Source organism: Solea solea, chromosome 14 (genome assembly GCF_958295425.1).
Source record: "Solea solea chromosome 14, fSolSol10.1, whole genome shotgun sequence".
Lineage (NCBI taxonomy): Eukaryota > Metazoa > Chordata > Actinopteri > Pleuronectiformes > Soleidae > Solea > Solea solea.
The window spans coordinates 18,388,420-18,517,133 of record NC_081147.1 but is presented as its reverse complement, the minus strand read 5'-3'; the positions used below and the strand labels follow the sequence as shown (position 1 = coordinate 18,517,133).

Below are 128,714 nucleotides of genomic sequence, written 5' to 3'. Positions count from 1 at the left end.
ACCACCAATCGCGATAAGACCATAAGCAATGTCTTACTTGAGTATCTCAAACAGGATTAGAATTCCATGTGTTACAGCGGTTTTTAATATTATCTTAATTACGTATGCTCAAATACTTCATTAATATCATGTGAATACGTTAACCCCGTTGTTTTTCAACTCAAGTCTAAAGCCCCAGATAGCATGTATAAGCGTTGTATTGTTTCGAGCGTGGTACTATTTTTCTTATCGGATGAGTAAGGTTGCTGTAACCGAATCACCCAAGCTGTATAAATAAGGCCAGTGACGCGCCGCAAGAACACACCAGCTACACCACATCGTCGGGTCGTGAGTCGCGGCAAACTGTTTGTCTTTTACTTTAATTTTCTTTTCTTTTCTTTTCTTTTCCTTTATCGGTTATTACGAGACGAAACTTTATATACAAACGCTGTGTCGTTTCTAAGAGCTACATAAAATAGTATCTGTGAGGTGTTAAAATCTGGCATTTACTAACGAGAGAAACGGAGGTGTAGGCCCTGCCTTGAGGGCATTTTATGGTGTTATTTTAAGTGTTATTGAACATTATGTTGTGATACCGAGTTAGAGAATAACTGTAATCTACGTAAATGTTGCCGTAAAATCCTCTACGGAAAACTGAATGTGTATTTCGGTCGACGGCATGTCTCAGCTATTGAGCCGAAAATAAGACGTAGACCAATGTTTATGCCAGCATCGGCAAACGACTGACTTAAGTATGGCTGTCGGAATTTTTAATCAAAAAAACAAGACAAATGTAGATAATTACAAAAACGTATTGTATTGTTTAATGAAACCAAAACAGGTCAGGTTTCTATTTCGCAACGGCTGTTGGCTAAAGACGGGGGCAGTGACGTAGCAGGCTGTAAACGTTAGCTATTGGTTTATTTGAAACATGCGTGGCCTAGCTCGTTCTTCTGCTAGCAAGAAAAAGAGGGTAGTGAATGCTCGGCCTTCTAGCAAGGGAAATAACAATAGACATTGTTGTGTTCAGACCAACAATTAATTTTTCTTGAAGTTGGTTTTGTTAATGACATAAGAGTCAACCACTTTTAAGTAGTGAATTTTTTTTTTTTTGGTAACCTATCTAGGATGCATTTTCTATGGCGTCAGGAAAGCTAGGTTGATAATTGCTATCTTAAAGCCGGTTTTAATCAGTTTACAGCAATTTAGCTTGTTAAACGAAAAAGTACTTTATACGAGACCCTGGTCTTAGGTTTCGTATTGTTTTAATTTCACTTCAATGGCATTTTCTCTAGTCTTTAATGCTTCGTCAATGGCATTGATCAAGAAAAAAAAAAATATTCGTGAAGACCGAAGATTGTGCTTAGGGGTAGATGGAAGATTTTTTTTTTTTTCCTTTTTTTTGTCGGGGGAATGGACTGAGTTGACACGGGGAGGAATGGACTTAGTTGTTAGTGCAAGATCACAGGACCAGCGAGGAGCGAGGCCACAGGGAGGACCAGAGGGCGGAACCGGGCAGGACAGGACCAGAGGGCGGAACCGGGCAGGACAGGACCAGAGGGCGTGGGAGGACCTCAGTGTGCCAGGCAGATCAGGACCACAGGGCGAGGGTGGATCACAGTGGAACCAGGCAGGACAGTACCAGAGGGCATGGTGGGAAAAGCAGATGGTGTCCAAGAGCTCAGGAAGCAGCAGCAGCAGCAGTCGGCGAGTGGTCACCAGAGGGAGCCAGAGGCGCAGGGCAGTGTAGCAGAGAGTGACCGGCACTGAAACAACAACAGCAGCAGTTCCTGAGTGAGCCAGCCAGTGATGAGAGAGGGACAGGGCGCACACATGTCTTCTAGCTTCAAAAGTGTTAAGCAAAGTGTTGGTTTGTATGTTGGGAAGCGGTATAACACACTCAGGCATTTAGTTTTTTATATTTTTAAATATTTATATATAACTGTCGAACACAATTTCTCGCACAGCTCTCTCTTCCTCTTTTCAGGCAAGCCGTGTAAATCGTAGTCGCCCCTCCTGTTGTGCGCTGACATAAGTGTGGTGGTGTCTGCTGTGGTGAATGCCTTGATAGTGTGCGGGGAGGAGGAACGTCTTATCGGACTTCTTGACCCACCACGATCAGAAGTAGTCCCCCATCTGGAGCGCGGAGTGGTCTCTTGTTGTTCAATATGTCTTCCCCCAGAGAAGTTTCGGCTTTCGGCAATCGAGTGTGAGAGTGGATGGTCGTGCAACTGATTGACGGGTGTGTGTACAACAACTCCTCCTCGGCGGCAGCAGCACATTATTGGTGCAGATGAGCTACATCTACCTCTTAACCCAGCAGTGAGTTAATGCATGAAATGTACATGTGGGTGTAACTATCCTGTACATGGACTCAGTTGCCTATGGTGCATAGTACAGCAGTGTCTCTGCTTTAATAAATGTTAAAATAATACATTTTTAAAAACAAAGGTTTAATAGTAGGGGAGGGGGGGTATTTAAAACATGTTTTGGAGTTCTTCTTTTCACAGGCCTGGCCCCCTTAAGCCGATCATCGAAAGAACTCCCCTCTGCTAGCTGGAAGTTGCGTTCCTCTTATTTACTATAGTGCTATGGATCGGAGTCATGTTCATCCACTGCAGTTCAAAGAAACATAGGAAAGTATCTGGTATTTCTACCAATGTGTCAGAGTATTTGGAACGTATTGTAAATTGGGGTTCATATACATGTTTTGGGTTAAGGGAGGGTGGGTTGTGGGGCCCTAATTTGTCTCTCCCTAGAATCTACAGCTCCATGTTACCAGCGCTAAGGCTGAGTAGGAAACATCCCGGTGTACCCAACAGGATTCAAGTGGACTCTTAACAGGATAGCTTCTCCGAAATGTGTCCTCTGATGTAGCAAGAAGTTGTTAACCCCAGGGAGTGCGGTAACAAGTCTCTTCACGATTCTGTACAGGTTACAAGTTGCTTTGTTGGGTTGGGTGGGGGTTGTGTATTTGTCACTCTTGCAGATAAAGTTGTACGGTCGGTCCTTCAAAAATCTTCAGTCAAGTCCATGTCTTCAGTTCATAAGGAAGGAACCCCTCATTCAGGCCAGTGGTATTTAAAAGCTTCCTCTGGAAAATAGATTTTATCCTTGAAGTTTATTCATAGTTGGTTATTCTTATCATGGCAGTTGCACAGATAACCGTAATACCAGTTAATGTCTTGTAAGTGTTGTAAAGCTCCATTGTATATTGTGGGGAGAGGCTTTTTTTTCCTTTGCATTTTTCAGTGTGCTGTGTCCTGTGTGCTTTCCAAGACCATCAGGAACTCCCCTAACTCATTGTTTGTACAAGTTTCCTTGCGCATCGAATATCACGTAAGGTTGCTGTGTTCACATTTCTCTTACCATTCATTGTCTGGCTAGATGCTGCCATTGCAATTCCTTTGCAATTAGTTACCATGTCTTGTATTGATAATACAATGAGTGAACTATCTGTAAAGGATTTTCTTCTTGCATAATAAATGCATAGCTTGTTGTGATTGAATACAGTTTTGGTATGCATTTGTTCTTTTGGGGGGCTTGTGTGGGGGAGCTTTTCTTGTGCTTTTTCAGGTATGACTAAAGCTTGGAGTTTTTAGAGCACGGATCTGACCTGGGCTCGAATGACAACCCCCCTTTACAAAGTGGAAATTGAAGGCAGATAAGTTGAATCCATCAAATGTTGATGTTGGAAAACAGAAATTTTTTGACCCTAGATGGGGCTCTTATCTTGAATGGGCTCAGCTGCCCTCATTGATCCTGAATTTGCTATACTTGTTTATAGAAATGCCACTTATGTGCTTTCTTAACAAGAGTCTTGTGATAATGGGAGGATTTGATGGACCTTAATTTATTCTGATATTTGCTGTAAAGCATTTGGGTAAGGATAACAATATAGTCAGTTCTACGATACTTTGGGGGACATAGGGGTGTATGTTGTTTGCCTCTTGTCTCATCTTACAGAGCAGTCCAAAGGAAGAATGCAGTCTACCTAGACCAACGCAAGAACCATCTCATCCCAACACCCGGTTCGAACAATCGGAGTCAGGTTGCATTGATTTACAGAACGGAAAAAATTCTCCCAGCTACTAGCCCTTGTGCAAATGTGCAAGAGGCATTTTGGTCACTTACAGATATTTGGAATTGTGCAACTGTGCAATTAATCTTTGCATTAAGTAGCTGAGGAAAGCTGCGCATTGTGCAGCTTTAATTTGGTCTAAATGCAGTGCAAATGTGTTGCAGTTATATTGCATTTGGGATTGGTTGGGCGTATTCCTTCACTTCTCTTCACAGAAATAAGCGTGCAAGATTGGTTCAAGCACAAGCGAAGTCCTCTAACCCGGAACATGTAGTAAGACGTTGGCTTAATTTAAAACAAACCTCTGCACTGTTGTAGATGAAAATGACATCTTGGAACTGGCTTTATGTTAACTTCAAATCATCAGTAACAATGCTTTACTAGCATTCCTCTTTGGCCACATGGCCCTATTGCTTTGCATCTTAAACTACAAGAGTAGAATGCAAATCTTTTGAGTATTGTGTGTGGTGGGTGTGTTGTGTAGATCACTCTTTGTTTCAGATCATTCTCGTCTGTCCACTTGATACCGCCTGCCTCTGAATGCAAAGCCGTCTGTGGAAGCTGTCAGCGATTATGAGTGTGACCCCTGAATGAAGTACCAACCCCCTGTGCGCTTGAGCTTAAAATCAACCCTCGACGTCCTTCGCAGAAGCCCCGCTCTCTGTTTGTGCTTTTTCTTTTCCCTTTGGTTTCCCAGGTCAAATTCCCCCAATTGTATTTATCTGTTATCTGGGATGGCCTAACCTGTGATGGAACACTTGAGAATCCAGTCACATTAAGATAAAGCGCTACAAGCTTGTCTCGCTAATACTGCATCACTTCAGTCTCACGGGTGCCAAGTTAAGTGATTTCGGTTTTTTTTAATTTTTTTTCCTAAACCTCATGGCTTACATGTGTAACTCAACACGTTGCATGCACATCTGATCTGCATAACATTCTGTTCGTAAAATAACATGAAGTCAAATATTGCAGTAGTATTAGGTTGGGGTTTTCTTGTGGGGGGCAACACTTCTCTCTCTTTTCAGATTTCTTGTTCAGCTTAACTTGCTACTGAGCCAGGTGACTTTATCTCCTGGGAATCATGGGATGTCTTGGTACAGCGAGCCTCTAGGGTACCGTCTTTGTTGCGTTTGAAGGAATGAGTGTCACTGCGCAACATTAGCTGTGGTAAATGCTGCTACGCCACTGGTGGTAAAAAATAACTCGACTGTTTGTCATATTGGACTATTGGTTTTTTCAGTGTGGGATTAATGTGGGGGGTGGGGGTGGGCAGGCTTACATTGTTTGTCTTTTTTCCACACAGTGTTAAGAGTAAGAGCGTTCGACTCCTGCTGAATTGCAAACGGAAAACTGGCTTCAATATCATCAGGGATGCTGGTATCGTGGTTTTAATATGGCTAAAAGGATATTGTGAAATCCGTCATACACCAATACAGTCTTGTTGGGGATGCTGGGGCTTGGGGAAACCGGTTGTCTCTTTCTTGTAGTTTCAGCCTCGTGACCAAGAGAAATTCCCCGTGTCGTGACAGAAAAATAGCAGCCAGTTGTTGAGGGGTTTTCTTTTCCTGGAGGAACATTCTCTTGAGTTTGTTCCTCCAGGTTTTGCTTTCGCCCTTAATTGCAGCAAAAACAAAAAAGCAAAAGACTCCGGTGGTGGCACTCCTGGCTTTGTCTGGACAGGGTTCAATTCCCTGCGGTGTCCTGCTTTTAATATGCTGTATGTGGGAGGATAATGTTAAAGGGATACATTTTGTGGCCTTTAATTAAGTATCATTGGCCTGAATGTCCTGGTTAGTTACCAATTACACATTTGACAAAGGCAGAACAGGATTTTGTTTTTCTAAAACATGGTAACTGCTTGAGAATGTAATTTAATATTGCCAGTTCATAGCAATTTTAACCACTGATGGTAAGGGACATATCTATTATAATCCATGTTTTCAAAATGTCATTGTTTCAAATTGATAAAATTTCTATGTAGTGGACATTGTTTCAGCCTCAAGACCATGATAAATCTCCTTGTGGTTGGGTTTTCTTTTCCTGGAGGAACAAGCTCTTGGGTCTGTTCCTCCAGGTTTTGCTTTCACCCTTAGTTGCAGCAAAAACAAAAAGCAAAAGACTCCGGTGGTGGCACTCTTGGCTTTGTCCGGACGGGGTTCAATTCCCTGCGGTGTCCTGCTTTTGTTTATATGCTATGTGTGGGACGAAAGATAAAGGCAATGATTAAATATTGTAGCCCTATTCCCCTCTAAAAATTGTGTAGGCAGTAAAAGGGTTAGACATGGGAATTGATCATTATAGTTATAGTCATAAAAGTGAATTGTCTCTAAAAGCTGTTTAAGTGTCACTGCAACACTTAAAAGGTCTAGTTTGAAAAATAAAGGTTTTCATTTGGCATTTATCATTGTTCACAGAAGCTGTAAGAAGAAAAATGTCTATTAAAAATGCTCAACTTTTCCCATAATGTCTAGTTGTATTGGGCTGTCCTGGAGGACATCATAATAACGGGGAACTAATGGACTGCGTTAAAATCATTGTTGTTTTCTTAATTTTTGCATAACATTTTAATAAAACAAAGTTGCCAAATATTGCAGTAGTCAGGTTGTTCTTGGGGGGGGCAGCACTTCTCTCTTTTCAGGTTGTTGCAAAATGTGAAACCGAAGTTCAGTTTTTACTTATTTCAATACAGGCTAAATATTTAAATAAATAGTCTTAATCCTATGTTATCTTTTAACTGAAGATTTAGTGACATGCATGCTTTGCATGGATAAGGGATGTACTGGCACTTATTTTTCCTCACTTCATGCACTGGACATGCAACTTTGAATTAATTATGCTAAATTGTACACACTGTACATTAAAAGTCAGAACCATATTCACCCAAAACAAACAATATGGTCTATGCAGTGCATTGTAATGAGGATTGCACTAAATAAATGCACCTCATACCAGGAGAGCCAGCTAATCTGGACAGGACTCAGTGTATTCACCTACACCTGAAGACACTCTTGATGATGAGAATGTACAAAAGACAGACGGTTTGAAAGAATCATCATTTAACAGAGGAGGTGTCCTAAGACACCGACCATCAGACAACAAAGGTGATTTCCAATACACACAATAGCAGCGTGTGACCTACAGGTGAGTGATCTGCATTTGTCCCCACCAAGCAACTCTTAGGATAGGTATCATTCTAATGACTACAGTATGTCTTGAATGACTTAGGACCTTCACATGACCAAAAAGTTATCCAAAAGTCAAATCAGGAGCAACATCAAATAGTGATCTTGAAACATTACATTGAGAAAATGAGTATTGCAAACATTTCATCTTTTACTTCCTGGCATTTACATCTGGATCTGATACACAACATAGAAGATAGCACCTTTTGTTTGAACCCACCTATTTTTCATGTGAGCAAAAGTATTGGAACATTGGGGGTGGAGTGTTTGTTTTATTCAGCCTCCTCTTTAGCAGGTAAAATGTATGCTCTATAGGGTTGGAGTGTGGTGATTGACTTGGCCAGTCTAAAACTTTCCACTTCTTGCCCTTGATGAACTCCTTTGTGCGTTTGGGATAGTTATCTTGCTGCAGGATGAAGGATACTGCAAGGTCCTTTAATCTCGTTGTACACTGTATAATGACAATAAAGGTGATTCTGATTCTGATTCTGATCTCCCAATCAGTTTGCTTCCATTTTTCTTTAAATTGGCAAACAAAATGTTTCTGTAGATTTCTGAGTTCATTTTGCGGCTGCCATCATGTTTTACATCATCAATGAAGATTAATGAATCCATCCCAGAAGAAGCCATGCAAGCCCAAGCAATTGGCTAATTACATATCAGACTGTACTAATGTAATGTAATGTAATGTAATGTAACTAATTACTGTTAGGGTCATTCTGTGCTATTTGAAGGAATAATTTGTCAAGTCAGATAGAAATATACTACAGAATAATTTCCCAGAACATTAAGAACGTTTTTTGTTGTTTTTCTTTTATGGCAGAATAGTATAATTTGTTGTTTTTTTTTTTTTTATCGATTTCAGTCATTGAGCACTCGTTTTCTTCTGTGTAAATGATGAAAATAATGTTCTTTACTTCTACTATTACTAAGAATAATGATATTATTTATTATGGTGCACAAACATTTGTAATTCATCTCATACCAAATATGGAGCTTTTTGTTTATATTATTATATCTGTTTTGCCAAACTATGTGTGTATAATATATTAGTATGTATGTATGTAACTCTATGATCCTTAAATTGAATTTCAATTTAATTTGGACAAATTCTTTGTAGCAGACAAACACCAATGGGGTTTTTTTAAGGACGGACAAAACGACCTAAATATGTATATAAAAAATGAATACAAACAATGCAATAAATGTGTTATTTCTGTACGCATTTCCCTTTGTTTATACGTACATAATTGTTGTTCATCATATACGTAAACCATTACGTATTTGAAAATATACGGAAATAGGTTTGGTCCGATTATTCTATTATTTACTGTGGAACTACATTGCAGCAACAAGGGTTCCACGGAGCCATTTCACATGCGTACCAGTTGTTAGCGAGATCCTTCAGCAGTCTGTAGTCCTGCGTGTTTTCTCTGTGTTTGATGAGGAGCGGAGCAAACAGGAGATGTGGTCCTTTTTCGCCAGGGATCCTGTCAAAGACTTTGCATACGAAATCCTTCCAGACACCCACGAAAAGTCTGGAATATGGAGTATACATCGGGGAAAGCGGAAGGTAAAACTGGTGTCGATGCTACGTTAGTTGTTAGCTTGCTTCGTCGCGGAGGCCTGTGTGTCAGTTAACCGTCTGTATTCGCTGTCCAGTGTCAAATCTAACTGCACATGTCATGTATTTGTGACTGTTTGGATGTTGATGTTGTGTTTGGTCCTCTCGTGACCACTTTTCGCTCGTGAAGTGGGCTCGGGCTTAGACACGCATTTCTCGCCACGTCACCCGGTTTTAGGCGAGATGACAGCTCTTGTGTTCACGCTGGTGCTTCTTCACGTAAACGAAGGTGTCGGTGTTCATCGCAAAAGCTCACACAATGTCGTGATTATTATTGACGATAGGTTGAATTTGGACAGTCATCCTCATCACTGCAGGGATTCATGACAGTTGAGTAGCAACTTCCTGTTTTCATCATCCTGAACCAAGTCCTTTAAATGTGATATAGTGACACAGGTCCCGTGTTCTGTCGAGTTTTGCTGCTCTCTTGAAGAATACGGAGATAGATGGAGTGTAAGAATATGGGGAGCATGTTTTGATACTATTTTGATTAAAGATTTCAAGGGGAGTATGTCTCAATAGGCAAATATCCCTTATCAAATACTGCTCCCATAACAACTAATTTTGTATGACACCACAACTCACTGCATGGGCACTGTGAGGATATGGGGAGCATGTTCATACTCCATATTACAGTGGTCAGCAATTGGTGGTCCCTGGGCCAAAACTGGCCCGCCAGCATCAGAATCTAACCCTAACCCAGAAATGATTTGTGTATCTTAAAACATTTAAATTTCTTATTGAGTTCAGAGCTTTTATTCTGAAAAAAAAACGTATTCAAATAGATTCTGTTGCTAGAATTGACAGTTAACATAAAGTAAAAACGTCCAGAGGCAGCCAAGGTGAGGACTAAAGCCACTTGTGTGACCAGAGTGTTTTGTAAAGAATTAAAACTGCCTCAGCTTCTTAAATGTGAATATTTTCTGGTTTCTTTGCTCCATATAACAGAGAAATCATTAAAACTGAACCATTTTGGTTTGTGGACAAAACAAGACATTTGAGAACGTTTGTCTTCATTTCCAGGTTTGGAAAAAAATTATCGTCATTTTCAGGATCAAACGATTACTCGATTAATCAAGAAGATAATCGACAGATTAATCTATTATGAAAATAATGGTTAGTGTCCGCCCTAATCGATGGGTAGCATAATTTGTCAGCACACAGGCACCAGCAACTTTTTAATAAAACAAAATTAATTGATTTATCCATGGATTGGCTTAAAAAAGGCCAAATTAGACCACTTACATATTATTGAAAACTAGGGATATTATCAGCATGATATCGTATCTGCAGATAATGCTTTCAAAATGTATTAATCCACCAATATGACTAATGACCAAAACGGTAGGCTGAAAAAGCTGTTACCTCCTTGACTTCTATATTGGTGCCTCCTACAGCTATTATTTTGCACAATGAAGGTATTTTATATTCACATCTGCTGCAACATTAGTATGAAAAAATATTTAGTTAATTTCACTACAGAAAAGACTAAATTACCTCTGCAGTTGGGCAAAAGGAAAAATGGTGATTGGCCTAAGCATATATGATATATTTGATATTGGCCAAAAGTCCAATATTATGCCTCCCTATTTCAAAACATAAACAAAAATCTGCACATTTATTTGTCATCCCCGAAAAAAAAAAATTCTTGTGGGTCCACACCCAGTGTCTGTGAATTACTGATTTTACTGTGTGTACAAATAAAAGTAGCAGACTCCTAAATATCGTTTACGTTAATGAATGATTTTCAAAATTCATCAAAGTCCCCTGGGAGAAATGTTCCCTATTCTCTCCTGCTGGTCCCTTGTTGTTTCCATTCTGTCTGTGAATTCTTTTTTATCACGTTTTTATAGTTGCATGCATCCAAGCCAGTCATTTGTTTTGTTTTTTTTTAATGCACAAAGCTTACACAGGGAGGCAAAAAAGATACAACAAGCTCCTTTTGGTGACATAAGAGTACAAGCTTGCTTTTGTTTTTTCCCCCAATTCCTAGATGTTTAAAGTTTGTTAAAGTCATATGAGTGATTAATTTCCCTCCTGTCTGTCCTTTCAGACCAATGGCGAGCCGGTGTCTGTGTTTGTGTACGACGTAGCCCAGGGCACAGAGCAACAGACACAGCTGGCCAAAGCTGCCTTCAAACGAATGAAGACCCTGCGTCACCCCAACATTCTAGCCTATGTAGACGGGTTAGATGTAAGTTAATCTACTGCTGTCCTGTAATGTGCTTAGTCATAGCTTACATTTCCAACTTTATAGATTTTCTCTAATTAGTATCATAATTAGTTATGTCTCATCTCAACCATCTGCTCTTCTCTGCATGTTTACAGATAGAGGTGAGTGTACTCGTGCCAGTATGTCATGTGTAGTTCTAAAGTAGTTAGTAAATAGGCAGAAGTGTAGTACATCATTTATGCAGATTGTCACATATTTTTCCGTCAGTTTTTGAGTTCAACACGAGTATGAGTAGGTTGTCAATTATGTCAGATCATTAATTACCATTGTGATTTAAAAATAACTAACTTAACTGTCTTTCTCCCTCTTTAATCGAATAGAAACTTTTACATTGACGCTGGTGCAATAAAAAAGCTATTGAATAACACTTAAATCATTCTTGTGACTGTAACAGACAGAGAAGAGCCTATACCTTGTTACCGAGCAAGTGACACCTCTTGCAGTCCACCTGAAAGCCCAGCCAGAGAAGGGTAGGTGTGGAGAGCTGGAGATCTCCTGGGGACTCCACCAGATTGTGGTGAGGACGAGTCTGTGCAGTACGAGTTGAAGTGTGAGGGGAAGCCATCATTTTACCTGCTGTCAGATGTTTACCTCTTCTGTTTACCTCCCACCACAGAAAGCTCTTAGTTTCCTGGTCAACGACTGCCACCTGCTCCATAACAACTTGGGCGTATGTTCTGTTTTTGTGGATCGAGCTGGAGAGTGGAAACTGGGGGCCCTCGACCATGTGGCTCCTGAGCAGGGCGACCCAAGTGGAGTCTCGCTTCCTGCCCCGAAGGATGTTTACCCAGATATGGAGAAATATGACCCACCAGAGATGCCCAACAGCAATGGAGAGAAATGGTAAAAAGGGTTTCAGGTATTTGGAGAACGTGTAGAAATGTTCTGTAGTAACTTTTGTATTGAACTATTTGCATATGCGTTGCAGGGCAGGAGAGGTGTGGCGGCTTGGCTGCCTGATCTGGGAGGTGTTCAATGGTCCACTACCTCGCACGACCTCTCTTCGTTCACTGGGAAAGGTAAATCACGTTAACCATGTCTTGGAGCAATTACTGAAATATTGCCATTTATGCAATGGGATATTTCCCCTTACTTAAGGTCTCTTCAGGTTGATATTAAGTAAGTGTTATAATGTAGGTTACCATTCAAATGTTGCAAATAAATTCATCCCATACTCATTACCAAATAACTGTTACTCAGTTATTGTTTATTGACTTGTCAAGATAAACAGTTGGCGATGTGTTATTTTTAAAGGGAGGTGCCATGAAGTCATTGTAGAAGGATTGTGTACAATATAATTAAAAGTAGAAATGACATTATTGGTTTTTTTGTATTGAGGAATGTTACAATCTCATAATTGCTTCACATCTGCAACGATTTCTTGTCACATCATTTGCTATTTAAACATTTTACCATTTACTGGTTTATTGGGGGGAGTACTGAAATAGTTTTTCATGATGTAATGTTCCAAATATGCTGAATTATTTTCATATCGTACATCGTTGCAGCTCACTCTACAACAATCCTTTTTAACTTGTTAACCTACTGTCAAAAAAAAAACCCAGTTTGCGCTTATAAGTCAGCTGGCCCGCCTCATTTCTCTCATGGTTTCTGTGACTTTTGTCCTCTTTCTTGCCCTCTTTGTTCCCACAGATCCCAAAAACCTTGGTCCCTCATTACTGTGAACTGGTGGGGGCCAACCCTCGGGCTCGGCCCAATCCGGCTCGATTTCTCCAGAACTGTAGAGCCCCTGGGGGATTCCTCAGCAATAGCTTTGTGGAAAGCAACCTTTTCCTGGAAGAGATCCAGGTACACAGACGTTTGAGCAAAAAACCTTAGAGCTTAGGACTTTGAAATCCCACTTACATCATCACAACCTGAAGTATTAAATAATAAGGTGGAGACTGAGAAAGTCCTTATGGAACTGTTCACTACCTGTTATAATATCTTAAAACCCTAGCATGTTTACAGTTGATGTGGTTTTCAGGTTTTTCTTAATTGGGAAAATGAAGTCTCAAGTGACATTATCATGCAGAAATATGACTAGTTATGATATATTGAAGGCGCTTTCGTAACAGAGTTATTCCAATGGCTTTGTCTAGATCAAGGAGGCAGCAGAGAAGCAGCAGTTCTTTCAGGATCTGAGTGACAATCTGGACTCCTTTCCTGAAGACTTCTGTAAACACAAGGTCTTGCCTCAGTTGCTCACCGCCTTTGAGTTTGGCAATGCGGGCGCTGTCGTTCTCACACCACTTTTCAAGGTAAATCCAACCGTGACACCCTGTTAAATAATGGTCAGATCATTTCTACAGTGAAGCATTAAAAAAACACTTTAAATTAAGTCAGTGCAAGACATTATTAATAGCGCTCCCAATCTCTCCAATCTCATCACTGTCCATCTGTGTTGCAGGTAGGGAAGTTCCTCTCGGCAGATGAGTACCAGCAGAAGATAATCCCCGTCATTGTGAAGATGTTTTCCTCCACAGACCGAGCCATGAGGATACGATTGCTGCAGCAGGTGAGTCTTTGCTATAGGTCTGTTTTCGCTGCACTAATGCAGGGCCTGGAATTAAATTTAAAAAAGAAAGTGTCTGTAATCATTATTTTTATATTTTATAACGTTAAATTTTTAGCTGTATTGGTCTGTGGGCAAAAAGTGATTTTGATGATATTTTCTAGTTATGGCCTAAAGAAGAAAACACAGAACCACATTCAGTGAACCTAGCAAGGTTAACGATTGTTAATTTATATGTTATTTTGACCCTGTGTGTGAATGGGTGTTTGTGTTTTGTTATTTTTTTTTTAACCATGTGTATATTGTATTGTATTAATTTAACATGACAACAGAGTTCTATTGAATCTCTTGGATCTATAGATCTTTTTTATTTTTAATGTGAAAGTAACTTGGGGCCCGACTTCCTGCTTCCTTCAAGTATCTGTGAACGGAGCAAGTTTGCTTTCTTAACAATATTGTGCCCACACTGGAAACTATCGATAACAAATGGAAATGGCAGGTCAATTCCACATCTGTTGAAGCCTTTTGCTCATACCAACTGTTATGGCAACCCATGACTACACATACGATGCCTGATTTTCTAGAAGCCATATTATCATGAAGCTACCTAGCTACTGACCGGAAATGCCAGACTGGATGTGTTGCACATAAATAATGGCGGACATCTACTTGCTTGTTTCTGCTGAAAATAAGGTCTATATAGTTTTTATTTCCCTCAAGTCTCTTGTTTTGCCATTCCTCCATCTTTCTGTCTGTCAAATAAAAAATGTTTACAAGATAGATTGTATTTATTGTGTATATGTATATGTATATATATATATATATATATATATATATATATATGTATATATATACATATAATAAAGTAAAGTTGGAAATTGTATATGCTGTTTGCTTGTTTTAAAGGACACATATTTATTAATTTTAACATTGTTTATTATTTTTGGTCTCTCTCTCACTCTCTCTCTCTATATATATATCTCTCTCTCTCTCTTTCTTTCTGGATCTCAGATGGAGCAGTTCATTCAGTATCTGAATGAAGCAGCAGTCAACTCCCAGATTTTTCCTCATGTTGTTCACGGCTTCACAGACACCAACCCTGCCATCAGAGAACAGACTGTTAAGGTAGTGCACACAAAACAAACACATCTTACTACGTATTATTTATACCCTGTTTGTTGTCAACCTGCTGTAGCCTCTGCTGCTCTCCTCTTCTTCCACCCTCTCCAGTCCATGTTGTTGCTCGCTCCCAAACTGAATGAGACCAACCTGAACCAGGAGCTCATGCGTCACTTCGCCCGGCTGCAGGCTCGAGATGAACAAGGCCCAATCCGGTGTAACACCACTGTCTGCCTGGGCAAGATCGCATCCTACCTCAACGCCGGGGTAAAGCACATCCACGCCATTGTGTGACCAAAATTCAGCAAAAAAAAAAAAAAAAAAAATCTGTTCAAATAAAAGACTGTGGCAATTCCTCCCTTCACAGACTCGACAGCGCATTCTGGTGTCTGCCTTCTCAAGAGCCACGAAGGATCCTTTCCCAGCCTCGCGCTCCGCCGGTGTGCTGGGCTTTGCCGCCACGCACAACTACTACAGTGTAACCGAGATCGCTGCCCGCATCCTCCCCACCCTCTGTGCCATTACTGTTGATCCTGATAAGAGCGTCAGGGACCAGGTAAACCTGATCGTACACTAAATACAACACTAAATCAACAAAGATCATAAAAGTTTATCTCAGAAGTGTCAAAATGTGACATGAATACAAAATCACAGTCATGCCCGGTTGTGATTCAAGATTTATTGTCATTTGTTTTTCACTACGAACACAAAAACTAAATATTGTCCCCCCCCCAGCCTAGTATTGTACCACAGAAAGACACAGTTAAGAATAGGCTGATATATGATATATATGATAAAAGAATAAAAACAGACCATACAACAGCAGCCTGAGCACAGCTCAGTGTGATGAGGATTATACACACTATACACACTTTAAATGTTTACTTAGAGACACGCACATAGGAGCAAATTCTTTTGGTTGAGAGAGAGCAACAATTCTGTGTCAAGGTTTCGTGTTTAGCTGGTTTTGTTGTATCAACGCAAAACATCAGTGCCTGGCGACTTTGGTTCAGTCTTAACGACTCGTGTTAAATCTCTGTATATCCTTTTTGTTGTTGCTTATGCAAATGTCTTCCCCCGTCAGGCATTCAAAGCCATTAAAAGTTTTCTTTCCAAACTTGAGACTGTGTCAGAAGATCCCACCAAGCTGGCTGACATAGGTATGTAACAAGACCATGACATGATCGATACCTGTCAAATTTCCGGTCAAAAGATAAAAAAATGTCGAACAAAAAGGTGTTTGTCCCCCATCTGTCCCTGCAGAAAAGGATGTATCGTCGAGTGCTCAGCCTGCCGGTGCTTCTTCCAGCTGGACGGGCTGGGCTGTGACCGGTGTGTCCTCACTGACTTCTAAGTTGATTCGCAGCACTCCAGGAACAGAAGGGAGTGCCGCAGCAGAGGGCGGCGGGCCCACAAACACCACTGACCCTACCAGTGCCACGGACTCCGCACCTGCTCCTGGTAGAGATATTAAGTTTGATTTACACAGAGTCATAGAGGAAAGGATGATTTCTCTAAGTATGTCCACATTTTGGCCTTGAATTATAATCCAGGTTTTACTTAATGGGAGCCGACTATGTCTCAGGAAGCCTATCTGAAACACTTTTGCTTTTATCTCAGCTCATGAGGATAAAACACCACAAGCCTCCCTGAGTCACCAGTCTGCCCCCAGTCGTGCCAACCAGTCACAGAGTCTTGAAGTAACAGACAATGATGATGAGCCAATAGGAGACCGCTGGGATGAAGAAGAGGACTGGGGAAGCTTGGAGGTTTGATTTCAACGCCTTTCACTGAAACTTGACTGAGAATTAAAAGTTATCATTTAGATGCTTATATGAACACATTTGTGAGATGTTGTTTGACTCTTTGCCTGAAAGGAGCCAGCGAAAGCTCACACAGAACCTGAAGACTGGACCAGTGACTGGTCGGGAATGTCATCATCCAAAAAGAAGGCCAGTGACAGAGGAGTATGAGCCCTTTAATTTGGATCAAATAAAATATACCCTTTTTTCCTCTTTACCCATATATATGTGTAGAGTTTAAAAAAAATTCATCATCTTTCCAATATCTAGGTGGGCCGGTCGACATCCTCCGTGACGGTGAAAAAGCAGAGCTCTGACTGGAGCAGCTCGGGCTGGGACGCTGACGACAGCTGGTCCAACGAGAAGGAAGGCCAGGGGCAGAGCTCTGCAGGCGAGGAAGGCTGGGGCAACGACTGGGCGGAGGAGGAGACGGACACTACTTTGACCAACAAGACACTCCCACTACCAGAAGGGGTGCGATTAGCCAGCGAGTACAACTGGGACAGCAGCAGCGCGTCAAAGGGAGCCATCCAGAACGACCTGTTTGCCAGCGTGTCCCAGAGGAACACAGCGAGCACTGCTGCCACCACGGTGAGGACAGAGCAAGTCCAGTAAGACGCAGGTTAGATAAGTAGTGATTTAGGTGTGAAATAAATACTGTGTGAGAAACTGTGGACTCCGAAAGTGATGAAACTCCCAATACTTTCTGCAGATGGTCTTTCAGTCTATAAAAAAAATATATGAAAGCAGTGTGGGATCATGGGAATTTGTTGTCTTGTGTCTTTGCGTTTAGTTTGAAACTTAGTTAATACACTACTCAACTAAATTAATATTTAAAATGTAGAGGTAGAAGGATGGAGGATGCTGCTTTTATATTTCTAAACCAAGCTGATGACATACAAAAAAAGTTGTGAGATTGTCAACTTCTTTGAAAAGAAGTTGATCAAAAATCATGAAAATATGGCAAGATTAGACGGATTAGTTGAATCAAGAAATCTGGTTTGGATCTGGAAGGTTTGTTCGTTTCTCCCTCTCAGGCTGGAGAGGGTTGGGATGCAGAGGCAACAGGAACCTGGGGAGCTGAGGAAAATTGGGAGTCACTAGATGGAAGCCAGGGTAAGTCTCCCACTTAACAAACGTGTGTCGTGTAATTTCACTCTCATTTGTCACAGTACTAGATGTCTTAACCTCTTCACTCGAACACTTGTATTCACATAAGGCATAACTTCCTGGGAGATGAGCATTTTTTTTGTCGCTTAGGTCTCAGTAAGGCCGAGCTGTCAAAGAAGAAGAGGGAGGAGAGGAGGAAGGAGCTTGAGGCAAAACGGGCAGAGCGCAAAGCTGCCAAAGGTCCTCTCAAACTCGGCGCACGCAAACTGGATTGACAGGGGTGCGGAGAGAGAGATGAGGGTGGCAAAGGAGCAGGAAGAACCATGGACTGCAGTCACTGAACCTTGAGCTATGGACAGCAGTTCACCATTCCACAAGTAAAGGACCAGAAAGAAGCGTTGGCAGTGAAAACTGTGAAAAGCTGCTATAATGGTATGTTGGTTGAGAAATTTTAACTTCTGCTGAGTAGAGACTCTTGACCTTGATGGAAATGGAATATGGCGGGGAGGGGGCAACATTCCATTGCTTTATGAATGCAGTGTTGATGATGGAGCTAAAGTGGTGGAAACAAGAGAGCTCAACAAAATGTCCTTTTTCTTTTTAATCATAACTCCTGCAGTTGTAAAGTAAATGTATATAAACGGTGCATTAAGGACACAGAGAAATATCAGTTTTTTTTAAAAAATAAAACAAAACTTGGAAACACAGTATATATATAACATTTCAGAAGAATTATTGTATCAAAATGTTTTTTGTCAGTATACACACACACACACACACACACACACACACTGAACACCTAGTGGAAATCATGTTTTAGTTCAACATTCACTTAATTACAGACCTGAGATATTAAAACAGTGCATGCATGCAATTGTGTTAAAAAAGCAGAGGGCTCCATTGGACAAAATGATTAATGTGCTGGGTTTACTTTGCACATAGAACACTGTATTTTGCTGTACATGCCCGACAATTCATTTGACTTGGTTTCAGATCTGTAATTGAAGAAATACATGGTGGTGAACAGAAGCTGAAAACCTGGTTTCAATGTGCGTCTCTCCTGAGGTGTAGTGCAGTGGTAGAGGGTTCATGAAATGAGTTTTATTTTGAAATTGTTTGTAATCTTTTTCTTGTCATACAGTTGTACCTCCATCCCACAGATTACACAAACGTCCATCTGGGATTATCTAAGGATGTTCAGATTTGCACTGCAGTCATTTTAGTCAATACTGGGGTGGAGTCTGGGTAAACGAAAACATTTTTTTGTTTTGTGCCTTTTTTATTTAATTACAGGATTGCTCTGTAGGGCCACACCCTAGAAGTTCTACATTTTAACAGAAGAATTTTACAAGTGGAACTGAAACACAGATTGGATGTTTGCGTCAACCGTAGTGTGAACCCAGGTCTCCTGTCTGAGGTGGTCTTATTATGTCTGGTGTTAAAATATAAAGGCTGCACAGAAAAAAACAGCTGACACAATCAAAACTATCAGCATTGGAGCTAAGCTCCTGGTCGGGGATGATCTGCTTAGGTTAAGAAATGCGCTGCATTATTTTTGACTGCAGTTATTGGTTTACAGTGAATCTAAGTGATGTAGCATGAGAACTGTTGTTCAATAAATCTGACAGAAACATGAACTCATGTTTTTTTGTGTACATTAAAAGGTTTTAAGTTTTAGTTGGTCCTCATGTTTGAATAACACTTTCAAAATCCAATGTTCACCACACTGTGAAAGCCCATTTTGGAAGCTCCGAGTATCTCATAATTAGGTGATACTTTTGTAATTATGGCTAATATATATTTTTACTTCTCAAGTAAACAAACAGGCTTCCGTACTAGAGGTCAAATCATGACGCCCCATGTCAAAAATCCTAAATTTGAATTGGTTTCAAGGTTTGGTTTATACCCACGCCCTTTTGTCATACCAATCAGTCACGACATTAAAACTGGGTTGAATCATTTATCCATAACTTGATTTGATTCTCTATGAAAACAACATTTTTGCTCAGATTTAGTCAATCTGATTCAACCTTGCTTTAAAGCCTTAGATGACACTTGCTCTGGGATCCACCGATGTACCACTGTCCTCCAGGATCTAAAGATATATCTGCTGCCCCCCTTTCTGGGGTCACCTCTGACATCTTTGGTACCAGCTTTTCGTCACTAATCGTCCACTAGAGCACATGCTTTAGTGCTCTCACCACCATTAACTGTACTTAAGCATCACAAGTCATTTTCAGAGTTGTCTTCCAAATGGTAGGTTGTGGGTTTAATACTGTATGTGTGTCCTTGAGCAAAACAGACAGAAAAGCTCTAGCAGTAGCCAGTAACAAAGACAGTTAAAGGAAATGCAGTGGAGTAAAATTAAAAGTTGCTTGAAATATAATAAAGTGAAGCACAGATATGTGAAGGTTGTACTTAAGTACAGTAACAAAGTATTTGTAACACTGAATATGTGTGTAATATTTATTTTGTACCTAAAACTGTACTCAACAGTGCTCGTGTAAAAGCAACGTGTAGAAAATCTGACGAGGGCCGAGAAAAATATGCCACTGCCTTTTTAAGTAAAAAAAAAAATGTCCATGCAGACAGGAGGAGGAGAAGATTGATCTTCCTCTGCTTCAGAACATGATCATTCCAATGTGCTAAAGCAGCACAGAGACAACCCTGTGAATCTGAGTCTTCTTACACTTTATCTTTCGTTTCTTGCTCTCTGACCAATTTACCAGAAGTCATTCTTGGTAACCACCCAAAGTAACAAGGCCATTGTTTCTGACTCACCACAAGCAAAAACTGTGTTTGTTTTTAAAAAACAAACAAACACAGACTTTAACAGTAATCACACCCAGATTTTATTTGGTAGTAACAAAGATACTGGCAAACTGTCCAGGGTGTACTATCGCCCTGTGTCAGCTGATATTGGCACAACACCCCCCGCAACCCTCCTGTGGAGGATAAAGCTATAGAAAATGGATGGATGGAGTTACAAAGATAGCTAGAGGAAATGTGGTGGAGTGAAATATAAATAAAGTAAAGTGCAGATACTTGAATTTTGGACTTCAGTACTGTAAAGAAGTATTTGTACTTTGTTACATTACAACACTGCCAAGGAGGTTGTATTGTTAGTGTACATTCTTTCTGTGCACATATTTATAGTTTCCTGTGAGTGTGTGTTTTCATTGGTTTAGTGAGCAGTTATTGTGGCATTCTTAAAACACTTGGGAACCGTGGATTGTCTCGGGGAGAATTTAATTGTGATGAGTCAATGGCCTCGTTATTTTGGGTGGGGAGCAAGTATGACTTCTGGTAAATTGGTCAAAGAGCATGAAAAGAAAGGGAAAGTGTAAATAAGTAGTGTATTATTATTATTATTATTGTTGTTGTTGTTGTTGTTGTAATAATAATAATAATAATAGTAGTAAAAACTACAACCCTCCTTTGGAGGATAAAGTTATAGAAAATGGATAGATGGATGGAGTTACAAAGATAAATGTGGTGGAGTGAAAGTAAAAGTTGCTAGAAATATAAATAAAGTAAAGTACAGACACTTGAATTTTGGACTTTAGTACTGTAAAGAAGTATTTGTACTTTGTTATATTACAACACTGCCAAGGAGGTTGTATTGTTAGTATACATTCTTTCTGTGCACATATTTATAGTTTCCTGTGAGCATGTGTTTTTATTGGTTTAGTGAGCAACTTAAGACGCTTGATGGTAGGTTGTTCCTTTTTCTAGTTCTAGTGAGGCAGTTCTTTTAGTTTGGTTATTTTTGTCAGATTTTGTCATCAGAGAATTTGTCCAACTAAAGTGAATTATTAAAATGTCTCAATAGTAAAAACCTTGTAGAGTTTTTTTGAGGAAAAAAAGGGGGGGATAAAGGCTCAACACACATTTAATTTTCATCATTTTGCTTTATTTTAGGTAGTAGTAGATTTGATGGAAATAGCCAGAAGTGCTGCTGGGGCTGCCTTCAGTGCTGCTGAGGCTGCCTTCAGTGCTGCTGGGACTGCCTTCAGTGCTGCTGAGGCTGCCTTCAGTGCTGCTGGGACTGCCTTCAGTGTTGCTGAGGCTGCCTTCAGTGCTGCCCTTACTTTGGTGAACACCAAGTTTGCTCCCTTTATTGCTGCCTTTGCTACTCTGCTTGGTCCAACGATTGTCACTGCCAGTACAACAATAATCACTCCAACTCCGACCATCAATTTCATGACCTGTGCAGAGATTCAAAACAGACACACAGAGTCATATTAGTTGACTAAGACAAGTACTGGTATTTATTCCTGAGCCACTTATATTGTGCCAGATCAATATCAGTAAAAAAGTATTATTATTCTCATCCAACTGCGCAACTGTGATTTGTCCTTCTCAGCTTCAGTGGGGAATGTCATACATGGATTAAAATGGAAATCAAGTGACTTAATTATTAAAATGGGTCAAATGTGGAAGGTTGAAGCTGTTATTTAAATGTATCATATTCATTCAACATAAACAGTCAGTGAATGTGGTAAAAGTGGGCTTGGGCATGAGCCAAGAGGTGTCATTGTTTAACCTTAAGTGCTCATGCAACATGGATCAGTGCCACAGACGTACCTGGTAAATTGTCGCGGGAAACTCCTTATATGGACATCCTGTGGGTGTGTGTTTATAGGTCACATCCTATACACAGCCTATAGGTTTTCTAATAGCCTATACGTTTCAACATAGTAATGGAAGAAAGCTGTTGGATGGAGTCACAAAAAGTTCACTGCACAGACTGCAGGTCATCACTGTTTGTTTATGTTGTTTTTGTCAGATTTTGTCATCAGAGCATTTGTCCAACTAAAGTTAATTATTAAAATGTTTCAATAGTAAAAACCTTCTAGAGTACAGACTGCAGGTCATCACTGTTTGTTTATGACTGTTGCATAACCTTAACCTCAAAAAACAATCAACAGGTTTCTTATTAACGACCCTTCTCAGGCTGCTTAATAGTGAGTCCACCTACTTGCATAGATGTGGCGTGTCCGTATCGTAGCTCGTTGGCAAAGTGCTCACAGTTGTATTGAAGGAGACGGTAGTGCACGGTGTTTTCCACCAGCGAAAGAGCATTTTTCTCTATTTGCTCAGCGGGCAGAGGTGCTTGTTTTCGGTCACGTGTGTTATTCACTTGCCACTCATTGTCTCCAGCCACGTCCTCGAGTTTTTCTTTCTTAACCTGGCAACCGCGAATCCATCGATCGGATTGGTATATTGGCAGGGATGAATTATCTAAGAAAAAGGGTTAAAAAAAAGGTAAACAAACTGTACGGAGCCCTTTTAATGAGTGAACATTTTATCGACTTTTAAGTTGTACTAGTATGTTCATGCTCGCTCCATTAGGGTGCTTGCCCTTTTCCCAAATAAAAAATTCCAGACTTGCTTTTCAAAACTTTGAATTTATGTAGTTTTATATTTGTATGCCGACTTTCTTGTTGAGATTGTACCTGTTGTGTACTGACGAAACATTTTAACATGTGAAACACAAAATTGCAAAAACCTATTTCCAGACTTTCAAGACTTTAACACAAAATTCAACACTTTAAGACTTTCAAGACCAGCACAAGCACCCTTTCCATAATTTATAATTTAAGTTATAAATTCAATTTGGATAAAATGTAGGTTGATTTAATCAGTTACCTGTCCTGGTACTTACCGTCCTTCACCAAGTGAACAACATCACCATCTCCAACATCCACAGCCCAGTGCTGATAACCTCTACGTTTAATTTCTATCAAGTCACCAGGTTGTGGCATCTTTAACTGAGTGAAGAATCAATCCTGGTATTGGTCCTGGTTTCAGAGAGAGAGTGAGAGAGAAAAAGCTTCACGCACTTTGTTTTATACTCTATTATCAGAGAGAGAGAGACAGAGAGAGAGAGAAAAAAAAGAAAAAGAAACTTTCAAGCAACTTTTACGTTTACACCACTACATTTTCCTAAAACACTCTACTATCTGAGAGAGAGAGAGAGAGAGAAAGAGAAACTTTCAAGCAACTTTTACGTTTACACCACTACATTTCCTAAAACCATCTTTGTAACTCGTTACTACCTAATAAAATTGGAAGACAAAGAAGAGTATTTATATAGAGCTTGTTTAGTCTTGATGAGCCGCTTTAAATACCTAAAAGTATAAATTGTTAAATGTATTTTCTTAATTCAAATCATTATATAAAAACTACTACTGTATTTTCCATTCAAACACATTTGTGTAGCACAACCTTGAGGGGCCTGACCCCGACGTTGAGAAAATAAACTGTATATACAGGAGTTAAAACTAGTTATACCTTAAAGGTCTAATAATATGTCAATATGTGTGTATATATATATATATATATATACATATATATATATAAACACATATGTATGTATATATATATATATACATATATACACCTACATAGCAGTCACACGAAAACAGATGAAAAATGGACTTCTCTGGCAAAGAAGATTACACAGACGTAGTATTTTATTCCAACCACATACAAACAGTTAAGCGTCAGGAGGTAACAAAGTAACACGACATGTAGTTACATGGCTTTCTTGTACTGACAATTTCATCACATTTTCATCAGTTATTTTGTTGCATTTCCCTTCCAAAACCTATGACCTTGGAGTCTTTGTTATTGGAGTTAGTGTGAAGTAGTGTGTAGGTCAGTGCTTTTCCTAATAGTTAAATAGTGTGATCATTCTCCATATAAATATGACTAAAATACTAAATACAAAATAGGTAGTGTTATACACTGCATGCACAATTAATAGGCAAGTTGTATTCCTGAGCAAATGCAGTTCTCTCAGTCAATCCAAACTGTGTTGTCTCGCATAAAAATCATGGCCTTCGTAAATGACACAAACTTTTTCCCGTACCATTGCTTCAAGGAAGTATCTCCTAAAAACTGGCAGTAGGTTTAGGAATTTCAAGGCACATCTAGTTCATCCTTAATGATAGCAGCCCATACCAGTCCTTGTGCATTAGTGTTCCAGGCACGGGCTCATCACACAAATACACACCACCTGATAATGTTTAAATCCAATTAGCTTTCAAGTTCATATAGCTTGGAGTTGGAAAACAAGCATAGAATTGACAATAAGCTCAAAATACTCACTTGCCTATTAACTGTGCACGCAGCATGTGATTCAGATCGATGGGCTGCTGGTGATCTGCTAAAGGCACTGTGTGTAGAATTAAGCAACTATCTATCTCAAAAGGTGTTTAGTTTGACCATTACAAACATGATGAGAACTTGCCCCCAATGTAAATACAGAGGGCTCAATCAATTTAATCTACAATAATAATTCCCACATTTAAGTGATTATATTATCCAAAAAATAATAATTTCAAAAACAAAACAGGTGAATCCAGACTTTGATCAGTCCGAGTCCGAGTCCTCCTCGGTGTGTTTGCTGCGTCCCGACAGATGTCGTATGAAAGCTGCAGCTCCAAGACCCACGACCGCTGCCGTGCCAGCGGCTATGAGCATATTTTGTGCACCACGAACCTGCGGAGACAAAAGCACATCTTTCAGTAAGTGAGCAGGAACATGAGACATGATGGCAAGAGTTTTCTTGAATGTAGATGATGGTCTATAGCTGCCTCCTTTGGTAATATTATGTTGTCTGTGTGCTGTGATATGTATATATATATCATATCTTGACTAACAATACCTGGCGGGACTCTGCCTTGCCATAGCGCAGCTCAGTGGCAAAGTGCTCACAGTTCTGACAACGGAGGCTGTATGGCTGCACGCTGCCCACCAGCGCCTTGGCCTCCTCCACAATGACAGGAGCTCGGCGGGGCTCACGCTTGTCATCGAGAATGTTGTTTATTTGCCATTTGTCGGTTCCCACCACATCCCACAGCCGCTCTCTCTTCACTATGGCCTTATCACAGGTGACGGACATAAAACTGCTGGCACCTGCTCCTGCAACCTCACCTGTGAATAGAAGGGAATAAGGACAGAAGACATGATCTGTAAAGGGTGTATTCACTAAGTGTTGTGATATACTGTATTTTGACCTTTGTTTCCAAGTGGTTCACAGATGATTATTAGATCAAAGTGCTTTTTGTTCCATATTATATTGGGACTGCTTAGGACTCATGAAACAGACAGTGGTGAGGTAGGACTTACAGGGTGGTGCCAAGTGAATAACGTAGCCCTTTCCGATGTACACAGCCCAGTGCTGGTAGAGCCCACGGAAGATTTCTATTAAATCTCCAGGTTGTGGTTCTGTGTCATACTTGGATTAGGATACACAGAGAAAACAGTTTGGAACCAAATGGGCTCTTGATATAATCAGGTTCTAACAGTGGTCTAATAAATCAAGTTGAAATAACAATACATAAAACACACATAACTACTATCACATACACCAAAATAGCAAACAACACACTTGGGTGTAATTTTGTATGTTTTCCTAACCAAAATTGGTGCCATTCCAGTATCTGCTTCGTTTGGAAACCTTAAACTGGTTCAGTGGTTCACGTGCAGCACCTGAAAGAACAAATCATATTGTAAGTACATCATGGCACGCAGGTTTCACTTTCACTCTGTGCTGCTGATGTTTATATTTAGCTTTCTTGCTCAATTATTTGTCATGTCAAAGACTTGAGTCACTGAAAGAAAAACCTGAAACCAACACAGATGCTGAAAGTAAAGGCAAGTGAAACCTGTGCCAGCAGAGGGAGAAAAAAATAAGCAAAACAAACCTTTTTCCCCTCTTATATTTCACTTGCACAAAAAAAGAAATAAGTCATAGCTTCCAAGGTGATCTACAGCTTAAATATCAATTTAGAATAAACAAGGCTGGACAATAGAGTATAGGTAAATTCCAACCCTGATTCTCATTTTGACCAGGTAAGATAAAGTCACACAAAGTAAACCATACATACATTAGGTTTAATGCACAATGTGGCAATATTTCCTTGCATGTTGCAGCTGAATATCCCTCACCTATCTCTTCTCTTCAAAGTGTGTTAGAAAAGTTATGCAGCCTTTTTGTTAGTATCAAAACTGGAAAGACGTTTAGCTTATCCACTGTGGGCTATAGAGAAACCTGGTGGTCAAAAATGCTCATTCTGAGATGAAAAATAAACAACAACAATCCATATGAGTCACTGAAAGTAAAAGCTGAAATCAAAGGCACTTACTGATGAAACTGAAAGTAAAAGCTGAAATCAAAGGCACTTACTGATTAAACTGAAAGTATAGCAAGTGAAATCTGCATCAGCATAGAGCATATTTATTTTTATACATACATTTTAAACCATAGTGCCCACATGGCCACCTTTCGTAAATTGTCATAGTGGGAATAACACACAACTCTTTATGTGGACATCCTGGGGGTGTGTGTATATAGGTCACATCTTCCAACTGTACAAAATAAGTTTTATTGTCTAGGCTATGAAAAAAAAGAAAAACAAGAATTGTCCCTTCTTATAAATAACTTGCACACAAAAAATAAAATGAATCATAGTTTCCAATGAAATCTACATCTTAAATGTCCGTTTAGAATAAACAAGGGTGGAGTATAAGTGTATATTTAGCCTGGGTTAGGCCTGTCAAAAGTAAATGAAAGCAAAACCTGAAACCAAACAAAGAAAGGAAATGTTGCTGCAGGCAAGCGGGATGTGCGATTCCATAGAAACAGATAAATAATAAATAAACAAAACAAGCATTTTCACCTTTTGTGACATAAAATGGAAAAACTCTACGTAGCAGAGGGAACTCAAACGCATCTTTATTTGACTTTGATCTTTAAAATGTGTGTTAAAAGTGTCTGAATAAACAAGCTGGGAAAACCTCACCTGTGTTTGACGTTGTCTTCAGGTAAGACACAAACGACACTATTAGCGTTAAAAAAGAACATGCACATATACATTATAAGATTCAATTCGAGACGAAATGGTATTTTTATAGTTTTAAACAAACAGTGCGCAACAAAGAAAGCATGCTAGTTTTATTAGCATGTCTGTACCAGTGCTCACAGTGTTACTTCAGCTAAAACCTCGTAAACACACAAAACTAAAACCGTCTCAGTTCAGTGATGTTGTGATCGGATTGGATCTTACCTTCAACCGCTATCTCGGAATGAAGTGCAGCGAAGAGTTATAAGGATGGTGACACGGCACCGCCTTAATCTGCTGACTGTTGCTCTCTGTCACACATTCACAATAAAATCACCGCTATGCAACTGATGATAACCAATATTACTAACGACAGTCGTAGTGTTGGAATAGTTATAGTCATGATGATAACAAATATTTTGAATCATAGTGATGTCGACAACAAGCTACAACCTCGTTTTCATCAGAAGAAAGAGCTGGAGAAACTACATTGATCTCTATAGGGACCGTCTACAAAAATGATCTAAAAATGATCTGTAAACTTCACTGTTGTACTGTACATGGTATTACATCACTCAGTTGTAAAAAAACAAACAAATATGCTTTGATATATTTTTTGTTAATATTTATTAGTAATAATTGTCAATAACATCACCATAATACAGTGTAATGTCATGAAATGTTCTGCACAACGCGCGCTTTTATTTTGAAGGTGACTGGTTTTGCCGGTCAACCATGGGACCTCAAGGATTATGATTATTACATGAAACGAAAATAAATGGAATTCTATATACACTTTCCATCTGCTGCAGCCCATCTCTGCACTGCATCTGCATAAAAAGAAAAAAAACTAAACAACGAACAATGCTTATTATTGCTTATTATATAATTATCACGTTCATACAATATAATATCACGTTATAACGTGATACTGATCCAAAAAAAAATTCCACTGTAACAGCAATATGCTTCCGTAGTTAATATGGTTGGTCAAAATGAAAAAAAATAACGTCATGAGATTATAGTTTGTGCTGAAAAAAAGGATATAAGACACTATATTGCACATTCTTATAGTCTCTGTATACACGTAATGGGAAAAAAACTATGGAGAACGATAAATTACATAACAATAAATAAAATAATAAATCTTTCTTTCTTTCTTTTTTTCATTATATAATGTATCGTCCTAATCGTCCTATAAAAAGGCAGCCTAAACGCTCCATGTTTCTACCACTAGGTGTCACTACTGACTCCTGTTGTTTGTGTTCTGTTTCCTTTCCTCAGCGACGAACAAGTGCCATCTTCCGGCTTTAGAGCGCCGCTTCCCTGTGATTGTGTCCAGAATTTGGAAATTGGAAATTGTAGGAAATAACAAAGAACTGACACAGTTGTTGACGCCGAAGTCGAGGGAAGGTTTTGATGCGACTATTTGCTGTTCAAAGACCAAGCGATGTCTGCGGTGTTTGACGGGAACCCGCTGAAAGCGATGCAGGGCTCACAAGTTCATACGACGCAGACCGCGCTGAGGTGAGTGCTGGAGTACCGTGACATACTTCACCTACTAAAGTCCACATAGTTTGTCCTACGTTTTAAAAAATAAACTGAAGAATCTTAGAATGTTATTATATTGTTCTGCTGAGCCAGCTGATCAAGGAAGTCAGCTAGGGCAGGGCGTTATGGCAAAAGCCTTTATCACGATTAAACAATAATAACAAAATCTAAATACTTACTCATATTATATTTATTATATTAGGAAACCAGTAAATGGACTGAAAATATACTTAATAGAGAAATAGAGCAGTCATGGGTTGTTTCTCAAAGTGTCTTTGCACGGAAAGTGTCATTGACATTACAATTACATTGACATATCCTTAAAATGTGTATTGTTATTGAATTATATATCAGTCCTGATTTCAACCAACCAATAAGTTGAAGTATGTAGTATGACATTATTTCAATTCATGTAAATAATAATAATAGTAAAAAAAAGTTTGAAATGTGAAAAATGAAGATGGGTGTTTTCATGGATGTTTCTCTCAGCTCAATCAGACAGACAGTCAGGCTCTCCCTCGAACTTCCTCAAGCAGTTTTTTTTTGCCTGTAACCCCATTTGATACACAGGGCAGTCACATGACTGAAAATATAATACAAAAATAGCTTTTCAACATGCCACTTTTGGTTGTGTGGTTGGTTGTGTGTGTTTCTTTTAACTACTTATCCTCATGTTTCAAAGTAATAAAGTATTATTTGACAAGATAATCAACAATGGAAATATTTATGATTTTACTGTACATGTTTATTAATCCTCCCTTCTGATGATGATGATTTCCGACTTTTAAAATAATTTCTTCTCATTCCACTCTCTCATCTAGTACACACGAACTCTCTCAGGAGATCAAGTCTTTTATCAGCGGCGTTGATGCTGTTCAGGGCCGAAAGCTCAGTGTCCGGGAACACGCTCGCTGTGCTGTGCGGCTGCTACGCTCGGTCCCAGCCTGTCGCGGTGCCGTGCTGGAGCATCTAAGGAGTGTGTATGATGAACATGTTAATGCTTTTCTGCACAACCTGGAGACAGATGGGGATGCCAGCTCTGGGGTCAGCGCCAACCTGGAGGACATCATACAGGTAGAAGATACTCATGAAGTCTTATAAAACTCAAAGTTTACATTGGAAATGAGCAAATGAATAAACATAGTTAAGTTAATAAGGATGACAGTCAATTTTATAGATTGAGGGCTAGAGAGTCATAGAAATAGAATGATATTCAAGACTTTCTTCACATAATTGTCATAATTTTTCTCTTTGTCTGTAGGAGGTCCATGGTGTGCTTTTAGAGTTCATCCGCCTCAACCCCCGGGCCTGGGCCCCCCTGGTGTCTACCTGGGCTGTGGACTTGTTGGGCCAGCTGAGCAGCAAGCATGCTGGCCGCAGGGTGGCCCCCCACTCCTCCAGCCTCAACGAGCTTCTCCAGCTCTGGTTGTCGTGTGCTGCCACCCGATCCCTTATGGAGGCCTACTCTCAGTGTCTGGCTGCGATGCTGGCCTGGTGCCCAGATGCCTGTGTGGATGCACTGTTGGATACCTCAGTCCAACACTCCCCACATTTTGACTGGGTGGTGGCTCACATTGGGTCTGCCTTCCCTGGTACTATCATCAGCCGAGTCTTGGCATGTGGACTCAAAGATTTCTGCTCTCATGGTGCCAAGGACCAAGGGATAATGGTGATGGGAGTGGATAAAGGCAACAGAGTGCCCAAAATTGGCTCTGTGGTGGGAATTCTTGGGCACCTCGCAGCACATCACTCAGACAGCATCAGGAAGGAACTTCTCAGGATGTTTCAGGAGAGCCTGAGTCCATCCAGCCCTCTTTCACCCACTTCGTCCTCCACTTCGTGGGAAAGTTCCCCTCAGCTTCGTCGAGCTGCAGTACCGTTTCTGCTACAGCTGGCTGCAATGTCCCCCAACCTCTTTGGAGCTGTGTCTGCAGACCTTGTAGAGCTCTTACACCCCCCTATCCTTCTCCAGCTGCAGGCCTTACTGCAGGGCCTTCCCAGAGAGGAACTGGATAACATGCTGGGTCTTGCTGTTCACCTCATTAGTCAGAGTCCCTCAGGAGGTGCCCGGGTCCTCCGTTTTCTGGCCGACACTGCAACTCCCGCATCAGTCATCATTTCTGGCCCAACACCCTCCCCACATGAAGGAGTCAGAGAGGGATGTGACCGCCTCCTTCAAATGCTGCTTCTGCATCTCCACAAATTGGTCTTCAACCGCTCAGATGGAGAAGGAAATCCCCATAAGTCTCATCTCTCTCAGCGCCAGAGGGTGATCCCCTTCTTGGAGGAGCTGCAGTCTCATGTGGGTGAGCTCTGTGCTGAGACACTGCGGCTGGAAAGAAAACGTCATCTCTGGCTACATCAGCTTCTGTGTCTCCTGTCCATCTATGGGGGTCCGACTGTGGCCACTGAGGCCCTCTGCCAGTTACTCACGCAGGCTCGCAACCTAGAGGAGCTGGCTCTGGCCTGGCAGCTTCACACCACGCTCTCTTCATGCATGGCTGGACTCATTCCTACCGCTATAACTCACTGTGTGGCCCAGATCCACACGCACATCCTGGGGCCTCGGCAGTTGAGACAGCTGCTGCTTAATCTGGCTGTAGCCATCCAGAGTCAGGATGAGGAGAGAAGAGGATCAGTGGGCTCTCAGTCCTCCATGGCCATCCAAGTGTGCTCAGCTGTCTCAGGACACCTCCATGATTTTGGCCCACTTCTTCTCCATGGTGACCCAGCTGTATCTCATGCCACAGTGCGCCTTCTGTCCTGTAGCCCCCTCCCACGTACCTCCTCCCCAGCACACTTGCTTCTGCTTTCCCGGGCTGCTGTCAGTCATTTCTTTCTGGCGCTTCGGAGAAGAGGAGAAGGGGCGAAAGGAGGTAGAGATGGCGGACAGGCAGCTGAAGCGGTGAACTATACTGTCTTGCTCCTGTCTCGTTTAGCTGCGTACTCCCCTCTTTCTCTCAAGGCAGTGCTTCAGCAGCTGGTTGAGGGAGCACTTCATAAAGGAAATGCTGACCTGTTTGGAGGGCAGATTGCAGACATGTCAGGTGCTCCCCTGCCTGTTCCCTCTGTGTCCCCTGATGTTGGAGCCTCCCTTCTGGACATCAACTGTCGGTTCGGCACCACTGTCAACTTTTCTGGCAGCGTGTGGTCTGTATTTCATGCAGGGGTAATTGGGAAGGGGCTTAAGGTCCGCACTGCCACACAGCTGCCTGACCCATCTGGGGTCATCCAGGTGAGATGGACACTTTGTATACTGAAGATAAAAGAGTTTGAAGCAAAGTGTAGTTTAGAAAAAATATATCTGTTTTCTCCATAGTATACCAGAAGGGGAAGTCACATTTCTAGAATGCACAAGCTTTTCTTTTCTGTCTTTTTGAAAAAATTTCATATATATACATTTGTATACTTTAATTATTATTTCACTGGTTCTTGGCAGCAGAAGGCCATAATCCATGAATTAAGTCCTCATTGTTTTTTTGTTTCTTTTTTCTGTAGAACATCCAGACTCTGATTGTTGTCGTAGTCCAGTGTTGCAGTTCCTCTGGTCTCAGTGGCTCCATCAACGGCTCACGACCTTCTGACCCTGATGAGCCATCACCCATCAATGCTGAGGCAGCCAAGGTTGTTGCAATCACCCTTGTAGAAAGTGTCTGCCCCGATGTGGCCAATGGGGAGTTGTCTTGGCCCCCAGAGGAGCACGCCCGCACCACAGTGGAGCGAGACATCCACATTCGACGCTGCTTTGAAGCCCATCCGGTGATATTTCCTCTACTTCAGGTGGTGGCAGCTGGACGCCCGGCTCTCTGCTACTGCTCAGCTGTGCTCAGAGGCCTCCTGGCTACTCTTCTGGCCCACTGGGAAGGGTCCCGTGAGATTTCATCCACAGACTCCCCATGGCACCTCCAGGCCTCATGCCTCCTGGTGTCCTGCATGGGAGAAGGCCAGCTCCTGCCTCCTGTGCTGGCCAATGTCCATGAAGCCTTTCCCCACCTCACTCCCTTTGAGGTGCGCCTACTACTCCTGGCTGTATGGGAGTATGTTAGGGGCAATGGACCGATGCCCCAGAAGTTTGTCTTCAGCTCAGAGAAGGGCCTATTCTGCCGGGATTTCTCACGGGATGGTGACGTGGCAAGATACGTGGTGCCAATTCACAGCGTCTTACATAAAAACATTGACAGATTAGGACATCTGTGTTGGCGGTTCCAGCTCTAGAAGGTAGTAAGGAGCAGATTGGGAAGAGTGGACCACTGGAAACAAATGGATGCAGTAAAATAGATATGGTACTGCTAGATTACTCCAAGAGCGGACTGCAAAGTTGCTATCACTGTATTTCAGTTTCATACAAGTTACATGCATCAGTTTGCGTGTGTGTGTACATTTTGTATCATATTTTTCAACTTTTCTAACAAGTTATTGTGAGGAAAAACAACGGGGTGGGAGATATGTCACATGTATTGTACATTGTGCTAATACAAAATGCCATCCACAGAGGAGAGCCTTTTTATGTTTATTTGGTTGGAACATACAATTTGTCACTTATAGACATTTCTGTATCATCTTCAGATTCCTCATGTTCTACAGTTATGGCTGTAGTCATTATCTGCATCTCTTGTTTCATGTGCCACCACTTCACAGAATAAATCCTCATTTGTTCATTAAATTTGCCACAAACTGAGCATCGTTCTTACAGTAGGAGAGGATGTTGATGGCGATGTTATTATAGCCATAGTCAGTCATGGATCAGATAATCCACAAATGTTTTCTTCTCAACTTTAAGGCTTAAAAGTCTAGAACATAAGAAACATCCAGGGAATGTGACTTGGACTGGCAGCCACAGATTGAAAATATAAAATAAACATATGAATAAGACACAAGATTTTTGTCCCTCCCTGTGTATACAAGCATACAAAAGGAAGGTACAAGATGTACTTTATGGCACTACAACAAATATTCATGTGAAACTGGATGAACGGGTCATCTGAAGGATTTGAGAGCAACTAAGTTTAGCATTTAAAGTATGAATATTTGCTATATTATGTGGCTCTAAATTGTGATTTTAATATAATATATTAAAAATATGCAATGAATACAGGCATTCTCAATATTGTTGACAATGCTTGAATATGCACTAGATTATGTTACTTTAATGATTTAAATATATACATACATAATTCTAAAGGAATATACTGGTGATGGGTGAGTTTAATCTTGAAACGGTTTCGATTAATAAAAAAAAAAAAAGGATCCTGGATTGTGCAGATGTCGTTGTAAAAGACCATTTTAAATGTTGGCTTTTGTACTTAAACGGTTTGGATGACGTGGAATACGATGCAGTGCACTCGTGCTTTCGCTGCCTGAATGTAGGATTGGTCAGACGTGGAAATCCGGGACAAATGGTGCACACTGACTGGAGCCTGAAGATGACGTGTAATCCATTCATACGTAGTTCACATATAATCTTTATTAACAGTCGAATAAAAGTATATATATGTATATATATATGGGATTTATGGGAAAGTCTAGTTAAGTTTTTAATAACTTCATTATATTTGGTGTGTTGTGGCGGCTCTTACTTTTTAACGATCTTTGGCGCAGACTGAAATGGGCGGAGTCAAGCGGGAGCATAATCAATATGGCCTCCTTCACAGAGAGGTAAGACAAAGCACATCCGTTCTTTCATCTCGAATGTCGTCTATCTGACTCGTTTGCAGTGGTGGGGAAGCCGGCTACTGTCACTCTGGGTGAATACTCAACACATATGAAGGAAAATGTAACATTTCGGGGGGTTTGACGGTCGCCATGACGGAAACATATAGCAAAAGACGAGCTCCCCTTCAGTTGACTTAGCGGCTTGACAGGCAGCAAGCAGCCTGTTAGCACGTTGTCTTAAAAGTCTCCTAAAGGTGGACATGTAACAAACGTCGCTGTCAGACACGTGTTAGTACACGCACAGATAAACGAATACACACTACTGCTGCCAGGTTTGTGTCAGTGTCGTTTTCTTGTAATTTCCCCAGAACGTCTTTAGCCTGCGAGCTAGCTAGGATTAGCAGATGCGTTAGCTAATTCCGTCGCTTGGCTTCATGTCTAAGCACATTACATCGCCGGACTTTGACAGAGCAGTCTTAAGTCTCTTCCTGTGTTATTTAAGGGAAGCACGAGTCTTTTTTCGATTGTTTAAAATTGACATAATGTAGTTGCAGCTGTGTGAGGAAACGGGAAGTGGTTTACTGTCCTCTTTCCTTTAACATGTGTTTGCCCACGTACTGAGCGAGTGAGAGCGAAATCAATGTCTCACTGTGCGTTTGTGTGTATAGCTCCTGTCTTATCTATATAATGTAGTTAGACAACGACATTACTCAACCAAATGTGATTGTGAAACATTGAATTGGAGAGGTGAGTAGTTTGACTAGAGGTAATTTATGCCAGTCATCCCAAATATGTTTAGTTCGTCAAAAAAGGGTTTTAGTTGTTTTACATTGCATGCCAACAATAATATGGTGACAGATTTATTGAAAATATCAATTGGAAATGGCTGCTTTAATTATAAAAAAATGCTCTTCTTGCAATTTATGGTCACAGGCAATAATTTATTGTTATTATTAATAATATTATATTATTAATAACCTTAAGTGGCAGGAGTGAAACTGGTTGTAGGACTGTGTGGTCCTTTTTGTAAATTGAGTATATTGCTTTTCAGCCAAAATATGCCGATATGAAGTTTCTGTTCACATCGCCTAGCCCTGCTTGGTTGTAGCAAGTGAATTTTGGAGTTCAGCAAGTTGTACTGACAATGTCTGTATGTTTTTTATGCATTTATGCTATGTGATTGGCTGACAAGATTATTGTGAGAACGTATACTTGAACAGGTGTACCTTAAGTCTTTGAGTACATTGTTGGTTTTGCTATTTTCAAGTAATATTAACTGTAGAAAATGATTGTGAAAAAGTTAGTAATAGTTGTACTGTGCACAAAAACTTTCCATTGTAAATTGGATCACAGTGTTTTATCATCATTAGAAAGTGATTCCCAATATGAAAACACTGGTTGAAATTGTTTGCTTCATTCCCTTTGTAGGATGGCATCTGCCTTCATACTGTGGCTGGCTGTGTGCCTCAGTGGGTCGTGGGCTGTGGACAGGGGCAACTTTAAGACCTGTGATCAGAGTGCCTTCTGCAAGTGAGTGCAAGATGAGGGAAACCATAATACTTGAACTTCTTAAAGTCAATATTTCCAAATAAAAAATGTTTGTCTTAAAATTGAAATAGGCGTCAGCGAGCCTTGAAGCCCGCTGAGTCTCCATATCGAGCCCTTCTGGAGACCATGGAGCTGACCAACACTAGACTCACCCTGCAACTCATCAATGACAACAACAAGGTTAGTCACGCTTAAGGGCAAGTTATATCGGTACAGTTCGGTCTCATTGGGATCAGACCTACTGGAACTAGAAAACTTCCACAACTACCCAGTGTGCCATATTCTTTCTTGTCTCTTCAGTCTCATTCTCTCATCTCCTCCTTCACCCCCACCTTTTAGAATCAAGACTAATGCAAAATAAGTGTAATAAACTTTGAATCTATTTGCCGATTTCTGATTAGGGGTTATAAGAAAAAATGTAATTCACATGCACCTTCCTTTGGTTCTCCCGGATGTCTCCCCCCTTTCCTCCCCCTTTTCTCATCTTTTGTCTCCCTTTCCACTTCTTTCTGTTTTTGGTTCTCAGGTGCGTCTACTGCTTGAGCTCTACCGTCTCCAGGGAAACATCACAAGGGTGAAGATTAATGAGCTGAAGCCACTAAAGCCTCGCTATGAGGTCCCAGACGTGCTCATCAGGGAGCCACCTACTGAGCCGTAAGTCTCCCACCAGAGTTACTGTGATGTGGGTGGGTGAGTGAGTGGAGGTTTTGAAAGTGGCGGTCTGAATAAGACTTGATGAGCAATCTCTCAGCTTGTACACATACTACACTGAGGAAAATTTATACTGTCTTTATTGTACATCACATATTGTCATATATAGTATTCTAGTATTTCTATTATAACATTACATGTCATTTCGCAGACGCTTTTATCCAAAGCGACTTACAATGGAATGGAGTACAATCAGCCAGGGTTGGAGTCGAACTTGCGACCATGATGTCATTTGCACACAGGGTACCGGTCTTAACCACTGAGCCACTCCACCCCCTATATTTTTTATAAAGCTATATTTTGCCTTTTGCCACTTGAAAAAGAGCTATCATTTTCAGATAATTGTTTTTGGTTTAATCTTTCCATTTCACTTCAGACTTCAAACCTGGAACTTTAGTTGGGTTGATGACAGCATACATAACTTTAAAGTTAATAATTGACTAATTGTGGTTTTTGTTCTCACTCCTCCAAAAAAAGAGAATTCCACCTTGATTCTCATGTCCTCTCTACCTCCTCTCTCTGCCTCAGCCTGTCTCTGTTGTCTCAGGATGAGAATGGGGTGGTGCTGTCCCTGGGGGCAGAGTCTCAGAGGGTTATTGTTAGCGCCCGTCCCTTCCGACTGGACATCATGGAAGGACGTGAAGTGCTGATGTCACTGAACTCGCGTGGCTTGCTAGCTTTTGAGCACCTGAGGATGCGCAAGGACACGTGAGAAACCACCCATACACACACCTTCACAAATGCGAGAGCTCTCTTTTAATCCATGGTCTCACTTAGTGGATGATTTATATTTTTGTTCCCATGAAATGGTTTGTTTTTGAGTACTGTCTCTGACTCGTTGTTCTGTCCTCTTCTCCCTATCATCCTAGTTTCTCCTATAAAGTAACTAGCACAGTGGCTAGTGTGTGGGATAATATCAAGAGGGTATTCTCTAGGTAAAGTCCATTAAGATTTGTAAGTGTGTATTCTGTTCCTGTTTCAATGCTGCCAGTAGTGACATAAAATTTAGGGACTCCCATCACACCAAGTACTGTATTTATCCTCAAATAAATGTGAGTGAGAGTGAAACAGAGGGGTGTGGCTGAGAGTGTGAATGGCGGTGTTTGATTTGATCCAGAATTAAGGGATTAGACTATCCCTGACTGTTACTGTCCTGGAAATTTTGATGGATCATGTAAACAGTGACAGACATTAAATATGCTGATTATGTTTTCTATTTATTTCATGAAACAAAGAAAAAAATCATCCTGATCATCAAAAAAACCATATTCAATGCAATATGTCCCTGCAGGCTCTGCTTTAGGCTTTGTAATGATTTTACTATACACATCTCTACTATTACTAAATCACACACACACCTATTGTGTCACTGAGGCAGCTCGTCTTATAAACTGATTCTAACACTGAAACTGCATGACTGACCCAGTTTCACTCGTTATTAGTTATGTTGACTGATATCTTAAGCTGTGCTTGTTCAGTTAATGAAGAGTGCTAACCGTAGAAGTAGTCAAACCATGCTAGTCCTGAGTACAGGTTTTAGAGCACAGATGGATTTCTGCTTTCACACACAGATACTTAATGCATTTACTAGGGCTGAACAAGTAATAGGTTTTAAATGGAAATAACATTTTCATACTACGCAGTTGGCAAACGGCGGCGACTGCAAATTCTTTACTGCAAAACTTTATTGTTCCCTATTTTATGCCAATTTTAAAAATGCAGTATGTTAATGTTACAGCCAAATAAGTTCTCGTCCAAGCATTAGAGTGTATTGGTTAGTATTCTTATGGTATATTGTTTTAAATCTATAACACAGTAAATATTACTTGACCTAAACATTTGTATTCCAAATATAATGGCAATATATCTGAAAAATTGCAAGTTAATATTTTCCTAATTTGTTCAGCCCTAGCCTTTAGGGCATTGTTATCCACTTCCCAAACCCATCAGCAACATCTCTGTCTTTGTGGTTATGTTTCTGCAATTTCCAGAATTTAAGAATTTTCTTTACCAGGGAACATTTCACCATGATGTAGCCTGCTTCCTTCCTTTTGAGCTGTAAGAAATTGTAAAACAAAAAAACAAGCCTTTGTCACTGACTCTTGCATGTGTGTTGCTAAAGCTTCAAAAACATTTGCAGTTCAAGGCTTGTGTGAAGGGTCCTTGGTGCTACACCATGGCCTGGAATACACCTTGGTATATGTTGGGTCTTCTGGGCATCAGTTGGTTCTTTATTTAAAGAGCCTTAAAGCAGTTACATGCTGCCTTCAGAGCTTCTGTCTCACGAGGCCTAAGTCATAATAGCCACAAGGTAGGGAATTGCTCAGTCCCTTTATCATTAAAGTTTAGTCAATCAAGACCTTGTCAGAGTACTTGTTAGTTGTGAATGTCAAGTCAGGGGGCAGACTTCAACCTCCCTCTTTTTGTGTCCTTTTCTATCATAATTAAATCATACTCTCGTCAGTTTATTTTCACAAAAAGTTGATTTTTTTTTTTTGTACTGTTGTTGGGAGTGATGCTCATTTCTTTTTCCTGTGTCCCTTCCTTGCCTCTGCCTCTATTCTCTGTGCCATGGAGCAGTCAAGCTGAGCCGGAAGCTGAGAATAAAGAAGAGGCTGATCCAACTAACCAAGCTGAGGTACAGCTTCTTCCTCTTCCACTCATTATTTTGAAGACACAAGTTTGTACTTATCTTATTACTGATATTCCTGTTTTTGTGTCAGGTGGCAAAAGAAGAAGACGAGAAAGTAGATGATGGGATGTGGGAGGAAACCTTTAAATCACACTCAGACAGCAAACCTAATGGTAAGTCTGTGCATGTGTGTTAAAGTATTTTAAGAGCAATTTAATTCTTTGTCTTCTCGATCTGAATATTGGCTGTTCTCACCCTACAGGCCCATCTGCTGTAAGTTTAGACTTTTCACTGCCAGGGGTGGAGCATGTATATGGCATCCCAGAACATGCAGACACCCTCAGGCTCAAAACAACAGAGTGAGTAGCAACAACATGTCATATTACAAAGAGAATTGAAGTTGAGTTTTCCCCCACATTGGTTGGTACATACATGTAGTGTGCACTGCCCTGGATCAAGCCTGTATGTGTGTGTGTGTTCCAGTAATGGAGATCCATATCGGCTCTACAACCTGGATGTGTTCCAGTATGAGCTGTATAATCCCATGGCACTGTATGGGGCTGTTCCTGTTATGTTGGCCCACAACGCCCAGCGGACCACTGGCATCTTCTGGCTCAATGCTGCTGAAACCTGGGTGGACATCAGCTCCAACACAGCTGGAAAGGTATTTCTTATCCACTGCACATATTTTAACATAGCCAGGGTCCTTCTTTAGGAGATGAGGAACTTTTGACTGCAGGAACTTGAATTTATCTGCTTTGTCTCTCCACAGACCGTGTTTGGGAAAATGCTGGATTATGTTCAGGGCTCCAGTGAGACACCACAGACGGATGTGCGTTGGATATCTGAAAGTGGCATCATCGACGTCTTCATTATGCTTGGACCAACAGCCAAAGATGTTTTCTCTCAGTACGCCTCCCTTACAGGTAGGAAATTATGACATTACTGCTATTTACATAAGTCATTTTAGACAAAGGTAATAGTCCTAGTAATCTCTGCCATCACCCAGAAATTGCAAATATGTTTGTGCTCCCTAATAATAATTTATATTAATGTGTAATATCAAAAATAGTTTGACTTATTTTGAAAATAAATCAATGACTTGACTGTAACAAGTGGAAAAGATGATTTACAATTGATTCATTATTTTTAAACCTTCACTTTTCAAATCATATGTGTAAATAATGAACAGATTTAAATGTACTAACAAATTCTATGTTGAGGCATTTATTCTATCTATTCCTCTGTCATACCTTAGGCACCCAGTCTTTTCCTCCCCTGTCTTCCCTGGCTTACCACCAGTGCCGCTGGAACTATAATGACCAAGAAGATGTGAAAGCGGTCGATATGGGCTTTGATGAGCACGACATCCCCTATGACTTCATCTGGCTTGATATTGAGCACACGGATGGGAAGCGCTACTTCACCTGGGATCCGCACAAGTTTGCGACACCAAAGGAAATGCTGCAGGGTCTCGTGGACAAGAAACGCAAGGTACACATCATGATAAATAATTGAGCGCCACTGTACCATCACTCATTAGGTGGGTGGGCATTTTAGATTTTGGAAACCCAGACATTTTGAAAAAGTTTTCAAATGTTGCATTCAATTTTAGAATTATTGCATATTTAGTAAAAAAGTAGATGATGCAAATGAGTAGCAGGATGTTTTAGAAATCACCTGACTGAAGCATCCTTACTTCTGTACTGTATGGATTGATAAGAATCCCCAACATTTCTCACCTTTAGTGCTAGAATGAATGGTGATCCAACTTCCAATAGTCTCTTTACAGCAGTTAAAATATGTGCTTAATTTGGATGGAAACCTTACTAGTGTTAACCTCCCATGTTAAATTTCTTAGTCTGTCAAGACTCTCCTCTGAATTTCCTGTTCAAAAATATTTCTTTCCTAATAGATGGTGGCCATTGTGGACCCTCATATCAAAGTAGACAGCAGCTACAAGATCCATAATGAAATCCGTTCTCGGGGTTACTATATCAAGAATAAAGATGGTGGGGACTATGAGGGCTGGTGCTGGCCTGGTAAGAGACGGACCACTTTACATCATTCACTAGAAAGTGCATGACTAATGATGTACAAATATCAAAAAAAAATTCTATATCGTTTGAGTAACATTACATTACAACTGATATATATCTGTCCTCCCTGTCACTACTTTCTCTTGGGAATATGTGATGTTTTTTAGGTAGTGCCGGTTATCCAGACTTCACCCGTGCAGACATGAGGTCCTGGTGGGCCAGCATGTTTGCCTATGATCAGTATGAGGTCAGTGTGAAGACCACCTTAAAGACTTTTCTGTAGTAATAAACAGACACTCTTATAAACATGACACCACACCTGCTTTTAAAATCTTTGTTCAAATAAGTATCAATGGCTTTTTCTCTGCAACACTCAGTGGCATTGCCATATTTCAAATGTTCTGCCATTGGCCACTGTCTTACCCCACAATCTAGTCAGGCTTTGAGACATTAACAAAGTCTGTCCTCTTTCCAGGGCTCTATGGAGAACCTTTACACATGGAATGATATGAATGAACCATCGGTCTTCAATGGGCCTGAGGTCACTATGCACAAGGATGCAACACATGGAGACTGGGAACACCGAGATGTGCACAACCTCTATGGCTTCTATGTGGTGAGTGCACACCCTTTATAGCTTATCGTGCATAACAAAATCAGAATAGTGATTTGGTGAATTTTAGAGAAGAATGACCTGGATGAATAAGAATCCTCAGACAAATGACATTTTTGTTACCATTTTCCTGCAATGGGAAAATAAATAAATCTGTATATTTTTCCAAAGAGACGTCAAGCCTTAAAAATTGGATGTTTCTCAAGTCAGTCCCCAAAATAGCCACTATAATCCGCTCATTTGTACAACCTGCAGCAAATGGCCACAGCGGAAGGTCAGATCCAGCGATCCGGAGGGGTTGAGCGGCCGTTTGTCCTGACCAGAGCCTTCTTTGCAGGGTCACAGCGCTATGGTGAGTCCTTCACTAATTTTACTTTTAATTCTACACATAACCATATTTTATTTTTCTCTTATCCTGGAAACACTTAAATAATAATTAACTTTTGCTGTACATTGAATTTGGGACATAGGTCATTTAATTTGTTTATACATTTGAAATCATCATTTACCTTCATATTTAAAAGCTGAAATTGAATGTTGCCATTAAAAAGAAATTATATTGATTATTTTCTTGATGGAGGCTATTGTAGGGTAAAGTTTTGATCATGTCTTTTTATTGTCTGTAGGTGCTGTGTGGACAGGAGACAACGCAGCTGAGTGGGACCATCTGAAGATCTCTATCCCCATGTGTCTGAGTCTGGGTTTGGTTGGAATCTCTTTCTGTGGTGGTGAGTTTTTAATCAAAAACTTTGTCGGATCTTATAATATAGACATAGAATTTCATAGTCATCATTATTTATGTTGCTGCCCTTATATTTAAGTACCCATCAAAAGTATTTGTCTATATTTTTTTATTATTGTACAGGTTTACATTTGTATTGTTCAGAGTGGGAAATTTGTGATTGGAGAGGTTATTTTGTTTCACTGCACCTGTATTAAATCACACAATTTCCCTTATCTGTTCCAGCTAAAATCTCAACACATTTTTGTTTTGTTTCTTCAAGTTAAAATTTTGATGCCCAGATCTGACCAACTTGTTCCCTTCTTTGTCTCTGTAGCTGACGTTGGTGGCTTTTTCAAGACGCCCAGCAGCGAGTTGCTTGTGCGTTGGTACCAGACAGGGGCGTATCAGCCATTCTTCAGAGCCCATGCCCACCTGGACACACCTCGCCGTGAGCCTTGGCTGTTTGGTCCTGAAAACACTGCATTGATCCGTGAGGCTGTGCGCCAACGCTACACCCTACTACCCTACTGGTACCTGCAGTTCTACCATACACACCGCACTGGAGAGCCTGTCATGAGGTGAGGAGAGAGTGGGCAGGATTATGTATTGGTCTCTTTACTGCATAGTAGCCTGAAGTGGAAAACCATTAACATTGTTTGCATATATTGAATTTAAATGATCTTGTGTTGTGTTGATACTTCAGTAGAGAATATTTGACTTTTTTATTAACAAAATGTAATAAAAAAAAAAACCTTGAAAAGCTGATTGATATAATTCATGTCATTGATTAGACGCCCTGCACATCTCGTGTCTCAACATGTGACTGAACAGTTCATAAAGTATAGCTGTATTAATAGTTGCATGTAATTACACATTACAAATGGAAACAGAAAAATCAAATAATGCATCCTGTGACCTGTATTTTAGCTTCACATAATATTTCAAGACACAGCATAAAATGAGGGGTTAGCTTGACTTCACCACAAAGGGCATTAACTTAACATTACATATCGTAGGTGTAAAGTATTCCATCTTGTCTCGTTGGCCACAGGATGGAAATGTAATTTTCCTTCTTCTCTGTTGCAGACCTCTGTGGGTGGAGTATCCTCAGGATCCTGCTACTTTCGCACTTGATGACGAGTTTCTGATTGGTAAGACCCAAAACAAATTGTTTTCTTCCGTTCCTCCTGTTATTGATCACATCCACCTGAGAATCTTTGCTATGCGGTGCAAAAACATATGTAATATTTTTGTAGGTGTATGTAAGACCAGTTGCGATACAAGAGAAGCAGCACTGCAAACGCAGTTGAAAACACTGTTAGTTCTCACTGAAGTTATTGAACTGTTTCACAGGGAGAGACTTGTTAGTGCACCCAGTTACTGAGGAAGGAGCCCGGGGAGTCACCGCCTACCTGCCTGGTAAAAACGAGGTAAGAGGAGGTTTTCTTAAAGTAACATTCTCTTTGGCCTGAACCTATAAACTTGATGGAAGGACATGATGTTATTATCATATGAGCATATTGATTAGTACTAAATAGTGTCAAATAGTCATATGTTGTTTTGATCCTTTTTTTTTTCCCCCTCATTAGGTCTGGTTTGATGTCAACACCTTCCAGAAGCACAACGGGGCCCAGAACCTTTACATTCCTGTCACCATGAATACTGTACGTTGCTCACAGATACACTGTATAGTCCTTTTACTCAACACTTCATCTGAGTGATATCATTTGGTGATAATTCATACTGAACAATTTTTTTTACATTCTAAATAAGTTCAGGTTTTAATATGAAGCTGTGTATCTTTTGTCAGATCCCTGTTTTCCAGCGTGGTGGCTCCATTATTCCCAGGAAGCTTAGAGTCCGCAGGTCCTCCACCTGCATGGAGCATGATCCCTATACTCTATATGTGGCTCTTAATCCCCAGGTAACTCAAACGTGTACACACACAGCTGTCGGCTCCTGCTTTTGTGACATGCCACATTCTTAGCAGGTAAATGTCATCCTTGACCTTTTGACCTTTTGTCCAACAGAGAACTGCCGAAGGTGAGCTCTACATAGACGACGGCCACACATTCAACTATGAAAAGAAGGAATTCGTCCACAGGAGGCTGTCGTTTGTCAGCAACATTCTCTCTTCTGTGTGAGTCATACATACTCCTCAAGTATCAAGTAAATTTCTTATTGTACTAAGTTAAGTTAGCACTGGGACTAAATTACATTGCTGGTAATGATGTTACTTTGTCATCAAGTGTATGACCATAAAGAATCTCGACTGTTTTCAGTCTGCCATACAGGTGTTACTTTACATTTCTACTTTCACTTAAATCCACGCTTCTGCTTGTTCCACAGTGACTTGGCTCCAGATGCCCAATTTACTACCCCATCCTGGATTGAACGTGTTGTAATACTGGGAGCTAGTAAGCCCAGCAAGGTTACCCTTAAAACTGCTGGTAAGTGTTGCACACACAATTTTATTTAAGGCTGAATGATTTTTGAGTAAAATTGTAATTTTGTCAATTTTCTGAATAATATTTACTTTGTTATAGATTTAAAACAAGATGGAGCAGCGTTACCATATGATATACCAGCATAAAATTGGCACAGAACAAACATGAACGATTAACTTTGATGCCTTTGTGATTTGCAATTTGCAATTTTGATTTAAAAACAAATTTAGTTAGTTCTCACAGGGTAATTCTAATGAATTTGTGTTGGAATACATGATTTCTTTACAAGCCTTTACTTCCCATGACACTTTAAAACTGCCTGCTTTCCTCTAAGACTGTCTCTATTGGTTTGTAGATGGTCAGGAGAGCCAGCTTGAATTCGACTTTGACTCCTCCATGTCTGTGTTGACGCTTCGCAAGCCCGGCATGAATGCAGGGGCAGACTGGACTGTGACTCTGAAATAAAGACGGAGATGGAGAGGAGAAATTGACTGAAAAGAAGAGGAGGGAGGGAGGGAAGGCACCGATACCAGGTTAACAACAGATGGACGACAGGATAACCACCATGGAAAACAAGGACAAACACAGTTAACATTTCTACACACACACACACAAACACACACACACACACACATACACACACACACGGATTTAGACCTGTTGGTTATAACGTTTTTGCCATGTCCCTCTTCCTTCTTTTCTGTCAGACTATAATGCCTAACAGAAAAGGTTACTAGTAGATAGATAATTTGTTTGTGATATTTTTTCAGAATGATAACAACTGAGCAACCAGAATTGGGTCCTTGTAATTAATATTTCGGGTTAAGAAAGAAAACATTCTAGCACTTTTTCTCTTTTATATTATGTTTCCATCCAGTCAATCTCAGAATGAAAATCACTGTGGCAGGGATTATTTGCCATTTAAACTATAAAGGTTGACACACTTGCTCCACCTGCTGGTGATTCCCTTGATTTGTTTTTGAATTGATACTGCTCATACATTCATTCCACTTTGCTTTTTTAAATTATGGGGCTTGAACACCAACAGTCTTTCTTATGGCTCTACACAAGCAGTGTTTTTTCCCCTTAAATGTTCTGAATAATATAAGTTTAAAAAACAAAACAAAAAAACCTTACCTTCTGACCAATTCCGACCACTTCATTCATTGTTTAGCCTCTCCCTGAATTCCTCAATGAACATTTTGTGTGCATGGAAATCACTTGTCATCATCTCTTTACTTGATCAGGTCATTCAGCTGCTGCACTGTGGGGAATTTCAGGTGTGGCAGTGGGAATTGTTGCAGAGAACTGAACCACTGATTGTGTGGATCACACCATTTTTTTTGTAGCTTTTTCTTGTTCACTAGAATATTTTAATGCACTTGAAGAGTAAAAACTTAAACATTGTATAGATTTTCATGTGTTTTTTTGATGTTGGAATTCTAATCCTTAAAATGTATGTCTCTTGCAAGTATCAGTTTATAACCTTCTGATTTACATGAAAATCAAACCTAAATACACACTGAGCACTCGTAAATATTCAAATGATTATTTAGAGACTCCAGTTTGTCCCATCTAGTCAAATGATCTGTCCATTATAGAGATTTCATATAATGTGTTGCTACAGTCTTGTTGGTGATGGCTTGAACTGGCGGATACTGAAGTGAAGGAACAGATATCATATGTACTTTAAAAGATGAGACAAAGTGAAAATAAAGTTGACCAAATGTGAATTTAAGTCACTAGTTCTGGCTAAATATTATTTCATTGTGACCTAATCCTTTACATTTGTTGATATACACTGTCGCTTCTTAAGACCCAGTTGGACGTTTGTTTGGATAATATTATGAATATTGGTGTGTGTGTGTGTGTGTGTTGAAAATGTTCCATTCAATAGGTTTGAAATAATCTATCACACTGTAGGTGATGTTTACAAAATCACTGTACTTTAATTCACTGTACAACAAATAACAATGTCCCCTTTATCAATACATATTGACTTTAGCTGACGATTTCCTGTTACGTCAAATATTTTTGAGTGTTCCCTTTGTATGTGTTCTTTGAGGTTCTTTTTAAGGAGCATTATGTTACAAAAATGACATGTTTTGCGCCTTGCCGCCAATGTATTTGGTGCTGTGTAAATGTGATGGCCTGTTGCTGGGGCCGTCAATGTCGCTGTAGATGTCGAGGCTGCTGCAGATGCTGAAGCAACTTGGGGTGCCGTAGTCGCCGGAGCCATAGTTGTGGGCCCCACAGTCTCTGAATCTGCAGTTGCCAGAGCCTTGGTTGATACAGTTGCTGTAGTTGCCACAGTTGCAGGAGGCACCACAGCCATGAACACAGCCTCCATGGTTGTATTTGTCACAATGACTGCAGGCAATGGTGCCATCACTGTAGCGTCCTTTCATTCCATGCTGCAGGTTTTTTAGTGTTTAAGTAAAGAGTTTTTTTAACTATTACACGAGGGCAAAAGCCACAGTGATAATGGCTGCTGGTCAAAAAGCCAATGTGACATTTGTAGACACTGTATCCTAAAAGATAGACAGGAAACGAGATTAAGAACTTTGTAAAGAGGTGTTTCTGTAAGCAACACATTTTAACGTCACTTGTTAGTTAGTAAGTTCAAGTGACATTCATGATTGTCTGGGACATCTGAAAAATGTAGTAATGCCAGGAAACTTCTTTAGTCTTACAATAATATTAACCAGCATGTCAAAATAAAACAAATTAATTGAGAAAATGCAAACCAAGGATTAGAAACGTATACCATTAATCTAATAAATCCCTTATGGAAAAAAATGTGTTTGCAGTTTAAAGTAAAGTATGATAACTACTAAGCTCTTTGTCAAGCAAAGCTGTCACCAAATGTGGCGGTGACAGACTGACTGACTGAGTGCTCCGGTGAACTCAACCAGACGAGGTGGAAGATGAAAAAGGTAAATGAAGACAGAATGGAAAGCAAAAAAAAATATTTTATAGTAAATTCAATTGGTTGGGTTTATTGGCGTGTGACAACGGCACATTACCGCCACCTACTGGGCAGGCGGCTTTCCTTAGTGATAAATATATATACGTATGGACATGTACAATAGATTTCTATTTCTCGCTCTTCTCCCTCTTTGTTGTTCCGACAGGCTGTAAACTTGAGAGGTATCAATGCTGCCCTCCACATTTGGAACTTTCACCGGCCCCAGTGGTCGCACCTGAATGACGTAAGGCGGACGTTTCCATCATGGCGGCGGAAGGCGGTGAGGAGCTGAGCGGCAACGGGGACTTCGAAGAGTCTTCAGGTTAGTTCGAATTACGTGGAACAGCCTTACAATATACACGCGTGTTTAGTTTCACCCGTATTTCTGGGCCCCGGGTTCGTGTGCAGATGTTGTGAGTAAAAGGCTCAGGCTGCTCAGGTTTCACTACAAGCGTGAGGTGCTAGGTTTGGCTAACGTGAACTCAGCTACACAAGTGTGTATGTGAACAAACTGTAAGCACCATTAGTGAAGCTTCTTCTGTTTAAGTAAGGCGTCTATTGACCACAAATAAGCTGAATTTCATTCACAAATACCAGATTCTAGACTCGCAACTATGAACTTTTACAGTTTTACTCAAATGATATTTCTTGACACATGTCTTGAAGTTTCCCATTTTCGAAACACTAAAAATAAATCCCTTGATTGGAGTGAACTTGAGGTCAAACATTAATGAAAGGTTGGTTGTACACGCTCATGTAGCTGCTTTGCAACTTTATAGAAAGCTACTTGTACAGAGTTGTACATGCTGTAGTGCATATCAGACATGTATGCTCATTTTAATTGCTCGTTTGTTATCAGTCACAACAGGTCGTTGGTAACGTTTGGTAATTGATGAGTCGTTGAATGGTCATTTCTTAGATTCATTGCGATTAGAACATGGTCACAATGACAGCACGTCATTGACTGTAGTCGCATAACAAAGTGAGGTTGAGAGAGTTATTCATGTTTTCGTTATGTCAAGATTGATTACTGTAATCCTTTATATGTGGGTATGGATCAGTCATCTCTTTGTCGGCTTTAATTAGTGCAAAATGCAGCCACTTGTCCTCTGACCTGAAAAAGAAATGTGAGCATATAACACCAGTTTTATCCAGTTCAGTATTGGTTTTAAGATTGTATTTCTTGTTTTTAAGCTTTTTTTGGCCCCAGCCTATTTATGTGACTTGCTGGTTTGAGGATCTTGAGGTTCCTAGAAAAAGGTGTAATACCAGTAAATTTCAGTAAAGTGCATATGTATTTAGTTGGTGGGAAACAGTGACAAGAGACATTAACTTAAAAGCCTGAATACGGCAATCACAGCAGCAATGATAACAGTTATGATGTTATTTTAATTGTAATAACCATGATCGTGGTAAAATGAATGACTGTACTAACATGATAATATTCTAAACCACCTAACTGTAGCAAGGTCTTTGCATCAGGATGTATCATGGTATCAAATCAAACTGTATTGTTTACAATGATAAACAAATTCATGACATCTTCTTCCACTACTAAGTTCTTGCAGGCTGTGCACTAAGAGGTGCAATGCTGCCCTCCACAGTTCAAAGTTCCTAGTCACATTTTTAATTTCTTTAACACAGATCAAAGTTTCCCTTCATTCTCATCCCTATTTGAATGATTACAACATAAAACATCTGATGTTAATCTGGATCACTGCTAAATGTGTTTTGTGAGTGAGAATGTGATTAAAGTTTTGATAAAAAGATGATTCGGCTTTGCAAATTGTGTCTAACTAGATGACGAGTGTTTCAAGTTTTGCCAACTGTGTGACTGACACAGAAAATAGTTTTTCATGTTTTAGCTATGTTCATCTCAGTGTATTTATGTGAAAGTACCTATGTAGTGCCATAGCATTTTATCAGTAATATAATTCAGATGGATAAAAAGTTAGTCTGAAGCATCAGCCTTGTAATTCAGAACCAAACTGTATTGAAACATGAGAAGATGAATAATGTATCTAAACAGGAACAATGGCTCTAAGCTACAGATTCAGTTTGGGTTTGTTGAATGTTATAGTCATCGTTTGTGGATAGATCACCGGCTGCAGATAGTCCTTACTTCACTCTTGTATTTAGCTTATTAACTGATTTGACTGTCACACCACACAGGGTTAACATTTCAGCAGACTTTTAGAATCAATTTTGTCTTAACTGTTGTCTATTTGTCAATCATTTCAACCACTACTAGTTCACTAGAGTGCACAATGTATCAAGTATCAGGAAGCAGACAGACTTGAAACATAATGGCATTAAGGGTCTAGTTTCCACATTACACTTAATTAGCAAATGTCAATTTCCGATAGACGTTCAGTGCAGTTTTCTAACTTATAATAATTCAACATCTCAGCACATCCAGTGCTACAAGAGAGGGAGTTTTGCCATTTTACACATTTTTTTTTAAAAAACATTTTTCATATAGTAAGACTTGGAGAGCCTGCGTCACACCTCATGAACTTAGACAAGTTTATGAGGGAGGGTTTAAGGCACAGAAGCAATCACAGCATTTTTGAGAAAAGCTGGGCATCTGATTGATGGCTAGCTTGAGTGTCAAGGCAGGATGCAACTTTATTGAGGTGGTTTAGTGTCAAAGCTAATTTATTGACAATCAGTCTGTAGAGGCATTTCTCAACCAAAAATACAAAACAATTACTAAGCTGTTATTACGTTTTGTCTATGTATTATGTAAGTGTAAACTGGATCTTTGTTGTTTTGGCCTGTTGGTTGGACAAAGGCACTTGAATGTGTTTTAAGGGTTTTAGGAAATTATGACTGAAATGTTTATCTAACTTTTCACAATTTTCAGACATGTATTTAACTTAATTGTCATGTAAGAAAACAATCTGAAGAGAAATTACACCATAATTTTAATACCAGCTCCACAGCTGAAAAAACAAGGGATTAAAAAAAAATCCCTTGTTTCACTGTCAAATTTGCTCCTTTTCTAGGTTGTATATAATGTATGTTATATTTAAGTCTTTGGTATTTGGTTATTGTTGGGAAAATCAAATCAAACTGAAGCATCTGTTTGTCACTTGGAATGATGAACTCATGACTTGAAACTAGATCTACTAATAAATAAAACCTTGTGAAACATTTTAAATTTAGAATCAGGTTGATCCAGCAGAAGAGATGGAGATTACTTAATTGAGTTACGGAGTTCGTAAACTTTAATAAACTTTGATCTTCTCCCTTCTTAGCCATGGAGGCTTCTGAAGTTCCTCCACCGCCTCCAATTGAGATGGTTGAGATGTCTGAAGAGGACAACAGTGCTGCCGCATCCTCTGAAGCTCCCGCGGGCCTCGACCCTGCTCCCTTTTCTATACCTCAGGCTGCAGATGAGGAGGAGGGAGGACTGCCTGCTGACTTTGAGCGTCTGTGGAAGGCTTCCAATGACAATCCTCAAGACTTTACCAGCTGGACTGATCTGCTGCAATACTGTGAGCAAGAGGTATGTTGTGAGGCAAAGGAGATCCAATGATAAACGATAACTGAGTTATGAGGCAGTTCAGGATGCTTGCAGTGGCTTAATGTAACTTTCTGGCCTACATTTTCTCACCTGTTCAGAATCACATCACAGCGTCACGCCAAGCACTAGAGGCTTTCCTCACTCGCTACCCACTCTGTTATGGCTACTGGAAGAAATTTGCAGATCTGGAGCGTCGTGCAGGATACAACAGCAAAGCAGAGGAGGTAAAACATGAGCTGGAGGCTACAGTAGTTTGTTCCAAACATCTTGAAGTCAAGTAAAGTGTTTTTCATGAGCCCATGCTAATCTACGTGGTGTATGGTTGTTAGGTTTGTGTTAAGGGTCTCCAAGCAATTCCACTGAGTGTAGATCTGTGGATCCACTACATCAATCTGCTGCTTGGCACTCTGGATATGAACCTGCCTGAGTCGCCACAGCGGATTCGCAGGTAGATAAACACACACACATTAAATATCTAAATGTATTAAAATTATTTACAACAAATTTATTGTTGTAAAAAATAGAATAGTTTAAACTGATTCCCCTGGATACTGACTCCTGACTTCAACCCTCAGTGTGTTTGAGGATGCAGTTGTGGCAGCAGGTCTGGAGTTCCACTCAGACAGGCTTTGGGATTTGTATGTTGAGTGGGAGAAAGAGCAGGGGAACATGAGGAACGCAGCAGCCGTCCTGGACAGAGTCCTCAAAGTCCCCACTCAGCTCTACAACACACACTATGACAAGTAAGACCCCACACATACAGTGCCTAGTCAAAACTTGCTTAAATAATGTCAGAAAAGTTGGAAACTGTAAATGCATTATTTTCAATTCTTTGTTTACTGTTGCAATTATGTTTTTTTCTTTAATTGTGGTTATATTTCCAATGGTTCATGACAATTCCCCTTCACCTTGTAAACATTATTGTTATAATCTGATATATTTGTGATTTACTTTGCATCTGTAAGAAGAGTTTTATATATTTTAGGATTTTAAGAAGAACTTTAAATCAACACAATATGGTAAGGGCCGGGTCATACTTTAGGTATCCATGTGTACGTAGAGATCCGAGCACTTGTGACGTAATCTGACCATTGTCTTGTTGGTCTGTGTGGGCTGTATGTGCTCACTGTAGCGGAACAATTTCTTGTTCAGGTGGTGTAATTGTTTTGGACAAAGACAAAGAAAAAAACTTTCTTGATGTTATACACCGACAGCCTCACTCAGCGCTCAAAGAATATAAAAAATTACAAATGAGGGCATTATAGTTTGAGTAATATTCAATTCTGCTTGAACACATTATATCTTCTCTTCTCATGAACTTTGCCCTGTCTCCCGCTCTGTTCTTCATCTTGTCCCTCATCAGGTTCAAGGAGCATCTGAACAGCCACGAGCCCAAAGAGGTGCTGTCCCCGGAAGAGTACGAGGAGCTGAGGACGCTGTGTCGTCAGAGTCAGAAGGCAGAGCGTGCTGAACAGGCCCAGGAGGAGAAGCAGGAAAGGCCGCCAGGGGAGGAAGAGCCTTCCACACCTGAGGGCACAGATTCAGTGAGTAACAGCTGATGATCACAACAGAGAGAGTTGATTTTATGCTTATTGTTATAGTTTTTAATGATATGATTTTGTTTTAGGAGGAACTGATACAGAAGATAAGGGAACAGGTGCTGCTTGGTAGGGATAAAGTCTACCAGGACAACGAGGGAGAAGTCCGCCAGAGATGGAACTTTGAAGATTCGGTAAGTTGCAACTCAGTTTTATTTCTAACTTTTTATTCTTGTTGAGTTTTTCCAGTTTTTTTTTCTGTCTGTGTTTGAAACATTCTCTCCATTGGGCAGATTAAGCGGCCATACTTTCACGTCAAGTCACTGGATCGCCTTCAGCTCCGAGCCTGGCACTCCTACCTGGACTGGGAGATTGCGCTCCTAAATACAGACATCAAAGCCCATGACCAAGGTAAAGGAGTACATGATGAAACTGTTGCCTCTTTTCACCTGTTAGTCTTGTGATTTCATTCATTTGCAGTTCTAACACCACCGTCTCCTATTAGATTCAAACCAGGTAGCCACAGAGGGGTCAGAGGTAACGGCTCAGCCTTCGGAAGTGTCGGAAGCGGCCACAGTTGTTAAGGACGACCGCAGGGTTCGCATCCTCTTTGAGCGTTGTCTGATCGCTTGTGCTCTCTATGAGGAGTTCTGGACCAGGGTAAGAAAAGTCTGTGTATGTTTGATTGTTCTTGTATGGGTGTCTTTGTGAGGACAAAAACTTCTAAACCATAGAGAGTGAGGACATTTTGGCTTGTCCTCGCATTCTACATTCATGAATCGATTTTTTGAGGTTGGTTTCAGTGTTAGGATTAGGCATTTGGTTGTGATGATTAAGGTTAGGGGGTAGGGAATGCATGATATCTGAGTGTCCTCACTACAAATGTTGTGCAAACGCGTGTGTGTACACACGCACGCATGTGGAGAAGAAAATTGCAATTACTGCATTACTTTGCCTAAAATTTGCATATATGTGTGTTGTTCAGTATATTCAGTACCTGGAGCCACAGAGTCTGGACGAGGCCCGAGCTCTTTACAAACGAGCCTGTGAGATCCACTTGCCGCACAAACCCAACATCCACATGCAGTGGGCCACTTTCGAGGAGAGGCACGGTACGACTCCGACTGATTTTGATTGTTAAAATTCTGTCATGATTTGAATTATTGTGATTATAAAGGCCCTCAAGACATTTATATTTTATTCACCCGAAAATACCAAAAATGTGTTAATATTTCTTATGCATTACAATTCTAGTGTGTATGAATTAGTGACATCTAATGGCAAGACTGCTCAATGCTAAATAAGTCCTCCAATCACTCCTCCCTTCCCAAGCATATTGGGGAACTATAGTGGCCTTCATGTACTAGAAAGGTTGTTGTTGTTGTTATCAACAAGCTTGTTGTGTTGCTCATCTGCTGATGAGTTTCCCATAGATAGAGATGTTTTAAAGTTGGTTTATGCATTTATGTGTACTAAGCCTACACTTCAAAAAGGGAAACATGTGCTCTAGCACAAAGAAAGTAGTTTTGAGTGATCAGAAGTCCCTTCAGTGTTAATGTTTTCTACCATAACATGACGGAATACAACCTTGAAAAAAAGTTATGTTTCAACTTATCATTAAAATGTATTGAAATGGGTAGACACAAACTTCCTTATCTGGCAGTACGGTGCAAAAACATCACAAAGCCTCAAATTAGCAAATCAGAATCCTTTGTTTAGAGATGGGCGGTATAAACAGTATGCAATATAAGTTATGTAAATTTGACAATGTAGAGATTTCTATTATACCGACTAACCACAGCAATGTGTGTTGATGACGTCGTTCTCCACTGGCACTCCTAACATTTTCAGAGTTTCCCATACATTGATCAATGTGTAGTGATAGAATTAACACTGAGCATCACAAACTGATTGTCTTTATTTTATTTTTTTTCCTCACCATCACAATTTAAAAACACTACATATAGTTCTGTTCATTCCCAAAGTATTTCACTGTCCAAAGTGGAAATGTCCAGGTTGGCAAGCAAGTGAAGAAGGAGCTCTGAAGTACACAAATGTACATATCCAAGAATATATCGCAATATATACTGTTACTGCAAGATGTTTCAAATTATACTGCAATATGCATTTTTCAAGCCATATCACCATGTCCTACATTTGTATTCCACCACAAGTCTGAAAACTCTTCTCCATCAGGTGATTTAACTGAGGCTCGGCGAGTGCTGGAGGCACTGGAGAGAAATCTGCCGGGGTTGGCAGTGGTCCGCCTCCGCCGGGCTGCTTTGGAGAGACGAGCAGGCCACCTGGACTTATCAGAGTCCTTGCTGCAGGAGGCGGTGGCTGAGTCCAAAGAGAAGCCCACAATGCACGCTTTCTACTCCATAAAGCTGGCTCGCATGCTGCAGAAACTGGGCAGGAACCCCATCAGAGCCCGCAAGGTTTTACAGGAAGCGCTGGAGATAAGTCCGGTGAGACAATCATCAAACACCCACTGTAACATTATTCAGCCTGTAATAGCCTGTAATGGGCCCATAATCTGTGTATAAGAGTGGATGTAGTCTTTCTGTTTGAAAGGTGAAGCACAGGAAGTGGCACAGACTGGCTTCAAAAAGAAGACTTTGTCTCCTTCTCACTTGATTTATGACATCATTGATCATATTCCTGAAGGGTTAATAGTCTCAATTGCTATATTCAGTTCTTATTCATTAGAAAATGGTGATGTTAATTTTGTAAATTAGGTTCCCATTTATAGGAAAATAGGCAATAAAAAAGCACGGCACATAAAGATTGGACACCAGTGTGATATGTTCTTCTGCAGTGGCCATTTTCTTTATTATTGACCTGTGGTATTGGTACTGTGATGTGTGAATTTCCACTCGTAAAACTTCAACATGACATCTGTCAAATTGTAAATCTTGAGGCTTCAAAAAAGTCTGTCACCTCAGTTTCTAATGAATATAAATGTCAGTTAATCATCTAATTTGCTGCATAAATGTCATTTTTCAGACTGTGATTGAAATCTCATATCCTTGTGAATAATCATGCTTGTGCCTAAATAAGTCAAAAGCAAATACTTATCCATTCTTCCCTCAGGATAATGATAAACTGCACTTGAACCTGTTGGAACTGGAAGTGTCAGGAGACCCCTGGGCCTCAGCTGAGGCAGTGCATGAGTGTGTGACGCGAGCTTTGGCAGCTCCTCTTACCCCCCACACCAAGATCCTCCTCTCACAGAGAGGCCTGCAGTTTGCAGAGGACTACAGCAACTCCATCCAGAGGTCAGAGTTCAACTCACATCTCACAACTGACATCATTAAACAAACATTCAAATACCAGGCAGTATATAACAAACTGTTTATGATGTTTGAATGTTTTTTCATCATCACCCCTGTCTCTGCAGTGTGCTGTCTCTGTATGAAGAGCATCAGAAACTGTTGAAGGAGCTTGGTGGTACAAAGAGAGAAGCAGAAAATGGGTGAGAGAAAAGGGAACCGATGATGTTGGGCTGCCCACGACTAAAACTTCACCTGAATAACATTACCATGTTCCCAAACTTTTGGACTTACTCGTTGATAAACGAGGTAGTCAGCAGGGCGTCAGCCATAAACACTGAAGTGACTTCTGTCAAAACTACACAGTGTGACCACACTTCCTGTGTCGGCCCCTTTCAGATTAAAGCCATGCATGGTTCAGCCATATAGGTTATAATTTTATTTTGACGAGACATCCTGTAGAGTTTTTGGTGTTTGTTTCTGGTTAATTGTTTGGTCCATTAGGGGGCAGCCTTAAAGCGCTGTTTCACCCTTTTTTTTCTCCATTTGGTCAAATGAAGAGTAAACCTAAAACAATTACGATTGTATTCACATGTTGTATTCATAAAGCTTTTATGTCACTTTGACGTCAATTTTTTGTCAGTTTAATTTGTTTTTTTCAATCCCAACTTCCTCTGTTGTTGTGGGAATGAGACGCGTATCTCAGATCCGCTGTCTGATGGTTAAATATCACATTTATCTCTGGAAATTAGTTGTTTTTTGGGCGAAATTGACAGTGGATCTGAGATACACGTCTCATTCCCACAACAATAGACTAATCAGGTTGAGAGGGGAAAAAGTTGCAAAAAGTAGTATTTAACAAAAATGCAAATCTTATTTTCCTAAAACAAGTGAACTATCTGCCCATGGTGTTTCACATTTGTCTTGTACAAGAAAATGGCAGACATCTATTTACTGTTTTGTCTAGCAGATGTGTAATGTTCTAACATCTAGAGATGATTATTGACACTAATGAGGTGGATATGACAGCAAGTGGAAGGTCAGAAATGTGGCTTAAGCCTCGGCTTGCTGCTGATCCACTGTTTTTTATTTTCAGGGAGGGGGAGGATCCAGAGAAACTGATCAAGAGTGAGGACGGCTCTGCTGTTGCTGTATCTGCACAAGTCCCACCTACCATGCCTCACATCCCCATCACAACGCCCCCTCCGCCTGTGGTAGGCTCAGACGTGAGCGCACAGACCGGCTATGGGGGATACGGCAACTGGTACCAGGTAGAAATGATTGTTGGGATGTAAAACTATTTTGAAAATCTGTAAATGATCAAGCTAAAGGAGTGCTTGTGGTGGTTAAGGTGAGCGTACACTCACAAGCTACAGTTCCACATGTCCTGATTTCCTGTCTGTGTTGGTTCATTTCCAGCAATCACAGTATGGCAGCTATGGCTATGGTAATAACACCTGGAACTACAACCAGGGCTACTACCCTCCCAGCTAAAGAGAGCAACAGTGAAGGTGGGGACAGAGACCACAGGAAGCAGGTTGACCGCAGACGACGTCAGAGCTGAAAAACAAGCTGAGTCAAATTTCCCTCCGCGTTTCCTTTCCCCTGAGCCCTGGGTTTGTGAAAAAGCAGCAGGAGTTGAGCTCTTTTTAACGCGTCAGTGTCATTTCAGTGTTGAGTCTGAGCAGCCGATGGAGAGACGACAAAAGGAAAAGGGGACATTGTTCTCGGTGTCTGCATTTTAACAAGAACTCTTTTGTATTTGTTTGCAAGGCAACCCCCGCTCCTTGATCCGTATTTTAAAAGTTACCCAAATTATCCACAACTTTACAGGTGCTGTATCATTGACATTTTGTACCATTCCACACAATAGCCCATTTGTTTGTTTTTTTTCTTGTGTATATAAAGTTGTTTTATAGTGCGTCACAACAGCTCTCCTTTTAGTTGTCTTTATTTGTCTGGGTGTTTTTTAAGTTGGAAAGAGTCCAGAGATCTCTGTGCATCATGGCCTTGCCTCTCTCTCATTGGCTGGATGTACATGTTTTTTACATGTGCAAGTAGGAAGAGCATTAGTTTATTACCAATAGTCTAATAGTACTACTGCTTCTTGAGTTTCTTGAAGGAAATGTGGGAGTGCTGGCCTGTGAATTGATTTTTAACTCCTCCTTTAGTTTTTACCCATGATCAGAATCTTATTGGTACTTCTAAAACTGTATAAACTGACAACATTTACCATAATCTGCAATGACCTTTGGCCTCATGGAGCTTTTCAGTGTGTTTAGCGAGCTGCCAGTAGACGACGCTAAAAACCTGCTCAGCACCACAGACAGGCACAGGCAGCAGTATGTCCACTTGTAAATTCTGCAAACACTTGACTCAGGAGTTTGTAGACGCTTAATGATTTCATTTTATGATGTTTACACAAACTTAACATAACTGCTTTCACTGAAAATTGTCAACACAGTATCAATATTGATATGTGGTCTTCAGTACTGACACCCATACAAGATATTTTTACAGAATTTAAAAAAAAAAAATCAGTTTTACCAAGATTTATATCACACAATAAATTTTTCTGCTCTCATATTTATTCCGTGCACTTCAGATCTTTCGCTCAAAACACACTCACTCACATGTTAGGCCCCATCCATCTCTTCTCCGCTGGGGAATGAGTTCCTTCTTTGGTGAAACTTTCTGCACGCCTCGAGACAGCCAATCGCAAGCAATGTTAGATTTCAAAGTGAAACAGCATGCTGTGTGGTAACTGGCTCACCATCACAGATCAGAGTAACTCATTAGGTACCAACATTTTTACAAAGGAAGGTTGACACCACAGAAGTAAAGCATTTTTGGGTTACCTGAGGTAAGAGGTGCTCTTAAAATGGCAAACTCAGTGACTTATGGCGCATTTCCACCGGCTCTACTCGCCACGGCACGGTTTAAGTAGTGTTTCCACTAGCATAGTACCTGGTACCAGGTTTAGTACCTGCTCGGGCAAGGTTCCAAGCGTGCTAGTAGTAGGTACTATGCAATGATTGGTCAGACTGGCCAGAGTCCTGTCACAGGAAGAGTCCTCCCACTCACAAATCAAGCCGAACTGTAGATCACTTAAAACTACTTAATAATCTTAAAAGTGTGGGTTAATCTCCAACGACTACCAGGGAAACCTGTATATTTAACAGGAGTCTTTTAAAGTGGAGTGGTGTATTTAGGGACAGCGCCGGTGATCGCGAGCGGCATCACAGGCCGCTGCCGCTGTAGTCTGGAGTAGGAGGTGTGGACAGAAATCAAGCCGAACAGTAGATCACTTAAAACTACTTAACAATCCTAAAAACGTGGGTTAATCTCCAACAATTACAGAAGTCTGGTGTAAAGTCACTAGTGTGTGTTGCGTATAAAACGAAGTCACCGCAGTTTCACTCAGTCGTGCAGTGATGACTCCACCCAGTAGAGCCGGTGGCAATACGCCATAAGTCAAACTCCAAGGCACTCCCTTTTTAAATGATTAAAAGGTATTTAGTATTATGGCATGGTTAAAACGAACACGTATGTACCATTGTGTAAAAGTATTGGAAGTTAGAAATTCAGCCCCATACCAGATGGATGATAATGTGACCCCTTACCTGTTGAAAGTGCAACTTCTTGCCAATACTGTCAGTTTAAAAGTACTTGTCAATGTTGTGTTCACGTCTCTTGTGGTCAATAACAGAAGTTATTGTGGTTTTTAAAAGCTACAGCCTCTGAAGCGGGAGTCGACCTGCACCATACCGGAACCCTGAAACTGTTGCTAAAAGTAGTCCAGCCGACATTGATTTTGTTTTCTCACTACAATCACGTATGTGCAACACGTTAGTGGTGTTGTGTGCAGACTCCCGACTTTAGATGCTTGCTACTTACTTTATGACCCACTCCTATGAAAACGGCACAATAAATGACCATGTCAAATCCCGGTTTGTTCCATTTCTCTTCCCTCAAACCCCACCTTCTAAATCAACACCCTGATAACATCCTATATGTCACCATTATCCCCAGTCTTATAATTATTGCTGTTCAGAAAATCCAGTCCACGAACATAATTCTCCAACTTAGTTTTATTGTAAGATCCTTGGTGATTATGTAGACATAACTGTAGGTAATATACTTTAAGATATAAAAAAAAAACTGTCAAAAGTAGAATGTCACAAAATCAAGAAACTAGAGGGGGTTCAATTTAAGGCCCTTTCAGAACCAATCAAATATCTCTGTGGTGCTTTGCTGTGTAAGGATCAGGTGAAAACAGGATGATGTTTATAATGTTTTTTTTTTGTAAAATGTGTCGCTGAAACCACGAGCAGTGCTCCTTGAAGCAGTATCAGTCAGAAGTCAGCTATCAAGTCAGTAAAAATCAGCCCAGAATGACAAAGGGCTGCCCTCGGTTTGTCCTTTGTGAATAAAAAAAAAAACCATTTCCCATTTCACCTCCATCTCAACCTCAGTTCAGACAGCCGGCTTTACTGAGTGATACTAAAACACGGGGGGGGGCTCTCTTCCTGGATCAGTCATTTACTGGTGGATCGGGTGATGATGTATTGGAAGAAGTGAGGTAGGCTCATAGAGCAGATCCTCCTGATCTTACTTTTTGGAAACAACTAGAACAGCTGAAGGCACCAAACCTAAAGAGACGGAAAACAAAGTTGAAAAAAGGCAATCCAATGCAAACAGTAAAGATTCCTTCAGCATGAAGTTTGTTGAGAAGGAGTTTCTTTCAATGACAAATGTTTACAGTACAGAGTATTAATGTTGCAAACTTATTTAAAAACTGTAAGGTACACAAAGCTAAATCTAATAACAATTCTACACTCAAAGACATGAAAAAGAGACTCAAAGTGAGGGTCTGCAGTGGAGATTTGTTACAATATAAACGGATAAAAGTGGAGAGATTGTCATGTGTAATAATTATCTGCTGCTGTTTTAAAGCAAACACTTTCTCTTTCAATCTCTACCGGTTTGATATTAAAATAGGTTTAATGTTTAAAGACGACGTGTATGTGTATGAACACAGTGTAACGCCTTCCATGTTTTGCTATAGGTCACTATCATATCCCGTTTAAGAACATGCACCTTGCTCAGTGCAGTTGTCCTGCACGTCCTAAGACGAGTATAAATGCTTTATGATGTGATGTCACATCCTTTGTTCAAATGCATTTATTTCCACAGCTGTGCTCACCCAGCTCTTTCAGAGGTTTCTCCATATCCAGTTCAGTGTAGACTTGACGGGGATAGGGCGACAGCAGCGTGAAGTCCTGGCCCTCAGGTGTGTTGCCATTCACCTGCACGTAGACGCGCACTGCCGCCAGCGGCTCCTGGGCCTTAAAGACTGCATTGATGGTCGAGCCGTCCAGCAGACGAATCTGTTTAGAGCAGGTGGGGAAGAAGGACTTCTCATTACAGCCACATAGTTCACTTCCAATTCATTACAGCTCAAATGTTGACAGTTCAGATTCACATTCAGTCGCCTCGAATGGCACACATGCATGCACCGGTACCTTTTTGCATGTGTCAACAACAGAAAAGGTCATACTTGTGAGACCGCTCAGTATTTAAGAGGGAGACATGGTTACCCTCTCCTCTGTTTGATATGATCATTTTACACAATCTGATCAAACCTGGTTTCAAAACAAGTTGGTGTTGACAACCAGATTCCATGCAGCCCTGAAAATCAGATGTGAGTCACAACAGAGGAGCCTGGCGATTTGAAACGAGAGATCAGTTTGTGTGATGGATCCTTGATGTTTGTGCTCTTTCAGACGATATGAACTTCTCTGGTCTTTTCACCAACTACACATGTTAAAATGTGTTCCACATAATTATGCGAAGACTGTACCTGTATCCTGGACTCGTCGTACTCTCTCTTAGTGGGTGGAGGACCCTGACCGGTGGGTGAAGTCGGGCTGGGCTGAGCAGGTTGAGATGACGCAGCTGTGCTCGGAGGTGGTCCTCCTCCAAACTGAACAGGACAACAAACGCCATAAGTAAGTTTTTAAAAGAAGTGAAAATGGTAAGAGAATGAAAATTGAACAAGACAATGGAAAGTGACAGCTGTACCTTCTGCGCTCTCTCCTCTCTGTCTCGTGCGATCTTATCTTTAACCCTTTGCCTGGCAGAGAATAAAGACAAGCATCTTTAAGCACTGACAGTTTTTTTTTTTTTCCACTTTTATTTCAGGAGTACTTTCAAATGAGTGGTGTGGCTCCCTGCCTGGATCCAGACCTCGAAAATGCAACCCCATTTGTTTTTAATAAATACTTTCATTTAGAACGTTTAATGGTGTAAAAATAATTAAAAAAAACATTTGGACTCCTTAGAATGCATTTCAAAGAAAGTGCATGAAAACATGGACAATATTAATTAAGTAAAATATTTCTTGAATCACAGCTTAAACAGGATAAAAACGGGTACAGTGAGTCTACTTTTGCCGACACTGAAATGTTTCTTCTTCTTTTCAATCAATGCTTTACCGTGCCATTTTGTCCTCCATCTTCTCTTTCATGCGCTGGTCAGAGAGCTTCTTCATCTCATCATCCTGTATCTTTTGTCGGACCTGCTGCAGTTCTTGGCCATGCCTCCTCCGCTGCTTCTCCCTATCCACTTCATCTGCCCGCTCTCGCTCTCTTCGCTCTGCCTGCTTCATGCGCATCAGCTCCTCTAGCCTGAAAGAGACACCAACACACTGATGAGCTATCTTTGTTCTGTCACTATCTCTAGCAAAGTGTACTGGCTTGAGGAATATTATCATTATCAGGAATATCCCTGTTTTTATAGATTAAATCTGTATCACGTAGTATGGGCAATAGTGTGGAGACTCTGACCTTTTAACCTGCTCACGTTTCTCCTCCTCCGTCAGTGGTTGCCTTAAACTCATGTCAGTCTCACTGAGGCTGTTGTCTCCACCTGTTAAGAAAGACAGAACAAAAAGACATTAGTTGTTGTGTGTTTTGTAATGTTTTGCTGTTGACCATCAAAGCGCTGTTACAAAATATCATAGTGGTTTGATCTAACCGATGCAGTCAACACGGCAAACTGCAGTGTGGAAACCAAATAACAAAAGAGCAACTCTAGACAGAAACACTAGTGAAACTAACTATCTTACATCATAATATTCAGTGTTTGAGATAATGTCTCTGTATGACAGTTTAACTTTGGATAACTTAAGAAACTAGTTACACGAGTAACACAGGGTATGTGTCATCACGCAACTCATATGTGGGTGATGTCAGGGGAATTCCTGACCCCCTATAAAAGCACAACATGCAGTTTGACCTTCAATGGTGTCGGCTAGCGTTGGCTGTTCTGGGCTGGACTCGCTCTTTGTTTCTCCACCCAGGACGTTACCCACAGGCGGCACATAAGGCTCATCAATGTCAGGGTCGTTCTCATGTTCCATTAACCTGAGGGAAGCACATATAGCACATGATTAATATGACAAGAAGCAGATTGGAACTGGATTGTCTCATTGTCCTTGATCTTTTCGCAATCGTTGTTTTTCATCAGTACTACTTTCTGAACTGCGCAATTAATCCCAAGATAATCAAAATACAACCAGACATCCAAATCGAAAGACATTGCACTTTTTTTTCTTTTAGCTTCTCCCTCACTAGGGGTCACCACAGCGGATCACCTGTTTTTTCAGTGACCCACATTTATGATTTAGGGAAGATTACGCTGGATGCCCTTCCTGACACAACCCTCCCATTTATCTGGGCTTGGGACTGGCACTAGGAGTACACTTGATGTACTCCTCCCCAGTGGATGCGGTCAATTTAGAGTGTCAAATTAACCCAATCAATGGAGGGGCAATGGGAATTGGGTACCCCAGTCCTTGACCTGTTGAGATTGACTAATCATTCTATTAATCAATGATTATTTTATGATGTTTTGTCCATAAAATGTCAGAAAATTGTGTAAAATGTTTATCAGTCCATCCTCAAAAATGTTTTGCTTTGTTCAAGAATGAAAAATACCCAGTTTGCCATCAAAGAGGAGCACAAACTTGAGAACATATTCACATTAAAAGGTCCAGTGTGTAAAAATTTGTGACATCTAACTACAGAGTGTGACTAACTAGCCATCTGTTTCCTGTAAGGTAACTATGGAGGCCTTCACATACCATAAAGGATGTCGTTCTTCATTTGTTTAGCCTAATTCAAATCATGTTTGTCCAATTTTGCTGCTGTAGAAACATGGCAACATAGAATGCCGGGCTCCTTATGGCTTAAGTATATAAAAGGCCAATTCTCTGGCTACAAAACTAAACAATAATTATTAAACAAGCAATGATAAACAAACATACTTATGGGTAACACATTGAATACCTGTCATTAAAACCTACTAGGTTGCAATGGACCTTTAGGATGATAAAATCAAAAGTTGAAACACAACCAATTAATCGAGTTTCCAATGTTAACTCACCAGTCCATGGCTCGTTCGATCCCCTGGTTCCCTGTGTTGGCCACTGCCCGCTCCCTAGAAACACCCACAGATTAAGATTATTTCACTTGGAAATACATTAGCTGTGAAACATTTTATGTTTAAAATATGATCATACAAGAGGATTCTGACCAAGACAGTCAGCAGCACATTTACGAGTAACAAATACCATACATTAACAAAAAACAAGTAATTAAATTCTCAGGGTCATACAAAATATCCCAATATCCAAATGGAGTAACTCACGCTCTGTTTCTGCCAAAGCCCATGTCCAGCAGGCTCTCTATTGTTGTTAGCTCTGCCATTTTGACCTGAAAAAGGATTATAAACATGCCACTATGTTAACAATGGACTCATTATTTTTTAATTTGCCATATTGCTGGTACAGATGGTGAGTCATTATGACACACACTTTAGCAAACTTAAGTTAGCATTGGAAGTCAACACAACAGCTCAGACGGCACTTCTCTTAGTGTGTAAAGCACCGACTCTTTCGTGGTCGTTTCGTTTTAGTTACTCAATACCAAAACTAGACGTTATACTGGGAGCTAAAATTAGCATTAATGTGGCTAACGTTCAAACGTTCAAGACAGCTAGCGCCACTGAAACCGAGCAGGAACTCTCATAAGATCTCCATTACTTTATACATCAACGTTTGTTCGTAAGTCACACGTTGAGGTAAACGAGGGCGTTATTTTTACTTCTCTCAGATACATTATTAGTATATATGCTCGTGGACACAACATTAGTTAGCTACTCACACATCAGCCAGCACCGCCTCAGCAGTACGGGAGCCTTCGTGGGTCAAATAGGACACAAAAGAGTAAGCATAATGCTGATGAATGTCGAACACCAATTTAATTATGTGATTCATTTAAACTAGGGACATAATGTAGATTAAAGGATTGTGTTTATAGTGTATATAGTATTTATATCAATAGTTTTTAATAGAATGTTTATGCCTACTTTATTATAATTTTGAATTATGTAAAGGCACATATTTGTTTTCAAAATGTGTTTCCCCATACAGTAAATTAAAAAACTAAATAGTTATACAGTTTGTCCAAAACTTTCATAACAAGACACAAACTACTTTGTTGACTCCACAACTCTCTTGTTCCCTCTTCTCAAAACTGATTCCTACCACCAAAGCAATACAGCTATTAGGGCTGGGAATCACAGGGTACCTCACTACACGATGGTCCACGATACCAATAATATCACAATAAAATGATTCTGTGATGATCAATATATTGCAATCATATAGCAATACATCACTGAAAAATCAATAACCTCTAAGAGACTCTCATATGTGTGACAGAATCCTTTTCTACCCAGGTTAAACAAGAGAATAATCACAAATGAATATAGAAAGTTCCATTTATGCTCCTGGCAATATTTAATTTTGAATGACATTTAGTCAAAACTTCTGTTGTAAAAATTTAAATAATCAGCATGAATCATCTGACCTTGACCGTCTCTACATTTAAATATTGGATCACTTCATTATACTAAAAGATCAATTTACTCCCATTACATGGTGTGTATGTGTCCAACATCTCTATACTTTTTTTTTTTTGAAAAACAGGATTGACTGAGTGAAGAAAAAGGGTCCTCAGAGTGAAGGTCCTGATTTGAAGAGGATTGAGGCTTAACGGTGTCTCTTATTTGCTGGTTTACATCTTGTCTGATTGTGGATTCTGCACTCGTGTTCAAACAGAATGCAATCAGCTGAGTTTTATGGGCAGGTTAGCTCTGTTACATATTTACAGTAAGTGTAATGATTGATTTTTCTCTCTCCCCCACACAGTCTTAAGCAGCCCGCAATCGCAGGTCTTCCGTTTCTCAGGGGAGACTGACTCCTATCTATCTCTGCCTGCTCACTTTGGCTCCACATCTTTTCTCTGTTGCTTCTCCTGTTCACTGAGCTGTTTTTCCTCACACTTCCAATTTGTTCATCGTTCTCCTCTTTTGTTTCAGAATAAATGAGATTAGCTCCGTGTGCAGTGTATACATGGTAAGTTTAAACTTTTTTACATTTCAATGTTGCTAATGAATCACTGAGATTTCATTTACAGTCTATTGGGACATAAAATTGTACTTAAACCAACATAATGATTTATATTTTGCATTCTTTAATACTGTTTTCTCGCTCATTTCAGAATGCCTCCTTTTTTTAAATCAGTTAAACTCCACAGTCATACATCACCCATTCACAACACTTTGCCACACACATTGAAATGACATATGAAGAGAAAAAAATAACGGAAATGTTGATTTCCTCCAAATGCCTTCTGATTGGGTTATTATTTACCAGACAACAAATTTGGATTTATTATTCAAAAAAATGATAGTCCACAACTGTGAATGTCAACGCTTTGCTTCAGTAACAGATGAGACAAGGTCAAAAATGTATTGCACCTGTCATTTCAGGACAAAACCCATAACAGGTGTTATAAACAGGTATAAAAAAAAAAAGAAGAATCTCTAGATTGACTGAAATATAATTAGTGTTACTCTTAATTTAATCCCTGGAAAATAGAGCATATGAAGATGTGTACTAGAATTAAGTCTTTTTCAGTAAAAAAAAACAAAAAAAACATTAATTTTAATATGATGACAGAAAGAGACAGTCTCTAAATGCACTTTCCATAAAATCATCTGGTTAAAAAATGGGTAAAGTCAAAGGACACTTTAGGGGATGAAGGTCTCTTTAGTCTAACCTTAAACTGCTTTATGGCTCTGTTTTTTTTGTTTTGTTTTACAGAAGGAGAGGGGTAAGTGTCAAAGTTCACTCAGGATAAGTTAAGGGAGTCTCGAAAGATATGAGGCATGCACAAGGAAATGATGCATGCTCCTGTTTACTGTTTGTCCTCAAAGCCATATCAATGCCGATCTGTCAAAGATTAATTTTGATGGTCTTGACTCCTAGCACATTTTAACTGAGTGAATGACCCTGATTTTATTGGAGTCATAATGGCAACATGTAACCTTAGAAGCAATAAAAACTAAGATCAAGAGGCACGAGGCTGTGCTGAATGATACTTAACTAACTCTTTATTAGGTGGCAGTTTTTATTATCACATGAGGACTTGGGTATACAAGCTGTAGTAAAAGTATTTGAATTTGTGGGGTCAGCAAAGCCTGACCAAAAGAGGGCAGCATTATTTCAAATATGTGAAACCTTTAAGGCATATAATAAAAATGTAGCTCATAAAATACTTACAAATGAGCCATTGTTGGGATATGGTAGTATAGTAAAAACATACTAACATCTCAAATATTCCCAAGAAGTTCAAGTAACTTTCATCTCTGTGTCTTCAGGTGTCGTTAGAAACCTGTACATTTTATGTCAAAATTAATCCCACAATTATAGGAGTGTTGTGAGCTATGTTGTCTCTGTGGGTCTAACCAGCTGTAACAGCATCTCCATATGGAAAAAACTCTGGCTTCCAGTGGAGCTGCTGTTATGTCTGGAGGGACACCATTTCTCATCAAAATGCTGCTGGGACTCTACTGTACTTACAGTGTCTGTTAAAATGTCACAATCCTTCCCTTGGTTATTTTTTCCATTTACTTTCACTTTCAATAGTATTTCCGTGCATGTTGCTCTTTGTAATGAAATAAAGCTAATCCTGTCAGTCATATAGTGTAACGCTTTCATTTTCTGTTTTCTTTTTGAACTGTAAATTAACCAAAACAACAGGTGACAATAAAGGCAATGTTTCCCTCAATGAATGTTGAAGTGTGATGCACCTAAACAGAAAATATGAATAATGTGAAAAATCACCCAGACTGACAAATACACTGCATCTTTGGCCAGATAAAACAAATAACATCCACAACCACATGTGGGAATGAAAGCAACATTTTTGATAATGGTAAACAAAAAAAGGTCAAATTAAATAGAGTAATATAGGTCATAACAAAGAAATAGAAATGATTATAAGACTTGTTTCTTAGTTTAGTTGCTTTGCAAATTGTTACTTTCATGTGGATGCATTTGAACAATTTAAGGATAATTAATAAGGCACTTGTACTAATGTACCCACAAAAAGGAGATATAACGTGAACAAAGCTTGAAAACTACTAGTAGTTTCCTAGGCAGTAAAATTAACTTATCGCATTTAAGAGTATAGAAATGATAAGTCCTGATCCAATGTTCAATTGCTATTCTCTTGTGTGTTTATGAAATAGATAATATATATATATATATATATATATATTAGGGCTTTATATTTATACAGTATGTACATATAACATCTACACAACATCTAAACAGATGACTGGTCTTAAAATGATGGCTTTTCAGTGTATTTCAAATAAATAAAATACAGCTACAACGTGGTATTTAAGGTGTGTGTGTGGTCCAGTGTGTAAGGGTTGATGACATCTAATTTAAATGGTTGTCTTCCAGTTTTGAAGCCTCAAGAGTTGACTGTTGCTATGACAGTTTTTTGCACCAGCAACCAGGCACCAAATACCAGCTGTCAGTTACACTGGTGTGTTGCATTAACCTAATATTTTCCTCTAGAAGGTTAACATAATTTACAAAACTGACATCATGTGTAATTGAAGAAGACATGAAACTTGCAATTTAGACAATTAAATCCTCAGGAAAGTGAGAAGCCGACCCACTGTCCCATAAACTTACATTTACAAAGTTTGCAACTAACAGTCGCCCCCTGGTGGTTAATTACTACTTCCATTTTACTTCAAACCAAAAGACTTTACATGCAGTTTATGTTGGAAACAAGCAGAGGAATCTTCCACTCACCCCTTTCTTTACCAAGCATGCAGCCTTCATCTGAAAGAATATCGTGCTACGTTATGTGTAGTAAGTGGTTCAAAATACAAAACTCATGCTTTCTAGTTTATCTGTTATAGCAACATGTAGAAACATGGTAGCGTATGATGGTAGTTTCTGTAAAGCAAGTATGTCTTAAGTGCATATAAAAGGCTTATTCCAATTTTACGCACTGGATCTTTGAAGGTTCATCTTTGAGGCTTTTATTGTGAAATATGGCCCACTTCCGGTGTGCGCGTGCCTGTCAGCATTCTTCTGTGGAGTGCTTCCACTGACAGTCGGCCGGCTAGCCAACCGTCAGCTGAAGTTATTACGTTACTTCTGCGTCACTCGTTTAGCGTCAGGTTATATATCGAGCTAGATTTTTGTGCCGGGGTGTGGCCGCCTGTGTCCGGTGAGCCAACGTCAGCTGCAGAGGGAGTCCTCACCGAATGACTGAGTGTGTGGCTACTAGCTAGCAAAGAGGAGGGGTGGGGACAAAAAACTTCCAAGACCTCGCCCAGCCGTTGCTTCATTCCAGCAGGCAGCCACTCTCTTGTCGGTGTGAAGGATCCACACACACGACTAAACCCGATAATTAATCGAGGGGAGACTGACACGGCGGTCTCAACTTAATAGAAACAGTAACCATGTTCAGAAAAAACTTGAAGAAGGACCCCGAGCTGTTTCAGAACGTGTCAGAGGGGCTGCGACGGCTCTATCGGACCAAGCTATTCCCCCTGGAGGACACGTATCGATTCCACGACTTCCACTCCCCTGCGCTCGAGGATGCCGACTTCGACAACAAGCCCATGGTCCTCCTCGTGGGTCAGTACTCCACCGGGAAGACGACCTTCATCCGGCACCTTATGGAGCAGGACTTCCCCGGAATGCGAATTGGCCCGGAGCCGACCACAGACTCTTTCATCGCGGTAATGCATGGTGATCAGGATGGGGTGATACCGGGTAATGCTCTGGTTGTCGACCCCAAGAAGCCCTTCCGCAAACTCAACGCCTTTGGCAACGCGTTCCTCAACAGGTAAAGCTACTGCCAAGCCCCTAGATCACTTAACACACACTAGGATTCTAGAAATTGGTTTGTAAGAGCCTCGAGGTTATTTATTAGTAAATGCCAATGTCTTGCTTCCCTCTGTGTTTACTCACGTGTCATAATAGCAGCCCAGCTGTGGCTTAAATGCCCCCTTACAAGTCCTTACATGTACCCTGTATTTTCAAGATAGTAATCACTGTACCCTGTTGCCTTATCTTCCCTGCAAAAGTTTTCCCTGTTCGATCGTATACAGAATACAGGTGTTGACCGTTGAGTGTCAACAATAAGGTGTCTTTTTATATGCATAAGGAAAAGACTCGAAGGTGTTTGCCAGGACCTTATACACAAGTCACTTTCGCTTCTGACAGTTAACATGCCCTTCAGTATGCACCTCTTACCCCATAAACCACCTGCCACAGATGACATATATGGTTTTATGCTGAAGTTTCAGCATCTAGGACACAAAGTTGTGGTTGATGTTGCTAGGCAGTAAGTGGACTTTGCCCTGTCTTCCTGACTTTTGTACCATATGTTAGGCGTTACCACGTCAGTGTTAATCAGCCTTTATTTCACTTAGTACCCGTGAATGAGTCTTACGACATTTTATCTTGAGGAGTTCAAGGATTTAGAATGACGGTGTATCTTCTTGTATGTGTTACACTGAGTCAGCAGGTGCGTCATGAAAGTGAGACTATAATTCTAAAATATTTAGTTCAATGGGGTTTGACCCACTTGTCCAGTGAGTTAACGGGTTGAAATGTTTTGTAACTTACTCAGTATGACAAGTATCTTATTCACTCTGATGACAAAGTCAGAGGTATAATTTCCCACATGGCAACACAGTTGATGGCTTAAACGTATTGCTCAACTATTAATGCATGACGGCAATCACAATGAATCATAAATTACATAAAACATTCATATGAAAACAGCTGGGAAGTGAAACAAACAGGGAGAAAGACATGGAAGAATCTATGAAGTATTGAACACATCTCAATCCAGTTGCGTGTGTGTGTGTGTGTGGAGCTGCGATGACGTTCTGTAATGATGTTCTGTCACTTCCAACAAAGGGAAGCTATCACTTCCGTCGGAGGAAATGGTGGGTATATCCGCTTCTCTTTCCGGTAGCCACTGAGGTTGAATATGTGGATGACAAACACACAGACAGATTGCTAAACTGTGGGTTTGTCATGTTCTTACTCCATTTAGCTTCAGGTTATCAGGTTGGTCATGTGCTGTATTAGTACTCACACCTAAGTTGCTGTTTCCCTAATAAAGTCCATTTCCCATTATCCATTGAAATCCTTTCTCTCAATTGCGCATAGTGTTTGCCTTATCTCACATGAGTGCAAACTTTGGCCAAACAAGTGAAGTAATACATTCCAGATAACAGTTTAATAATGAGTGTGTGTGTGTGTGTGTGTGCATGCGTGTGTTTGGGCGTGTTAGACACAAGCCACAATTCACTGCTCTGGAGTGTATTAGGGACTTGAGGGGAAAACAGATAAGATTGTGTATAAACAAAAGCTATTGTCCATAATAGCCTCACTCGTCTGGTGAACACAAGCATATTATCATGTAATGCATGGGACTTGCAGTGCCCTTTGATTTTAGTCTATATCTCTGTCTCAGAGGCATATTCAGGCTTGAGTGGCCCTTCACTGACTCTGAGAAAGCTCACATGATTATATGTAACAGGATATATGTTTATGATGATCAGAGGCATATGATTTGCTTGAAAAAGCCCTGTGTCAGTGGGTAGTTAATCAGTTGTAATGGCATGTATGTAGCATGGAGCGGGCCTACAGTTTATTGATGTTTTGTCATGTACCAAGTCCAGGCAGACATTTGGAATTGGGAGCTTGTTGCCTAAATCAGGCCAGTTTTCCACTCACAAGGCCAAAAGTATTTGGATTGATTTAAGTTTTCAAGTTTTTCCCTCATACTTGCGAAAGGGGACAAGAAGATTGTCCGGTTGAGTACTGACTAGTTTGAGTTGGAGGAAAGGGGATTGTGTAGCTCCACTGTGCATTTCTTAAATCATAGTCATTGAACTTGCAGATTAGCCCTTAACTACCAGACTCAGATAGGACTTACTGACTTACCCTCACTGCAACCAGTCATTTATGATGATAGTAAACAGAAATCAGTCAGGGGATTCTCACACTGACAATTTGCACTTTGACAAACCTAAAATGTTCAGTACACTGGCTAATAGCTATACTGTCAATTATTTGTATTTTCTGGTTTTTAGGGTTGACTCCCCCTCTTTGTACATTGATTTTGGTACCAAATGTTTCCGTACAAGTAACTTGATACTCCCCTTCCACCTAAACCTGCACATTCTTAAGCTCTTGTTCCCTTTTAGTTAAAATGTCACTGAACTGAAGGCAGAGGCCCTCAGTGGGCTTGTATTCTCTGTAAGCCATTAGCAGGAACACCAGAGTCAGCAAAGTTAAAGTTCCGCACCCCAGCCCATGCTGCCCTACTCCGTCCTGTCCCACTCATGGCCTGTTATTCCAGGACACTGACTATGCATTTTGCTTAGAATGGGACTGACCTATGCATGGCTTTGCAGGGCACACAACAAACAAATATACTCAGAGGCATGTGTTGATGTCCATGTCGTACACAAGTTACTCACAAATACAAATAAAAACATAATTTTAGAGGAAGCAGATGTGGACAACTCAACTGACATTAGTGTAACCTCTCTGTGGCCATCCATATCCAAGTGTTAGTGACAGCCACCCTGTTTATTCTTATCTGTAGGAAGCAGAGGTTACGATGTGGGGGAAGGTCTACATTAGAAAGTGGGGCAGAATAGCTGTTAAAAGCTAGAACAAGACTTCCAGTACTACTGTACAGGTCTCGGAATTTAAAAATCAAACCAGGTCCATAGCCTCGTGGAGAGGGTCGGTTTCTCCTGTTCGAAGACATAATCACACAGACAAGCTCTTGGGGCTCTTGTGCCTGGTAATGTCCTCCTCTGATTCTAAGAATTCCAGCTCAAGTTCACTGGAGCACCCCCCCCCCCCCCCCACTGTGTGGAAAATGTTGAGATGGATAGTTAAATGGAAAACCTGAGCCAAAACTCCAACTGGATATCACGACCATCAACTATGAAAGGGAAACGCTGCATGTTTGTTATCTTTGGCCGTCACTATTACACTATTATTGTAATATAATATCATCCATAGGATCTCCATGCAAGAAATGGTGATCTCATTTTTTACTTGTTCATTGTCCTCAGAATTTTCCCTTTTCCCCTCTGCGTGCAGGATAAGACCTCTGTTAAAGGTCTGAGACGTGTCTTGCCCTAGTGTGGTTGTAAGAGGAATGTAAAAGCATGATTTTCCCGGTCTTATGACCTTGTGCCTCTGAGCTCATGTTATGAGTATTGGTTCAGATTGACTCAAAGGCAGCAGAGCAAGAAGTAGTACTCACAGCCTTAGGCTGGGGCCTCTAAACAATTCTCTTCTTTGTCCAGAGTGGGACACTGTGGGTTTATGCAAAACCACTCATTGTTTCTTTTTCTGCCTTATAGTGTGTTTAATCTGTCTGTGTTTGTGTGCATAGCTGTGTCTTGGCTTCATTTCTGTTACAGAGTGCAACTCCTCTTTAAAGTTTAAAAAACCCAAGTGTCACAACTTAAAAGAGACTTTTGTATTGTGAATTATTTTGTGTTGGTAATGACCCAGGCCTACAATTTAGAAACTACCAAGTATTGTTCCAGTGTTTCCCCTAAACATTCTTGTATCAATGGTGGCCTTATGACGTTAATTCTCCTCTGCTGTTAAACAAAAATTACTTTGTCATTCATTCAAACATCTTTATTATATGGAGCAAATGAGCCAGAAAATCTCATTTAAGAAGCTGAACAAATCAGAAAACTTGTTTTAATGATGAAAACAGCATTAATGAATGATCAAAATAGTGGCCGTTTAAATCTAAATGAATAATCAATCACATTACAATATCAGTTAATTTTATTTGTCCAATCAAAGTCCAAGGGATTCAACTTAACATTTAAGAATAAACAATTGGTGATCAACTTTATTAAATATCACATATGGCAAGCTTATTATATTGTTATTGGTATAAATACTCTCAACCAACTGGTTTTTCCAGCCTCTCTCTCAAGATCTCACTCTCATCCCCTGTTTTTTTCTTGACAGGTTCATGTGTGCTCAAATGCCAAACCCCGTCCTGGAGAGCATCAGTATCATTGATACTCCTGGAATCCTGTCTGGGGAGAAACAAAGGATAAGCAGAGGTTTGCTTCATACACATGCACACACCTTTTACCCACTTTGTCACATGCTAACTTTCTATTAATACTGCTGCATCACTATAGCCATGTCCTCTCATCTCAGAAACTGTGAAATACTGTAATCAGACACACACCCATAAAATAGACTCACAGGAAGTTGCAGGTTCTTATGCATAAAGGAAACCTGCTTTAACAAACTGCATACGCTCACTCTCTATGGTAATATGGTGTGGTTGGAATGTGCTCTACTAGTCAACACCAGTCTCACTTATGTCATATTTACCTGTGAAAGCCCTCAGGTCAAAGCCCAACCAAACAGGTCCTCTAAATCTATGGAGGTCTCAACAACTTGACAGTTGCAAAGAGAGTACAAAAGCAATATGATGTTCATTTCCCGTACCTGTGGTTTTCTAGGTTTCCACCCCTTTTACTTCCTTCCCTCTTTTTTGTTTATCCTTTTTGCTGCTTTGTGATTAGCCTGCTGCTAGGTTTATATGTCAACAAGGTCAAAAAAACACCAGTACCTATAAAAACCTATGTTGTGTGCCAGAGGTGTGTACCCTCTGTCATATGCTCTATCATTTATCACCCATCACTTCCAACTCATTTCCTCGTGCTCTGTGGAAATATATCAAATCATATTTTTATCTGTTTCTTCATGTGCTCCAACAATGCTGTGACCTGTAGGGTCATCTCAGAATTGCCACATACACAGTTTTCCTTTTAACTTTTGATGATCTTACAGAATATGAGCAGAAGATAACGGTGCGTCTCAACATAGCTTCTGCTTTTTCCACTTGATTTCAGTCATTTTTAGAGGAAGCGCTGATACAAGCAGTTGCATTTTTTTGTACTTCCGGGAACGGAAATGGAGTAAAACATATATTCCCACCACCACACCATCACTACTGCCAATAATTCACAGAAGGCTGAGACACGCATTCAATCTTTTGATTTCCCACAAGGAAGCAGGTATTCAATGACATTCACCTTCTTGATAATTGATTATTCATTTAAAGGTATTTCTAAAGCAGATGTGTTTGGTCATGTGCTTCTTTTCTTGTATTTATGCTATTATCAATCTAGTTTGGAACTGTCATAAGTAGAAAAGAGGTTATATTATTACATTTATTCACATATTTTGGTTTTCTATTCTTTTCCATTTTCTAGATCAAATGATTTTTATTAAGAAAAAATGTCTGATAGTTCGATTCATTTAAAAGGACCTTAAATTAGTGCCATCTGGTGAGAAACCAAAAGGAAGTTTGTTTGTGAGAATGGGAAAAAAAAAAAGTTCAGGTGACCTCTTTAGAGACAGAAGGGTCAGATGAAATCTGATGCCTCATAACGTAGACATATACAGACATAGATGTAGACGGCGTTCCTACCGACAATTTATTCCTTTTCTCTTGGTTACACACTCTCTCACAGGTTACCTTCTGGTCTGTTGCTGTATAAACACGGATACAAGACTGTACTCCACACACATACTGTACTCACTGTGTCATATATAAACAAGAATGAATGGGTAGTGCTGCTGCAGCTGAGGTGTGACGGGTATGTGTGTGTGCATGTGAACAAGAAGCTACGCTGATATCTCCAACACTTTTCCCTCAGTACTGTAATCTCCAAACGAGACAGTCATGTGACTTGTTCAATGTCATAGACAAACATTTGTGTCATTTTTACCGAGAGCTGGGAACAGAATAGCAGCGGTCAGGGACAGCACCTGGATGAGCATTTCCCCTAGTTTTAAAACGGATTTGACATAAAAAAAAGAAACTAACATTAATAGTACTGTTCCACTGATCAACTGAGACCACTGGCAGACATGGTTTTTACTGACACCGAGCACTTTTATTGCATAACCTTGTGATTATGGATTTGGTTTTGATGAGGTCAGCAATTACTTTAGAGAAGTGGCCAGGGTCTTTACATGTTAAATGCCTTTTAGCAAATAAAGCATAAAAAAAAGAAGCCAAGTTGACTCTGTGGTATTTGTTTAAAGGTCTAGACAAATAGCCAGACAAATTATGTAAAGTTAAAACTTCCATCTTTTTGTACTCAATATGACGTCACATATTTAGTACAGCTTTGTTTATCTTCACTTACTGGAAACAAGGCAAAGCGGCCAGACCAACTTTGTATTCACGTCACAAAATCAAGAAGTTGCTCTGAGAACAGGAATCTCCACCAAAACTAAAATATGGATCATTATAGTTATTAATAAGTTTGACCTGCTTGTTGATATTTGAGCTCTACACATTTGTGCAATATTTCTTCACAAAAGTTCACAAAATGTGTGTTCTGTCATTTTTTTTGTCCAAAATTTACACAGCACACAGGTGGCACCAAATTGTAACCTCTTTGATAGAGGGAACTAAAAACATTTAAAGCTCACTCATTAACGCGTGTAAAAATATCCTCTTGTGGTTAAGGGGGTGTTATTGCTGAGCGTTTTTCCGTACCAAAACTAATTGCTTTATTAAGAAAAGCCCTTTGTGGATATATTGATGGTAAACAATGCCACACTTGTGGTATTAAATTTCAGTTGTTAGGACTTTGAATTGTGGAAAAGCTTCAGCATGTCATAGCCACCTTTTTGTTTCTGTGTTGCACAATGTCTATATGTGTCAGAGCTCTGTAGTTAGAGACAGTTGTTAATGCTATTTGCTTTAAGTAAGTCTAAGCTGAGCAGCTGTCTTTGAGTCTGATTCTTTGGCCCATGAGATTAAAAATAGATTTAAGAGAGAATGCAGCAATCTCCATGTAAACCTCACGGGCACAGCTACAATTTCTGTACACACCATCTCTTGTTACATTTTACTCTTACTTTCCCTTTTATTCAGCCTCGACTTTCTCTTTCTCTTGCCCTCACCATTTCTCTTTCCTTCTGTCTCCCTCCTCATCTATTCATCTAATTTTGTCTCTCTTTCCATTGACTGTACCTCTGTTCAGACACAGACAAAAATGGCCATTTTGGAATGCATATGCAGCATGTCGGCTGTGATTGTTGTGCAGCAGCTGAGATGAGCTTTTAGGGTAACTGCATTCTTCTGTGATCAGATGACACACAGACTCTAATCAAAACCATGATTCTGTTCTTCCTCTCTGCCTGCACAGCTCCTTAAAGGCAAATGGCAGCTCAGGAAAAAGTCCCACTTTAAGAAATTTGAGTAAACTCAGATTGAGTGGGCAGAACGTTGTGTTCCTAATACCAGTCAGGCTCATCACCTTTTAGCGTAAATATCATTGCCAGTGACACTTATTTTCCATCTGTCTCAAATGCTGGTTGTCTTTAACTTGAATGCCTGGTCAGCTTCTTAATGAAGACTGTCATTGATAGATGTCATTTCATTGCTGAGGCAAACAGATGCCACACTACCTAATCACCTAGTGCCTCCGTCAAAACGTGGGTTAGTTGAGCAGGAATAGAGAAGGGAGTAGCAGCCTAGTGCTGTCAAGCACTTTGCATCATATTTTGGACTCTCTAGGACTGTCTCGGTAAAGCTAGTTATTTAGTAACCAAGGCCTTATCTAAACATTATTGGAACAACTTCAGTTGGAATATACGTGTAGGACTCTTTGTGAAGTCCAACGTCATATACAGATTATTTGTGAGCACAGCAGAAAATATGTCGGATGCTTTCAGTTTTGAAAAGATTGGTGAAACAAATTTTGCATGGGTATTTGTCACACCTTGCTGTGCTGAATACATGATGGGAACAACCAGATTGAGAGAGTTTTACTAATGGTACCTTAATATTTATCAAGGGGAAAGGGGCAAAGTGAAATTTGTTATGTGGTTCTTGTATCGATTTACAAAAAATGTATGAAGATAACAAATGAACATAGTGACTATTTTGAGTTTTTATTCACTGGAGAACAGGGGACATTAGAATAATGTCATTTTGTTCCATCTGCCACGCTGTATTATTCCTGCTCCCTTCAGGTATAGGAATAAGAGATATTTTTAAGAAATGAGAAAGGAGCTTTCCACTGCTGCTACCTCAGTGTTGGGAACAGCCGTAAGCTATTAAAAACCATGGGGAACATTTTTGAATGGGCTGTAAACGCAGCGACCTGATATCAGATTTTTTAAGTCATTTCATTTCGACTTGTCTCTTTCCAGGTTATGACTTTGCTGCGGTGCTCGAGTGGTTTGCCGAGCGCGTGGATCGCATCATCCTCCTGTTCGATGCCCACAAGCTGGACATATCTGACGAGTTCTCTGAGGTGATCCGCGCCCTTAAGAACCACGAGGACAAAATGCGCGTAGTACTGAACAAGGCAGACCAGATCAGCACTCAGCAGCTGATGAGGGTCTATGGAGCACTGATGTGGTCTCTGGGCAAAATCATCAACACACCTGAGGTAAAAAAAAAAATAAAATTCTCTTTCACACTTGTGCTTTTGTGTAATGCATATATTAACTTAAATTGATCTGCACAGATGAAAGTATTTTGTTCCCAAAGACGAGAGTTAAGGAATCCCAACACATCTCGCATGATCACAGCCAATGTACTTGTTACATTCTTCTGAATGTAACGAAAGTGAAACGCAGCTTCAGTACTATCTGTCTCAAATCCAGTGTCCATTTTCTGTGATTTCATGTGACTTTTCTTGTCTCGTGATTTTTTTCCCCTGACTCTTGTTAATGTTTGATTCAGGGCCATACCCATAAACCAGTCCCAGAGAAACCTTTGGATCAGAGACAATTATTCATTGACCTTGAGGGTGCATTGTCTTTTGTCTTTCTGCATGAGGAAAACACAATATTCATGTTTTTATTGTTTTGTTTTTGCTCCGCTTTCATCCTCACAGCACTGTTTTTTTTTTTTTTTTGCATTTTCACATATTTTACCCAGATTTGTATGTAACTTGTGCAAGAATTACCTCTCTTAAGTATAACCAGAAGGACAATGAAGATTAATGGAGATTAACTTGCTCAAACTTGTTTCCAGGTTGTGCGGGTGTACATTGGCTCATTTTGGGCACAGCCACTGTTGGTCCCAGACAACAGGAAGTTGTTTGAGGCAGAGGAGCAAGACCTGTTCTTGGATATCCAGTCATTGCCACGTAACGCAGCACTACGTAAACTCAATGACCTCATCAAACGTGCACGCCTCGCCAAGGTCAGCATTAATGAGTCTCAGGCATGCATGTTTGTGGCTCTTTGAGGCACACCATTGCTTTGAGCTAAAGGGTAACATCAACAGGCTAACATGCTCACAATTACACAATTGTTTGACATATTCACCACATTTCTGAAATACACCTGGTGTTAACATCTGTCCCGAGTGATACTATATGATAACCCATAGCTCTAAGTTCAGGTGTGAAGTGAGAACACACACGTGTGTCCACAGTGTGACTTGAGAACTGACCCAGTTACACCATATCTGGATTTGGTCGTGGAATTCATGGGGCCTCTTTCTTTTACATGTGTGAACGCAAATGCATCTTCAGGGACCATAAAAAAAGACCTCCTATTCAGCTGCTTCAGTTTAACAAAGAACTCAACTGGAAAAGAGCAGCAATGATGCACATTTGAATAGGGATAGAAAAAATGATTTGATGAAAATATCTAATTGTAATTTTTAGATATTGCAGTTTCATTGTGTAATAGATTTAAAATGTGATGGACCATTAACATCTCTGTATTCTATTGCAAGTGTGAGAACCTAAAGATATGGACTTGTGTATGGTTTCCAACATGTTTGGGTTACATTTTTTTATTTAAATACAGTACAGAGTACAGAACAGTCAAAACTAAAGTAGAAGCATAAAGTATTGTAGCCTTTGCAATTTGTCTCAAATTGTGATTTTTTATTCAAAAACAATTAACTATTCAGCCCTACTTGTGCATTTGCATATATAGCAGTGATGTGAGAGTCAACCACAATTAGTTGCAGGAGAAACATCCATATACAGTATATATAGACATATTTTAATGCCAGGTCTGAACTCATGTAATAGTGCTCTGTTTGTTAGGCAGGAGGACCTCATAAGAGGAACAGAAGTAACTAACCTCTGGCAGAAGTGAGAACCAAACCTTTTGGTGATCAAAGCAGTTGGATAAACCAGTAACACTTACAAAAAGAGAAGAGGCATTATTTTCTGTTTCTGTTAGTATATATTTATACCAAGTAACTCCCCTGTCTCAAGAAATGGCCTCAAGACAAATTAATCTGCTGTGAGTATTGAGTAGTATTGCGTCTAAACTTGAAAAAAAAATGTCTTCTGCCTTCTCTTGTTTATAGGTGCAGGCCTATATTATCAGCTCTCTGAAAAAGGAGATGCCCAGTATGTTTGGGAAGGACTCTAAGAAGAAGGAGTTGATTGCAAACCTGGGAGAGATTTACCTTAAGATCGAGAAGGAGCACCAGATCTCACCCGGGGACTTCCCCAAGCTGAGCAAGATGCAGGTGAGATGAGGATAAATCCAGATACTGGAGTGCTTAAGTTCAGAGTTGAATGACCTTCCAACTTTTACTCTCTTCACATCTTTTCCCTTCTTTCCTGTCCTTGCCCTCCATGACAGGCCAGGAAGGTTTTTTTGTTTTCCCTGGTTTGTCAGGAAATCCTGCTTCTTCTATGCTACTCCCATTGGTAGCCATTGAAGACTGATCTATTTCCATCACTGATTCCTGTTTTTTCTCAACCCCCCACCCCCTATCTCTTCAGGAGCTTCTGAATGCCCAAGATTTCTCCAAGTTTGCTGTGTTGAAGCCCAAGCTGCTGGAGGCAGTGGAGGACATGCTCGCCAATGACATCGCCCGTCTCATGGCCCTGGTGCGCCAGGAAGAGGCTGCCATGCCCAGCCAGTCTGTCAAAGGCGGAGCCTTTGAAGGAACCATGACTGGTCCCTTTGGTCATGGCTATGGAGAAGGTGCAGGTGAAGGCATCGATGAGCTGGAGTGGGTAGTGGGTCGCGACAAGCCTACGTATGATGAGATCTTCTACACCCTCTCTCCGATCGATAACAAAGTGAGTGGTGCTGCTGCCAAGAAGGAGATGCTGAAATCTAAGCTGCCAAACTCTGTGCTAGGAAAGATCTGGAAGCTGGCAGATGTGGATAAAGACGGCCTCCTTGATGACGAGGAGTTTGCCCTTGCCAACCACCTCATCAAGGTCAAGCTGGAGGGTCACGAGCTGCCGGCCACACTACCTAATCACCTAGTGCCTCCGTCAAAACGTGGGTTAGTTGAGCAGGAATAGAGAAGGGAGTAGCAGCCTAGTGCTGTCAAGCACTTTGCATCATATTTTGGACTCTCTAGGCAAAAAGTCCAACCACAAGCATGAACAGCAACATCCTCCATCAAGCTGTGAGTCTTTAGGCTTTCCGAAACACCGTGAGTAGGTATTGCTGTGATCTTTTTCACCAGAGACAGACTGGAGGGTTTGTTTGGGGGGGGGGGGGGTTTAGGCCCATCTTTATGCATTAGGGAACAACATTCAGGTATCTATTAGAAATAATCATGGGTGCAGTGGGGGTTGATGTACCACCTGATAAAAGGACAATATTGTATTTTGAACTGAAGCGCAGCAGGCGGTTGCATGATGGGGCTGAACATGGATTTGTGCATCCTGTGTAAAAGATGTCTTATAAGCATAGTGCAGTCCTTATTACATGTTGATCCAAAGAAATATAGTTTTTTTTTGTCCATTTGGAGAGAGAGAGGAATTAAATAAAAAAAACTGTTAGGATTATTTTATCTATATTTTTGTATTTCCTGACTGTTAAATTTGACTCTTTCCAAATGCTCCCCTTTTTATTATTTTGCCAGATAAATAAAAAGGAGTACAGTACAATATGGCTCGTGCTTTTGTGGATTTTTACGGATTCTTTATTATGCTATAATGTTTTGATATGATCAGATGTTTGGCTGACGGGAGGAAGCTGTTTACAGCTACTACAGCAATGACGTGGTGAAGAAATCATAATTTACTTCCTTTTAATTTGTAGTAGTTTGCCATTCAGGGTCATGCCAAAGGCTGTGTGTCACTCAGAGGTCATTCAGACAGACTTTTATTTTGTAATGCCCCAATTTTTATAGTTTTAATGTGGTCTACTGCCCTCTGTAGGACAGGAAGACAACAACCAGATGCCTCAGGAGGACATGTTATGTAAAGCCATTAATCCATGAAAGTGGCATCAGGCTGCATATTTGGAAAACTGGAAAACAGCGCTGTAGACAGACACTCGTCACATTGCATGGAGCACATTAGAGGACACGACCCATGGAGACAATGTGGACGACTAAGTTCAGTCCAGGCTCAGGGAGAAGAGCACAAATCAAACACAGAAACAGGAAACGCTCACATGTGAGACTCATTTGTGTCTCAACAAAAAGTTGCTTTTTGTAGATGATTTATATTCACCTCAAACCTGCAATATTAGGCCATAAAAACTGAAATGAGAGTGAATGTCGGTTTCCACAATTCAAGCATGATATTGGATGAACTCATTTGAGGTAATTATATGATGTTTTTTCTACTGTGAGCTGTGTGGTTTTTTTTTTTTGGTTTGTTTAATGAATAGAACGGCCAGGTGAGTGATGGAAGGCCGAGAATTACATTGGCACACTGCACCATGCCCCAAACACATTTCAACACATTTTTGAGTTTGTGTGACCTTCAAATTACAGGTGAGATAGCACACGTCTGTAAAGAGTCATGTGTTCTGCCTTCAGCAGTGACCTGCTCACTGACTTTCTGCTAAATTAAAATAATTTTACCTACATTTCACACGTGACCTTTTTAAGTTTAAGCAGTTTAACTTTCCATCTGTAATGTTGTTTAGCGTTTGTCCTTGACCTTTGAATGTTGTGACAGCGAAACAGTTTTTTGTTTTTTGTCCATAGGTAACCCAAGTCCTCTTACCTCCTCCTATCTACACCCAACATGAGATGTGAGAAGTTGGACCATAGTGAATTCTCATCTGATTCTTTAAAGATCCGGGTGGCTGAAATGTGAGAATACATTTCCCAAAAGAATAAACTTAGTTTGGGACCTTTCGTAAAGACCCAACCACGTGTATGAAATCAAAGACCCAAGTGTTTTCTAGGTCAGTTGTTTTTTGTTTTCTAACCAAATTGCATTCAATTGCATACTTTAATCCACTAAAGATTACTGTTTACAGGGCAGTGATAATTATCGTTAGTAAAGATTGGTCTACATTTTAATAGAGCTTCTATGAATATGGCTGTCTATTCGGCTTTCATCTTGTCATCTTGGTCAATTTAAATGACCTATTACAGGATTCCATCTATCAAAAAAAATCATCTCTTAAATTAGGTTTTGCTGTTGTTTTTGCCATCATATACATATTTTAAGATGACATGGATATAGGTTTAAAATTATAGTTACCATCTAGATGAATGCAAAATTAAGATTTGGGCGACATTAAATGAAGATTCACCGTCTAGACTCAAAACATGAAAAATTAATTTGTAAATCAATAACCAGTGTATACAATCACATACTGATCTTGATCAACTCCAAATAGGTCATTTACATGTGGACGAAGTTTGGGTGTTCCTCTTGTTGTGGTGATGATAATGTATTGACACAAAACTGCTGGAATGGCCACAGTGGTGTGAAGTGAAAGGCTGCACGACTGCATGTCATGTGTTTCTGTACACTGTTTGGATAGCCATCCTTCTCCTCCTCCCCATATATATATATATACCTCCTTTACATTGTTTCCTTTTTCCTTCCGTCCTCTGTTAGGACGTTGCTATTTTTCCCTCTTCCTTCCTTTTCTTCTGCTGTTTATGGGGAGCAGGTTCTCTCTGTTTTTCATCTTGGGTTTCTTTGTTTTTCATCGGTATTCCCAACACTCCCCTGACTCCTTTCTTTACGCCCGCCCTCTGTTTCTCAGTGTTTTGGGGTCACATTTGTCTAAAAATAACAGGCTGGCCCTCTGACACAGTGACCCCTGCACAAACCAGGTCAGGCTTATATAACACCATCATGCAGAGGGAGGGTCTCTTCTCAAAGGCTGATGAGGAATGAAGCACCTGTGTGCATAAGTACGAAACACATGAGTGTAAGTGCACGGGGAAAGGACCTCCTCTGCAGCAGGTCCTTATTAGACGAGGCTAAATATGATGAAATCACGTCTGTTTTCACACTTTGAATGTTTTTCTTAACCCACATCTGATAATATCATGAACAGCACCCATATAACGTAACTTAACGTTTTAGCAGATACTCCCAAAATAAGAAAACACCACATAGAGTCGATTAATTAAAAGGACAAGAAGTCATTTATTCATTTTCTTGGAAAACCTGGGGATGGAACACATCACAGCAGCAACGACAGCCTCAAAAGTCCCCGTGATCATCTGTGAGCATCCAGAGCTCAAATTCACATTTTTAAGAGAGGGCGAGGATGATGACGAGGCGATCAGAGATACGGGGGGATGAGGGGAGAGATAAGTGCTAAAAAGGAGTCACTGACTCTGTTTTTGTAGAGTGGAGAAGGTGGTGATTGGTTTTTAACCTGACGTGGCAGTGCAATTATGTCCAAATTGGTATGTTTGCACCAAAGCTCAAGCAACAGTAAAATGTTCAGAGATAATTTAACTTAGTCAGGATTATTTTTAATCCACATAAGTGTATTTTTGGTTTGTTGTGATGGGACTGTTGTAAATTTGCATTGCGCTCAAAACACCATCAAGGTTCAAGAGGTAGTCAGAGATGCAGTTAGCTGGACAAAACGGTCTTGGCTTGGCTTGGCTCGGTTAGGTCTGGGTTCAGTTTGTTATATGTGTTTCAGGTTCAGCAGGGCAAACTGGCGCTCCAAACATCTCCTGTGAAGCATAGGTGATGTAGAGGAAACCGTCTGTGTCTCTGTAGAGGGAATACACCTCTCCCATGCTGGAGGACATGCAGGACATGCTCTTCTCTGCCACCAGGAGGAACAGAGCCTCGGTGGATTCCAAGCTGATTTTACTCCTGACAAGACAAAGGAGACGGTAGTTAATGAAAGACACAACTTGTTTATGGACAAAGAGGGAGCGTAGAGAAGCTGCGAGATGAAAAAGAACGGGTTGAAAATGCACAGGAGGAATAAGTCAGAAAAAAGCTGATAGAGAAACTGACAGAATCACTGAGTGATTTACCTGAGCAGGCAGAGGAACTGACCCAAGGTCAGCTCAAAGGGAACCAGGAACTTTGTTTTGTCCAACAAAGGGAGAGTCTTTTCCTGGATGAAACGTTCAACAATCACCTGTAGACCAAAACACACCAGGGATCAGCTGACGGTGCAATTATCACACACACACACCACAAAAAAAGAATAAATAATACCTCACATTCAATGCATCTGTAAAATAACATAATTTAAAGACACTCACAGGTAACTTGTTGGGGAATTTAGACCGAATGCTGCATACTTCATCTCTTCTTGTCGCTAAGGAGAAATAGTTGTGCATATTTGACATGAATAAAGGCTGCGTCCTGATTAATGTGAAGCCAAATGTTTAACAGTAACCAAAGAATCTAGTGATGCTGTGACTCACCGAGGCATCTCCTCTGCTTGAAGGGCATCATCTCCATGGATTTCTCAAAAGGTGCCATGTTTGTTGTTCTTTGGTTTGTGTGGTTTGTAGAGATCGAATGGTAATGGAGGCTTGTGAAGCTGGTGGCTGGGCTGACAGTGAAGTCCCCTCAGGCTGGAAGTCGGCAAACCCCAACGAAAGGCTGTGACCGACGGTGTTTTATAGGAGGCAGCGCAGGGAGGAGTCGAAATGTGACACAAGCAAACAACAACAACACACTCCTCATGCTGGTGAGTAGCATGTGGATGCAGGGATGCAGCTGTGTGTGTATGTGTATTTGTGTGTATGCATGCGCGTGTGTGCGTGCGTGCGTGCGTGCTCTCCCTCCTGACTGCTTCAGACTCACACGTACTGGTTATTTCACAGAGCATTCTCTCGTCTACTTGAGACATCAGTGCCGCTGTCACATACACATACACATTCACATTCACACACAGCAGAACGAACAAGAAGACACAAGTGTAATGAGGGCAGTGAGCCATTAAGAGCATAAACAGCACATGACAGGACTCCAAAACACAGCTGGTGCTGTTTTTTGATAAATCTCAGCCTTTAATCCCACTGCTACTACCTTATGTTGTCATCACGTCAGCTGTATTTGTATCTCCACACTGTACTACACTAGGTCAGTGGCACTTAAATTTGCTGACTCCCATCTTCACTCATTCACTGTATTTTAATCCCATGCACCAAGGCCTAGAGTGCCTAGGGTTCTCAAACTTTTTTTTATACCAAGCACCACCTCAGAAGACATTGAGCTCTCGGAGTAACACCAATATCACCAACGTTAAAATATAGTGGTGTAAGTAGGCAGAGCAAAGTCAGCTTTTCACAGGAGGCAGATTTATTCCCAATAAGATAATTTGTTCTCTCATCATCTTTGACTTCTTCACACATACTTCAGACACTGGTATAGTGAAATAAGTGAGATAAGGTGACTCTAATTATTCTATTATTATTAGAACAGTATTTCTGATTTCCTCTAGAGGAAGGTACCACAAACTTCCTGCACAGGTCTTCTGCTGCTGTAGCACATTTACTTGTGTTGTGCATTCAGAGACGCTCGTCTGCAGACCCTGGTGTTAGCCTACAACCCCAAACTGCACACTGCAATTTCCTGCACAGGAAGATTCAGTATAAGAGGCCAATATTCTTTTTTTTTTTTTTTACTTATTACTCAGTTGTGGAACATGAAAAAATGTATGCCTTAATGTAGTGAACATTTTTCAGTGGGAGGTGTAACACCCCCAACGCTTTGCTTTCCCTTTTTCTTGAGCCTGTCTCTATAAATGTGTGTGTGTGTGTGTGTTCGGTTGCTCCCTTAGAGATCAGGTGAGAAGCTCAGTCATCTGGAAGGGACTCGGATTAGAGCTGTAAAAAATGGTTCAGGCACCTGGTAAGGCAGCCAACTAGGTGGAGAGATTATATCTCTTCGCTGGTCTGGGTTGGGCTGGTCAGAGATGGACGATGTGACCAGGGAAAGGGAAGTCTGGGGCCTTCTGCTAGAGCTGCTACTCCCACTGTAATGTATAACAGTAACTACTCTTCCCGGGTGTTCAAGATCACTTACAGCTATTCTGCAATAGTTTTTTTGTGTGAGTTGCTTGTGGTTGGAAAGAGAGAGTTTCTTTCTTCACTAGTCATGAGTTACTGTCGTCTTTCTCCCGTGACCTCTGGCACCAACAAGACATTTTTGTCCAGAGAGCTGGATAGTTTCATTTTCCTTTTGAGACTACTCTCCGTAAACCAGAGAGAAAATCCTGTTATAAGTCAGCGAAACACTTGACGACAACCCAGCCACATTGAAAGTCCCTTAAATCCCTGTTCTTCTTTGTTATGACGCTTGGGTCGTCCTGACATTCATGACGTCATGCCTTCATGCCTAAATGCATGTATGTGCTTTCGTATGATTGGCTGATTACATTTGCATTAATAAGCTGGTTTGTTTTTACACAACTTTCTGGTGATTATAACTAAAGGGGACAGATTGGTTTCATTTACCTACTGAAGACCTATAGGGTCTCTGGGTTGTTTGTGGCAGTAAACAACACAGGGCAGCCCATGGCCATGTGGAAAAGGAACTTGGCTTGTAACCGGAGGGTTGAGTCCCCACCAGGTCAAAAAAGGGCTTCTGTACCCCTGAGCCAACCCCCATTGATCCCTGTGAGCTGCTCAGCGGCTCCCTGCTGCTCCTACTTCTAGGAAGGTTTCTAGTAGAGGACGGGTTAAATGCAGAGAAGGAATTTCCCCTTTGGGACTGATAAAGGACTTATTTATTTATTTTTTTTAAACAGTACAGTGTGTGCTCCTTCTACTTGATTGTTCAAACTGTTGCCTATGAAAGTGTTTTGCAAGTCAAACCAGCATCTTCATCTATGGTCAGCTGTCGCTGGATAGCATGTGTTCGAGTGTGCTTTTCCCATGGTCACTTTTCATACTTGGCACCAGATAAGAACAGTGCAAACTCCATCTGGTGGAGAAGAACATGTAATTCCTCTGAGACCGTGAGGGGAAGCTGTTTAGTCAGCTGGAAAACAGAGGGTTGAAAGGTTAGAGTTCCAACATTATCGTTGTTTAAAGGCAGATACCAGTGTTTCTATCACTGTTTCCTCCGTGTCCAGTGAAATAATATAGAAATTCCAGAGTCTCTTTTATTCTATATAGGCTCTATATATAGGCTGCCACTTTATTAGGTACATATAATAAAGCCAGACTTTAATGTTGCTGTTTCAGTTAGGAGTTTAACATATTTAAATTGAAGATCATTCCAGAGAATATAGGATGGACTCAGTTATCACTTACACACCCTGGTCAGGCATAGGAGGGAGACTATAGCTGTTCTGTAGGTGAAGATCTCCCTCTGCTGGTTGAAAGTTAAAAGTTACACCAACATATGATGCACCTGTCATCCCAACCTGTCACTTATACAGGGATGGGTAGTATTTCTGATACGTTTATTTACGTATATTTTTTTAAAATACTGTGAAATACTAGTATACAATAGAATTTCATAAGAACACAATACGTGAGGGGGGCCACACGGTGGTGTAGTGGTTAGCACTCTCGCCTTGCAGCGAGAAGACCCGGGTTCGAGCCCCGGTTGGAACAAGGGCCTTTCTGCATGGAGTTTGCATGTTCTCCCCGTGTGTGCGTGGGTACTCTCCGGGTTCTCCGGCTTCCTCCCACAGTCCAAAAACATGCAATGTGGGGATAGGTAAATTGGACACTCCAAATTGACCATAGGAGTGAGTGTGAGAGTGAATGGTTGTTTGTCTCTAGTTGTGTGTGGCCCTGCGATGGACTGGCGAACTGTCCAGGGTGTACCCCGCCTATCGCCCGATGTAGCTGAGATTGGCACAGCACCCCCCGCGACCCTCTGGCAGAGGATAAAGCGGTAGATGATGACTGACTGACTGACAATACGTGAGGTGCTGCTGATTTGACGTCACGGTGTTTGGTGGCTACTTTAATTTGCCTGGACTTATTAAAGTCACACATAGCAACACAGCGGCTCAGTCACAAGCTTTCAGAGCCACCACTTGAGTTAAATACAGCTGGGAAAGGTTTTCTAATGGGCAGAAAATGTGAATATATTAAGATCTCATTAGCTTGAGCTGGTGCAGATATAATTAGGTGAGCCTTTCCTTTTGTTAAGTGGTTAAATTATGTTTTTCCTTGTGTCCCTCGCGGCAGCTATGTTTTCGGCCAGAGTGCGTCCTAAGCTGCAGTTCTCAGAGATGGCGGCGTGCTCAGCAAAGTCAGTGCTTACTCTGTGTAAATACTTACATAGATCACACTTGAAAATAGCTGAACGACCCCTTTAAAACTGGCTCTGTCCTGTCGTAATAAGCCAGCATGCACCCTGACATACACTGAGGCAGCTTAATGGAACTCAGCCATCATTAGTTTGATATTACTCCTGTGCTTTTTTCCTTTTGTGAACGGTAAAATTGTCTCTTTGCACAGCAGCCATTTTGACCTTTCAGTAGAAAAAAACACAGGTGTTACTGAGCACATAGAGCAGAGGTCTCAAACTCGTGGCCCGCAGGCCACATGTGGCCGGCCACTTAATCAAGTTGTATTTAGTTATTTGTGTATTTTAAAAAAAAAAAATGTATTGATTCATTTTGCATCATTAAAATACGTTTATATTGTGGACTATTTATCTTCCATATTCAAACACTTTTCTTTTGAAATCATGTTAAATATCATCATAAATATTATTATATCGATGTCTTTTTCTCCCGAACTGGCCCCTACTGACCAAACTAGACCCCCCTGTGCAAATGGCCCATAAAAAAGGTGAAATACAGTTATTATCTCAGAAATCCAATTAATGGCAGTAGATGTACTTTTATAATTCAACATATCCTGTATATTTAAAGTATTGTGGAATGGGAAAGTAACTGTCTACTTGATTCACAGTTGCACTTGCTCACATTCCTCCACACTGGGACTGTTTGTCCTCTGGCACCGTGCGTGTTCAGTCAACTTGGATATGGGGAGATTTTTCCGTCGTGAGTCCGTTCGAAAAACTTCCCCCACCAATCAGCGTGCAGGCCTGGTGCAGTGGCTCCTCCTCCCCGCTGACTGTGTGCGCTCCCACATGTAACGGTGTCGCCCTCCTCCTTCTGCTGCTCTGTCTGTTGCATTGTCTCAGTCACTGGAGGCAGACGCTGCGCACGGAGCAACAGACGCAGCAGCGGCATCGAGGCGACTCCGGCGCACCGGGTTACATTTAAAGTGGCATTAATAGCAGAGACAATGTCAACAGGAAATGGAGCCTGCGCTGATGTGACACATGGGCAGTTAATGTCCCCTCACGTTACAAACGCTGGGGTCATTTCTCCTGGTGCTGGCGCAGTCTGAACCTGGCTGCGTGGCGCGTTTTTACGGATGGTGTGGACTGTATTTACTGTCATGTTGCGGTAGTTCAAGTGGTCACTATGTTGCTGTCGCTCATGCGCACCTGTGCCGCTCTACCTGAACCAGCTGGACCATAGATCCCTTTCACCCACAGCGCGGTAAACTGAGTGGTGGTCAGCGGTGCACCCACGTTCCGTCTTCCCGGCATTTCGACAGAGGATGGCCGCCCGCCGAAGCTGCGTGAACTCGCTCTGGTCTGGCACCGAGCGCGTCCGCATCGGCGAACGCCTCAAAGCGACGCTGGCCGGGGTGCTGGAGCTGGAGCTGCTCAGGTGCAAACACCTGGAGATGGTGGACGCCGCTCTGGAGGAGCCACGAGCGGAGGAGGAGGAGAGCGTCGAGCATGGAGCTGCGACAACCCGCCGGCAACAGGTCAGTCCATGCGTCTGTCAGCTCATACCCCGGATCTCCAGGCTACATGAAGACATTATTAGATATGGATGCGGGGATGATGGTGCGCTGCCAACGAGGCAGTTTCCCTGCGGCTCACAGGCACATTTGGCGGCGCATGGCTGCGCCCACAGCTGAATAACCAATTGATTAAGATGGTGCCGGGGAGCTTCCAGGCATGCAAACTCGATCATTAAACACATGTCAGTGAGGGTCAGGGTGCTGGCTCTGTGCCCTGCTGCCTCAAGGTTATAGGAAAGCTGTGGTAGACCGATACGCACACACACACATTCTTGTACGGTTTCCTTGGTGAGGACATGCATAGACCAAGCACATTCCCTAGCCCCTCACCCTAACACGAATAATCACAGCTAAATGCCTAATCCTAAACCTAACCTTAATTGTAGACCATATAAAAAGTGTTCTGGTTCTCCTGAGGATGCCAATGTGGAAGTACATCTATACTGAATAGCCACTAGGGGGCGGTTGCAAAAAAGAACACAAAAAAATGCACCTACTTTTCACTTGATTTGCATCATCTGTCAACATTTTTCTTGGGGGTTAGTTAGTTTCGTGCCTGGTACAAAAGCACATGATGTTAATATTGTAAATGATGTCCCTGTTTAGAGGAAAATAGACGAGGAAGGAGAGTTGACGTTAGTGTAATTGACAGCTACAATCAGAGCACAAATTGTGAACTTTAATTTGCACAACATCAACATGTGTGATGGTAGCTCAGTGGGAGGTTGTGGGTTCGATTCCCGGCTCCACTAGTCTACATGCCGATGTTTCCTTGGGCAAGACACTTAAACCCACGTTGGCTGTGTTGGCAGCGTGAATGGGTGTGAAAAAAAAACGTGCTGTATGAAAACATGGGTGAATGGGTGAATGGCAAATCTGTAGTGTAAAGCAGCTTTGAGTGGTCAAGACTAGAAAAGTGCTATATAAAAACAAACATTTACCATTTACATGGCACCAACCAAATTAGGATTCTGGAAGTTTCAAAACAGGAGTACAGATTAACTGGGTGCCACTTAACCTATTCTTAACCTTCTATTCCTAACCCTCAAAAAGCCCTTTACAGCCCACAACAATCGGTTTGAGTCAGAACATCAGACATGTACATGTACACACACACACACACACACAGGTTTGCGCAGCTATCCTTTTAAGAGCTTGCATTGACTAAAGTCTTAATCCAAACCATAACCAGTTAATGCCTAACTCTATCCTAAACCTACAAACAATTCAAACTGTAGCCATAAACTTCACCAGTCTCTCAGAAATTAGGTCCAGGTTTTGGTCTCCATAAAGGACTGCTGGTCCTGACAAGGTCAGTATTTATGCCAGAAAAGAGGTAACAAAAGCGCGTGTGCACACACACACACACAGGTGCTAAAACCAAGTCTAGTTCAGTCGAGATATTAATACACAAACCAGCAACCAGACACTGTTGCATTGTTTGTCTGTCTGTGTCAGCTCATCAGCTGTAAAGGTCACTTGGAAACCACTTTAACATTCACATCACTCTGACCGTGAAGGTATACATTCCATCACTGACTGTCACCTGAAAATCCTCCCGTGGAGAGAGAGTGTGACCTCCACTGAGGAGGGCGAAGACGGGTGATCTCGAGTCTCATGGGAAAAAGAAAGAAACCTATTTCCCAACCTTTGTCCTGAAATGGATACCCGGGTCTTTTTGTGGTGAGAATGTGGGGAATGTGGGTTGACATGTAATACAGTAGGACAGGATGTGAACAGGACTGTGGATACACAGGCCGCAGTTTGGTCTCATCCGTTATTCCTGAACATGAACTAAAACAACCTGTGAAGTCAGCAAGATGTAAATTTTTGGCACAGCAGAATCTATATTGAGGACAAAATGGAGACAAAAAAATGGGCAAGAAAATACTGATATTAAGTAATACCAGAGTTTCAAAAAGGTCCGATATAGTGTTTAGTGTGGCTGTAAAGGCACATTATTTGTTAAAGACAAAATGTGTGTTGTTTCTCACAGATCATTTTTTAAACATGTGTTCTGAATGAAAATGAGAATAATGATGTCAAAATAATCTCAATAAGATATTTATTCAAAATCGTTCATCCCTATTGCAAACTAAAAATCATTAGGTTTTACAGTATTTGTTGATTAATCAATGTATTTAAATAGAATATAGAATAGAATAGCCTTTATTAACAACATTGGGGAGGCTTCTCTGCCTCCAAGGGCACTGATTTATAAAAAAAAAAAGAGACACTTTCAGCACTACATAGAAATAAACATTTCCTACTCGCTGAAATTCTTCCGCAAGACTAAAACCTCACCCAGAGTAATCTCCCTTCGTAACGTCAAATCCTGTGTGTGCAGATCTGTGGGCTGAAACTCCATGATGGATATGCATGGCTGTACAGAGAAGCGTCACAGATGATCTCTGAATCATTCCTGGGTGTGACAAACCAGACACATAACATGTTCATGCTGTGATGAGTGACTTTTTCCACTAACTGTGTTGACAACCGATTTAGAAATGTAAAGAAACTTTTCAAAGTGTGAGTATTCACTGCTTTTGAAGCTTTTGAACTGAATCTATTGTTTTTTTTTATACTACTACTGTTTGGACAAGGCACATGTGTGGAGGCAGCGCCTTGTGTGAAATGATCCTCCTTCCAGCAGTGAAACCATAACAATGTAAGATACAGCAGTGATGTCAGAGCTGTGTGATGTTACGTGTGTGGGTTTCCCCCCCCCCCAAAAAATTCAGTCTTTCTAGTATTGGGATCATTTCCAGATTTGACAAACCAGTGATAGGTTGTGTTTTTTTATGTATTTATTAAAATATATTAACCACACATGGGTAATTGTTGGCAACATTAATATTATTTGACCGTCATCCACATTCACTAAAAAACACTTTACCACGCTCACTTTGCCCCAGAGTGTTATTCCACTGTGAATATGTGTGTTCAATACCAATAAGTGGTATGAGTCAGCAGCAGCAGCAGCCTGCAGCACATTAGTACATGTTCTGCTGTTGAAGCCCGGGCACAGCTTTTTTATTTCACAAAATAGTATGAAAAGGATAAGATTAGATTTGACTGGCGGAATTCAGGAAATTAACTTGTCCCAGCAGCAATACGATCATGCATAGACAAGTGACCACATGAATAAATGTAAACAAATACGGTATGAAAATATAAATACAAAATAGTAATAGAATTACCAGCCGTAGGAATATTAAAGAGTACCAGAAGTTTTGCTCCTGGTGATGCATCACGATATCTGTCGAACTGAAGAAAACAACAAAACGTTGACGTGAAAAGTTGAAAGTGCATACATATTGAATGTGGATGGAGCATCTCTAAACGTAGCTTTCTCCGACATTATCCCGCTTTAAACTCCCTCTTCTTTGGCCAGGTAACTTCCACTCGTTTCCCCTCATTCATTTTAACAGCGCCACCACGAGGAGACTTCAAGTAGTGATGCCCAGTGATACTTAGCGTCTTAATTTATTAATTAAAATACTGATATTTGCCCTGTTGTATCGATTATCGTATTGCACGAGGAAGGACGACGATGAATTGGCAACTATTTTGATAATGGATTTATCATTTTAACTTCTCTAATTTTTGTTTGTGGACAAAACAAGACTGACCAAACGATTGCCCAGCCTGACAAGAACGTGCTAAAAGAATTATTATTTTATCTTTATTATATGAAAACAGCTTAAAATAATAAAACGTATCTTCACCAGTGCAAGGAGCAGAATTACAGTCCCATCTGAGTGAGGGCGTCTGCAGGGATATGTGTCTGATAACGTGCTGCCTTTCTCACCAGCAGCCACCCACCAACATCTCCTGTGTGCTTCCCCTGTGGCGAGGCCGAGCGAGCAGCACTGCTCATTCTCACCTCTGAAGGGAGCTGCCAGGGTGGCAGAGCAGGCTGGCAGTCTGCCCTCTGACCTCCACCAACACATGCACACGCACACAGACACACACACACACAGACAAACAAACAAACTGTGCAAAAGCAATCAACCACAACTAGTTTAAAATATGCAGCAGCAGAGAAACCAAAGATGGCTGCTTTTTTACTTATTGCCATAAAGGTGGAAATGTACAGGTTTAATCCACAGACACATTATATCCTTTTTTATTTTATTGAATTTTTTTGTTACATTTTTTCTAAGTAGCATGTTAAATGTTTATCATATTGTGATTATTTAGACGGATATTGCTTTTGCTATGCTTTGATTTATGATTCATATATGATGTAATTTTCCACGAAAAGAAAATCCGAAGACACGCACAGAGCAAGATTTTTCTGCAACACTGCTGTTTTGACCAAAAACACATTATTTGGATATTGCACTTGCTCATGTTGCACTGTTGACCACATTTGCTTGAATAACTGTGCAGCCCTCATCTATAACATGCTAAAAAAAGATGTATACACCTACACACACACATAAATATGCACATATTCACAGGTGCATTCACGCACACACGCATACATACTTAAGTAAACCTGTTGGTACATCACAATCTATAAATCACTCAAAGTTCTTTTTTGCAATATTAATAGAAAGGAGAAAGGGACCGTGCTTCATCAATTATTCTAATATTTCTATTTGGTTTCTAATTCTCATAGTGAGTTTCCATTTCATGTATTTTATTCGCCATTCCAAAATCCATCACTTTATGTAACATCATTTTTTTTAAACACCGGTTGTTCTGCTTTCATAAAAATAACTATTTTGTAAGCCGAGGATTAGTTGACACATAACATAACGCTCTCGACTTATTTTTGAATCAACCTCTTGAAATGTGATTCATCTTTTTCTCTGTAGTGGAGAGAGAGGGAGAGAGAGAGAGAGAGAGAGCAAATCCATATTAATCAGGTTGGGATTATGTTTGTGTGGTGTCGTCTTTTTAAGCATGTGATGAGGTCCAGTATTTAAGCAGCATGCAGGTTTATTTAAAAAGGAAAAAAATAAATAAAAAAATGCTGATTTCTGATTTTCCAGCTTTTTAAATGTGAATATTTTCTGGTTTCTTTGCTCCATATAACAAAGAAATCATTAAAACAGAATAGTTTTTGGTTTTTGGACAAAACGAGACATTTGAGAACATCATCCTTTCTTGGTTTGAGGAAACACTGATCAACATTTTATGGACCAAACGATTACTTGATTAATCGATTATTGGCAATAAGTATGTATGTATATGTATGTATATATATGTGTGTGTATATATATATATTTATTATATTATATTATATTATATTATATATATATTCCCCCTGCGCCAAACTGCAGAGGTCATTTTAAAAAGTGCGAATCAGCGTTGCAGCGTTCAAGGCTCGGACCAAGTGTCACTGGTGGGCACATAACAAAAAAAAGAATGAATATAGTTCTCGACTCAAGGGAAACTGAGGTTGGGAAGCACAATTTTTAAAAAATACTATCCCTATTCTAGTAATACAAAGCTAAATGCAAATCGGTGAAGTATTCTTTAAAAGATTGTGATTCTCGACACTAAAGTGAAGGTCCTTAAAATGTGTGTCTGTTTCATCTTACTGAAGGCAGCCCTGCCTTCGACATTCAGTTTAATATAGGGAAGCATCGTCTTACACCGAGAGCCATTATCCTGACTTGTGGAGTGACAAAGCTTTTGTCTGTGGGGTTTTTGGCCTCGGGAAGTCTGCAAAAATCCACCTGAATGTTTCAGTTGCAGTGAAGCTCGAGGAGTGCATCGCTCAACTTCACCGAGAAGCTGAAGATACTCAGTGTGGGCTGTCGTCACATTTCAACAGCACATTAATAATGCATGAAACAATAAGTGCAACGTGGAACGAGCTTGTACTTCTCACACCATGCGCTCCTTCCACCCAGGCAACGTTTGACTAAATTATTCGGCCTCAACATCGTAAAAACCGCTGCAGTTGGTCTTGCCGTGATGAAATAATGCCCTCAGTAGTGTTGTGTGTGTGGATGATACACACCTGATACATTTTCTGTGTATTGTTAAGGAGGGTCTGTGCTGCTGGGGTGTCACATTACAGACCCTCACCCACTTGTGTGTCACTCGCCTATGATTTGATCATCACTGGTGTCTGTGTAACATCATATCCTGTAATGTGCAGTGCATTAGGCTGCTGACAGATTATTATTATTATTGTTATATAGAGAAGTAGACGCTTGTTTCTGCAGATATTTACACCTTCAAAGGACTTTCTAAAGGTTTAACCCGCATCTTACATACAAGTGTGGAATGACAAAATGGACACATTTTACGGCAGCAAGAGGAGAGTGCAAAAGTGGGATTTGGCAGCAGAACGTACAACACAATATAAAAGCGAGTGAAAATCACAGCGAGACAGGATTAGTGCGAGTTCATGCTGAGGCTAAGTTAAATATTTCGCCTCGTCTGTTTGTGCTGTTTTGTGGTTCTGTGTGGGAGGAAAAGTGAGCAGGAGTTGGAGAGCGAGCAGCTGTAGCTATGGTGAGTAGGGGGCGGCTGGCTCCAAGGATATTACCCAAGTAAGGGGGTATTTGTCAAGGGGGAGTGCGGGGGAGGTGGGGGTCCTTCAAGATGCCCTTCTCTCTCACCCAGCAACCGCTCACCACTCTCTCCCCACCTTCACTCTATCAGTGACTCACTCTTATTTCTCGGTCTCTCTTTTTGTCCCTCTTGCTCATTTCAGTCACCCACTCAGCTGCTCCTCACTGCACATTTGTCGTGAATAAAAGGAAAAGGGAGAGGTAAAAAAAAAAAAAGTAGATAGGGTTCAGGAGTGAGTCGAAGCTCCCTAATCCTTCAGAGTTGAGATAAGCCGAGGGCAAGTCAAAGTCTGAAACTCTTTCTTCCACTTATTTTTACTTCCCCAGTCCATCCCCCCTTCCCTTCTGTCACCCTGGCTGCTCTTTGTTACGTCATCTGTCTTCCTTCCATTATCCTCTGAATCCCCCTTCTCTCCCCCAACAGTGAGTCACTACCTGTTTTGTTTCCGCAGCAACAAGAGGATTGATCAGTGCCACTCAGTGTCTCTGTTGTCTGGACTCCATCAGTCTAATGCAGGGGGCTCTTGGCTCCTGTCCAGGAGGGCTGGGTTGGGGGATTTTAAAGGATAACTGGAGGAGAGGGGGGAGGGGGCTTTACTCTAACAAGCCTCTGCTAATCTGGGAAATTGAGGCACACTTTTGCTAACCTGATAGGACAATTGTTGGTGTGTTTGGGACCTGTTCCAGGAAGCACAGTGTGATGTGATGTCTCATTATTGATATAATGGGCACACAGAGCTTATTGCATATACATCATTTGTTAAATTCTGTTTATGCAGTGCAAAGGAGTCATTGGTGAAAAGTAACTGCGAACACTACACTGTTCAAAGATATTTTTGCAAGTATTTCCACTTAATGCTACATTCTGATTCTACTTAATTACATTTCAGTGCTCCCTCACTACTATATATATTTATACAGAAATATCCACTAAAATGAACCAACCTTTTTTCACAGTGGTGAACACTTATGTGCAATTACACCCGCTTGGTGGTATAATAGTCCATATTTAATTTGACTTGATATTATTTGGGTTATTTTGTAACAGCGTAAACATCGTCTTTTTAACGGTTGTGAACGCTCCACGCTCATAGACAGAAAAACGTGTTTGATTCTTACGAATGTGCTGTTTGTATGTTGTCATAGAAACATACTGTGATATTTGATTTGTGCCACTGTTGCTTTTTTCCAGACCGCCTCTTCTTCAGATATAATAGTATTGCCCTGTCAGAGCAGCGCAGACGACTGTGGCAGTCATTCAGGAGATGGAACGGTCTACTCCTCATCTGCAAGGAGAAGTAATTCACGCTGGTCCACCCTGTCGTGGGACGCCCCCTCTGACCTGCTCTCTCCCCCAACACCAGACCCCAGTGGTGGGATCCACCTGGACAGTGACTCCAGACCTAGTTCAGGTAGAAATGTTTGTTCCAGGGTCAAAATAGTTGACAGCGAGCGATAACGGCACTGACTTGTACGATGATCAACAGAGTTTTTCACCTTCTGTTACAACTACAGCTCACGTTGTGTCAGAGAATTCCATTTAAACATTAACTACACTATTTACTTACACTCTTTGTGACTTGACACTGCCTCATTCAGTTTCTGTCTCATTGTAACTCTGGTCCCTGTGTCTCTACATTTACACCCAACTCTTTTTATTATATTACATATAACATAAGTCGGACAAATTCAATATTACTTCAGATTTCTGTGATACATTTATGAAGCTAACCGCATGTTATTGTTAGTCAAACAGTGGATCCAGCACCGTGACGTCTTTCTCCTGGAATTTATCTTAGTTTCTGTTGGTGATGTCTTTGTTTGGCGAGTTTTAACTGATGTTGCTTCTCTTTTTCTACGCCCAAACTAAACACTGTGGGTACAAAAACATTCCTCAGAAAGGTTCCACTAGGCCAGGGGTGTGTCAAACTCAATTACTTCTATAACCAGGCTTATAGAAGATTAAAGAAACATTAGATTAAGGATGTGTTATATAAAGATATATTAGTGATACTTTTTTCATAAAATAAAATGAATTGATTTACCCGTGGCTAAATATTTAAAATTTAAAAAGTTCCCTTATAGTTTCAAAAACCTTTCTTTGTAAACACTGATTTTCATCTATGATTTTTTTATTTTGCATTTATTCTGCTCACACACCTTCACCTCACAGACAAGCATGCCGGACATAGGCACACCTGGCTTTTAAATGGAAGGACAAGTGAAACTCTGATTGGTTTAATTGACGTTCTGCCTCGGACACACCTACTTTGTGCCTTGCATCTCACCGAGATAACGCGTGTATTTACAGTGGCGAAATTAGAGAAGGACATTGCCCTAATCTGCCTATTATATCGCTGGCCGAATACAATTGCATTGTGGCCGGATGTGGCCCACAGGCCTTGAGTTTGACACATCTCCACTTGGCAGTTGGACAGATAAGGTGAAGCCCATGGAGTCACCTTGACGACCAAGACAATCCACAACTAAAATTAGCCAAGAAATACTGTAAATATAGCACCCAATAGAGAATTAATGTAAAATATAAGCATGTTACATAAAAATCAGAAAGGTCAGGATACTGAAAACATCAACCATTTGAGAAAATATGCTGATGTTACATAGTACTAAATATTCTTCCCTCTCTCTTATTAAGGTTTCTATTCAGTCAGCGGAAGCTCTCTGTCAGACTCTTGCTACTCTGTGTCCAGTGATGCCGCTCAGGGAGGACCAGTGCCGCCGGCCAAACCTGTGAAGCCGTGGGAGCAGACTGCTCTTTCTACAGACAACACAGACATCCTGTGGTCAGAAGGTGCAGTGCAAAAGCACCAGCAAGAGCAGCCTGTAATGCAGAACAGCCTGGAGGATGCTGAACACACAGAAGGCATTCCAGTTTCAGGTGAGCTGGTGCAGATAATGGAGCCGTGTTTTCTGGATTCTTTTAAGTAAATATGACTTTTCAGTAGACAGCTTAGTGTAGTTTAAACAATGAGTACAGTACTTAGCAGTGGTGTTTGATTATTGTTTAATTATGCAGGGAATAATAATTATATAAAGTTATCTAAAATCTCATCATGTGTCACACAGGAACAAGTGACCTTGAAGAAACTGGTCTGAGCTTTTTGTTGGACCTCTACTCAGGACTTGGAGATTCCCTGATTGCTTCACTTCTCCCCCTTCTTGACCTCATTTCCTCTCGCTCAAACTCTGCCCTCCATTCAAAGCCCCAGCTGGACTCTCGCTTCTGTACTGACCTGGTATCCCGTCGGACCAAAGAGGTTTACCCCTACCCAAGTCCTTTGCATGCCGTTGCCCTTCAGAGTCCCCTCTTCACCTCCCAAAACCAAGAGCAATCAGTGTCCATGAGTCCAGAGGGGCTTCAAAATGATGATCCATTGGATTCAAACGAAAGCCCAGCTCTGCCTCTCCAGCCTCCGCAGTCTGCTACGCTGGCTTCTGTCACGCAGCTGGAGCACTACATCTCTCGTCTGGCTCATCAGTACCACAGTCGGGTAACCTCCTCCACCTCTGATCTTCTCTTAGCTACCACCCCAGTTCCAGTCATGCACAGAGGCCTTTGCACCCCTGGCAAAAGTCATGGTTCAACCCAGTCTCTCTCTGCTTTTGAAAGTCGCAGCACAACCTCAATAATGGCAGGGGGCAGCATCACTCCTTGTAGGTCACTGCTGGGAAATTCAGCCAGAGTCGGCCTCAGCACTAGTGCGAAAAAGGCCACAAGGAACTCAATCAACCTGGGAAACCTTCCTTCAGCAACTGGAGAGGACGTGAATATAAATCTGCATCTTAACCTTAACTTGAACCTGGCTTCTGGTTTAAATCGTAGCAGGGGAACCGTGGACAATTCCAAAGGTGGCAGTTGTGGAGCTTTCAGGAGTGACTTTACTGCAGCTCCTGCTGCCACATCTCTCTCCTCTGCTACACCCACCCCAGCAGTTCGAGTTCGCCCTCGCATTTCAACTTGTCCAAGCAGCCTGAGCCACCGCAGCTCTCTGGAGGTCATTTCAGGGTCCGTACCAAATACTGGATATGGGTCATCAACATCATCATCATCATCATTCTGTCGCTCATTAGACTGGAGCAGTGGCGCGCCACCAGACGCTGGACCATCAGTTTTTGGTACAAATGGTGGATCAGCTCCTGGGTCTCAGCGTAGCAGCTTGATTCAAGAGTCCAGCGCCAGTACCAACTTAAGTGAAGACTCTCCTATGGTGGGAGAAATCTCCCGCCTTTCTGGGCTGTCCAGGGCTGTTGTGGTTGGACTGATGGAACAAGGTGTGGAGCTTGATATTGACTGTTTCCAAACAGAAAGTGCAGGTGAAGTGAGGGGTCACAGTAAATCTCACCTGACAGCCCAGACAGATCAATCACATCATTACACTAGATTGACCAATCTGAATGCCCAGAGACCAATACAGCTGTCCCTCAGTGTCACTCATTCTCCTCAATCTCAGTCCAGTCTCACCCCTCCTCTCTCACACTCCAGCAGCCCCATTCACCCTTACCAGCCTATGCATATTCCCTCTCCCCATTACTCCTCTCACTGCCAATACCAGCAGATCCCTTCCCCATCTGATCTTCCCTCTTCCACAGCCTCCTCCCCGGCCTCCCGCCCCACTGCCAGAGGTCGCTCCCCCCCACGGCCTCTCCAGCCGTCCCCCATGGGTCCCACCCCTCTCTCCGTTTTCCGTCGGGATGCACCCTTCCAGTGCTCCCTTCCCCACACCAACACAAGGACCTCTCCTTTGGAGCATGGTGGCATCCAACCAAGAGGAGGATCACTTCGGCAGAGTGGTGCATGGAAGAAGGCAGAGGGAGAAGGGCTATACAGAGGAAAGCATGCGTCCCATAAGTTGATCAGGGCAGCCACAGTAAGCAGCTATGCTAAGAGAGAGAACTTCAGTGCTGCTTGGTGTGAGGAGGAGGAAAAGGCAGCAGCTCTGACATCAAAAAAGACCTCCAACAAACTGTGGAGGGGCTTTGAGGGACGGCGCTGGGCCAAAGAGTCAGAAAAAGACAGGGAAGACATAGACAGAGCTGAGTATGGCTACGGGTGGAGGAGGAACAGTGTTGGGAGCTGGAGAAGGGAGAAACCCAGGGTAAAGGCTTCATCCAGCAGTAATGACAAGAGGCCAAAAGTAGATAGCTCGCCACTCTTCTCAAAGAGGAGAGGGAAAGAAGATGGGGAGAGACATAGCTCCAGCCTCAGGCTTTCCAGAAGGGCTTTATTCAGAAGTGAGTCCCAAGGTTTGCTGGTGCCTCGTAACCACAGCGAGGAGCATGCAAAGCGGTCACATTGGGTCTCCTCATTTGACGTAGGACAGGGGAGCTTGGGCATCAACAAGGATGAAGGGGTCAGACTACTTACAGCAAGGGAGGACGATAAACGTCTGTCATCCACCGCAAGCCTCTTTAACCTTTCTCGCTCTCAGAGCCTTGAAGGCAGCTGCCACTCACTTTCCCCTCTCTCCTCCCCTTCCTTTTCTCCATCCCCTCCTTCACGGATGCCGCTCCAGCGGTCTCGATCACTAAAGGACTTGGGGAGGAGAGTGTTTGGCTCAATGAGGTCACTGAGTCTCAAACGGAAGCCATCGAAGAAGTGACATTTGTACAATGAATAATTATTACAGTAGATTCTTCCATGTGTTCTGCTCGAACTACCAGTGATGGCTGTTATTACACTCCATGTAATAGGAAGTGCCATCACTTTAATTTTGAAATATCAAAGATTTGTATTTGATTACACAGATTTACTACTTCTGAAATACTAGTTATAAAATATATGCCATTAGTTTTTATTAACCACTATCATGAAACTTCATCTCAGGCAGTGACGTCTGCAAAGCCTACTAATATTATTATTTGTTCACATCAATTCCAGTAAGATCTTTATAAATTGAGAAAAGACAAACCCTTTTTAATTAGCCACTTAAAAAGATCTGTGTCATAATAAGAGTGTAAAGTGTGTACTCTTCTAAAGTCTTCCTTGACAATGCATCATTGTAAAATGTACAAGAAACTGTGGGATGTAGCATGGCCCACAAAGAAATGCCAGTGATAAAAAAATATATATAATAGAGGTGATTTGTTTATGTAGGTTACAGTTCAATTTGTCATCATGCATATGCTGGATTTATATTTCAACAATATTCTGGGATTCTTCAATCTTAAAAGTAGCCCATTTAAAAAAAACGGAAAAAAAAACCCAAGTCAAATTGAATATTGGCAGCTTCATTGTATAATGGTTAAATCTCCCTGTAACCATGAGTTTGAATTTATACGTGTACACCCTCTTCTGCATGCTGCTCTGTGACTTGTTCAATGTTTCTAGCTATTGTGAGAATGTAATATTCCTCTCTGTTAATGGGCAACATTGCCTCCGAAGTACAATCAAACATTGGTCAAACAAAGACTGAAACCAAGCAAATACTCTTTACCTGGTTTTTGTGCTCAGGATTTTCAAATAAATATTGAATGACTAAAAATACTCATGAGTTATTGGAAACAAAAAGTGGCTTCCTCATGGCTGAAGAATAATAAAAGAAAACTAAAAGCTGACATCTACCTACATTACCATATGCTGTATGTTTGTTGAAAAAGACACCAACACCACTTGGAAATGATTTATAAAAAAATATTTTACTTGAAAATTCAGGAAATCAATACTCACACCACAGACAACTGCAATCACAGAAGCATTATCAGGAGTCGGAGTAGTGTGCGAGTCCTGTGTCCACGTTGCTAGGAAACTAAGATCTGTACTGTCTCTATTTTCAGCAGCAACATCTTTACCTCCCCTCTGACTGTTGCAGTATCCTTTATAACATGCAAACCATATGCTGCCAAGTTCAGCTCATAAATGCATAGGAGACGCCGTAACATTCATGACGTGTTGAATGTATGTGATTGCTCGGTTGACTCAGTTGAAAGCAGTCTTTCTCGGGCTGAGGCTTCAGTTTGGTGCAGTGAGCCGGCAGGCTAATCTCCATTGGTTTGGTTAACCTGTTCTCTGGAGGAAAACATTCCCCGATACAAGGCCTTCTCTTTTTGGATCTCCCTCTGCAGTTTCTCCTCGGCCCTTTGCAGGTGCTTCCTTACATTAGCATCTGTCAGAAAGTGTGGAAAGGCATTTTTCAGATATGTAGGTGACAGAGCCAAATATCAGTGAAAGAAAATCAGAACTTACTGCAATAAATTAGTAGAATGGCTAAATAGGTACATATACATTATACTCTCTGAATCCTTGGGTATGGAAAATACCTCATACTCCTGTTAATTGAACAAATGTAAGCAAAAGAGAATAAGGACAAATTTGAGTCATATCCAATGTCAATGTATGTCATATCAATGTAATGTAATGTAATGTAATATCCTTCTAAATTGGCTTGTTTGAACTCAACATCGTCTACTACACTGGAACCTTTTCACCTTTTTGCTTGCACATCTCACATCTATTTTTCTCTAAGTGGAAAATAGAGTAGTGCACATACAGTGTATTGGTCTGTGAACTTACTAAAAGTGAAAGTGATGCATAAAAGTGGGTGAATGCATTCTGCGAACACAAAGAGCATATTGTCAGCCCTGCCCTGCTGGCTCTTCTCTCACCATTCGGTTGCGCTTTGCAAGCCTGGGCAAGGTACTGTTTGGCGGCCTGTGCATCTCCCATCTCCAAACAGGCGACTCCTGCCCTGTACAGTGCTTTGACATTGCCTGGTCGCAAATGCAGCACCCGCAAGCTGTACTCCTGCACACGTGCATAGTTAACACTCTCTTTCTGCAACAGACAGGCTGGAAGAGATAGATATGTACATACAGGTAAATATATTGAAATAGAAATATTGCACTTGGCTGCCATTTTTATATTTTAAAGCAATCAGAAAAATGCTGAGAGACAGAAAAGTGGAGAGAGATTTGTTGGTAGGAGTGGTGCCAAGTACTGCATGCAATACTAGTGATAGGAAACTATTTCAGTTTTTCAGGAGCTACTTCTTTAATACTTTACAAAAGAATATGCAAGGTTTATGTCACATAGTGTTTAAAACCTGTTTGATATATTAGTGATCTTTCAGCATTACAAGTAGTGTTGTTTTATCTACCAGCTAAGTTGTTGTAACAGTCCACTTGTGTGCTCCTCAGTGAAGCCTCCTGTTCTGCTGTGAGAGCAGGCATCCCGTTTCCAAACTGTTTCAATGACGTCATTACTTCAGAGTCGAGGCCTCGGAGGATCAGGAGAGCGCGGTGATATCGGCCGATGGCTGAGCGAATGTTCTTCTCCCTATAGAAAGCGTTTCCTTCCATTTTCATTTTGACAGCTTCCTCCAACAAAGGCCAAACTGGATTTGATGTCTGTCGGTGCATCAAGATGCCAGGTGGTTCCCCTCCTGCTGCTAAAGCCACTGGCGCATCTGAACTCTCCTCCCCAGCTACAGCGTTCATTTCTGCAGTGGAGATCATTAGCTGGTAAAATGAGAAACCAAGTGTGAATCAATGTGCTCGGAGGCCATTCAAGAGCCTCCTCTACATACATTCATTTTCTGGCATACATGCAGGCTGGCACCAATCACAGCTGAGGGGGGGTACACACTGGACAGGTTGAAAGTCCATCGCAGGGTCAATAGAGACTAACGACTATGTCACATACCTACTGTCAATTTAGAGCAGTGGTCACCCACGGGCACTTGGTAGCCCGCGAGCAGCCAGCGAGGTGCCCGTGGGCTCATTTCACTTCAGTAAAATGTCCTGATATTGTTTATAAAAACTGTGATAATCATTAGGAGTAAGCACTGGATTTAATGTGTATGCAATTAAATGCATAATATTCATAATTTAAATGGTAAATTGCATAAAATGTTAATATGGTAGCCCTCCATATTATTCTCTACCCTTCAGGTAGCTCTTGGTCTCAAAAAGGTTGGTGACCCCTGATTTAGAGTGTCCATTCTGCATGTTTTTAGACTGACCTCCACTTACTTTGGAGCACTGGACTGTGATAAAGAAGGATGAGAACTTTGATAAAGAACTTCAAACTCTTCTTCCATCTTTGGACTGTGGAGGGCATCATTGCACATCTTGGTGTACAGTCTGCCATAGAAGAAGAAGAAGCTCTTAAGCATTTCATGCTGCACTTGCCTAGCATTTTGTGCTGGTATTCAGGGCTAAAACCAAAGCTTTTTTCCATAAAATGGTGGAAGATACCAGTCAATGTCTCCTTGACCTCAAAATGTTATCATAATATATTTTGCTCACAAAAGAAAAGATTCGGTTCACTTTAATAAAGCGAAGAAAGCAGAAAAATGTCCACATCTAAGAAGCTGTAATCTCTGTGACAAATCTGTGCGCTCATTAAAATGGAGTCAATAGGATTGATAGACAAAAATGGATGCATCACATTTTAGGTCACACTCACTTTACTCTTCAAAACACAAACAGTACAATGCAGCACAAATTGTTGGCTTAATCAGTTTGAAACAAAGAAGAAGACAGAATTCTAGTGACATAACCGCAACGTTGCTGTTATTATCTTCTGTGTAAAGTTTCGTTTGTAGCTACAGCTAACCGAGCTGTGTCACCTGCTCACTCACACGAACGACGTCCAGTTCACTTACTTCACATTTAAACGGTTAGTTTGGTACATGAAAATGTGAGCTATGAAGTATTACCTTAAAAAGGTGCCACGGAAGATCATCAAACAGGAGCTGTTCTTTACTTTCCTCTGTTAAACAACCATTCTGCTGTTGTTGATGTGCTACCTACTATCTTCTTCTTCGGGTTTTGCAAGCTTGACGCAACAACGGCGTGATGCTGCCCTCTACTGTCTGTTACTCTAATCTTTACCAAACCACTTGTTAATATTTTCTGATAAGTCCTGTGTTTATATTCCTACTGTTTTTAGCACACCTATAAGGTATGTGGAGTGGAAAGAGAGTTTGAATGGTTTCATCAGCCAGAGCAGTCAGATTTAAATATTCCAAACAACGTCATAATAATGCAATTCTATTTTGAAATGATGACTTAGCGTCTCATAATTATCAGGTATTTAGAGATAGTACATCATTATTGAGTTAGTATCTCATAATTATGACTATCTATTTTTTTTTACGACATAGTATCTCATTATTATGAAATAGTATCTCAAAAGTATGACCTGCTTTTTTTTTAGTATGTGGCGGAAACGGGCTTCCACAAAAGAAAAAAAAGAAAATCTATGCAGTAACTGCATTTTATATTGTCACCGCTCGGGGCAGTAACGGCCAGTGACGTTTTCGCGCATGCGCTGTGGCGTTCCACACAACCGCAATCAGCAATCATGGCGGCGGCCGTCGACAGTGTTGTGAAAGTGTAAGTTTACCTACATTTATTCCAAGAGTAAAACGACCAAACTATCAGAGGCGCAGTTGCACTCGATTTGTCGTTGTGGTATTGCGTAATGTTGAAGACAGTAAACGTCGTGTCCTTAACCGGGAATATAATAACTGTCCCAAGAGAATAACGTTGTCCACCGAGCTAGGGTTAGCCTGTTAGCTGCGGGACAATGTTAATGAAGCGAACTCATTGTGGAGCTGTGTTTTATCTGCTGTCCATCACTAATTAGATTCTCGGCCGTGTTTTTAAGTGGCTCATACGTACAGTATGTTCTATCTGTTGCTGGTCAGATGAAGGAGACAGTTAATTTCCTCCCCCCCCCCACACACACACACACATTGAGCTTGGCGGGTGCTTTGTTGTGACGAAATGCTCGCTAACAATCAACCTTTTGTTCCGACCACGTCCCTCCCGTCTGTACTCATCCATGTGAGCGTCCTGATATTAAATGAAGTGACTGATCAGCGTGTGAGCAGTTTTCTGATGAGACAACCTGCCGCGAGAGTGAAGACAATATTATGTCATGTATTTTGTGAGGAAGGCCGCCTTATCGCCTACCGTTGTAATTCAAGATCATCCAAGTCACTCATTATTAAACACGTTTAATGCACACGGTAACACAGTGTGCTCTGCAAAGAAATCTAAATATCAACTAAGATGACGATGAGGTGGTCTTTCTCTTTGCATGCCCTGTAATTAGTGGTAGAAGTTGAAGTTATTATTTTCAACCTCTGGAATCAACAAACCGTTTTTGCATAGAGAACTGCCTCACGCCGTCAGCAGTTTCTGCCACTTTCAAAGTCACTTAAATCACCACTCTGATGTTCAGTTTGAACTTCAGTAGCTCGCCTTGACTATGTCTACTTGTCTTTAACAAGCAGTTGAACAAGTGTACATAAATAAGTGAGTGTATTATACACTAGGATTTATCTTTATATATAATGTTATGCACTGTGCACATAAGACTATGAAAGCCTTGCGTCAAATTTGCAAACTGTATGTTTAAAGCGTGTTTGTTTGTTCCGTCTTTGTTGACTTTGAAGTTAAAAAAAAACATAATTAAAGGGTGTTGTTTAACTTTGACACAGGAGCACTTGGGGTACTTCATAGATTAAATATCTCTAAATATCTAAGTAGATCCACGCTTGTGACTCTGTGGAATTTTTTCATTTGTTTTGCGTAAGTGGCTGAGGCAAATATGAGATGCAAATTGAAAAGGACACGCCTGGATGTGAACAGGAAGCGTGCACCTGCAAGGTAACCTGTGGAAACCAGAAGGCACATAACACCAGCCACTCCTGTTTTCCTCTTGTTATAATCCTTCCATGCATAAATATTAACCAGCCTGAACATTGATCTAGTCAAATGGCAAACATAAACCAATAGTTATCTGTAGCTTTAGTATAATTTTAAGTGTTACAATAGAGTGGAATACTACAACTGTTCTAAAAGTACTTTCAAACTGTTACATTTGACATGTTTATGAAGGTCAGTGTTAGCTGACCTGTTAGTGTTCCACCTTTCAGACTGGGAGAGCAGTATTACAGAGATGCCATGGAGCAGTGTCATAGTTACAACGCTCGTCTCTGTGCTGAGCGCAGCATCCTCATGCCTTTCCTGGACTCTCAGACTGGTGTAGCTCAGTCCAACTGTTACATCTGGATGGAGAAGAGGCACCGGAGTGCAGGTATATAATCAGTCCAGACTAGCAAGTGAATACAATTTTACACTTTATCATGTATGATATACTTTGATCATTTTGCTAAATGTTTTTTGCTAGGACTTAGTATTTTCTACAACCCCACTATAAGATACAGTATATTATTAAAATGCAGAGGCCGCAGTACAATACATATTGTGATGTACAGTTATTTTTAATGATAACCATACTACTGAAGCTGCTTTATTAACCTTTTAACAGCAAGGGTACATGTTTGGCTTAATGTAAGTTGACCTCTACCGCCACCCACTGCCTTTATTTTATACTGCGTCTTACATAAAGTTTGTTTTTAAGACTACCATAACAGCATTTGTTGCCAAATTATCCAGTAACAACTAATTTGATGCATGCACGCATTGGCAAGTTGTTATTTTTGATTTTGCAAGGCCCTAATTTCTTCATATGTTGTTGTTTTTTTCTGTTTGTGATGTTGCACTTCACAATAGGTGTAGCTCCAGGGCAGCTCTACACCTACCCAGCCCGCCGCTGGAGGAAGAAACGGCGTTCTCATCCCCCTGAGGACCCTCGTTTGGCTTTCCCACCTATCAAAACAGGTATTTGTTCTGATGAAACGGCATTTGCTCCCATGCTGGTGTAACGCCACCAGTTTGTGTGCTCGTGCATAGCTGACAAAAAAAGTTTTTCAAAGAAATAAATAAATAAAACTTAATTGAAGGTGAAACATTTGTTGTGTACTGCTGGTACAGGCACTGTTTTAAAAGTATTCATTTAGCACTGTTATGGGAAAAAAACCCAAATGATACCCAACCCTAATTATCGGTTTATTTAAATTGTTTTTGTTTGTCCTGTGATGTCTTTGCATGCATGACTTTTTTTGGTGTTTGCAGCAGATTTGGATATTGGTCTGAAGCGTGATGCAATTGGGCCTGTTGATGGCAGCAGTCTGGAGGCCTTGCTGAAAGGGGAGCCTCTCGACAGGAGGAGTGGCATAGCAGACAACCGCGGCCCAGAGGATGACACAGCCGCTGTGGAGCCTCCTGCTACGTCCGCCGCCACTCACACATCATCTGGGCGCATCCGCAAGGTCAGACCTCAAAGCTGGCTGAGTTTTAATTAAACATATTTGAGGTTGTATTTATACCACACTGAAGCACATTGCATATGAATGGGTTTAGGTGGTTGTAAGTTTGTTGGCTTTCAACATCCAGATTAGGTTCAAGATTTTTCTTTTCAAAATAACTGCTTTTTGTAGCGAGTCCTGGATCATGATGACTACTTGGATGATTTGGACGATGAAGACTTTGAGGATGAGACTCCCAAGAGACGGGGCAAGAGCAAGTCCAAGGTATGTGCCTTTTCCCTAATTTCTCATTTGATTACTCACAGCTAACAGTTCAGCATCTTTTTTATTCCACCATTTATTGTTTTTACAGGAAAATGTCAACAGTTAATGGTCTCAGGTTTTGATGATGAGTCAGTTGTTGTTTGATTTTGCATGATAATCTGTAACTTTAGTTTTTAAAGACATTTAATGGCATCACCTTCTGCTCTATAATATTACGAAGAGCCCTTACTGATGTTTTATTCATCAATTAACTTAACATTTGTTCAGTAATGTCTGTTCCAACTGTTAAATGTGTTCTGTAGGGTCGCAGTGACAAGAACGGCAAAAAGAAAACGGAGGCTGCAGCCGCAGCGCTGGAGGAGAGGGACAAACCTTATGCCTGTGACAGTGAGTAGGAGCTTCCTTTTTTTTAAGCCTGTGTCATGCATATCGCCTCGAAAGGCTTTTGCCTTCTGCCATGCATGGTGTGGCCTTAAAGACGTATTCTAATGTTAGACAACAGAGAAATTGGAAAAGTTGCCAAATTTGCATTTTGTGTTTTTGTTTTTTGTTGAGATGTCGCTTTGTGTGTGCTCAGTAACTTGCTGCCGGCCTTAGCTCAATGCTCACCTCAGCTTTGAGTTTGAAATATGTGTGAAAATTAGTTTTGGAAAAATAACAAAAAGGTGATTTTGAGATGATGCGTTTTGTGGTTCCACCGTGGGCCTTTTTTGGACAGTATTTAAAATTAGCCGCCATCACGTAACACTTTTGTATGACCGTGTTTGTGTGTCAGTCTGTGGAAAGCGCTACAAGAACCGTCCTGGCCTGAGCTACCACTATACGCACTCTCACCTGGCGGAGGAGGAGGGCGAGGACCACGAGGAGATCGAGGCACCACCCACTCCTCGCCAGCCTGAGGAACAGAAGAGTGAGTCCCTCTCTAGTGCTGAGAGAGAGAGACAGAGAGAAAGAAAGAGAGGAGGGAGGTTTGATTGCATGCTGTGTAGCATGTGTGTGTTTGTGCAAAAGAAGTCTCTCTCTCATTCTTGTTTTTTTCTCCTCTCACTCTTTTCATTTTTTGATTTTCATACTGTTTTTGTATCCCAAATTGGGCATTACACTCCATATTCTTCACTGCATTGTTGGGATTCTGGGATTTTTTTATTTTTTCTGCATATTCTCTTTTTTCCCCCCTGAACATATCCATCAACTCGCAGTTTGTTTTCTTTTGTGCATGCGACACCGTGTTAGCAAACACATTCAACCTTCAAAATGTGACTTGTCATTTATTAGTTTGGGTCATGATTTATTGCATCATCAGCCAGTTGCTGGGTTAGTGGGTGGTGTTTGCATAAACAAACATATATATAAACTCTATTACGATAGGTAGTAACTTTCCAGCTTTATGTAAAAGAAGATGGGATGGACATTGTTCAAAATGGTTTTGTGTTATAGTCCTTGTGTGCACTAAAATTTTTTTCCCCCACTCAGCTACTAAGAAGGGTCCCAATGGGCTGGCACTACCCAACGATTACTGTGACTTCTGTCTGGGAGATTCCACCTTAAACCAGAAGACTGGCCAATCAGAGGGGCTGGTGTCATGCTCAGACTGTGGACGCTCAGGTATGACCTCGTCACATCTGCTACCACTACTAAATTGACTGTTTTCTAAGACTCACGCTCAATGTTTACCATTCCAAACAAGAGACAGAACTGTTTAGAGGCAGGGAGGAGGTTGTTTGTTCTGTTTTGACATAACCATGTTTGACTGCTCATTGTACATACTTCTACTATTACAAATAACTATTTACTATTACAAATAAAGATGACAAACGAGAACTGTTTTTGCAAGACATTGCAGCCACCTGGAGAAAGTTGGCTTTTGGATTATAGAATTCCTCAAACCTAGAGCAGATGCACACTTTTTAATGCAGTGCTCACACTTCGCTTCACTTGATTATCTGTGCCTATTTGTAGATGTGCCTGATGTTTATCACCTTCCCTCTCCTTCTTACAGGCCACCCAACATGTCTGCAGTTCACACCTGTGATGATGGCGGCGGTGAAGACCTATCGCTGGCAGTGCATTGAGTGCAAATGCTGCAACGTCTGTGGCACCTCAGAGAACGACGTGAGCCCTTTAACAATAATCCTAACGAACATATCCTCAGTGTTTAAAAACTTCACTGAATTTGACTTCACTGTTTTTTTTTCTAGATATTTTACAAATATGATTAAAGCGGAACTTTGCAACCCTGATCTCTTTTTCGCCTATTTCTCTACCGAGCCCCCCGTACAATACATATTTTACGAAAACACAAGAAAAATCCATCCATTTATCTATTCATTGTCTACCACTTTATCCACACTGTTGTAAAAACTTCTAAAAACAGCTTGAGGTGCTTTCAGACAAAAGCTGACATTAAATTTGTGATCTCTTGTTTTCTTAGGACCAGCTGCTGTTCTGTGATGACTGTGACAGGGGCTACCATATGTACTGTTTAACCCCACCCATGACTGAACCCCCTGAGGGTAAGCTCACAATGTTTTTATCCTGTTCTGTGTTTCTTTGTGCTGCTCATAAAGCCTTTGCCATGAAGGTCACTTTCATCATCGCAAAACTCCCCTTAGGTCCGATCTGAGCCTTTATTCTCCACTCGTGTGTTTGGAGAGCTCATCGGAATCTACACAGGACAAAGTAACCTTTAAATGCATCATTCAGATGCTGGTAATTGTCCCAACAACAACCACGGGAGGAAATTAATACATGTCAAAGATGTCTGTTATACAGTAGTGAAAGAAAACCATACTATGCTATATAAACGTGAACTAGTTATCGGGTTCATACATCGCCACAATAATCTTTATTAGTTAGTAAAAAGTTAGTTTGGTAGTAGTGGTGGTAGTCGAACAAACAAATAAACACTTTACTGTAGCTCTTCACTGTAGAGCTACAATTTGAGAAGGTTGAGTATTTCGCTTAAAAATACTCCCAAGTCCAAATGGTCAGATATTTTCACTGAGTTTCACTCAGTATATGCATCTCTCAATTGCATAAACCATTAAACTGTTTCCAAATTTTAAAGCTATTTAGTTATTCTTCCTAAATAGGAGTTAACAGTTTGCTGTGATGTTTTACAGACAAAAACCTGCTCATGTTCCTCTGAAATGAATCACTGCGACACTTGATGTATTTTCCTCCACTTCCACATTCCGCCCTCACTCTTCTTTGTGTGTTTTTACAGGGAGCTGGAGCTGCCACCTGTGTCTGGCTCTGCTGAAGGACAAAGCTTCCATATACCAGCAGAACCAGAGCTCCACCCCCGAGTGATGTCACATCAGCAAGTGGGGACCCACCCCCAGTAGAAGACGTCAGACCTCGTCTCAGTTGGGATGTCGGCGCTCTCTGTCCAGATGCAGCTGACAGTCAGATTACAGATCAGTTTCAGAAGCCTTCATATCTACAGCGTTCAGAGGGGGGAGGGGCCTCAGAAACCAAAACAGACCTCAGATCAGACAAGATGGGGATCAAACGTCACTTACCACTCTGCCTACAAAGTCCCTGCAGCTAGCCCTCAAAACACATATGTACATATCAGACTAGTACAACACAGTGTGCACACACACACACACACACACACATACACAGAGGATACAGAGAGCATGAAGTAACCATAGAAACTGCTGTCTCCATGGGAACTCCGAGGAGCAAACAGATTAGCATCACACGCTAATTATCTCCTTCATGACGCAGTGTGTACTGTCAAGGTGACACAATTTTTTTTTCTTCTGCCAAATGATCTATTTTTACTCCCTGAATGTGGGAGAAAAAAGAAAACTTCACAACGTGTATTGTCAAAGAATATAATTACTACTATTATTATATCATTGTTATTATTATTGTTCTTGTTCTCATGGACTTGAGGTACTGATTGTCTTTGAGAGGTTTTCCCTGAGTGAAGCCAGTCAGTACCAAGGTTCATCATCATCATCATCATCATCATCAATAAACACACAGAGCTTACAATCACTAAAACCTTCTAGTTCTAATTAAAATGGCAGCAGAAAGAATTCATCCTTTCACTTCTTAGGCTGTTAGCACAAAATCCTGGCTCATGTTATTACTATACAGTTATTACCACAGGTTTTGTCACTTGATATATCAGGTAGTTTTCACCAAAACATTATACAGCTGAGCATGAACTGTAGGTCGGGGCACATGGGATTGACACGTTCATGTCATTTTTAATCCTCCATCAGGCGTTGCTTCAAACTGTCTTTATTTAAAGGTCCACTGTGTAAGAATTAGAGATGTCTAATGGCGGGTTTCCACTCGTGCGACTCGACTCGCCTCGGCATGATGCGGCGCGGTTATTTTGCTTTTCCATTAGCGAGCCGATACGGTGCGTGACGTCATGAGCAAGATGTCTGACGTGAGAATCGAGCTGAACAATGCCGACCTGTAGATCAGACTTAACAATCCTGAAAACGTGTGTTAATCGCCAACATTTAGCACGGAAATGCTAACATCTCATCGTTTAACAGAGGAGTCTGGTGTATTTAGCGACAGCACTGCTGAAAGCCTGTGATTGCGCACCCTGCCACTGTATTTCAGGTTGGTGAGTGTGTCAGACAGTCTGTGCTCCGGTCATGGAGGAAGTACTCAACTAATCGCTTATAAAACAAAGTCACAGCAGTTTCATGGTACTATAGTAATGGAAAACCAACCAAACCATGTAGAGGCGAGGCAAGCAGTACTATATAATGGAAAAATATCATAATGATGAGACAAACCTCTTTCCCAAGTGTGTCCAGGGAACTACGGGGGCCTTCACATACCAGAAAGAATGTTCTTTTGCTGAGTAAAACGCAAAACATACCACTTTTTTCCTCCATTGATGATGCTGTAGAGACATGAAAGGCCATCACTTATAGTTTATATAAAAAGGTTTGTTCTATGACAAACCTGGTTTATTCAATTTCTGCTAGTTTATATAAAAAGGTTTGTTCTATGACAAACCTGGTTTATTCAATTTCTGCCAATACACCTTCCTAAATGTTACACACTGGACCTTAACACAACAGAATCGGATAATATTGTCGTCGGAGAAATCCTATTTTAGTCAAGAATACAAACATGGTAACGGGAATTTCTCAAAGATTGTTATTGTGGTAGTTTTTTTTATAAACGGTTAGGCAGTAACGTCACGGCCACATCACATCAACTGTAGCTGTTTGTATCATCGGTCACACTGAGGTAGACTTGCATGCAGACTGCATCTGTACGAGTGCACGCTCACACACGCGCGTCACAAATGTTTTTTGTCATATTTGTATTTTTTTTTTTACATTTTATATTACCTGATAATCCATTGGTATTGGGAGTATTTTCTAGTACAGTTTTGTAAAGTCTATATATCGTATAGCAACACTTCAAGTATATAGCTCCTGATGCATTTTATGTACTGTATTGACTTTTTCTATTTTTGTTATGACTGTGACATGTTTGGATTCATTTGATTATTCTGATATGTCAGACCTCCATTATGAGTATTTGTAAAATGATGTACTTTGTTGTACTGTTTTTATTTTTTACATTCATTTGGTATCCAAGCCAATTTAGCCTGACTGAAATAATAAAAAAAATTAAGTCACTTTAAATGGAAATTTCCGCGTTCTTTGTATTCGTCCCATTGTCACTAACACTTGGTTTTTAGAAATCTTCAATCTTTCTGTTCAGGAATGCAAGTAAATAAGGCAATCAGAGATGGCAGACGTTCCCCCATTCACGCAACAAGGCTCTGTCAGCCTATATGATGTGTAACAGTCAAAATTTGGATGATGTACTAAACTATGACTTTAGTCAAAATTTGGACATACTTAAGTATGACTTTTTTGTCATATTTTCGGATGACATACTAAACTATGACCTTTTTGTCAAAATGTGGACGACATACTAAAGTATGACTTTTTTGTCAAAATGTGGACGTCATACTAAAGTATGACTTTTTTGTCAAAATTTGGACGACATACTAAACTAAGATTTTTGTCAAAATTTGGACAACATACTACATTATGAGTTTTTTTTATCAAAATTTGGACGACATACTAAACTAAGATTTTTGTCAAAATTTGGAAGCATTCTACATGATGAGTTTTTTTATCAATATATGGACGACATACTAAAGTATGACTTTTTTGTCAAAATTTGGATGACATACTTGTCACAGGCCTTGGCTGTTATGCCCTGCCCCAAGTGTCTGTCATCATGTTTTAAGTATGTAGAAGACGTGTGCCAGCCCTTGCTCCTGATTGGTGCCTCTGGTTCCTGCCTAGTCTTCCTCAACCAGTTCATCTGCCTGCCTCAGTCTGCCTGCCCTCCTGCACTGTGATTGGATCACCCTGCTCCAGCTTCACCTACCCAATCCTGCCTCAGCTCGTTGACAGTCACACCTGATAAAAATTAGCAGCAAAAAGTCACTTGAGGGCACTGTGATTTCATGTGAGCAGTTGTCCCCGTTGTCTCTCTGTTTTGTCACTGCCTTGAGCATTCACTCTGAGATTTGACTGTCGTGATTGCTGGTTAATGTTTGTTAGCCACTTTGGCTTGGCCTGCGCGCCAGACTTTGAGTTATTCCTTTTGTTTTTGTGTGTGTGCCCCACGTTGACGGCCCTGAGCCTGTATTTAATTTACTTGCTGAAAACACTGTCCTTGTTACATCAGACTTAGGGGCGCTATTTCCAGTTGTGTGTTTTGGTTTGTTTTTGTATTTTTATTTGGGACTAGCCAACTCCTCCCTTGGTTTATTGTGTTTGATTTGTGTTTACCTTCCTTATTAATAAAAGAATTTCATTTTTGCTAAACCAATTCCATCCGGTTCTTTGTTATTTCCCTTTCCCAGCTTTTTTGTCAAAATGACAAATGACATACTATACTATGACTTTTTTGAGTGATTTTGGACGACATACTACGCTATGACTTTTTTGACTCATTTTGGATGACATACTATACTATGACTTTTTTGAGTGATTTTGGACGACATACTATACTATGACTTTTTTGAGTGATTTTGGACGACATACTATACTATGACTTTTTTGAGTGATTTTGGAAGACATACTATACTATGACTTTTTTGACTGATTTTGGACGACATACTATATATACGATGACTTTTTTGACTAATTTCGGACGACATACTATGACTTTTTTGACCGATTTTGGACGACATACTATACTATGACTTTATTGTCTCATTTTGGACGACATACTATACTATGACTTTATTGACCGATTTTGGACGACATACTATACTATGAGTTTTTTGACTCATTTTGGACGACATACTATACTATGACTTTTTTGTCTCATTTTGGACGACATACTATACTATGACTTTTTTGACCGATTTTGGACGACATACTATACTATGACTTTATTGACCGATTTTGGACGACATACTATACTATGACTTTTTTGACTCATTTTGGACGACATACTAAAGTATGACTTTTTTGACCGATTTTGGACGACATACTATACTATGACTTTATTGACCGATTTTGGACGACATACTATACTATGACTTTTTTGACTCATTTTGGACGACATACTATACTATGACTTTTTTGACCGATTTTGGACGACATACTATACTATGACTTTATTGACCGATTTTGGACGACATACTATACTATGACTTTTTTGACCGATTTTGGACGACATACTTTACTATGACTTTATTGTCTCATTTTGGACGACATACTATACTATGACTTTATTGACTCATTTTGGACGACATACTATACTATGACTTTTCTGTCTCATTTTGGACGACATACTATACTATGACTTTTTTGACCGATTTTGGACGACATACTATACTATGACTTTATTGTCTCATTTTGGACGACATACTATACTATGACTTTTTTGACTCATTTTGGACGACATACTATACTATGACTTTTCTGTCTCATTTTGGACGACATACTATACTATGACTTTATTGTCTCATTTTGGACGACATACTATACTATGAATTTATTGTCTCATTTTGGACGACATCGGTACTATGACTTTATTGACCGATTTTGGACGACATACTATACTATGACTTTTTTGACTCATTTTGGACGACATACTATACTATGACTTTTTTGACCGATTTTGGACGACATACTATACTATGACTTTATTGACCGATTTTGGACGACATACTATACTATGACTTTTTTGACTCATTTTGGACGACATACTATACTATGACTTTTTTGTCTCATTTTGGACGACATACTATACTATGACTTTATTGACTCATTTTGGACGACATACTATACTATGACTTTTTTGTCTCATTTTGGATGACATACTATACTATGACTTTTCTGTCTCATTTTGGACGACATACTATACTATGACTTTTTTGACCGATTTTGGACGACATACTATACTATGACTTTTTTGATTCATTTTGGACGACATACTATACTATGACTTTTTTGTCTCATTTTGGATGACATACTATACTATGACTTTTTTGAGTGATTTTGGACGACATACTATACTATGACTTTTTCGACCGATTTTGGACAACATACTATACTATGACTTTTTTGAGTGATTTTGGACGACAGACTATACTATGACTTTTTTGTCTCATTTTGGACGACATACTATACTATGACTTTTTTCGACCGATTTTGGACGACATACTATACTATGACTTTATTGACTCATTTTGGACGACATACTATACTATGACTTTTTTGACCGATTTTGGACGACATACTATACTATGACTTTTTTGAGTGATTTTGGACGACATACTTTACTATGACTTTTTTGACTCATTTCGGACGACATACTATACTATGACTTTTTTGCCCGATTTTGGACGACATACTATACTATGACTTTTTTGCCCGATTTTGGACGACATACTTTACTATGACTTTTTTGACTCATTTCGGACGACATACTATACTATGACTTTTTTGATCGATTTTGGACGACATACTATACTATGACTTTTTGACTCATTTCGGATGACATACTATACTACGACTTTTTTGTAACATTATGGACAACATACTATACTATGACTTTTTTGCCCTATTTTGGACAACATACTATACTATGACTTTTTCGACCGATTTTGGACGACATACTATACTATGACTTTTTTGCCCTATTTTGGACAACATACTATACCATGACTTTTTAGACCGATTTTGGACGACATACTATACTATGACTTTTTTGAGTGATTTTGGACGACATACTATACTATGACTTTTTTGACCGATTTTGGACGACATACTATACTATGACTTTTTTGAGTGATTTTGGACGACATACTATACTATGACTTTTTTGTCTCATTTTGGACGACATACTATACTATGACTTTTTTGAGGGATTTTGGACGACATACTATACTATGACTTTTTTGACTCATTTCGGATGACATACTATACTACGACTTTTTTGTAACATTATGGACAACATACTATACTATGACTTTTTTGCCCTATTTTGGACAACATACTATACTATGATTTTTTCGACCGATTTTGGACGACATACTATACTATGACTTTATTGACTCATTTTGGACGACATACTATACTATGACTTTTCTGTCTCATTTTGGACGACATACTATACTATGACTTTTTTGACCGATTTTGGACGACATACTATACTATGACTTTATTGACCGATTTTGGACGACATACTATACTATGACTTTTTTGACTCATTTTGGACGACATACTATACTATGACTTTTTTGACCGATTTTGGACGACATACTATACTATGACTTTATTGACCGATTTTGGACGACATACTATACTATGACTTTTTTGACCGATTTTGGACGACATACTATACTATGACTTTATTGACCGATTTTGGACGACATACTATACTATGACTTTTTTGACCGATTTTGGACGACATACTTTACTATGACTTTATTGTCTCATTTTGGACGACATACTATACTATGACTTTATTGACTCATTTTGGACGACATACTATACTATGACTTTTCTGTCTCATTTTGGACGACATACTATACTATGACTTTTTTGACCGATTTTGGACGACATACTATACTATGACTTTATTGTCTCATTTTGGATGACATACTATACTATGACTTTTTTGACTCATTTTGGACGACATACTATACTATGACTTTTTTGACTCATTTTGGACGACATACTACACTATGACTTTTCTGTCTCATTTTGGACGACATACTATACTATGACTTTTTTGACCGATTTTGGACGACATACTATACTATGACTTTATTGACCGATTTTGGACGACAAACTATACTATGACTTTTTTGACTCATTTTGGACGACATACTATACTATGACTTTTTTGACCGATTTTGGACGACATACTATACTATGACTTTATTGACCGATTTTGGACGACATACTATACTATGACTTTTTTGACCGATTTTGGACGACATACTATACTATGACTTTATTGACTCATTTTGGACGACATACTATACTATGACTTTTCTGTCTCATTTTGGACGACATACTATACTATGACTTTTTTGACCGATTTTGGACGACATACTATACTATGACTTTATTGTCTCATTTTGGACGACATACTATACTATGACTTTTTTGACTCATTTTGGACGACATACTATACTATGACTTTTTTGACTCATTTTGGACGACATACTATACTATGACTTTTCTGTCTCATTTTGGACGACATACTATACTATGACTTTTTTGACCGATTTTGGACGACATACTATACTATGACTTTTTTGACTCATTTTGGACGACATACTATACTATGACTTTTTTGACTCATTTTGGACGACATACTATACTATGACTTTATTGACTCATTTTGGACGACATACTATACTATGACTTTATTGTCTCAATTTGGACGACATACTATACTATGAATTTATTGTCTCATTTTGGACGACATACTATACTATGACTATATTGACCGATTTTGGACGACATACTATACTATGACTTTTTTGTCTCATTTTGGACGACATACTATACTATGACTTTTTTGACTCATTTTGGACGACATACTATACTATGACTTTTTTGACCGATTTTGGACGACATACTATACTATGACTTTATTGACCGATTTTGGACGACATACTATACTATGACTTTTTTGACCGATTTTGGACGACATACTATACTATGACTTTTTTGATTCATTTTGGACGACATACTATACTATGACTTTTTTGTCTCATTTTGGACGACATACTATACTATGACTTTTTTGACCGATTTTGGACGACATACTATACTATGACTTTATTGTCTCATTTTGGACGACATACTATACTATGACTTTTTTGACTCATTTTGGACGACATACTATACTATGACTTTTTTGTCTCATTTTGGACGACATACCATACTATGACTTTTTTGACAGATTTTGGACGACATACTATACTATGACTTTATTGACTCATTTTGGACGACATACTATACTATGACTTTTCTGTCTCATTTTGGACGACATACTATACTATGACTTTTTTGACCGATTTTGGACGACATACTATACTATGACTTTATTGTCTCATTTTGGATGACATACTATACTATGACTTTTTTGACTCATTTTGGACGACATACTATACTATGACTTTTTTGACTCATTTTGGACGACATACTATACTATGACTTTTCTGTCTCATTTTGGACGACATACTATACTATGACTTTTTTGACCGATTTTGGACGACATACTATACTATGACTTTATTGACCGATTTTGGACGACAAACTATACTATGACTTTTTTGACTCATTTTGGACGACATACTATACTATGACTTTTTTGACCGATTTTGGACGACATACTATACTATGACTTTATTGACCGATTTTGGACGACATACTATACTATGACTTTTTTGACCGATTTTGGACGACATACTATACTATGACTTTATTGACTCATTTTGGACGACATACTATACTATGACTTTTCTGTCTCATTTTGGACGACATACTATACTATGACTTTTTTGACCGATTTTGGACGACATACTATACTATGACTTTATTGTCTCATTTTGGACGACATACTATACTATGACTTTTTTGACTCATTTTGGACGACATACTATACTATGACTTTTTTGACTCATTTTGGACGACATACTATACTATGACTTTTCTGTCTCATTTTGGACGACATACTATACTATGACTTTTTTGACCGATTTTGGACGACATACTATACTATGACTTTTTTGACTCATTTTGGACGACATACTATACTATGACTTTTTTGACTCATTTTGGACGACATACTATACTATGACTTTATTGACTCATTTTGGACGACATACTATACTATGACTTTATTGTCTCATTTTGGACGACATACTATACTATGAATTTATTGTCTCATTTTGGACGACATACTATACTATGACTATATTGACCGATTTTGGACGACATACTATACTATGACTTTTTTGTCTCATTTTGGACGACATACTATACTATGACTTTTTCGACCGATTTTGGACGACATACTATACTATGACTTTTTAGACCGATTTTGGACGACATACTATACTATGACTTTTTTCGACCGATTTTGGACGACATACTATACTATGACTTTATTGACTCATTTTGGACGACATACTATACTATGACTTTTTTGACCGATTTTGGACGACATACTATACTATGACTTTTTTGAGTGATTTTGGACGACATACTTTACTATGACTTTTTTGACTCATTTCGGACGACATACTATACTATGACTTTTTTGCCCGATTTTGGACGACATACTATACTATGACTTTTTTGCCCGATTTTGGACGACATACTTTACTATGACTTTTTTGACTCATTTCGGACGACATACTATACTATGACTTTTTTGATCGATTTTGGACGACATACTATACTATGACTTTTTGACTCATTTCGGACGACATACTATACTATGACTTTTTTGATCGATTTTGGACAACATACTATACTATGACTTTTTAGACCGATTTTGGACGACATACTATACTATGACTTTTTTGAGTGATTTTGGACGACATACTATACTATGACTTTTTTGACCGATTTTGGACGACATACTATACTATGACTTTTTTGAGTGATTTTGGACGACATACTATACTATGACTTTTTTGTCTCATTTTGGACGACATACTATACTATGACTTTTTTGAGGGATTTTGGACGACATACTATACTATGACTTTTTTGACTCATTTCGGATGACATACTATACTACGACTTTTTTGTAACATTATGGACAACATACTATACTATGACTTTTTTGCCCTATTTTGGACAACATACTATACTATGACTTTTTCGACCGATTTTGGACGACATACTATACTATGACTTTATTGACTCATTTTGGACGACATACTATACTATGACTTTTCTGTCTCATTTTGGACGACATACTATACTATGACTTTTTTGACCGATTTTGGACGACATACTATACTATGACTTTATTGACCGATTTTGGACGACATACTATACTATGACTTTTTTGACCGATTTTGGACGACATACTATACTATGACTTTATTGACCGATTTTGGACGACATACTATACTATGACTTTTTTGACCGATTTTGGACGACATACTATACTATGACTTTATTGACTCATTTTGGACGACATACTATATTATGACTTTTTTGTCTCATTTTGGACGACATACTATACTATGACTTTTTTGACCAATTTTGGACGACATACTATACTATGACTTTTCTGTCTCATTTTGGACGACATACTATACTATGACTTTTTTGTCTCATTTTGGACTCATTTTGGACGACTATGACTTTTTTGACCGATTTTGGACGACATACTATACTATGACTTTATTGTCTCATTTTGGACGACATACTATACTATGACTTTTTTGACTCATTTTGGACGACATACTATACTATGACTTTTTTGTCTCATTTTAGACGACATACTATACTATGACTTTTTTGACAGATTTTGGACGACATACTATACTATGACTTTATTGACTCATTTTGGACGACATACTATACTATGACTTTATTGACCGATTTTGGACGACATACTATACTATGACTTTTTTGTCTCATTTTGGACGACATACTATACTATGACTTTTTTGACTCATTTTGGACGACATACTATACTATGACTTTTTTGACCGATTTTGGACGACATACTATACTATGACTTTTTTGACTCATTTTGGACGACATACTATACTATGACTTTTTTGACCGATTTTGGACGACATACTATACTATGACTTTATTGACCGATTTTGGACGACATACTATACTATGACTTTTTTGACCGATTTTGGACGACATACTTTACTATGACTTTATTGTCTCATTTTGGACGACATACTATACTATGACTTTATTGACTCATTTTGGACGACATACTATACTATGACTTTTCTGTCTCATTTTGGACGACATACTATACTATGACTTTTCTGTCTCATTTTGGACGACATACTATACTATGACTTTATTGTCTCATTTTGGATGACATACTATACTATGACTTTTTTGACTCATTTTGGACGACATACTATACTATGACTTTTTTGACTCATTTTGGACGACATACTATACTATGACTTTTTTGACTCATTTTGGACGACATACTATACTATGACTTTTCTGTCTCATTTTGGACGACATACTATACTATGACTTTTTTGACCGATTTTGGACGACATACTATACTATGACTTTATTGACTCATTTTGGACGACATACTATACTATGACTTTTCTGTCTCATTTTGGACGACATACTATACTATGACTTTATTGTCTCATTTTGGACGACATACTATACTATGACTTTTTGACCGATTTTGGACGACATACTATACTATGACTTTATTGACTCATTTTGGACGACATACTATACTATGACTTTTTTGACTCATTTTGGACGACATACTATACTATGACTTTTTTGACCGATTTTGGACGACATACCATACTATGACTTTATTGACCGATTTTGGACGACATACTATACTATGACTTTTTTGACCGATTTTGGACGACATACTATACTATGACTTTATTGACTCATTTTGGACGACATACTATACTATGACTTTTTTGTCTCATTTTGGACGACATACTATACTATGACTTTTTTGACCGATTTTGGACGACATACTATACTATGACTTTTCTGTCTCATTTTGGACGACATACTATACTATGACTTTTTTGACTCATTTTGGACGACATACTATACTATGACTTTTTTGTCTCATTTTGGACGACATACTATACTATGACTTTTTTGTCTCATTTTGGACGACATACTATACTATGACTTTTTTGTCTCATTTTGGACGACATACTATACTATGACTTTTTTGACTCATTTTGGACGACATACTATACTTTGACTTTTTTGACCGATTTTGGACGACATACTATACTATGACTTTATTGATCGATTTTGGACGACATACTATACTATGACTTTTTTGACTCATTTTGGACGACATACTATACTATGACTTTTTTGACCGATTTTGGACGACATACTATACTATGACTTTTTTGTCTCATTTTGGACGACATACTATACTATGACTTTTTTGACCGATTTTGGACGACATACTATACTATGACTTTTTTGACCGATTTTGGACGACATACTATACTATGACTTTATTGTCTCATTTTGGACGACATACTATACTATGACTTTTTTGACTCATTTTGGACGACATACTATACTATGACTTTATTGTCTCATTTTGGACGACATACTATACTATGACTTTTTTGACCGATTTTGGACGACATACTATACTATGACTTTTTTGTCTCATTTTGGACGACATACTATACTATGACTTTTTTGACCGATTTTGGACGACATACTATACTATGACTTTTTTGACCGATTTTGGACGACATACTATACTATGACTTTATTGTCTCATTTTGGACGACATACTATACTATGACTTTTTTGACTCATTTTGGACGACATACTATACTATGACTTTATTGTCTCATTTTGGACGACATACTATACTATGACTTTTTTGTCTCATTTTGGACGACATACTATACTATGACTTTTTTGACCGATTTTGGACCACATACTATACTATGACTTTATTGACCGATTTTGGACGACATACTATACTATGACTTTTTTGACTCCTTTTGGACGACATACTATACTATGACTTTTTTGACCGATTTTGGACCACATACTATACTATGACTTTATTGACCGATTTTGGACGACATACTATACTATGACTTTTTTGACTCATTTTGGACGACATACTATACTATGACTTTTTTGACCGATTTTGGACGACATACTATACTATGACTTTATTGACCGATTTTAGACGACATACTATACTATGACTTTTTTGATCGATTTTGGACGACATACTATACTATGACTTTATTGACTAATTTTGGACGACATACTATACTATGACTTTTTTGACCGATTTTGGACGACATAC

The 128,714-nt window shown here is 40.2% G+C and overlaps 12 protein-coding genes across 25 annotated transcripts; 7 read left to right on the top strand and 5 right to left on the bottom strand.

The window, feature by feature from the left end:
- Window positions 1-8,611: 8,611 nt before the first annotated feature.
- scyl1 (SCY1-like, kinase-like 1) lies at window positions 8,612-19,322 on the top strand. The gene is made up of 18 exons (XM_058650346.1): window positions 8,612-8,815; window positions 10,920-11,060; window positions 11,494-11,616; window positions 11,716-11,942; window positions 12,028-12,118; window positions 12,753-12,908; window positions 13,202-13,360; window positions 13,510-13,617; window positions 14,626-14,739; window positions 14,845-15,000; window positions 15,101-15,289; window positions 15,818-15,893; window positions 15,997-16,194; window positions 16,354-16,502; window positions 16,611-16,700; window positions 16,806-17,126; window positions 17,573-17,651; window positions 17,796-19,322. The coding sequence occupies exons 1-18, from the start codon at window positions 8,708-8,710 to the stop codon at window positions 17,918-17,920; spliced, it is 2,610 nt and encodes an 869-aa protein (XP_058506329.1). The 5' UTR covers window positions 8,612-8,707; the 3' UTR covers window positions 17,921-19,322.
- A 2,214-nt stretch (window positions 19,323-21,536) lies between these two features.
- LOC131472786 (phospholipase A and acyltransferase 3-like) lies at window positions 21,537-23,491 on the bottom strand. Its single transcript, XM_058650238.1, has 3 exons — window positions 23,314-23,491; window positions 22,627-22,889; window positions 21,537-21,853 (listed from the first exon to the last, which is right to left on the bottom strand). Exons 1-3 carry the CDS (start codon window positions 23,411-23,413, stop codon window positions 21,563-21,565), a joined length of 654 nt encoding a protein of 217 aa, XP_058506221.1. The 5' UTR covers window positions 23,414-23,491; the 3' UTR covers window positions 21,537-21,562.
- Window positions 23,492-24,106: 615 nt separating this feature from the next.
- On the bottom strand, window positions 24,107-27,946 carry LOC131472253 (phospholipase A and acyltransferase 3-like). Of its 2 annotated transcripts, XM_058649217.1 has the most exons (6): window positions 27,725-27,946; window positions 27,461-27,499; window positions 26,076-26,147; window positions 25,785-25,893; window positions 25,321-25,589; window positions 24,107-25,154 (listed from the first exon to the last, which is right to left on the bottom strand). In XM_058649217.1, the coding sequence occupies exons 3-6, from the start codon at window positions 26,088-26,090 to the stop codon at window positions 25,026-25,028; spliced, it is 522 nt and encodes a 173-aa protein (XP_058505200.1). In that variant the 5' UTR covers window positions 26,091-26,147; window positions 27,461-27,499; window positions 27,725-27,946; the 3' UTR covers window positions 24,107-25,025. The 2 variants fall into 2 exon arrangements, with proteins under 2 accessions (XP_058505200.1, XP_058505201.1); XM_058649218.1 differs by lacking the exon at window positions 27,461-27,499.
- Window positions 27,366-33,713, top strand: ints5 (integrator complex subunit 5). The gene is made up of 5 exons (XM_058649211.1): window positions 27,366-27,482; window positions 28,784-29,026; window positions 29,872-30,124; window positions 30,312-32,285; window positions 32,549-33,713. Exons 2-5 carry the CDS (start codon window positions 28,950-28,952, stop codon window positions 33,263-33,265), a joined length of 3,021 nt encoding a protein of 1,006 aa, XP_058505194.1. The 5' UTR covers window positions 27,366-27,482; window positions 28,784-28,949; the 3' UTR covers window positions 33,266-33,713.
- Window positions 33,714-34,561: 848 nt separating this feature from the next.
- On the top strand, window positions 34,562-47,154 carry ganabb (glucosidase II alpha subunit b). 4 transcript variants are annotated; one of them, XM_058649212.1, is made up of 25 exons: window positions 34,562-34,705; window positions 36,131-36,232; window positions 36,322-36,430; window positions 36,777-36,904; window positions 37,490-37,669; window positions 37,831-37,896; window positions 39,542-39,599; window positions 39,685-39,766; window positions 39,856-39,952; window positions 40,077-40,257; window positions 40,366-40,519; window positions 40,852-41,087; window positions 41,509-41,635; window positions 41,800-41,879; window positions 42,108-42,248; window positions 42,501-42,597; window positions 42,872-42,973; window positions 43,304-43,547; window positions 44,056-44,120; window positions 44,323-44,399; window positions 44,559-44,633; window positions 44,780-44,893; window positions 45,000-45,109; window positions 45,319-45,419; window positions 45,772-47,154. In XM_058649212.1, exons 1-25 carry the CDS (start codon window positions 34,686-34,688, stop codon window positions 45,879-45,881), a joined length of 2,856 nt encoding a protein of 951 aa, XP_058505195.1. In that variant the 5' UTR covers window positions 34,562-34,685; the 3' UTR covers window positions 45,882-47,154. The 4 variants fall into 4 exon arrangements, with proteins under 4 accessions (XP_058505195.1, XP_058505199.1, XP_058505197.1 ...); XM_058649214.1 differs by lacking the exon at window positions 34,562-34,705 and adding an exon at window positions 34,709-34,794; XM_058649215.1 differs by lacking the exon at window positions 34,562-34,705 and adding an exon at window positions 35,015-35,034.
- Window positions 47,155-48,599: 1,445 nt separating this feature from the next.
- Window positions 48,600-58,654, top strand: si:ch211-114c17.1 (pre-mRNA-processing factor 39). Its single transcript, XM_058649032.1, has 15 exons — window positions 48,600-48,706; window positions 51,645-51,895; window positions 52,012-52,137; window positions 52,243-52,361; window positions 52,489-52,656; window positions 53,277-53,457; window positions 53,541-53,645; window positions 53,745-53,862; window positions 53,957-54,111; window positions 54,437-54,563; window positions 55,648-55,919; window positions 56,545-56,729; window positions 56,852-56,926; window positions 57,820-57,994; window positions 58,143-58,654. Exons 1-15 carry the CDS (start codon window positions 48,649-48,651, stop codon window positions 58,215-58,217), a joined length of 2,190 nt encoding a protein of 729 aa, XP_058505015.1. The 5' UTR covers window positions 48,600-48,648; the 3' UTR covers window positions 58,218-58,654.
- Window positions 58,655-60,796: 2,142 nt separating this feature from the next.
- Window positions 60,797-66,027, bottom strand: ubxn1 (UBX domain protein 1). Of its 3 annotated transcripts, none has more exons than XM_058649031.1 (10): window positions 65,951-66,027; window positions 65,436-65,500; window positions 65,172-65,225; window positions 64,023-64,150; window positions 63,572-63,653; window positions 63,221-63,412; window positions 62,808-62,859; window positions 62,587-62,709; window positions 61,930-62,113; window positions 60,797-61,375 (listed from the first exon to the last, which is right to left on the bottom strand). In XM_058649031.1, exons 2-10 carry the CDS (start codon window positions 65,492-65,494, stop codon window positions 61,335-61,337), a joined length of 915 nt encoding a protein of 304 aa, XP_058505014.1. In that variant the 5' UTR covers window positions 65,495-65,500; window positions 65,951-66,027; the 3' UTR covers window positions 60,797-61,334. The 3 variants fall into 3 exon arrangements, with proteins under 3 accessions (XP_058505014.1, XP_058505013.1, XP_058505012.1); XM_058649030.1 differs by lacking the exon at window positions 65,951-66,027 and adding an exon at window positions 65,602-65,892; XM_058649029.1 differs by lacking the exon at window positions 65,951-66,027 and having other exon boundaries at window positions 65,436-65,521.
- Window positions 66,028-70,244: 4,217 nt separating this feature from the next.
- On the top strand, window positions 70,245-83,116 carry ehd1a (EH-domain containing 1a). Its single transcript, XM_058649028.1, has 6 exons — window positions 70,245-71,014; window positions 75,205-75,302; window positions 79,432-79,673; window positions 80,264-80,434; window positions 81,563-81,727; window positions 81,987-83,116. The coding sequence occupies exons 1-6, from the start codon at window positions 70,626-70,628 to the stop codon at window positions 82,518-82,520; spliced, it is 1,599 nt and encodes a 532-aa protein (XP_058505011.1). The 5' UTR covers window positions 70,245-70,625; the 3' UTR covers window positions 82,521-83,116.
- Window positions 83,117-85,550: 2,434 nt separating this feature from the next.
- Window positions 85,551-87,022, bottom strand: map1lc3cl (microtubule-associated protein 1 light chain 3 gamma, like). The gene is made up of 4 exons (XM_058650095.1): window positions 86,831-87,022; window positions 86,666-86,721; window positions 86,432-86,538; window positions 85,551-86,264 (listed from the first exon to the last, which is right to left on the bottom strand). The coding sequence occupies exons 1-4, from the start codon at window positions 86,886-86,888 to the stop codon at window positions 86,063-86,065; spliced, it is 423 nt and encodes a 140-aa protein (XP_058506078.1). The 5' UTR covers window positions 86,889-87,022; the 3' UTR covers window positions 85,551-86,062.
- A 4,496-nt stretch (window positions 87,023-91,518) lies between these two features.
- On the top strand, window positions 91,519-105,308 carry si:ch211-168f7.5 (nuclear pore complex protein DDB_G0274915). Its single transcript, XM_058649180.1, has 4 exons — window positions 91,519-92,167; window positions 99,938-100,157; window positions 101,402-101,644; window positions 101,833-105,308. The coding sequence occupies exons 1-4, from the start codon at window positions 91,955-91,957 to the stop codon at window positions 104,364-104,366; spliced, it is 3,210 nt and encodes a 1,069-aa protein (XP_058505163.1). The 5' UTR covers window positions 91,519-91,954; the 3' UTR covers window positions 104,367-105,308.
- Window positions 105,309-105,383: 75 nt separating this feature from the next.
- Window positions 105,384-108,689, bottom strand: ttc9c (tetratricopeptide repeat domain 9C). 4 transcript variants are annotated; one of them, XM_058649188.1, is made up of 5 exons: window positions 108,423-108,688; window positions 107,724-107,844; window positions 106,860-107,220; window positions 106,369-106,551; window positions 105,384-105,869 (listed from the first exon to the last, which is right to left on the bottom strand). In XM_058649188.1, the coding sequence occupies exons 3-5, from the start codon at window positions 107,215-107,217 to the stop codon at window positions 105,742-105,744; spliced, it is 669 nt and encodes a 222-aa protein (XP_058505171.1). In that variant the 5' UTR covers window positions 107,218-107,220; window positions 107,724-107,844; window positions 108,423-108,688; the 3' UTR covers window positions 105,384-105,741. The 4 variants fall into 4 exon arrangements, with proteins under 4 accessions (XP_058505171.1, XP_058505170.1, XP_058505173.1 ...); XM_058649187.1 differs by having other exon boundaries at window positions 107,734-107,844; XM_058649190.1 differs by lacking the exon at window positions 107,724-107,844 and having other exon boundaries at window positions 106,860-107,201; window positions 108,423-108,689.
- Window positions 108,690-109,016: 327 nt separating this feature from the next.
- dpf2l (D4, zinc and double PHD fingers family 2, like) lies at window positions 109,017-115,780 on the top strand. 5 transcript variants are annotated; one of them, XM_058649184.1, is made up of 11 exons: window positions 109,017-109,101; window positions 110,652-110,812; window positions 111,292-111,399; window positions 111,697-111,890; window positions 112,059-112,151; window positions 112,454-112,538; window positions 112,927-113,061; window positions 113,625-113,756; window positions 114,151-114,263; window positions 114,583-114,664; window positions 115,378-115,780. In XM_058649184.1, exons 1-11 carry the CDS (start codon window positions 109,070-109,072, stop codon window positions 115,461-115,463), a joined length of 1,221 nt encoding a protein of 406 aa, XP_058505167.1. In that variant the 5' UTR covers window positions 109,017-109,069; the 3' UTR covers window positions 115,464-115,780. The 5 variants fall into 5 exon arrangements, with proteins under 5 accessions (XP_058505167.1, XP_058505166.1, XP_058505168.1 ...); XM_058649183.1 differs by having other exon boundaries at window positions 111,694-111,890; XM_058649181.1 differs by lacking the exon at window positions 109,017-109,101 and adding an exon at window positions 110,257-110,382 and having other exon boundaries at window positions 111,694-111,890.
- Window positions 115,781-128,714: the final 12,934 nt, after the last annotated feature.

Excerpts from the sequence above, each read along its gene's own strand:
- scyl1 (XM_058650346.1), top strand. The coding sequence starts at position 8,708 with ATGTGGTCCTTTTTCGCCAGGGATCCTGTCAAAGACTTTGCATACGAA. Across the intron at positions 15,001-15,100 it reads CATCCTACCTCAACGCCGGG|ACTCGACAGCGCATTCTGGT; the intron begins GTAAAGCACATC and ends CTCCCTTCACAG. Across the intron at positions 15,290-15,817 it reads ATAAGAGCGTCAGGGACCAG|GCATTCAAAGCCATTAAAAG; the intron begins GTAAACCTGATC and ends TTCCCCCGTCAG.
- LOC131472786 (XM_058650238.1), bottom strand. The coding sequence starts at position 23,413 with ATGCCACAACCTGGTGACTTGATAGAAATTAAACGTAGAGGTTATCAG. Across the intron at positions 22,890-23,313 it reads TGTTCACTTGGTGAAGGACG|ATAATTCATCCCTGCCAATA; the intron begins GTAAGTACCAGG and ends CCTTTTTCTTAG. Across the intron at positions 21,854-22,626 it reads GACACGCCACATCTATGCAA|GTCATGAAATTGATGGTCGG; the intron begins GTAGGTGGACTC and ends ATCTCTGCACAG.
- LOC131472253 (XM_058649217.1), bottom strand. Across the intron at positions 25,590-25,784 it reads TATTCACTTGGCACCACCCT|GTGAGGTTGCAGGAGCAGGT; the intron begins GTAAGTCCTACC and ends TTCTATTCACAG. Across the intron at positions 25,155-25,320 it reads GCAAGGCAGAGTCCCGCCAG|GTTCGTGGTGCACAAAATAT; the intron begins GTATTGTTAGTC and ends TTGTCTCCGCAG.
- ints5 (XM_058649211.1), top strand. The coding sequence starts at position 28,950 with ATGTCTGCGGTGTTTGACGGGAACCCGCTGAAAGCGATGCAGGGCTCA. Across the intron at positions 30,125-30,311 it reads ACCTGGAGGACATCATACAG|GAGGTCCATGGTGTGCTTTT; the intron begins GTAGAAGATACT and ends CTTTGTCTGTAG. Across the intron at positions 32,286-32,548 it reads ACCCATCTGGGGTCATCCAG|AACATCCAGACTCTGATTGT; the intron begins GTGAGATGGACA and ends TTTTTTCTGTAG.
- ganabb (XM_058649212.1), top strand. The coding sequence starts at position 34,686 with ATGGCCTCCTTCACAGAGAG. Across the intron at positions 40,258-40,365 it reads GCTCCAACACAGCTGGAAAG|ACCGTGTTTGGGAAAATGCT; the intron begins GTATTTCTTATC and ends GTCTCTCCACAG. Across the intron at positions 42,249-42,500 it reads ACCTCTATGGCTTCTATGTG|CAAATGGCCACAGCGGAAGG; the intron begins GTGAGTGCACAC and ends TACAACCTGCAG.
- si:ch211-114c17.1 (XM_058649032.1), top strand. The coding sequence starts at position 48,649 with ATGGCGGCGGAAGGCGGTGAGGAGCTGAGCGGCAACGGGGACTTCGAA. Across the intron at positions 53,863-53,956 it reads CATCAAAGCCCATGACCAAG|ATTCAAACCAGGTAGCCACA; the intron begins GTAAAGGAGTAC and ends GTCTCCTATTAG. Across the intron at positions 54,564-55,647 it reads CACTTTCGAGGAGAGGCACG|GTGATTTAACTGAGGCTCGG; the intron begins GTACGACTCCGA and ends CTTCTCCATCAG.
- ubxn1 (XM_058649029.1), bottom strand. The coding sequence starts at position 65,521 with ATGTTTATAATCCTTTTTCAGGTCAAAATGGCAGAGCTAACAACAATA. Across the intron at positions 62,710-62,807 it reads GAGAGGAGAGAGCGCAGAAG|TTTGGAGGAGGACCACCTCC; the intron begins GTACAGCTGTCA and ends TGTCCTGTTCAG. Across the intron at positions 62,114-62,586 it reads ACGACGAGTCCAGGATACAG|ATTCGTCTGCTGGACGGCTC; the intron begins GTACAGTCTTCG and ends TGCTCTAAACAG.
- ehd1a (XM_058649028.1), top strand. The coding sequence starts at position 70,626 with ATGTTCAGAAAAAACTTGAAGAAGGACCCCGAGCTGTTTCAGAACGTG. Across the intron at positions 79,674-80,263 it reads AAATCATCAACACACCTGAG|GTTGTGCGGGTGTACATTGG; the intron begins GTAAAAAAAAAA and ends ACTTGTTTCCAG. Across the intron at positions 80,435-81,562 it reads AACGTGCACGCCTCGCCAAG|GTGCAGGCCTATATTATCAG; the intron begins GTCAGCATTAAT and ends TCTTGTTTATAG.
- map1lc3cl (XM_058650095.1), bottom strand. The coding sequence starts at position 86,888 with ATGGCACCTTTTGAGAAATCCATGGAGATGATGCCCTTCAAGCAGAGG. Across the intron at positions 86,722-86,830 it reads CAAGCAGAGGAGATGCCTCG|CGACAAGAAGAGATGAAGTA; the intron begins GTGAGTCACAGC and ends ATTTCTCCTTAG. Across the intron at positions 86,539-86,665 it reads AATTCCCCAACAAGTTACCT|GTGATTGTTGAACGTTTCAT; the intron begins GTGAGTGTCTTT and ends TTTGGTCTACAG.
- si:ch211-168f7.5 (XM_058649180.1), top strand. The coding sequence starts at position 91,955 with ATGGCCGCCCGCCGAAGCTGCGTGAACTCGCTCTGGTCTGGCACCGAG. Across the intron at positions 100,158-101,401 it reads TGACTCCAGACCTAGTTCAG|GTTTCTATTCAGTCAGCGGA; the intron begins GTAGAAATGTTT and ends TCTCTTATTAAG. Across the intron at positions 101,645-101,832 it reads AGAAGGCATTCCAGTTTCAG|GAACAAGTGACCTTGAAGAA; the intron begins GTGAGCTGGTGC and ends TGTGTCACACAG.
- ttc9c (XM_058649188.1), bottom strand. The coding sequence starts at position 107,217 with ATGATCTCCACTGCAGAAATGAACGCTGTAGCTGGGGAGGAGAGTTCA. Across the intron at positions 106,552-106,859 it reads CTGTTACAACAACTTAGCTG|CCTGTCTGTTGCAGAAAGAG; the intron begins GTAGATAAAACA and ends TATCTCTTCCAG. Across the intron at positions 105,870-106,368 it reads TTGCAAAGCGCAACCGAATG|ATGCTAATGTAAGGAAGCAC; the intron begins GTGAGAGAAGAG and ends ACTTTCTGACAG.
- dpf2l (XM_058649181.1), top strand. The coding sequence starts at position 110,324 with ATGAGATGCAAATTGAAAAGGACACGCCTGGATGTGAACAGGAAGCGT. Across the intron at positions 111,400-111,693 it reads TTTCCCACCTATCAAAACAG|CAGATTTGGATATTGGTCTG; the intron begins GTATTTGTTCTG and ends TGGTGTTTGCAG. Across the intron at positions 114,665-115,377 it reads CATGACTGAACCCCCTGAGG|GGAGCTGGAGCTGCCACCTG; the intron begins GTAAGCTCACAA and ends GTGTTTTTACAG.